The sequence below is a fragment of the Pteronotus mesoamericanus genome, unplaced genomic scaffold (assembly GCF_021234165.1).
Source record: "Pteronotus mesoamericanus isolate MK-2021 breed Mesoamerican mustached bat unplaced genomic scaffold, CSHL_Meso_final contig_68, whole genome shotgun sequence".
In the NCBI taxonomy this organism is placed as follows: domain Eukaryota; kingdom Metazoa; phylum Chordata; class Mammalia; order Chiroptera; family Mormoopidae; genus Pteronotus; species Pteronotus mesoamericanus.
In genome coordinates this window covers 25,946,896-26,052,438 of record NW_026555234.1, presented here as the reverse complement: position 1 = coordinate 26,052,438, position 105,543 = coordinate 25,946,896, and the positions used below count along the sequence as shown (strand labels likewise).

General features: G+C 36.2%; 2 protein-coding genes across 2 annotated transcripts in view; both read right to left on the bottom strand.

The window, feature by feature from the left end:
• Positions 1-24,599: 24,599 nt before the first annotated feature.
• On the bottom strand, positions 24,600-89,543 carry SLC30A9 (solute carrier family 30 member 9). Its single transcript, XM_054582123.1, has 18 exons — positions 89,307-89,543; positions 80,548-80,715; positions 68,880-68,942; positions 66,810-66,909; positions 64,315-64,407; positions 63,844-63,926; positions 61,385-61,443; positions 57,522-57,589; positions 55,203-55,305; positions 51,194-51,249; positions 48,322-48,457; positions 43,889-43,928; positions 43,042-43,113; positions 42,540-42,647; positions 39,585-39,750; positions 37,448-37,577; positions 35,443-35,556; positions 24,600-27,821 (listed from the first exon to the last, which is right to left on the bottom strand). Exons 1-18 carry the CDS (start codon positions 89,416-89,418, stop codon positions 27,777-27,779), a joined length of 1,716 nt encoding a protein of 571 aa, XP_054438098.1. The 5' UTR covers positions 89,419-89,543; the 3' UTR covers positions 24,600-27,776.
• A 15,358-nt stretch (positions 89,544-104,901) lies between these two features.
• The window catches only part of TMEM33 (transmembrane protein 33), a 16,780-nt gene continuing 16,138 nt past the window's right edge, over positions 104,902-105,543 (bottom strand). The window contains exon 8 of the mRNA XM_054582122.1: positions 104,902-105,543. This exon is cut by the window's right edge and continues 1,076 nt beyond it. The gene's annotated coding sequence lies outside the window, so the exon portion shown is untranslated.

Below are 105,543 nucleotides of genomic sequence, written 5' to 3'. Positions count from 1 at the left end.
ACAGTCCTCTGTATTTACTGGTCCTGATTTTAAGAAACATGCTTGCTTCTATGAGTGAGTGAATGAATGAATGAATGAATGAATGAATAATAAAGTGGGCCCAGGCCAGGTAGCTCAGTTGATTAGATCATCCTGATATGCCAAGGTTTCAAGTTCGATCCTCGGCCAGGGCACAAAAAGAATCAACCAATGAATGAATGCATAAATAAGTTGAACAACAAACTGATGTTCTCTTTCTCTCTCAAAAATCAATAATTTTTTTAAAAATTAAAAATAATAAAGATAAAATAGAATGTCTTGGTCATTGTACTTATCAATTGTCAAATTTTAATAAATTAGATTCAATAGGGTTTTTTAAAGATTTTTTAAAATTTATTTCCAGAGAGAGGGGGAGAGAGAGAGAAAGATTGGAAGAGAAACATCAATGTGACAGAAACATCGATTGATTGCCTTCTGTACACACCCAGACTGGGGACGAAACACACAACTGAGGCATGGTCCCTGATGGGGAATTGAAATGGCGACCTTTCACTTTTCGGGATGACACCCACCAACTGAGCCATAGCAGTCAGTGTTCAACCATAGTTTTGAAATATAGCTTTAAGATAAACATTTATTCTCATTTCATAAAAACATTATGGACCAGACTAACCTTGATTGTTTTTTACCATCTTTGCTATTAAATATCAAAACTCATCAAGCCACAAGAATATTTAAGAATACTGCTAATGAAAATGAAATGTAACTAACATTAGGCTGCAGAGTGGAAAAGAAGCAAAATATTTAACCATAAATAAAGACATTGTTTAAACCTAGGGTCCACTTTCCTGCAGTGGTAAGGTTTACAGTTGACCCTGTCCTTTCTCCGCAGGTGCTAGGAAGGAACTCGGGCTGCGTCTGGATGGGAGGAAGAAGGTGTGAAAATGTCTTCTGCTCTGTCTCTTATCTTCTGCAAATTATGATTTTTTTTCCTCCTTCCTGGCAACACAGAGTATTTTCAATTCAATTGAAAAAAAAACATAAAAATTGTGTTTGATTGTGGTTTGTGTTGTGTTTTCTATTAACCCTTTGTGTTAAATAATTACCATTTAATTATTTCTGGTGTATTTTTGGATAAACTGTTTTCAAAGCCAAAGCTAGGCACCTGACATGTAAAGTCTATGATAGCTTTGAAATTGGTAAAGATTGAAGAATTCTGTCACATTTCTCTTTAAGGATATTTAATAGGGAAAATCTCACCAATCTACAGGGAACTATAAACATTTATTTTTTTAAAAAAGATCTTATTTCTTTTTTAGAGAGGGAGAGAAACATCAGTATGTGGTTGCCTCTCACATGCCCCAAACTGGGGACCTGGCCCCGCAACCCAGGCATGTGTCCTGACTGGGAATCGAACCTGTGACTTCAGTTCACAGGCCGGCATTCAATCTACCGAGACACACCAGCCAGGACTAAACATTTCATTAATGAAGGATGTAATCCTGGTGAGAAGTATAAAGGAAGCCACTCCTTTGAAGTGCCATTAATAACTGAGAAGTTACGGATAGAAGGAATTTATAGATCTTCTAATTCAGCAGGCAGTTACCATCACTTATGGAAAAGTAAGGGCCAGGAAATTCTAGTAACGTGCTCAACTTCACGCAGTTATTTATTATCAGTGCTCTGATGAATAACAAAATAATTCATCCCCCTAGAGCCATGCGGTATTTCACAACCACTTGTACAAATTTCTAATTGTTGTCTACCTTTTTCCCTTGGTTGCCAGGAAACTCAGTATTAAGTTCTATGTCAATTGACACTTCCCTTAGCTCAGCTTTTCTGGTGTGTATATTCTCTCCCACCATCAACCATCACTTTCTGTCTTTGTCCTTGCATTTATCTTTCAAAGTTTCTTATAGCAGTGCTTTATTATTATAAGCTGTCTATTTCTACCTGGAAGTAGGTGACGTATACTAGAATGCCTCCTGGACCATAAATGGCATTCAAGCTAACCTGAGAAAGAAGACATCTCCACCCGTCCCCACCACTGGCTCCCCCACTTCCCCACGCCAACAAAAACATTTCAAGCTATTTGTTCCAACTGACGCATCTGGAGTCTGTCTTCTCAACCTTGCTGTCACTTCCCCTCCAGGGTTCTGTCCCTCCCTTGTCTACAATGAGAATAAGAACCTGATGGGTAAGGAAAAGTGAAGCTCTTGCCCAGAGGGAGGTACGCAAGATGACAGGGCACCGGATCCCTCCCTCTCTGGGGCCCCAGGTGGGAGGCCGTTGAACAGAGCAACCCTGAACACGTATCTGCCGTCTGACCAGAGTTGGAAGGGGATGTCATTGAAGGAGAAGTCGCTACGGTTTTAAGTTACAGCGGTCTCAGCGTTCACTTATTACTGCGGCATCACTTAGTGTATATTGACTCACTCACTACAAGCGTGATTTTTATCTCTTTTGGGTCAAGACCACTCTGAGAATCTTTCAAAAACTAGGGACTCTCTCCCTGGATGAACATACACTCAGGATTTCCCAGGAAATTCCAAGGGCTTCTTGAATCCCCTGAAGCTTGTCCATGGCCCCATATTAAGAACTCCTAATCTAGAACCTTGTTCTCTGCTTCAGATCAGTTTTTCCCTGACAGCTTATTTTATACTTTGTTTCTTCTTATAGCACTTACTGGCTTCATAGAAAGGCTTTGGAGTAAAATACACTGCTCTAAAATGTTAAAAATGAATTGCTTGAATTATTAACGTAGAAAGAGAGTATAAGGAAGACAAACGGATGAGCCTATTCCAAAAAGGAAAATTCCGCTATTAAAAAGAGATTGTGGTACAATCATTATTGAAAGGAAGCATCTTTGCTCCCCAAAATGCCCTAAGCGTAAATACATATACTTCTCAACAATTAAGGCCAAGCCTTAATCTGGTGGATCTTTAATATTAAAAGCTTTATGGTATACTAAAAAAAATATTTATAAGGCAACTTTTTAAGGACTATTATTCCATGCAGGAAGCAATCCTCCCCATTTTGTTAGCCAGACAAGGCTGCCCATTTATTCTGCGGGCAGACACACGGGGTAGACTCGGCGCCACATCACTCCCTGCGCATTGCTGCACTCCCTGCGCATTGCTGCCCTCCCTCCCCTCCCCTTTGCTCTAATCAGAAAAGCACGTGAAAAAAACCTAAATGCCCATTAGTAGATGACTGGATCAAAAAATTATGGTACATATACACAATGGAATACTACACAGCAGAAAGAAAAAAAGAAGTACTAAACTTTGCGACAGCATGGATGGAACTGGAGAGCATTATGCTAAGCGAAATAAGCCAGGGGGAGAAAGACAAATACCATATGATCTCACCTATAAGCAGAACCTAACCAACAATGCAAAGAAGCAAGGAAAATATGACCAGCAACACTGAAAGGAAAAGAAATCAACAGAGACAAGAGGGAAGGGGGGGCAGGGAAAAGGAAGGGAAGGGGAAAGTCAAGGAACATATAGCAAGGACTCATGGACAAAACCAAAGGGGAAGAGCTGAGGGAGGGAAGGTGGGAGGGGGCAAGGGAAAGAGGTGGGGGGAGGCAGAGACAAATGTATTTAAAAAGTAAATAAATTTAAAAAAAAAGAAAAGAAAAGCACGTGAGAGCGTCCAAGTGCCCTTACTCTGCGCAATCACATCTGCTCCGTGAGCAGATGCTTCTACGGTCCAGGTACTAATACTTGCCATGAAAATACATGGGGAGAATATTGAAAATCTTAAATTTGCCATTTAAATTTGTTCTGACAATGAAGCTACTTTTACAAACAAGTAGCCAGAAGAGGAACCTGTTCTGGTTCTTACCCAACAACTAACGAAAACCAATTTTAGTTCCTTCTCCCTTGTGAGCTATCAAAGCCAAATGCCCATTTTTATTTTCTATTTTTTTTCTTTTTCCTCTGTAAGCATTTATGGAGTGTTTAGTATATGCTGGGCCCTGTGCAAGTGATCAGTCCTGGGTCCTGCCCTGGGGTCTCCGGTCCCTGTCACCAGGAAAGGCCGGCTGGGGAGGAAGAGTGTGGTGATCTTTTGCAGAATGGCCCCGGCGCACTTTCACACCAGCGGCAGCCGCCGCGGGGCTCCGGCCAGCGGGCTCTGCTGGGAGAGCATCAGAAATAGCCCCTCCGAGAGCTGGCCTTGTTGGGGCAGGGCGCGGGCTCCTCCGGGCTCGTGCCTGGCTCCGCTGCTCCCAGGACACAGCTTAGGACCCAGGCCGTACGATCTGAGCGGCCGTCTGCTCCTTAGGTTTTGTAGGTTACGGGTTGTCTTAGAGATTTTTTAACTCATCCACACCCATTTTTAAATGTCCTGTGGATAATGAGGAGTATTCTTCTGAAGTCCTGTGGTTAAAGCCTGTGTTATAACCAAAAATGCCTAGTTAAATCTTTATTCTTAAAATCCATCCCTCTTTTAGTAGAGTGAAAAGGATAACTTTCAAAATAATTGCAAGCCACCGTCCATCCTACTCAAGAGAGTACACTAGAAATACCTGCTGAAAAATAAATCACCTGGGTCCAAACATGCTAAAGTTGAAAGATTGTTTTATTACTAAACTATATTACTTATTGTCAGCTTCTAGACTGGTGGTTTTGTGATAGTTTCAAATTCTTCAATATGTAGGTAAAGGAAGAAAATGGTCATTCCCGTTGAAACTATGGATGACAATGAATCGCTGCAGGACTATCCTAGAAGCCTGAAAGGAAAACAAGCAACAGTACCGTGATAACCATTCCCGGGGTAGTTCCTAGGTCTCCGCAAATCGCTCCAAATAGACCACCCTGTTGTCAGTCACAGTATTCTGCTGCATTCAAAGTGCTACAACAGTGTCATTATACATGCCATTCCTTGTATAAAGTTTGTATGCCCCCGGATACTTTTAGCTTTGTCATGTCAGAGGGCAAAGCTAAAAGCTTTTTTAAATTTTTCTGTATTTTAAAAAAATTTTCTTAATTACAGTTTATAGTCCGTATTATTTTGTACTAGTTTCATGTGTATAGCATAGTGGCTACACAATCATATACTTTACAAAGTGTCCTCCAATATTTCAAATACTCACCTGGCACCATACTTAGTTATTACAATATTATTGACCCTATACTCTATGCTGTACTTCACATCCCTGTGACTGTTTTGTAACTACCAAGTTTCACCTTTTTATCTTTGACCTAGCACAGAATCAGGCACATTGTATGGAGCTCCAAGATATTTTTAACATGTTACTGCGCTGTGCTCCTGTAGGTGTACCCACATGCTGATCAGCACAGCAAAGCCTTCAAGACTTGACGAGATTTGTGGGAATGGATGTAGGTTGTCCCCTTGGGGTCAGCGAGACAAAGCCACAAGGTAGTGCCTCTGGTTGCTCACACTGTTTCCTCCCACTGCCTGTGAGGAAGGGTGAAGTCAGGTGGGAAAACACTCCAGAAATAATTGGGTAGCTTCTCTATAGTTTGAAAAGTGAAAATTTTAGTTGTATAGGCATGCAGAAATTTAAATATTAATCATATGCACAACTAATGAAGACATATGTCCAATTCTTCAAATTATTCTACACACACAAGTAGAGAGAATGCATAAACACAACACTACAATACCCTGGCATTAAATAAAGTGCATCGAACTTGGAAGGACACCTGGAATCTGAGTTGAAATCCAAGCCCCGGTACTTACCGGATGTAAGTTATCCAGTTATCAGGTTGGGCAAGTTATTTAAAGTTATTTAACACTTTCTAAGTCTCAGTTTTCTTATATGTAAAATGATTTGTACCTCTTCAAGTTATTATAAGAATTAAAGCTAACATCCTGCTATTGCTCCTTTTCCTCATGCTTTCTGTGTTCCTTGTTTACTGATGTGTTTGGATTAGTCGAATATTTATTGATTCCATCGTATCTGAATTGTTGGCTTATGAGCTCTTCGCATGTGCGCATGTGTGCAATTTAAAAGTTACTCTATGATTTACAATATAATACATTTGTAACATATCACAGTCTGCTTTGAAATGAAGTCCTGCTACTTCACGACTAGCGCAAGACTCCTACAAAAAGGCACTTCGATCTCTCCCTTCTTATCCTTTGTGCTATTGCTATCATATATTTTAATTCTACAGTTTATGGGTTTTTAATTCAATTCCATTTTGGTCAAAGAACATACTTGGTATGATTTAAATCTTTTAAACTTTAATGGCCCATGTTTTATGGCCAGCCATATGGTCTTTATTGGTAAATATTCTGAATGCCCTTCAAAAGATTGTGCATTTCTGTTTGGGGGTGGAATGTACTATCCGTGTCAAATAGGTTGATATGTTGTTCATATCTTCCATATCCTTGCTGATTTTTCAGTCTATGTTTTTACTGATTATTGTTATGCAGATTTATCTATTTCTCTTTTCAGTTCTATAAGTTTTTGCTTCATGTATTTTGAAGCTCTGTTTTTAGATACATAAATACTTGGGATTGTTTTTACCTCTTGAAGAATTAGCCCCTTTATCATTAAGCAATAGTCTTCTTTATCCCTGGCAATACTTTCTATTCTAAAATTTACTTTGATATTAATATATCAATTCCAGCTTTCCTTTGAGTGGTGTTGGTATGGTATAGCTCATTCCCTCCTATTAAGCTTGACCTATGTGAATTTTTTTTTAATTATTTATTTTGAGAGAGAGAGGAAGGGAGGGAGGGAGAAAGAGAGGGAGAGAAACATTGAATGGTTGCCTCCTGCATGCACCTCAGCTGGAGACCAGGCCCCCAACCCAGGCATGTGTCCTGGCCAGGAATCAAACCGGCGACCCCTTACTCTACGGTATGACACCCAACCAACTGAGCCACACCGGTTTGGCCTCTGTCCTCACTACTTTCTTTTCCCTCTCTGGCACTGCAATTACATGTTTTAGGAAACAGAATAATGGCTCCTTATAGATCTCCACATCCTAACTCCCGGAATCCACAAATATGCTTGGTTACATGGTAAGGGGGGCCTTAAAACAGGGAGATTCTCCTGAATTATCTGGGTCGGACAGTGTAGTCACAAGGGCCATGAAAGTGAAAGAAGGAAGCGTGAGAGAAAGTCAGAGCGGTGCAGTGTGAGGCCCTGACTCACCGTGCTGGCTTTGAAGGTGGATGGAGGAGGCCACGCGCCAACAATGTGGGTGCTGTCTGGGAGCTGGAAGAGGACCCTTCCCTAAAGCCACAGGGAGGAAAATGCAGCCCTGTGACAACTGTGAGACCCTGGTAGACCTTACAGTCTTCAGAACTGCAAGGTAATACATTTGTGTTGTTTCAAGTCATAAATTTGAGGTAATTCGTTATAGTAGCCATAGCAAATGAATATGCATATATGTTAGACTGCTTGATGTTGTCTCACCGGTCACACAGGCTCTCTTTTGTCTGTCTGGGCTTTACTTTGGATAGTGTATATTGCTTCAAATTCACTAATCTTGTCTTTTTCAGTGCCTAATCTATTACTCCATCGAATGCATTTTTCCTTTCAAATATGCTATTATTTCTTGAAGTTCAATTTGTTACAAATATATATGTAAATACATCAATATACTCATATATATTCATTCACATCTGTCCTCATTGTGTTCATGTTGTCAATGTAAGAAAACATCCAAACCTTAGAGAATTTTTTACAAGAGTTTATTTGAGCCAAACTGATGACATATGCTAGGGAACAAGATTCTAATGTTGCAGAAAATAACAGTTTTGCAATTTCTTTTATGTAAAGATTACCTGAGGGTGAGAGGAAGCAAGGTGGGGATTAGGTTACAAGCCAGGTAAGATTCTAGGCTCTCTTGAAGATGGTTATGCTTTCGGAGGGAGAGTCTGAAAGGGGGCATTTTAAAGGTGTGTTAATCTAGATGCACAGAAACAATGAACAGGGCTTGTTTAAGGAAAAGGTAAGCCTTGTTGTAAAACAGTTACATGCCTGGGGCATGTCTACCCACTATGACCTGCCCAGTTAAAAATTTAGGATCAGCTCTCCCCCTGAGGTTACTTTTGGTAGAACCCTTTTTCATCCACGTTTCTGAGCAAATCTATATATAGAGAGAGATGTATTTAAGTTTCTGTCTGCTACTTTCTTCATCTCTATCCTTTCTGGGTCTGTATCTATTGAGTGCATTTTTCCTGGTTATAAGTCTTCTTTTCCTGTTGGAAATTATTGTTCAGATGTTAAATATTGTGAGTTTCATCTTGTTGACTGCTGGATTTTGTTGTATTTTCTTATGAAGTTTTGGATTTTGTTCTAGCATGGAATTACTTGCAGATCAGTTGATTCTTTTGAGGTTTGCATTTAAGCTTTGTAAGTGTAGGGTCAGAGTAGCCTTTAAGACTAATTTAACCTCACTAAGGTGTGTTCCAAGGACTCTACTGAATGTTCTGTATATTTTCTCTCCCTTCTGACTTATGGGAAAACAAACTATTCCCAGCTTTGTGTGAGCTCTGGGAGTCATAAGGTACACTGATTTCAAGTTGTTTTCCCAGTTTTGAGGAGTTTCACTAAATGTATGTGCTGATAAGTACTTAGCCAAAGACTCAAGGGAATCGCTTTACAGATATACAGAGCTTTCTGTCTGTGTACTGCCCTCCCCTCTTATAATATGCTCAACCAGTTCTATCTTCCTTGAATCCAATTTCATCTCAAAGAGACCTCCAGGCTCTGTTTGGGTTACCTGTATCTGCGCTGCAGCCTGGAAACTGCTTGAGGCAGGAAGCTGGAGCAATAGTCAAGGCCTCTTCTATGTGAAATACCTTCAAGAATGACACTAACAATATCAGGTTAATCCATCTCTTAGTAGGCATGAAATAGTAAAACATTTTACATCTGATATCTTATTTAATCCATGTGAGGTTGGGTTATTCTGTTATCTCCATTTAATAGATTAAAAAAACTGAAGCTCTGAGTAAAGCAACCTGCCTAAGGCCACTCATTACAATAAGCAGCAGAGTCAGAATTTGAACCCAAATATGCTTCCAAAGCACCAGCTATGTGATCTCAACTATAGTGGTTTTTTGTTAGATAAGAATACTTAAAATGAGTCAAGATGGTAAAATAATGAGACAGATTTCTTTAACCAAGAAACCAGAATGTACTTCTTCAGATAAGTAGTATTCTACAAATCAATGTAGTAATAATCATCTCAAAAGGACAGGATCTTATTTTAACAATGTTCATAGCATGGTTAGGCCTCCTCCTACAAAATCAACTGACAAGCCACAAACACAAAATAGATTTTGTTATAGTGTTCATTTTTTTCAACCCACAATAATAATAACACAGCTTACCCATCTACCATCTTCATCAGTCTTGGATCCAACTAGTTTTGATTGCTTCCTAAAAATCAAATTTATTCTTGAAAGATGAAAATAGTAATCCTTTCATCAAACCTATTTTTACAAATGGGTCAAATATACTCTAGGTAACTCCTATGCAGGCATTACAAACATATCCTGAAGCTATCAGCATCATTACAATAAGATGATAGCCTCACAGGAGATTATTTTTAAAGGAACACTTAATTGATCTTTAATGTTTATTAAAAATACTATTGACATTATCTTATGGTCATCCTTTGGGTATAATTCCAAATTTATCCCCCAAAATTAATTAGGTAAAAATTAGGAGAATTGAGACAGTGGAGGAGTAAGTGGAAGTCACACTGACCTCCTCCAAGGACCAATCTGGAATTACAACTAAATTGTGGAGAAATCACCTGGAACAAACAACTGAACAATAGTGAGGAAAGAGCCTTATAACCTCAGACAGACAGAAGAATCAGCATTAGCACAATCTAACTGCCACTTACCCTGGGCTCTGGCATAGGCGGGAGCAGAGTAGGCTAGAGACACCTGAGGAGAGACTGGGGTAGGAGGCTTTGAGGAGAATACTGAGAGAGTAGCTGGCAGGATCTTGGTGCTGACTCATCCCCATGCGGCAGCAGCCATCTTGCTCAGGCAGAGACCACTCCCCTGAGCGGCAGCAGCATGAGAAGACCCAATAGCCCCACCCCATGTGGGATTCTGCCCCGCCCTATGATGTCTAAGCTGCCTGCTGAGTGCAGAGTTGCAACCACAGATACGTAGATCCCTGGCTAAAGGGGACAGAGAGTGGTCTGGAACACTTGAGGAGAGATTGGGGACAGAGGCTTTGGGGAGAGAACTGAGAGAGTAGCCAGTGGGATCTCAGTGCTGCCTCATCCCCCATGTGGCAGCAGCCATCTTGCTCATGCAGAGACCACTCCCCTGAGCGGCAACAAAGTGAGAGGACCCAAAAACCCCACCCCCAGGAGGAACTCCGTCCCACCCTGAGCTATCTAAGCCCGCCTGCTGAGTGCAGAATGACTAGATTAACAGCTGAAGGAGACAGCCACAGACCGTAGATTCCTGAAGGTCTTGAACAGACTGCCTAAGGTCAGACAGGGACGACATCTGACATCATTAGAGGCAGATCCAGAAAGTAAAAACAGTGGTCTCCTACCATAAAAGTTCATACCACAAAGTCAGGAGATCAAGACAGATCAATTTAAGGAGTAGAATTAAAAAAGAAGAGTCTTACAAATAATGGGAAGACAAAGAAACAACCCACAGTCGAAGGGAAAGGAGGAATCTCCAGAAAGAGAACTAAATGAAATAGAGGCAAGCAAACTATCAGATATTGAGTTCCAAACAACTAAGGAAGATCAATGAGCTCAGTGATCTAAGAGAGAATGACAAAAAACTACAGGGAAACTACGAGGAATTTCCTGCAAACTATATCAGCATGAAAAAGGACATAGAAACTATCAATAAGAGACAAGAGGAAATGAAGAATACAATTTCTGAATTGAAAAACACAGTAGAAGGAATCAATAGCAGGCTAGATGAAGCAGAGGAATGAATCGGTGAGCTGGATGATAAGGTAGAAAAAAGCTCCCAGGAAGAGAAAGAAAATGAAGAAAGACTCAAAAAGAATGAAGAGGCATTTAGGGGAATGCAGGACAACCTGAAATGTAATAATATCCATATAATAGGAATACCAGAAGGAGAAAAAGAGGAGCAAGGGAAAGAGAACCTGTTTGAAAAAGTAATGATGGAAAACTTCCCTAATTGGAGGAGAGAAAAAGTCACACAAGTCCCGGAAGCACAGAGGGTCCCACTCAAGAGGAACCCAATGAGGCCCATTCCAAGACACATCATGAAAATGGCAAATATCAAAGACAAATAGCGAATCCTAAAGGCAGCAAGGGAAAAAGAGGTAGTAACATACAAGGAAGCCCTGATATGGCTAGCAGCTGACTTCTCAACAGAAACACTGGAAGCCAGAAGGAAATGGCAAGAAATATTCCAAGTCATGAAAAGCAAAGGCCTGCAACCAAGACTGCTCTACCCAGCAAGGCTCTCAATTAAAAGGAAGGCGAAATAAGGGGTTCCCCAGACAAAAGAAGGCTAAAAGAATACACCTCCACCAAATCAGCATTGCAAGATATGCTAAAGGGACTGCTTTAAGAAGATGAAGAAAAAAAGTCTATGAATACCCAGTTCCTTTCACAGTCACTAATAGTTGATATTACTGATATTTTTAATACTTATTCATCTGATTGTGACAATGATGTGTTATTTTAATTGTTCCTTTATTATTTGTTGAAACCAGACCTGTTTTTGTATATTTTTTGCCTATTTCTATTATTTTTAAAAAGCTTTAAATGACTCAATCCATTTATTGATTAAAAGTTTGTAGAATTTCTTCCCTAAAAAACCCCCAAAACTATGAACCCTTTTCTAGATGTGTTGCAAATACTTTTCCTATTCTATTGCTTGTCATTTAACTTTTTAATGTAAATTAGTGTATAGTCTTAAATGTTTAATATAGCCATATTGTCAATATTTTACTTTATAGCTTTTGGGTTTGAATGTTTTCCTTCAGAGTAAGAAAAATATTATTTTGTATTTTCTCCTAAAACTCCTTAGATTTTACATACTGATTTTTAACTCACTTGAATATTTTTTGTATAATGTGTGAAATAGGACTCTATATTTGTTTTATTTCAAGTAATAGTGGCTCATGCACCATATTCGATGAATAAGCCTTATTTTCCCCATTGATTTGAAATATCAATTTAATCATATATTTCATTGTTAGACAGATATATATGTTTAATTCTAGAATGCTCATTTTATTTCATTGATCAACTTGATTATTTCTGTGCTGATGTCATGCTATTTTAATTGCTGAGACTTTATAATGGATTTAAATCTTTTAATATTTTATAATGGATTTTGACATTTAAAAAATAAATAAATAAAATTAATCTGCATTTAAAACATAAAGAAAAGAAAGAAGGAACTCCTACCTTTTGCAACTACATGAATGGAACTGGAGAATATTATGCTAAGTGAAATAAGCCAGTGGGTGAAAGACAAATACCACTTGATCTTACCTATAAGTGGAATCTATTCAATAAAATAAAATAATGAACAAAATAAACCACAGGCATGGAAACATGGAGCAGACTCAATGAGGCCAGAGGGGATGGGGAAGGAGGACAATGGTGGAAAGAAGGAGAAGGGACAAAACAAAGAACATGTATGAATGACCCACGGACATGGACAACAGAGTGGGGATTGCCTGTGAGAGAGGGGGGCGGGGTGGGATGGGTGGAGGGGGGCAAAGGGGGAAAAACTGAGACAACTCTAATGGAATAAACATGATTTAAAAATTAAAAATTAAAAAATTATTCTTGTATAAGATAATTCATAATGATTTTCTTTAAAAAATGTTTAAATTTACAATCCCAATAACTACCTATCATATCTTTATGATAGGGGAACTCAAGAGTTAAAGATTTTAGCCTTAGTTGATAGGTTTAAGTGATTAATGCATGTGGAAATTTGTTTTTCCAACTGAAATGCATGACCTTCAGTTGGAATACTGAAGAGCATGAAGTATGTGACTCCATGAGGTTGACAAGCAATTCAATCTCTGTGCCCCATGGGGTCTGCAAGTAATGGATGTGGTATCTGAGCCATTGTGTCCCAGGGAGGGAACTTCTGTGATGCAGATAAGGAATTGTTGATCAACAGATAAAGAAGCACCAGGAAAATTGACTGCCAACTCTTATCCAATTAACATTTTTCCCCCAAACTACTTATCTACCCTTTCTTTTCCTTAGAAAAATGTCAGTTTGAGATGGTTTTTGAGGATACATCACCTGCTGTCTTCTCAGATAGCTGGCATCTGAAAAAAGTGCCCACAAAGATTCAATCCTCATCTCTACATACTGGTTCTGGTAGTGACAGGCGGCATGGATTCTGACATTTCCAGTTTCATTTAGAGATACATCTGTTATAAAAACTGATATTCCTGTGCCAGTAGACTGCATAGCCAAACATTGAAAAGTAATCTTGTCCTTGATAGTCCAAGTGTGGTCCATGGGCAAGCGGCTTCATAACTAATTACCTAAGAACTTGTTAGAGATGCAGAATCGCAGTCCCACTCCAGACCCCCTGAATCAGAAAATCTCCATTTTAGCAAGATTCCCAGGTGATTTGTATGCAGGTTAAAATTTGGAAAGCATGCTCTGGCTGTTCCCATGAAGACACAACATACTTTCCAATACCAATGAAACAACTAATGAGGATAAGGAAATTCTTTTTCTGATAGAATAGTCAGGGGACACTACTTTTATTAAGGAGAAAGTTAATCCAACAGTTAAGTTTTAGGAATATAAATCTTCAAATTTATTTGGACCAGAGATAAGTATCAAAAATTGAGCAACTAAACCATAAAATTCCTCAGAAAAAACATAAGAAGTAAGCTCCTTGACATGGATCTTGGTGGTGATTTTTTGGATTTGAAACCAAAAACAAAGGCAACAAAAGGAAAAATAAACATGTGGGACTACATCAAACTAAAAAGCTTCTGCACAGCAAAGAAAACCATCAACAAAATGAAAAGGCAACAGGCTAAATGGGAGAAAATGTTTGCATATCATATATTTGATAAGAGGTTAATATTCAAAATATATAAAGAACTCATACAACTCAATGGCACAAAACAAACAATCCAATTAAAAAATACGTCATAGAGCCCTGGCTGGTGTGGCTCAGCGGATTGAGCATGGGCCTCAGAACCAGAGAGTCATGGGGCCAGGTCCCCAGTTGGGGATACGCTAGTGGCAACCACACATTGATGTTTCTCTCCCTCCCTGTCTCTAAACATAAATAAATAAATTTTAAAAATAAAAAAATAAGTCAAAGAGATGTAATGTACAGCATCGTGACTATAGTTAACAATACCATATTAAGTGTATAGCAACTTGGACCTTACTAATAGAATAAATCTTAAAAATTCTTGTCACAAGACCAAAACAAAAGAAGTGACTATGTATGGTGATAGTTGTTAAGTAGACTTACTATGGTGATCATTCTGAAATATATACAAACATTGAATCATTATGTTGTACACCTGGAACTAAGAAAATGTTATAAGTCAATTAAACCTCAATTTTAAAAAAGACTGCTTGTGTTTAAAAAAATGGGCAGGCCCTGGCCGGGTAGCTCAGTTAGCAAGGGCACCATGCCAACATGTCAAGGTCAGGGCATGTATAAGAATTAAGCAATGAATGCATAAATAAGTGGAACAACAAATCAATGTTTCTCTCTAAAATCAATCAATAAACAATTTTTTAAAAAATGGGCAGAGGATCTAAATAGACATTCTCCCAAGAAAGACAAATGACCAACAGGTACAAGAAAAGACAGTTATCACTAATCATCAGGGAAATAAAAATCAAAACCACATGATATCACCTCATATCTGTTAAAATGGCTATTAACAAAGAGACAAGAAATAAGTGCCAACAAGGCTGTGGAGAAAAGGGACCCCTTGTGCACTGTTGGTGGGAATGTAAATTGGTGCAGCCACTGTGGAAAACAGTATGGAGGTTCCTCAACAAATTAAAAATAGAACTATTACATGATCCAACAGTTCCACTTTTGAGTATTTATCCAAAGAAAACAAAAACACTAACTTGAAAAGATATAGGCAACTCCATGTTCACTGCAGCATTATTTTCAATACAGCCGGGATATGGACACAACCTGTGTCCATGGCCGGATGAACAAATAAAGAAAATGCGGCGCGCGCGCGCACACACACACGCGCACACACACACACACACACACACACACGAGTATTATTCAGCCATAAAAAAGAAGGAAATCTTGCCATTTGTAACAACATGGATGGACGTGACAAACATTATACTAAATGAAATGTCAGAAGAAGACAAATACCATATGGTCCCACGTACATGAGGAATCTCGAGGGAGGGAAAAAAGGCTGCACTGCGGCTGCAGCCACTGTGGAGGATCCTCAGACAATTAAGGATAGAACTACTGCCCTGACTGGTGTGGCCCATTGGTTGGCTGTTGTCCCATAAAGTGAAAATTCACCAGTTTGATTCCTGGTCAGGGCATGTGTTTGGGTTGGGGATGTTTTTCCCTGCTCAGGGTACATACAAAATTAATGTTTCTCTGTCACATCGATGTTTCTCTCCCTCTCTTTCTCCCTCCCTTCCCCTTTTTAAAAATAAAAAAATACAATCTTTTTTTTTTTAAAAAAAGAACATAACTACCATATGACCCAGCAATCCTTCTTTAGGGTATCTACTCAAAAAACTTGAAAACACTTCTTTATAGAGATACAGGGGTGGGCAAGAGTAGGTTTACAGTTATAATACAACTAAATAATACAATAATTAATACATAATACACAAATAAACTGTTTTGTATACTCACAACTGTAAACCTATTTTTGCCCACCCCTGCATACATATCCCACACTCATTGCAGCATTATTTATAATAGCCAAGACAGGGGAACAACCGAGGTGTTCTTCTCAGGTGATTGGATGAAGATGAAGTACACATGCAACAGAATACTCTCCCGCCATAAAAAAGATCAAACACTGCCATTTGCAGCAGCATGGATGGATCTTGACAGTGTCACGCTTAGTGAAATAAGTCAGGCAGAAAAGGACAAAAACCTTATGATTTCACTGATAGGTAGGATATAAAATGAAAAGCAACAAATGAACCAACAAAACAAAAAAAACCCCCACAAACTCGTGCAGACAAGAGAATGGTGGTTCCCGGGGGACCGCGGTGGGGGAGGGCGAACAGGGTAGGGAGGATCAAGTATGCAGTGACTTCAGGCGGCGAGCACACAGTGCAGTATACACAGCAGAGTACTATAGAGTTGTACATCTGAAATTTCTATAATGTTAATAATCATTGTTCCTCTAATAAATTTAATGTAAACTAAGTTCATTGATACAGAGAACAGATTGATGGTCAGCACGGGGTGGCGGTGGGGGAGAGGGAAGAAATGAGTGAAAAAGGGCAAAAGGTGCAACCTTCCAGTTATAAAATAAATTAGTCATGGTGACTGTAGTTAATAATAATACATTGCATATTTTAAAGTTGCTAGGAGAGTAGATCCTAAAACTTCTCATTGCAAGAAAAAAGTTTTGTAACTATGTACAGTGATAGATGTTAAGAAGACTTACTGTGGTGATCACTTTGCAATATATACAAATATTGATTCATTAAGCTGTACACCTGAAATTATTATAATGTTTTATGTCCATTATACCTCAACAAAACAAGTTAAGTGAATAACTTATAAGAAAATCGAATTGCTTTCATCTGAAAACACCGTCAAGCTTTGAGGACGGTCCTTTTGCCACAAGCAGGCCTGTCTTCAGGACCAGCGTGGCCCAGGGCCTCAGAGAAGGGAAGGCCGCTAAGAGGCTGCAGGAGGAATCTGGCAGGACTGGGCAGAAAAGAAGTCCTATAGATCCACTGAGGCGGAAACAGCTGTGACATGCCTTTCTTTCCGTTTTGGAGGTCCAAACTTTTGCATGTTCAGAGTAAACTGAGAAACTCTATATCAAATATACACTGCCCATAAAATTTTAAATTGCTTCAATCTGAGTTTAACAGCCTCCTCTCCTTGCATCTCTTACTAAATCATCTTAAGGCTACATCTGGAATTCAATAAGAAAAATTACAATAAAAATGGGTTTTAGAGTTTTCTCAGATTTATTTAATATTTCTACTGAGAATGGATAAATCACAATTCAGAACTCGAGGAAGAAACAATACCTCGAAGCTACACTTAGGAGGAAACAAGTTAAATACACCACAGGAGACACTATGTATTCCATTTCAAAATAGGCATGAGACCCTGATCCATTATGATTCTCCAGATCCAGCAGAAATGTAGCAAAAATGGAATCCACTCAATACTGAAGGCTACAGACAACCTGTTTTAACACTCAGGGAAAGTGCTCTCAAGAACAAAAATGCATGCTGAAATTCCTGTTAGAATGAGATTGTTTTAGCCTGATTAGACATGGGTATCATTTGAAAGTCAGTAGCCATATCGTTGCACCCAATCTGTCCCTCTTGCCTAGTACACGCTCCACCCCCCGTCTCTCTCTGTGCGGGGCCCCAAAGGGCTCTTCCGGGGGGAGGCTTTCCTACCCACACTGCCCAGGTCCTGGGTAATACAGAGTCTAGGGACGCAGGGCACTCAAAAAAATCTTTGTTCAGTGAATGTAATAATTAAAGGGCCAGTGTTTAAAATTTCTTTTTCAGTCTTCTCTGAAAACATTGTTTTCCCAATGGCCCACAGTGAGACCTGAGAGTATTTCAGGTTGTATAAACAGAGTTAGGCACATCCTCGCCATGTTGAGTTCGACAGTGCAGGGCCCTGTTACTGGGGGTGAGGATTCCTACGGGAGACTTTGAAGTCTAATGATGACGACCCACGTTGAAAAATAAGAAACCAGGTTATCTTCAGTCCTTTCCCTTTAAAATTTTTGGTTTTTAACCTCCTTTTAAAAGGAGGTATTAAAAATAAAACTCTAATTCAAGGATTTTCACACCTTAGTTTTATGACACTGTTATGATTTCAGTGATCTCAATAAGATGAAAAAGTTTTCCTTTTTAATTATCCTTTTATTACAAAAGACAAGCTCATTGTAGGAAGTGCATAAATAACAAGAAAGAAAAGAAAAATTACCCATTTTTGAGCATTGTTAATATTTAGTGTATTTCCTTTCAGTCCTTTTCCTATACCCACAAAATTAGAATTCTCCTGAATAAAGTCATGCATCCTGTTCATATCTGTCCCCAAAATGTTTTAAGCATTTTCTAAAATTAACAAAATAATGGTTGCTCATAAAAATGTTTGTAGCATGCACAATAAAAACTAAAGGTCATCTCAAACCCATAGCTAGCAGTAACAACTTGAAGTGCTAGGTGTGTATTCTTATTTATTTTCTATTATAAACATTTTACCATGCTATTAAATATTCTACACAAACTGCTTCCAAGACCGCATTATAGTCTACCTTATAAATATGACATATTTAACCATTTTCCTAATTTTTTTCATACTGAAGCAGCTCTATTTCCTTAGACTGCATTCCTAGAAGTGGAATGACTAAGTCAAAGGGCAGGACCACTTCCCAGGCCCTTGGTACCTTCTACGAAAGTCCCCTTCAGAAAGGCAGCGCATCAGCGTGCCTACTTCCCAAACTCGGTCTAAGTCTTTTTGATCGCTATACCTCTGGAGACCAGCATCATGCACAAAACATCCACTTATTCAACAAGTAATCACTGGATGCCCGAGGGGCCAGACGCCATTCTAGCGTCTGGAGGTCCAGCCCTAATGGATGCTACACTCTAGCAGAGATAGGCAGAAAGTAAACAGGAGTAAAGTTATAGTATGCCAGGTACCAAATGCTGTGGTCAAAAACAAAGCAGGAAAACTCAGGGAGACAGGGGAGAAATGGAGAGGGTTCGCCATTTTATATGGGGCGGCGAGGAAAGGCCGCATTGATAAGGTGGCGTTTGAGCAGATATTGGAGAAGCGTGCTGTGCAGGTATGTGGGGTGGGGGGGATGGGTATTTCAGGCAGCGTAAAGGCCCTGAGTTGAGAACATGCGTAGGGTGTATGAAAAGCTGTAAGTCCAGTCTGGCTGGAACAGTGAGGGAGAGACTAGCAGAAAACAGGGTCAGAGAGAGAGTGGGGAAACTAGGGAGGACTTGTAAGCCTTGTCAGGACTTTGTTATTCTGTGTGAGATAAAAGCCATAGCAGGGCTCTGAGAAAAGACATGTCATAATCTGACATATTTTCAAAACATGACAAGGCGCTGTGTTGAAATAGAATGTGTGGGCTAGGATCACGGAGGAAACCAGTTACGAGGCCCTTTTGAAATTTCAAGTGAGATTGATAATGGCTGCGGACATCAGGCTAATACTTGAGAGGGTAAAGGGATGCTAAATGTGTATCAGTGGGTCTCGGTCAGGTGTTGAATGTCCATTGTGTAAGGAATGCAATAGAGTTAGGCATGAATCCAAGGTTTTGGACACTGAAATGAAAATACCATTTACTAGGGAAGGAAAAGACTGCAAAAGATTTTTTGAAGGTGAGTGAAGATATTGGAGTTTTTGCTTTTGGATATGTTGAGTTTGAGATACTAGTGATCTACCAAACCTCAGTGATGCTCACAGTACATCAGTTGTGGGTTGGTTGCCTTTCTGCCTCGTGTCTTTTATTCAAGAATCTGGGTTGAAAAACAGCTCCTATTTGGTACCTACCATCCTTATGGAAGAGGGAAGAGAACTATGGAGGAATAATGCAATAGCTTTTAAACTATCTGCTTGGATATGGCGTATGGCACTTAGACTCACATTATATTGGCCCAAGCCCGTTGCATGACCAAGCCTAATGTCAGTGGGAGGTACTGCAAATCCTATGGCGATGGGATGATTATTCAACAGGGATGTATAATATTCTCACACAAGGGCGGTGAATAATTGGAAACAACCATATAATCTACCACATTAGCCAAGAGGAGATGTCAAGTAGGAAACTGGATTTGAGTGCAGGGTTCAAGGATCAGGTTAATGGGATTGAATTGGTCAGTGAATGAGTGTAGACAGAGAAGAGATGAGCCGTGGGACCTGCGATGCTCGCACATAAGAGAAGTGAGAACTCGCAGAAGACCCTGGAAAAACGTGGCGAGTGAGGAAGGCAGAGACCTCAGAAGGTTGAGTTCTGGAAGCCACAGAATTCAGTGACAAATGCTGTGAACAGGTCAAGTGCAATGAGAATTTAAGATTGACCACTGTATTTGCTAGTACGGGAGTCAAGGACAGGCTGAGCGGAAAGCCTGGCAATGGCCTGACTGGAGTGGGCTAGTGAGGGAAATGGGAGCAGAGCTGCAAAGACAGGCAACTCCTTTGGCTTTTGCTCTAAAGGGAAACAAAATTGGAAAAGTAGTTGAAGAGTTTTTGTTTTTAGGGTTTGTTTTTTTTTTTTTTTGGTGTGTTTTGATGTTTTAGCCTGTTTTCTAAGATGGGAGAAGTAACAGCATATTTACAAAAATTGAGGAATTTTGTGAAGACATTGTCAAACTTAGGAAGCTCAGGTAAACCTGGAAAGGCAAGCACAAATTCGTCCTTTATGGACATTGCTCAGAATACCTCCCATTAAGTGAATTCATATTAGGGTCCCAACATCTTCTATACTTCAAACAGCCTGGCCATCACTGGCCCGTGATTACCAACTGCTTTGCTCTGATCCAGGCAGGCCTCAGTGATCCTACGGTCACAGTCGTAATTTCCTCTGTTCTGGTTATTAGAGGAGGGGATGATCTGGGTGAGATCTATACTCTACACCATCAGGAGGGATTCAGTTTATCTGGCTGACAATGTTGCATTTATCTTCCTTCTTCTTGAAGGGTCCCTCTGGCACCTAGTAACACACACACACACACACACACACACACACACACACACACACACACCTTAATAGCCCATCCAGAAAAAGTCCAGCCATTATTTATATAATGTTTGCATGACATGGATGTAACATGGCAGTCAAGAAGAGTGGACTGGAATGTGCATCCATGAACAATGACGACTTCACTGTACTAGTCTGTGGGGGCAGTAGATGCTGGGTGAGCATTTGTATTGTGTAGCCATCACATTCAAAATGACTGAATGGGTAGAGCAATGAATCTGCATCAAATTTTGCGTTAAACTTGAACATTCCTCCGTGGGAACTACTTGAAAGATTAAGAAGGCTTTTGGGGATGATGCAATGAGTGCAGCACAAATAAAAGTGTGGCACAAATGCTTCAAAGATCATTGAGAATGTGTTGAAAGTGATCCACATTCTAAGGCCTGCAACAAGCAGAACACCTGAGAATGTGTATGGGCCGCAATCAACAAAAATCGGTGACTGACAGCACAAGGCTATGAGTAGAAGCTGATTTGGGGATTCCAAAAACTACTGCCTGAGGTTTTGACACAGAATATTGGCATGAAATGTGTCATGGCAAAATTCATTCTGTGGCTTCTGCTACCAGAGCAGGAGGGACATTGTGCTGCAGTTGCTAATGACTTGATTCAAACCGCTACCAAAGAACAAGATTTCCTCAAGAAAGTCATAACCAGAGATGAACTGTGGGTCTACAGCTATGATTCAGAAACGAAGGCCCGGTCATCCCAGTGGAAGTCACCTAGTTCTCCACACCCAAAGGAGGCACGGCAAAGTCACAGCAAGATCAAGACCATGTTAACTGTGTTTTTTTTTAATTGGGAAGGGGTTGTCCACCATGAATACAGCCCTCCAGGCCAAACAATAAGGAGCACTACCTCAATGTTCTTCAATGGCTGAGAGGTGCAATACGACAAAGAGCCACAGTTACAGGCAACGGGTGACTGGCAGTTTCATCATGACAACGTGACTGCTCAAGCATCACGCCTTGAGCAGAGATTTTTGCCAAAACATCAAATCAACGGGGTGACTCAGCCCCTCTACTGCCCACATTTGGCACCATGTGATTTCTGGATTTTCCCAAAACTAAAGTCACCTTTGAAAGGGAAGAGATTTCAGACCATTGATGAGATTCAGGAAAGTATGACAGGACACCTGATGGTGATTCCAACAAAGGATTTTGCAGTGTTTTGCCCAGCAGAAGAAATGCTGGGAGAACTGTGTGAGGTCCCAAGGTGCCTGCTTGGAAGGGGACTGAGGCATCATTGTTTTATATACAATGTTTCTTGTATTTGTACCTTCATCAATAAATGTCTACTTTTCATAGTGCCTGGTTGGATACTTTCTGGACAATAATATATAGTAAGTGCTCAGTAAATGTTGACATGGGCTGTGTATCTATACAAAAAAGTATCACAGGAAATTAAACCAATCCCAGTAATTCCTTAGAAATTCCAATACTACTGATATTAGATTGTCCATCACCCAATTCCTTAATGTCCTTCTAACCTCATCCTGATCTGCCATAGTTCAGGAACAATCTAGTCAATCTCCTTTAAACAGTATTTAACAAGAAGTAATAGCATTTACGTTGCAAAAGGATTTTAACAAATTGTGATTTCCTCTAGTGCTTTTAAAAATACATATTTTAAAATATTTAATTGACACAACTTCCAGGAACTTCTTATATAAACGTGGTAAACACGTAGCTCCTCCCTTTCTCACCATCTGGGCCACCAACCCTTGGTTTCATCAGTATTAGGTGATATGGTGTCATACTGATTTAGCTCTTTGATGAAACACCATGTGAAATTTTAACATTAACTTTCATAATCATATAATTAACCTGGGTAAGAATTTCTAATGGCTTAAGAACACATTTTAGGGTTGACTTGCTACTTACCATTCAGAATGTTGATTGTGCACTTGAACGAGTTGAAGTCAAGTTCAAACTTTTTTTTTTTTTTAATCCTCACTTGAGGATATGTGTATTGATTTGAGAGGAACATTGATCGGTTGCCTCCCACACCTGTCCCTACCAGGGATGGAACCTGCAACATTTTGTACAGGCCGACGCTCTAACCAACTAAGCCACCCAACCAGGCAAGTTCAAACTATTTTGAAGGTGGAAAATTGACTTGTTCTAAGTAACACTAGTTGGTAGCTTAAAATTTTAGCCCAAGAGCTAATTATATATCCACACATTTCTAAGTACTCAGTTATAATTTAACCCTTGACTCCAACAGCAAAAAAAAAGGCACTATTTTCTTGTATACTATAAAGGTGCTCTCAAATATTAAGAGATTAGGGTTCTTTCATTCTACCGTATTAGTGCTGTCCAAAAGAACTTTCTGTGATAATGGAAATGTTCCATCTGCATTGTCCAACAAGGTAGCCACCAGCCAGCCATGTGTAGCTATTAAGCACATGAAATGCGGCTAAAGCATATGAGAAACTGAATTTTTAATGGTCTTTAATTAATTTAAATGTAAATAGCCCCATTGTCATATCCTCTTGATATAAGAGTTTTCAGTGAACACAAAACTCTGAAAATAGGCTGTGTACTTTTCAAGTTGTAAGACAATCCATTAATGTGTATGTATTTTACCATCTGTGTAGAACAGAGAAAATATATATTATAAACTTATATATATGTTTGTGTGCATATATACATCAAATATCTGTAAGAATATGTAACAAGCTTTTGACATTAGTTGCCTCTGGGAAAAATAAATGGGCACCTAGGGATCAAATACAATTTTAAAATATTTTAAAATATTTTGATCAATGCTAATTTCCACTTGTCCTAAATTTCTTTCCTACATGGTTCAAATCAATGACTGACAGTTGAAGGGAATATTAGCTTCTGGGTATGTCTGTACAGTGGTCTCTAAGTAATGCTTGAAAGTAAATCTCCAAAGTAACAGAATTCCTTGGCTTCCATGAAACGGCAATGTCCCACTCCAGTTCCGTCCTGCCACTCCTGTCCTAAGCAGTCTGAGGACTGTGTAACAAAATGAATATTTTGTTTCCACTTTCTATATGGTGTTACTTTGCTTGGGCTCTTCTGCTCAGCAGTGACTTGTGGAACTAAACTGATTTCAAGTCCTGACTCAGCTCCCTACCATCTGAGTACCCTCAGAGAGGCCGTGTATCTAGTGTGTCTCAGTTTCTGCATCTGCAAAATTGTGAAACAATAACGCATATTTCAATGGCTCATGTAAGGGTGAGTGGGTTTATGTCTGTAAAGTGGTACCTGGTACAACAAGCTCAAATTATCCTGTTGATAGTCATTATAATATAAACAGGTATGTTTTTACTTTAAAATCTATTTTTAAACCTCTACAAGCCCTTAAAGACAAAGACACAATTCTGTATTTTGCTTTAGTTTATCAAAATGTAGTAATATCTACCACTAAAGGATGTAACTTTTTAGATTTGTACTTTAGCAAACACATGACATCCTAACTGCATATTAATAATAGTTCTCTTTATATTGAAAACTGATTGTAACGTGATTAAGAGTTGTTGTATATTGGTTTTGTAAAACCAGAAACTTATGGACTAAAAGGCATACTCAGTAATAAATTCTGTTAAAAAACATAGGCATGATTTTTACGGTAAATTGTATTCAATTACACAGTTTAGTTCTTAACATGTGAGGTAAAGAAGGATTTATGTTTAAAAAACATTTATTAACCAGGGTGAAAAAATCCAAAACAAACAGTGAACTGCTCTTATTTACATAAAACATTTATTAAGGAAAGAGCATCCTGAGGGACCAGGACCGCCTTAATCCGCCAGTGAAATCAGACAACTGAAATACAATGTAACAGAAACAAAACTCTTCTTTTTCCATAAAACCAAGTCTAGGAATGCTAGGAAACTTTTAAATGCAAATATAAAGGCTTCAAGACCAATTTTCTACATAAATACCTTCCAAAGTTCCATTTCAGAGACAGGGATGAAGGATTAAGGAGAGACAATCTTTGAATCAACATTTTACCTTCAATTCTTTGCTTCATTGACTTCCGACAGTTTGGCAAATTGGGGGTCATCACATTTTTTAAAAATGCCAAAGCTTGACAAATACAATCTGAGAAAAATAGTATAAATCCCAAATGCCTGTGCAATTTTCTGTAGCTCCTAGCATTCTACCCCAAAAAGTTATCAGATATAAGATTTCAGCCATTTCCTTTAGATGGTACAATTTTAGCAAAAAGCATTATCCAAACTGTAGTCTAATTAAGGTTGCACTAAAATCATATACCGCCAATTCAAGTCTTATGCTATTTTCTTATTCTGGGTTATTTGGTGTGGGGGGGCGGGGATGATATATGCAGAGATTAACTTTTTTGGAGGAAAAACTTCAGTCTGATCCTAGCTCAGTTTCCTCTGTATGTTCAGCAATCCTCCTCCTGGGAAGTAGATACGATTGGCCACCAACATGGTCCACTTAAAAATCGGTCTCCACCCCTCATCCTCCCTCTGCCACGGTCTAAACGACGTGCCACCACACCCTAGTGTGGGACCTGATTAGAAATGCATTCCCAGCCAAAGCTGAAAATGAGTGTACTTCACCTCTGATAGTTCCCAGATTTCAGCTTAGTACAAAGAAGGGTCCCAGGCCCTTGAAGGCCCTCTTCTCTGCCCAACGTTATTTTTGCAATTATCCTACTACAGAAGCTATCTTCCTGGAAAATACTGAGACTTCTATGTTTAAACATTCAGATGATATGGATCCGGAAAAGACTTAAAGTAAGAACTACTAATTTGAAAAAAAAAAACAAGAAACCTGAATATTATCTTATTTTAAGAGAGAGCGGTCCAAATTCCCTGGTTTTCAAATCCAAATTTGACTAGTTAAAAAGGAAAAAAGGTCCAGAGATGTCATACACTTTCTGATTCCATAAAAATATTCAACTTGCTTGATATGCTGTACTTCTTCATATCAAATTTTGCTTAAGCAATCTGCAAAACATCAGTGCAGAAGAGCACTGAAAATAAGAAACATAAGCCTTCAATTATTATTTAAGAATAGGTATGACCTCAATCAAATCAGATTTAAAACTTAGAAGTATCAGGAACTGGCCTCCTTTTGGAAGTCCTAAAAAAACTACCATTTGGAATAATTTCTATATATCGACTTTGAGATGTTTTTAAATAAATTATTCTTGTCAAGCAATGTGAAAATTTTCACAGTAATTTTGCTAGGAGGGGATTGGATATAATTTGGTAACCTTTCCCCATAAGGCATTGCCATGGAATAACAAATGGCAGGTGGGAAAGGGGAAGGAGGAAGAACATGAAGTGCAGAGTGAATTATAATGGGTAAAAAACAGTTTTAGAAAAAAGTAGGGGTGACGAATCTGAAACCATAAGAACAGAGAATCAAACTGTGTGTGTGTATGTGTACATATAAAATAATTTATATATCTTAAAAAATAAAATTGGAATGTTATTTCACTTAAAATGTACAGCATGCAAAATGCTCTGTAATGGTAAAAAAAAAAAAATGTATCACAATGTAAATTTTCACAAATGACATTTCTGGATCAAAACCCCCTAAATCAGATTTTTTTTTAATTGTCTCCAGCATTATAATTTGCCGCAATCCATAAACTTTAATCCGAGTAAAGCTTGAGACACCGACCTCATACAGGCCCGCGCGTCAGCACCCACTCTCCCAGCAGAGACCACTCCGCCCCCCGCCCTCGCATGGACTGCTCGGTGCCGCCTGACCGTCTTAAAGTGCATATGAGTTGTTCTGATGCATGGAGACAGAGCTGTACTTTTGCACTAAATTTTCAATTACTGAATTTTGGTTTTTTTACCTTGATACTTTAGGATCATCAGAAAGCTACTTACATACTATTATAGCCCTATATTATGCTACATGCCCATGTGAAACTGCAAAAGAACTCATGTAACAGACACACTACTATGATACTAGACACAATCACGGCCACAAGTTTCTGCATAAGAGATTTGCCTTTCTATCTTCCTCTTAAAGCAAGAAATATCCCACAGTTCAGATTTACAGAAGTAGTGCCTCTTTTTAAATAAATTAAAAATAAAATGCTGCCCCGTCTATAAAATTATAAATATTTCTAGTCCATTTTACAGAATGTCAAAATACTTATAGATGCATTATGTACTACTAAATACATACGATGGCACTGAAGTCAGTTAAAAAAAAAACAGCACAAGAAACCAGTCATTACACTGGCCCATAGAAAACCGAGGGTTATTTTACCATTAGAAAAATTAAACCAAAAAAGAAAACAAGCAAATGAAAGGTAAGAAAATTTACAAAATGGCAACTACTATGACCTTAAAGAGTGTATTGAAATGCCTTCCGTTCAGTAACTAAGCCAATTCTGGAATGAACATTTACGGATAACCAGGTTAGGAAACTGCTCCTCTTAGCGCTCAGGGCAAAATTACAAGGTATGAAGAAATAATTTCCACATTTTATAAAGACAGACAGACTGAAACGGAGTGACTATTTAAAAACCACAAACCAAGATTTAGCCAGCAGGTACAAGATTGGCAGGTTTTGTTGGAGTGGAATCTTCCATGGAAACAAAATTAAAAATCATAATTCTATGGATGTTGCTTATTTTTACGAATGTGAATGAAGGAAACATGATTGCAAGGTACAATACACTCTGACAGGCCACAATGAGAAGTTATAATCAATTTAAGGTAATGAAAACGTCTCCTACTAAACCATAAAAACATGATTTCCAAACTGATTCAATGTGCAGTGTTTTAGTTCTGTGGATTGTTGAATTGTCCTTCATCTTAAAAAAAAAAAAAGGCTTCTGAACAGCACTGACGCCTTCAGTGTGGGAGAGGCGGCTCAACAAACTTGTTTCCAAGGCTTGTTCCGAAGTGATTCATTCCATCAGATCTATAGTATCTCCAAATCAACATGTCGAACTTCAGGATTTCGTTTCTGGAAGGAAAAATCATCACCACATTATTCAGAGCAAAATAGAATCTTCCGTTTCCTTTTATTACTTCCTTTTGATTGCTAAAGCCATTGTAAATATTTGGTCAAGCTGTTTCATTGTAGTGTAATAGCAAGAGAAATTACGTACATAAAGAAAAAACTATCAATAGATGAATAAATCAAACACACTATGAACGATACAGTAAGGAGTCCTGCCAGCCTGAGTTTGTTCATATGTTCATTAATACAGTAATGGGTTAAGGATCTATTATGTGTCAAGCATTGCAAAGCACTGAAAATACTCTCATTTGTGGCAAAAAGAAAATCAAGGCAACAATAACCGAAAAAATACATTGATATTCATTTATATTTGTAACAATATGTACAGTCTTGAGCCAGATATTTGCCAGAAAGTGGAGCTACGATTATTAAGTGAGACTCTGTTCCTGACTCTGAGGAACTCAGTTTAGCCAGGGAGATAAGTGTAGCAATAACCGTATATGAGCTTAAGCACTATAGTTAATAATAGTAACAGTTAACATTTAATGAGCACTTATTCCTGTGTCAATTACTGTGGTAAGGGCTTCGCATGCAGATACTTTAAAATGTTTCATAATAACCCAATTATTTCCATTTTACATATGGGAAAACTTAAATTTGAAGAAATAGTCTAACCTGTCCAAAGTCACACAGCTAATAAGTGATGAAACCAGGGTAGATTCCAGGCCTGATACCAGACCTCAAGCTCCTATTACACCATACGAAATAGTAATTCTAGAACAAAAGTGTTAGAGCCTAAAAGTGTTAGGCTCATGATATCCAGAAGGACTTCACTGAGGATACACTAAGTGAGGTCTGAAGGTAGTATTTTCCAACAGGATGATGAAGAGGGTTTAGACGCAGGGGTGTCTGACCTTTTGGCGTCTCTGGGCCACACTGGAAGAAGAGTTATCTGGGGCCACACATTAAATACACTGTGACATGTAATCACACACACAAAAAAATCTCATAACGTTTTAAGTTAATTTACAGTTTTGCACTGGGCCGCATTCACAGTCACCCTGGGCTGCAGGCGGCCCGCGGGCCACAGGCTGGACACGCCTGGTAGATAGAAGAAACAGCACAAGCAAAGTCAGAGAACCCAGAAAGGCAGGCGGAAGCCAGGTTGTGAAAATATCTTAAATGATAGCTTAGGAACATCAATTCAGGGACAACAAAAATATCTTTATTATATGCCTACCCTGTGCCAGGCACTTAAGTATACAACAATTAACAGGAAACAAGCAGTACTTGTCTTTGATGAATTTATTAAGTCTAGTGAGGAAATACAGGTAAGCAAGCAGGCAATCACAGCAGACTGTTATGACAGAGCAAGGTACAGGCTCTGGTTTTTATCCCCATGGGTACATAAAGTAAGGACACCCAACTCAATTTTGTGGGATTCAAAGTGCAATAAAATGTAGTTATGATATTGTGAGAATGGAGGACAGAAAAGAGCGTATAAAAATAACTAAATCTACATTTTGTCAAAGACAAAATAATGTTTAACCCTGAGGAGGTTGCAGTCAAAAGAATTACAGCACAGGCTGCATGTATCTGAGGTATACATTCATTACTAGTATGTGCTGAAATGCAAAAAATAAAAATAAATAAAAACACTGCAAATTTGCATTTATCATATTTATATAACAAAATACATTTTATTTATTTGTTATATATTTATTTATTTATTTATTTTCAGTTACAATCTAGAAATTATAAACAAAGAAATATAAAAACCTAAAGAATAAAAAGTTTTCCTTTCAAATAACTGAAACATGGATACTGCTAAAAAAAATACAACCAAAAAAAATTCCTTTAATATTAATTAATCAGGATCTTTAATAGTTGGCTTTGTAAAATATTTGTAACAGTCATTGCAAACAATATTGCTATGGTTGAGGCATAAATACTTTTCACAACACTCGGGCAAAAATATTTTAATAAGCGACTCGAGTAGCATTCACTTAAGTTCTGCAACATCTCTTTGATTATCGAATTGATGTATTTTTCCAGCCATTTTCAATGGAAAATGAAAAAAAAAATACAACATTGACCTTGAAGTTTGCAAAAAACAACTACAGCAACACTGACTTCAGAGTATGCTGTATTTTACTGTCGAGTCACAGCACACACTTACAGACTACAGGCTAAACCAAACTAGTGTGTTAAACATTATGGCTTAATATCAGTCACGTGGAAATGTGCAGCGCCTCATAACCTTGAACCTGTGCGCCCAATATATGTAACAATATTTTAAAAAAGAGTTTGTTTGTATTCCTCATCAGCCATGACATCCACAGGATTAAATCAGGAGGAATGGTATAAGACTAAGTAAAAATATGGCAGTAAATATTTTAAAACTGTGAGAAGTATTAAAAATGATTATCTCTGAGAAACAGAATTAAGGATTGAGGAGGGTGAGGCAAGTGACACTTATTTCTGTTATAAGCTTTTCAGTCCTGCTTGACTTTACAAACTTTGTATATTATTTGATAAAAATAGTACAAATAAATCAGCAGGGGCAAAAGAGATCCTCTAAATTGATTCTGATAACCAGGCAGGATCAGTAATTCCTAGCTTAAAAAATATGCTAGGAATATTTGCATATTAGTCATATTGAAGGAACTCAATTATAAACACAAAACATGGAGTTTAGCTTCAGCTAGAGTATTACACTGAGAGTGGATGGGATTTTTCTGGTAACGTGCATTGTTAAGTGTACCTGCGAGTACTTTCTCTTGGATTCTAATGTTAAGAGTGGCCGGGGACCTGCGAACATGGGGGGCACACTTTTCTTCTCACTGTTTTATCTTAAGCCATTTCCTGCATATAGAACTTTTAATTCAATATGGAATGAAAAAAAGATTTCCTCGTCCTGGCTGGTGTGGCTCAGTGGACTGAGTACCTGCCTGAGAACCGAAGAGTTGCCGGTTTGATTTCCAGTCAGGGCACATGCCTGGGTTGCAGGTCAGATCCCCAGCCGGGGGCGTGTGAGAGACAACAAATCAATGTTTCTCTCCCTCTCTTTCTTTCTCCCCTTCCCCTCTCTCTGGAAATAAATAAGATATCCTCAAACAGAAATGAAACTGAATTTCATTTCCCCAGTTCATTCAACCCTTACCCACACTAATATGACTTTAAAAACTTGAGCTGTTTAGGGAAAGTTGAAATTATTCCATCTACAAGCACTATGTGACAGATGTGTATTAATAAAAATCTGATCTCAAGATAAAGAAACCAAAAGTTAATTTACTTTGCTCTTTTAAAAACTGTTTTCAGAGAGAAAACTTATCAAATTTCTAAAATATAGTATCAAATACAAAGCAGACAACACAAATAAAGGTTTGCTGAACGAATAAATAAAAAAAATAGAATATCCTTAAATCTTAATGTTTAGTACCTAACCAGCTGTCATGTACATAATAGAAACGGAGTATTTGTTAAATAGAATTGAAAATCATTAATTGGTGTCCAACTTGCAATTTTCTTTCACTTATTCAACAAATACTTACTGATCTATTATGTCCCAAGCACTGTTCAATGCAAATTGGGACATTTTATTTTTAAAATTTTTATTTATGTATTAGAGAGATGGGGAGGGAGGGAGAAAGAGAGGGAGAGAAACACTGATGTGAGAGAGATACATGGATCAGCACCCCAACTGGGGACCGAACTCATAACCCAGGCAGGCATGTGCCCTGACCAGAAATTGAACCAGCAACCCTTCGTTTTGCAGGACAACGCCCAACTTACTGAGCCACACTGGTCAGGGCTAACTGGAACATTTTATACACCACAGATTTTATTCCAATACTCCAATTATGGGGAGATAAAAACCAAATTATGTAATTTATTTTGCAATGCTGCAGTGTTAAGAAAATGGTATAGGAGAATGCAATTAGGGAAGGAAAAAACAAAGTAAAGGCCAGAGTATTTAACTGGAACATTACTGATTAGAAATTTGCAAATGCTATGGCATGTTCCCATTTCCAACAAAATTATTTCCTCCCAAACACAAAAAACTTCATGAAAGTATAGAGAAAAGTCGGTCAACAGACTGATATACAGAGGCAGAAAAACAACAACAAAAAACCTTTCAGGTTAACAGTTTAAAGAACTTCAAAATAAGAGCAAGATATATTTCACATTTATAATATGGGACTTTATAAATTAGCTTCTATTATTTTTAACATCTTCACATAGAAGTAAGCAAGTTGCAGAGTTTAAACTAAAAATACCACCTACTCTAACACTTGGATCAATGGCTTTACTCAATGGAGATCGCTATTCTGCTGCAGAATTTTCTCATGGAGTGTGTGATGTTCCAAGTAATTCAATAATTAGTAAAATTTAAACTTAGAAGGCAGCCATGCTTAGATATTAAAAACAGGGAATATGCCAGTGTACAAAGTTTCTGTTTTCAAAGAAAGTCAGCTTATTTTCATGAGAAGAAAGAAGAATTATATTCATGCATTTTCGGTTTATGTCCTATCACTGAAGGACTTTCTTTTACTTAATATTACTTATGCCTTATTACCTTAGTCAGAGATGTTTCCACCCGAAAATGTGGGTTCAACTTGGCTTCCTGGTTTGAAAGGCTTATATAATTCAAAAACACTTTTGAGACAGTTCAAACACTTAATGATTAAATAGTTCCTTATTAAAATACCAAGTTGGCAAGAACAAGCTTATTTGATTATCATAAGACTTCAGAATGATCAATGTTGTATTTACTGTTAAATCTGACTTCTGACTTATTGTTTCTATTACACAGTAAAGATAAAATATTGAGTTTAAAAGTCCATTATTTTCCTTAATAGGTAAATAAGAACAGATGGAATTGAAAAAGCAAAGTATATTCATTCTCATGTCATCCTGCACAAAAATAATCACCTCCCATTTTATCTTGAACAGTGGTTCTCAAAGTATGCTCCAAGGGTCAATGAAGTTTTGGGACCTTTTCAGGGAAACTGCAAGATCAAAACTATTTTCATAGTAACACAAGATGGTATTTGCATTTTTTTTTTTTAACTACACAGACATTTCCTCTGATGGCATAACAGCATTGGTAGATAAAACTGCTGGCACCTTTGCAAAATTCAAGGCAAATGGCACCAAACTATACAGGCAGTCATCTCGTTTCTTGACGGCCAGACACTCACAGTTGTTTTTTAAAAAAAGGTAATTTCACTTTAAAATGTCCATCATGTAGTAAAAAGTACTGCTTATTAAACCTGAACTCCTGAGTAGACTTTTAAAAATATCATGTGACAAAATGGGACGTGTAAAGCCATTCTGCTTCATACTGAAGTCTGATGTCACAAGGCAAAGCACTCCTGTGATTGCTTGAGTTATGACCTGAATCAGATGGTTTTTAAAAATCTAAACACCATTTTTACTTAAAAGAATAACTAACAAACTGAGGTTATTCAAATTTGGATATCTGGCAGGCTGCTAAAAAAATTTAAAAAATGAGTCTGTTACTTCAAAGAAAACAACCAGAAGTATTTGTTGCTAATGATAAAATACAAGTTTTTAAGTCAACATCAGAATGCTGGAAAACCCATATCCACTGTAAGCCTGACAGCTTCTACTTTAAAATTTAACATTTAAAAGGTGTGCAGAGAGTCTGTAAACCAATTATTTTCCAAATGACCCATTCATAATACTACAGAATCATACATGGGTAAAATATCCATTCAGAGACTAAGATAGCCCAACAGATTTTAATGTAATAGTATGTAGTAGAGAATGAATCATACCCAAAGAGAGGTCTGGCCTTTGCCCATGGCTGCTGGGAGCTGATCTCTAAGCCCTTGGAGTGTCCTGCCTGATAAATATGTCCTTGTTTACCTTCAGCCACAAAGTATCTGCTCTACCTCCAGAAGGAGCTGAAGATATAAGGTCAACTGCCTAGCTGGGCAACTATGAAGCCCAATAAAATCCCTTGACACCAAGGCTTAGCTGAGCTTTCCTGATTCACAATATTCCCTGCAAACTGTCAAACACTGTTGCTAGGAAAGAAATACTATCCATGGCTCTATGGGGACAGGACAACTGAAGTTCCGTGCTGGAACGTGGACCAATGCACCTCTTCCCTTGGCTGGTTTTAATCTCTATCTTTCCATTGTAATTAAACCATAATGGTGAATTTAATAGCATTTAGTGAGTTTGGATACTTCCGGTGAATTATCTAACCTGAGAGTGATCTTAGGGACCCCTCGAACTTCGAAACTGTGTTAGAAACAGAAACAAGGGGGCTCTTCCGGACTGTGCCACGTAGTTTCACAAACATAAAAAGTTCACTGATGCAGTTTCAGATTCCACATGGCAACTACGCTTTGGTGTCATACTAAAGAGAATTATCGCAATCACCTGAAAAGGCAGGTGTTAAGAATACTTATAAAGGCTTCTCCTTTTCTGCATATTTTTCAACCAAAACCATATACGGCAACAGACTGAATGCAGAAAAAGATAAGGGAAAACAGCTGTCTTATGTTTTTGCAAAAATATAAAACAATACCACTGTTCTATTTTTTTTCATTTTGGAAAAGTTTTGTTGTTGTTAAAATGTTATTTATATTAACATGTAATAGATTTATTATGTTTTTAAGTAAATACTTTTTAATTTCTCAGTTTTAATTTATGATTTGGTAAGTATCAATAACTATAAATCAAATCAAAGTTCTTTGGGTCCTCAATAATTTTTAAGAATGTAAAGGGTCCTAACACCAAAATATTTGAGAACTGCTTATGTACAAACTTCCAAAATAATGCCTGATATAGTTTTTGAACTATAATATTAACATTGACAAAATCATCTTATTTGAAGTACTTCTACTAACCTGATCAGCTATCTAGAGTCCAAAAGAAAAGAGTAAGCAGCAGTAAAAATGTTTCACCTCAATTTTTGTTTTTGTTTCCCTTCAATTTTTTACAGCACTAAAGAACAGTCAACATTAACTGAAGAAAATACATTGTCTTCAAAAAGCTATGTATGTTAAAGGTCATTTACGAGTTTTATTCACTGCACACAAACAGAACTCTAAATGTCAATAAATGATAATTTGAGAGCATTGAGAATTTTTTTTCAACAGTCCGATCAAGCAATATTTCAGTAAAACAATCACTGGGTAGTAATGATTTCCAGCTGAACAAAAACAAAGAGAAAATGTAAAATAACATTGGACACACTAAAAAGCAAGACATACGTGTATGTTTATGGTCACATACTATTTTTTCCCTACCTTTTCAAAACTTAAAATTTCCCTTTTACCTTTCTCTAGAAACTTTCTAATTCTTATTTAAAAACCAACAAAAATGTCTGACTATTTGAGATACTAAGCAAGCAGTATAGAGCAGTGATAAAAGTACAGAAGTTGAAATTGAGCTACATAGGTTCAAATCCCAATTCCCCTACTCTCTTAAATAAATTAACTTCTCTAACCCACCATTTTCTTACCCAGAGCAACTGATATATCAAGGGTTACTGGGAGAATATACATGTGATACAATTAGTATAGTGTCTAACACAGAGTATGCAAAAAATAGATATTATTATATTATAATGAATATATCTTACTTTTAGTTCTTTCTCAAGTCTATCTACTTCAGCTCCTAAAGTATCAATAATATTTTCTCCATGTTTAAGCATAAAGGTCTCTAGTTCTTCAGGAGTTTTCACTTCTTGAATTTCCTATAAAGAAAATGATAGGAGGACAACAAAATAAAATTTTTTAAAGTCACAGTAGTACACTGATGATTTCCTTTAAAAACTGTATTAAACCACCTGCTTCTGAAAAACTTAAATTCAAGAAAAAAATTGAGTAAAATGCTATATTAAGGTAGCATTAGAAATTAGTGGTAAAAGAACAGACTATTCAATAAATAGTGTCAGGGTAATTATTTTTCAATAAGAAAATAATATTAAACCCCTACCTCAGACCATTAAACAAAACAAACAATTCTAAGTGGACTAATAAGCTAAGGGTAAAAAAACACCATAAAACTTTTAGGGGGGAAAAAAAGTATATTTATAATAATGGGATAAGGAAAGATTACTCAGGCAAGATTATAAAACGGAGAAAAAGAACACAAATTTGACATTAAAATTAAAAACCACATTAAATCCCCTGTACAGCAAAGTAAAATGGTAAATTATAAACTAGAAAAACACATTTGCATATACACAACTGAGGGAGGATTAGTATCATCAAGCATATTAAAAATAAAGTGTTTACACATCTGTCAGAATAACAGAAATTAACTAAACAAAGAAACAAGTAGAGGAAATCCCAATGATCAATGAAATTCAGTATTTATTAACCTCACTACTACCAGGGAAATATAAATTAAAATAAGGTAACATTTCACACCTATCACAATGACAATAACAGTTCAAAACTCTGTCAATACAATCAGTAAGGATGTGAAGCAACAGAAATTTGATACACTAATGGTGAGAATTAAATGCACCCACTTTCAAGAAAAATTTGCGTATCTCTAGAGAAGTTGAAGGTATGTTCACCCAAAGGCCCAACCATTTTAAATCCAGCTATAATTACCCTAAGGAAATTCTTGCACATGATAAACAAGGAAATATGTATGAAAATGTCACTGTGGCATTGTTTCTAATAGCTTGACATTACAAACAATATAAATGTCCACTAACTAGAGACTGGATAAATAAATTGCAGATATTCAGAAGATAAAATATTATACAGCAATTAAAATAAATTAACTGAAGGTGTATGTATATTTATTTATAAATATATTTATTTCTATATAAGTATAATTATATAGAAATAAATATGGAAGAATCTCAGAAACATGCCATTAAGTTTCATGCCAGAAGTTGTAGAGGAAATCATATAGTATGCTACCATTTATGTAAATTTTTAAACACCCAAAATGTTATTATATATTATGTTAGGAAAAATATATTGAGAAGTATACAAACCTAAAAAGAAATGATAAGTACTACATTCAGGGTAATTGTTAGTTCTGGGGATGGAGGAAGGAGGGTGGGACCTACAAGGAGGAAACAAGGACTTCAGCTGTTTTTGCAACTCTTTCATTTTTTCTTAAAGATCTTAAGCAAATACAATATGGTAAAATGTGAAGACTTGACTAAGGCAAGTGGCAACCTCTGCACTGTTCATTATGTTATCCTCTATAAATTCTCTTTTAAACTATTAATAAAAAGCAAGGATTCTGGAGGCACAGAGATCTAAAATCATAGGTGACTCCATATTATGGCTCTGCAATTTTAGGCAAGTTACATAATCTGTCTCTACTCACCTATACATAAACATGAAAATATTATTTCTTTACCTCACAGGGTTGTGGAAAGTAAATCAGATAACATATATAAAATACCTGGCAAGCACTTTAATAAGTTTGCACTTCTAGTTCCTCTAACCCTCTCTACAGTAAATAAAAGGGTCTCTGTAAAATTTTGAAACCCTAAGAAGTTGAAAGCTGAAGTGACTTTATGAGCTATAAAAGAAAAGTTTTATTTTATTTACTTAAAAAGTATTTTTTCTAACCATTGGCTCTATAAGAAATCAATAAATACATAAACTTACCTGTAACATCTGGTCAATATCTTGTTTTTCCAAATAGGATCTTGTAACAACCCGTCCATCAAAATCTACTTCTGCCTTAAATCTTACTTTACCTAATCCCAAATCTGTGGCTTTAACATCATGAATTGCCCTGCAAATCAACCATAAATTATAAATTTATATGCATATGCAAACACACATATACATTTTAATGGCACTAAGTCTAGAATTTTTTCCACCAGTGATAGAAGTGGACTAGGATGACTTGTGTTCACCATTAAGTGCTACCTATCGTTTGCCAAACAATATCCATTTAGCTATTTTTACATAATGCCAAAGGTGTAAACTTAATACATTTATTATTTTATGATAATCTGTATATATATGAATTATAAAGTTGGTAGATTAAAAAAAATCAACTCTAGCCCTTGCTGGTGTGGCTCAGTTGGTTTGAAGTGTCATCCCACAGGTTGGGGGTTCAATTCCCAGTCAGGGCACATACATAGGTTTGATCTCCGGTCACAGTGCATATGGGAAGGAACCAATTTATGTTTCTCTCTCACATCAATGATTTTTCCTCTCCAAAATCAATAAACATTTAAAAAATAAACTCTGAATTACTTTTCTACAATCTAGTCATTTTATCTCATAATCTCTTTATTAATATCTAATTTAAAAGTTTTCAAACAACTTTGTAAAGTACTGTATTAGAATAATTTAGTAATAACTACCTTATGACATTGATGTGGGAAATAATGAGCCAACACATAAGTAAAATGCCTAATATGCTACCAATTACATGGCAGGCATTTACTGAATGGCGTTTACAGAGTATTCTAAGTAAGACGGCATCTTTACAGATGATAAAAGAGTCGTCCAGGGGCGCTGGTCAACAGCAGAGCGAGGACTCACCTGCGCACCTGCAGACAGTCCAGCCGAGTGGCCTCTCCATTATACCACTCTGCCACCCGGAAAGGGAAGCTCAAGCATAAATCCTTTTTATCCTTCCTGTCCTAACCCTCTGGATTCAATCTTCTCTAAAAAACCAATGAGACATTATATTCTTTCTATGATAATCACTGTAACATCTTTTCTTCACAAGATGTATAGGAGAATACAAAAACACTGTAAATCCTAGGAACACAGAGAGTTACTGGGAAAATAGGCCTAAATGAGACTCAAGTAGTCTTAAAACATTTGCATCTAATTTCTGAGTGATCTTGAGCAAGTTACTAAATACTGAGTCTGAAATTCCTAATTGAATAAATAAAGAAGCCTATTTATTAGCTATCTAGGGAGAAAATAAGAATATTTTAATATTTAGAATGTATCTCAGTTGAAATAAAACTTGTCCACACTGGCAAGAGGCTATATAATTTATTCTTTTTAAAACAGGCCTATCTACTTCAGTACTCACAAAATATTAATAAACATGTTTGGCTAATACCTGAATAGTAGCTAATGAAAATAACTTACATATAACTAACTGCAGATAGAAAACTGTGATAGGCAGCATCAGTCATAGCTCCAAATGATCCCTGCCTCTTGTTTTGAAAGCCCTTGTACAATCCTCTCTCCCTGAATGTGAGCTAGACTTGCTCCTATCCAAAAGAATGTGACAAAGTGATGAGATGTTTCCAAGATGGTTAAACTGTGACTTTTATCTTGTTTACCCTTAACCTCTATTGTCTTCTCAGTTTGCTTATTTTGATTAATCAAGCTGCCATTGTTGGAGAGGACCATGTGGCAAAAAACCAAACCAAACCAAAACAAAACAAAACAAAAAAAAGAAACCCTGCCCTGATTGGTGTGGCTCAGTGGGTTACATAGTTCCATAAACTGAAAGGTTGCTGGTTCAATTCCTGGTCAGGGCACATGCCTGGGTTATGGCCCGGTCCCTGGTTGGGGGTTGCTTCCATTACATCATGTAACTGTTCCTTATTCTAAAAATTAAAGATACATAAAATTTAAAAGGAAACTTAAGGAGTTTCCTAAATGCTTTCAGTTGCTTTCTTGCAAGGTTGCAATTCTGAAAAGTAATAGTAAAAGGTTCTGAAGGCTAGGAATCCAAAACCTCTTCTGGAAGTATATACAAAGCAAGCATATCTATTTCTTAATGATTCTGTAAACCTTAACAGCATCACCGGAAAAAGCTGACCTTACTGATGGGTCGTTCTCCAGGAGTTCAGTAAGCCGCTGCACTTGGTCTGGCTGGATGGATCGGCCTAGCAGCGCTTCCGTGTTAGTGTAGATGAGGAATGCCGAGACCACACCCAATAAGGTGCCCACACCCAAAGAACCCAGGCTGTCATACAGTGGGTTGCCTAAATAAAGCACATCGAAAGTCAGTAAATTAACATTTTGTTATTTCAATGAGCTGTAGTGCGCAAAGAGCCAGAATCAGTTAATCAGGTGATTTAAAAATTCATTCTGACTCCTTTAATAACTTTCTAATAGTTTTAATGCACACTACACAAAATGGGAATGATACAACTTGCTTCATATTACATAGGAGTATTATGACATTTAATTACTTAAGAACTGTTCTTACATCTGGTCATTATGTGGGTGGGGGCTCAGAGTATTTTCAGATTAAAGAATTCATATACATATTAATAATATAAGAAAGGGTCCATTTCTGTTAGTGGTAGCAGTAGCACTTTTCCTGTTCCCGGTTGACAAAATAATTGTGAGATCAAAAGCTGAAAGAAATAAGCATTTTTTTGGTCTTATTCTTACCAAGATTCTATGAGAGAATTAAGCCATACAAAAAATTATATGGGTCGCTCCTTTATTTTTCAACCAAGGTGAAACATATGAGGACAGACCCCCAGAAACCCTGATTTATAAAAAAGTTGTGTATTTACGCTCACATGTTTAAACTCCAGTCACCTTCAGAGCACTCTCCATTGGATGCACTACACCTATCAAGACTGTTTTCCACAGCTCAAAACAGTTTTTGAACTGAGATTTTGATGCCTTTTAATGCTTCTGACATTTTTTGTTTCCTCTTCTACATCAGCAAATATTTTCCCTTTGAGGACTTTTTTCATCCAGGGAAACAAAAAAAATGTTGCTTGGGGCACGACTGGGTGAATGGGAAAGGTGGGGCATGGGGGTCATGCCCCACCAAAAGGTGTGGGCAGGTGGGCTTGTAAATCACCCATCGTGAAATGGGCAAACCTTTGAAAAAGTCTTCAACAAAAATTCACTGAAGCCAAACGTGGGCTCTCACAACAACGCCCGCTGGTACACTGATACTTGGGGGAAGCCTGTACTATAAAGGCCCACATTCCAGAAGATAACTCTCCTCTTTTTGGGGTCCTCCTCATAGCTAATACTATTCTAGATACAGAAAAGAAAGTTCACGCATTGCATGTGAGGGTCACTTTAGAGCAGTGGTTCTCAAAGTGTGGTTCCTTCACCAGCAGCAACAGCATCACTTGAGAACTTAGTAGAAATGCAAATTCCAGGCCTCACCCTGGGTCTTCTGAATCAAAAACTCTGGAGGTGGGGTCTAGAATTCCGTATCTTCCCAACCTTCAGGTGATTCTGATTCTAAAATTGTCTTCAGTTGTTAGGGCTTAATTCTCTCCCTGAACCAATGAGAAAAGCTGATTTACTATCTATAAATGTGTAGATTAATATTTATATAACTGACATCAATAAATCTTATGTTTTAAGGCTATAAATTTTACACACAAGGATTTTATGATTTGAAGTCCTTTTACTCTGAAGATAAAATCTCAATATTAAATTTAAGTCTCTCTTGATAAAACATATATTTTACTAATAAAAATCCCAACTTACAAATTTTACTAACCTTTAGTCAAAAATATAACACTATAAAGTAGACTGACTTATCTATACTAAAGTCTTAAAAATGATCTACTTGTAAGTAAAATATCATCTACTAGGGAGCCTATAATTATAGAGTTCAAAATCAAATATATTGCTCTTTAGAAATCCAAATTTAATTATTTTTATTTAAAAATGTTTTGTATAAATAATCCTACAGAAATCACTAGAAAATATTTTATTTACTTATTGGCATGTTATTTAACTTAAATAAATTAATTTAACTAAATAAGATTTAATTCATGTGAAATACTCTTAAAACAAAAATTTTATGACTTGGATTTGACTGGTTAACATTATTGTATAAAAGAAAATAATCTATTAAAAGTTGTCTTATTCAACAAGTCACACTTTTCTGAAGCCTAACGTTTTGCTAATAATTTATGTCCAAAAAAAAGTGTAAAATGATAAAGTCAACCCGAAAAACAATCAAAACTTTTAGAAATATTCTGGATCACAGCAAACATCAGAGCATCCTGGTTTGGTCTTAAAATGTATATTAAAATTGAGAAAAACCTATTCATGTTTCAGAGTATTTTAAGAAAAACTGCAGAACTATGAAGGTTCATCACCTCAAGTTATTTGAATTTGAAGGAACGAATAGATAAGAATGGAAGAAGTTCCATTCCGAGAGAATTCCAACCTCAGAAACTTGAGTCTTTGCATACCAAATTATTCTATTTTAGAAAAATAAAAATCAAATGTTTTTTTTGTCTTTTGATTCATCTGTATTGTACTGGACTTTAAAACATTAGCTACCAAAATGAGGACAGAATCAACTGAAAGTCAAGGAAATAGGAAAGCAACAGCACTTACTATTGGTACTAACAGTGAAAAAGACAAATTAACAAGAGCCACAATATATATTTATTTAGAGCTTTAGAGTTTATTGAAGTTTTCTCTTGTATTTATCTTAGTAAACCTGTGAGGTCACTAGGACAAATACAAACACTTTTACAGGCAAAGAATAATTGTGTAATTTATCAAATCACAGTTTAGAAAGGTTTATAGCATTCCAGAAATGCTTTATTAACAGTTTTCTTCATTTCTTAAAGAAATTCCTAACTCGCAGACATTTTACATTTTTACTGACCAAATGTTTTATACAAATAAGATAATAAGTTACATTAGTATGACACTAGCATCTAACAATTTATTGGCTTAAAATTATTCAATGATATAAAGAAAATTTCCACATATCAGAGAATTATTTAAGCAGTACAAATAAATCACTGATAACCTAAGAAATAGTTACCTGTTACAGAAGTAAGGCCCATGCAAGTGGCTGCTATTGTCACTCCCAAGACTGCTGCAGTATCCTCCAATAATATAACATTTGTGCTAGGGTCACGGCTTTGTATTACTTAATCATTGGTGGAGAGACAAGAAAGAAATACACTTAAATCTTAACCTGATACTCTCAGGTAACATTTAAGTAAGTATACATTTAAAATTAACATATAAATTAAGATAAAAATTTTATGAGATCCTGATTTTAAAAACACTGCTCAATGCATATAATTCCTTGGTTTACATGTTCAAATTGCTTTCTCAAGTTATATAAGTATATACAGAAATACTGTAGTTTACTTAAGTTAAATCCAAACATAAAGAGTTTTATTTTTAAAACATGAGCCACACATAGGAAAGACAGAGATATATTTTGTACATATCTGTAAAGAATAAAGCAACAGTACTAGGCAATTTTAAGCAAATAAAGGGGATGAAACAATACACCTGGTTTCTAAAACACATACCATACTTGTAAAATGACATTCCTTTTGCCCGAGCACTCCTACGAAGTTCGTTCACAGCAACAAGAAGCGTTGCTGAAAAGAAATGCATTCATATCAGCAAGGGAGAAACTTCATGCCTCTAAACTTTAAAGATGGCATCTCAAAAGGTAAATAAATATGCATGTTACTTTAATGGCAGGGCTGAAAATAAGGAAAAGTTCTGTACTCACTAGTTATCATCAAGCCCCCAACTGAACAGCACAATATAATGAACCCCTTATTTCTAAATCATACTAATTCAAAAATCACTACCACAAGTCTTAATGTACTGGACAGGTACTCGCTGGTGGGCACATACGAAGCACAATCACTTTTGATCCTCCCAACTTTTTTGAGGCAGGTGGTATTATCACCACTTTATAGACTGTCAAAGACTGAGGGAACATTATGTACTGAAAGGGACAGTGTTTCAGAAGCAAACATACTATGAGTAAAGCAGGCACTTTCATACACGATACTAGCGCTTGTATGTCATAATACTGCTATAGCTGAAACTTTCGGAAACTTTTAATTATTTGTATTACAAAAAAGACAGCATTTTCTGATTAACATACTAAAACCTAAATGTTTAGAATTCAGTATATAGTTATATTTTTATACTATTTCAAATGTTCTAAGCCTGATGATATGATACTCAAGAAAAAAGCTTTTCCCTTGCCCTCATCCATTATAGAAGTAGCCACAGTACATCATATAAGGAATTTATGTCCTAAGACAAACCTTAGATTCTTATTCCCATATTTTTTTTAAATAAAACTGCTCGATATGTATCACTAAATTAAGAATAAAGAGAGCTACTATGACATACCTCCTTCAGATACCAATGATCCTGCTAAAATACAATATGCCTAGAAAATAAATATTAAAATAAAGCACACATTAATATTTCACTAAAAAAATCACAGTTGTTCATGCATAAAGTTTGTAATGTTTAAAACAAGAACATGAATTTGAATCCAAGCCAGATAAGGATCTTGATGGGAAACAGCTCAAATGAGGAAAATGAGATAGATGGTATCTTCATATGCAGAAACAACCAAAAGCTTAAAAATGTGATCATCATCTCATTTTTTTATACTTAAAAAAGTAATATATATTTTATATATATATATACAGGGATGGGAAAAGTATGTTTACAGTTGTGAGTACATGAAACAGAATTTATTCTTGTATTATTTATTAATTATTCTATTATTTTCTGTACAAACATGAACCTACTTTGTCTACTCCTGTATAAAATATATTATAGTAACAGGTTACAAATTACCCCACATTCCAAAATGAGGCACTATACTATGGTATTACAGAATGTTATAGCATGACCTAAGCAAAATTCATGATTTAAAAGATGAAAAATTTAATTAGTATAAAAATTTTCAAGTTCAAAATTAACACAAATATTTGAAATCTGGGGTTGTGAATGCAAGATATAGTAAGAGCCATTCCTATAATCTAGTAACTTCTGAATTTGTCTGGATACCCAGTACAAAGAGAATCCTTTCTGAATCCTGACTCAAAAAGATAACTATAAAGATTAATCAATTTTTTTCATAACACTACTTTCCTTATAGTCCCAGGACACTCTTAACTTAAATAAAGGTATCAAGAGTAACTTTAATCCAAGGTATATAGAGTTAATCTAGCAACACAAACTTCTAAAAGATTTTAAGTGAAATTGAAACCAATCATGTGTTGAATTTTTAACATTACCCTTTTTGGACCCTTAAGCTTTCCTAAAATAGAGGTTTGAAATTTCAAACCCTGTCCAAAACTTTCACAATTCTGTTAAGGAAACAGATTTCCAAAGGCTATGTGATTGGAGCAAGTACAACGACACCCAGTTAGAACTGGAACCCAGACTTTCCAGTTTCAATTCTAGGCTCTTTCCACTCAAACAGGCTGCCAATCTGAAACACAGAACTAAACTTCCTGGCAATTCTTTTTGATCCTTATTATCTTCTTCCAGAAATGACTTAAGATACACTCGTCACCCAATAAAGGGAGACAGCATATACCCACCAAGATTCCAAGGTAGCACCTAATAAATATAAATTGGTCTATGGTGTGCTGAATCTATTATTTATTAACAAACAGTTGTAGTCTGATAGAACCTCACTTAGCTGCTAAAAGATTGAAAAGCTTCTAGAGGTTTCAAAACTTACACACAATTGAAAATTTTGTTAATCTGTCCATCCCTTACTACAGAGCCATCAACTTCTCTGCCTCTATAAAGTAATATTGTACAAATTAGATGAATACTAAGACAATGAGATATCTATGATATGGCCAAACCTTTGCAGAATGGAGAAAGTACCCTACTTCATTTTAACTGTATGAAATGTATTATGGTAAGAAACTAGTCAATAAAAACTGTAGAGAAATCCTAGATGAATAGGCTTGTTATTATGTAGGTGTACAGGTGTAACAAGATGTTAAAAGGAGATTCACTCCAGTTAAGAAAAAAAGTAGGTTACAAGGACTCCACATACCAAAATAGGTGTTATGCCACCTATTCAGGCCTTGCACAGAAGGTGGCCCATGCCTGGTTTTGCAACTCCTAGCTCCACACCCACTAGCCCGCATACACTGAACTGAGGTTAAGGAAGCTGAAGCAAAGGTTTCTTTGAAGAAAGTTGTTGAGCTGTTGAGATTGCTCAGAAAGCTGGATGTGTGTCCCTAGAGGTTGGATATCACAGTGAACTGTGTCTATAGCACACGTGAAAAATAAATTTATAGGAGTCTACCAACTGACACTAGCTGTGTCAGCAGACCAGCTGTCTGGGCTTGTGGGGAAAAAACTGCACTCTCACAAAGAATGTGCTAAAGATGTGTGTTTTAACACAGAGGACCCCAGACATGGAATTGAGTAAGGGGTCTTCACACCAACTATCCAACAGCTTCTTGCCAAATGCAAGGCCACGTGAGCAGAAACAGTCTGGAAACACACCACGAAACACAGAAGCTGAGAGGGTGTGCTTGTCAAGGGAGCTCGAGCACAGTCCGTGGCCAAGCAGAGTAATCTCCATGAAGTGCCCATGACGGGGACAAAAAACAAAACAACCTGCTTTAAATCCCTACAAAGGCCAGAGGAAACCAGTGCTAAATGATACTGATGCCAGTGAAGTAGTAATTGCTTGTCCCCTATCCCTACCTCCAATGCTGCCGGAGGCAACCAAGGGAGTAGGAGAGAAGGACAGAAGCCCTGGATCGTACACCAGGTGACTGTGCTCCTGTCTTCCCATCCGTCCAGTGTAGGCTTCTTACCAGACTGAGGGAAATGAGAAGCTTTACCTTTATATACAATTTCAACATGGAACTATTAAATGGGACTGGATATTTTAATTACTAATGGGAGATTAATCTTGAGACTAAGTGTGAACAGAAGTCTTCTGGTTCTTCAATAGAAACTAAAAGTATTAATAGAACTGCCCAATATTTTAACCAAGGAGACAGTGCTTCATAATTGTACCTACAGAGATGTTCACGTTTGACATCACTGAATCACATGAATTTAGAGATCATGTTCATTTGTTTTATAAAATACAACTGCAGATAACATAACCCTATATAACACAGTCAAAAAGGTATATGTGAGTCCTGTTCTTTAACATCAATATGACAAAGGCATTCTACTATAAACCCAACTGCATAACACTTCAAAACCTAGCTGGGGGATCAACCGATCAAGATAAAGGCCCAGAAAAACACACTTTGTCTCCTCATGCAACCACAAAAAGAATTACAACTAGGACTCAAAAAAGAAAATAATAACATCCAGAACCATCAGAAAATCAAGCTGTATAGAAGTCCAACAACTAAAGATTTAAAGAAGCCACATTCATCCAGTTGGACACCTCTTCTAGAATAGGCCATGTTGCTAAGACAGGGAGTCAAAGCAGCTCTACCTAATACACAGAAACAAACACAGGGAGGCTGCCAAATTGAGGAGACAAAGAAATATAGCTCAAATGAAAGAACAGAACAAAACCCCAGGAAAAGAACTAAACGAAATCAAGATAATCAACCTATCAGATGTAGAGTTCAAAACACTGCAGATTGGGATGCTCAAAGAACTCAGTGAGTACAGCAATAAACAAAACAAAACAGGAAGAAATGAAGGTTACATTAAGTGAAATAAAGAAAAATCTACACAGAACCAATAGGAGAGGGGAGGAAGCTAGGATTCAAATCAACGATTTGGAACATAAGGAAGAAATAAGCATTCAACCAGAACAGCAAGAAGAAAAAAGAATTCGAAAAAAAAAAAATGAGGATAGTGTAAGGAGTCTCTGGGACATCTCCAAAAGTACCAACATCTGAATCATAAGGATGCCAGAAGGAGAAGAGGAAGAGAAAGAAATTGAAAACTTATTAGAAAAAATAATGAAAGAAAATTCCCCAAATTTGGCGAAGGAAATAGACATACAAGTCCAGGAAACACAGAGTCCCAAACAAGCTGTACACAAAGAGAACCACACCAAGACCCATCATCATTAAAATGCCAAAGGGTAAAGATAAAGAGAGGATCTTAACAGCAGCAAGAGAAAGGCAGAGCATTACCTACAAAGGAGTCCCCACAGACTCCTGATTTCAGCTGAAGAATGTCAGCTGATTTCTCAAAAGAAACTTTGCAGGCAGAAGGGACTGGCAAGAGGTACTCAAAGTGATGAAAAGCATGGACCTACAATCTGGATTATTCTATCCAGCAAAGCTGTCACATAGAATTGAAGGGCAGATAAAGTGCTTCCCAGACAAAGTAAAAACTAAAGGAGTTCATCAACACCAAGCCATTACTACATGAAATTTTAAAGGGACTTATTTAAGAAAAAGAAGATGGTCAACAGTATGAACATTAAAAATGGCAACAAATACACAACTTTCAACAATTGAATCTAAAAAAATAAAGCAAATAACTAGAACAGGAACAAAATCATAGGTATAGAGATCATCTGGAGGGTTGTCAGCTGGGAAAGGGAAGGGGGAGAATGGTGGAAAAGGTGCAGGGATTAAGAAGCATAATTGGTAGGTACAAAATAGACAGAGGGATATTAAGAATAGTATAGGAAATGGAGAAGCAAAAGAACTTCTATGCACGACCCATGGACATGAACTAAGGAGAGGGACGGCTGGGGGGAACGGGGGTACTGGGTGGAAGGGGGCAAAAGGGGGAAAATTTGGACAACTGCAATAGCATAATCAATAAAATATCTTAAAAAAAAATATTGAGCAGGGAGAGATTACCCAGAGGAGGGATTCCATTGGTTGAGGATTAAGCAATCCCATAATTCCATGGTACCAAGATAATCCTGCACCCATCATGAAAATACCAACACCACTAATTAGTGAAGCAATATAGCGCATGTTTGAAAATCCATACCTGGAAAATAAAAATGATAATATAGTTTATAAGAAATATAAAAGGTTTCTTTTCAAAATATATGTTTACTAGGTCAGTGAAAAAGAAAACAAAAACTTCTTATGATATTAAAATGTTCTTGTTGTATATTAAAGTTTAAGTGCCAAACACAAATCTAAACAGAAAATCAACATATAGAGTGGAAAAACCTGAAGGATCTTTGAAAACAGATAATTACAACAAATATAACTTAATACAGGTATCTGCCAATTCCTTTTCTATTTAGTCTATTTTGATTCAGTAGAACTACCTTACCTTTATGTATCACAAATGCTGGTAAAATTAAATTTTAAAAAATGCATTCAGATGTTTAATGAACAGAATAACATTTAAATTTCCTTGTAATGCAATTTCTAATTAAATTATTTTGATGATTTATATTATGTATAATTTGATGCTGAATATTTGTTGCTAGTTATACATAAAATAGATTAGCATACAGCAACTGACTACTATTATTAGGACTAAGAGCTTCAGTTTTCTGGGTGTTTTTATGACAATTTTTTAAATCTCAATTATTTTTCAAGCATCTTTGTTCTTTATGTGCATTCTTTTGTATTTCTGTATCTACCAATTAAATACTGAACATTAAGTTCAAAAATAGGACATATTATAAAAGGAAAAGAATCACTCAATGATAAAAATATTTCCTACAAAATATATTCCCAAACCAAAATTCTATGGCACCCTTCTGGCACATTAAAATTTAAACAAGAATTCTTATTAAAAACAGATTTTTAAATTCTTTTTGTAAATATGCAATTCTGACATAGGGAATTCTTAGTTTATAGATGTGTTAATATTCTATAAGCTTCCTTTAGAAAAATTTATTTTCTTCTAAAATTTTCTCCCACCAAAGTAATATAGGAGATGGAGATTATATACATATATGCATATACAAGGTCTGCCCAGAAAAAAGTCCAGTCATTGTTAATATAACGAGAACTGTTCACATGACATCGATGTAACATGGCAGCCAAGGACAGTGGATTTAAATGTGCATGCAGGAACAATGATGACTTCACTGTACTAGTTGTGGGGGTGGTAGACGTCCCTGAGTGAGCATGTGTACTATGTGGCTGTCCCATTCAAAATGACTGAGCAAGTAGAACAACGAATCTGGATCAAATTTTGAGTTAAGCTTGAACTTAAGTCCTCTTCGGAAACTACTCGGATGATTCAGAAGGCCGCAGCTATGAGCAACTCGCGATTAGCAGCTTCATCATGACGCGCCCACTCATGCATCATGTCTTGTGCAGAGGTTTCTGGCAAAACTTCAATCACCCAGGTGACTCAGCCCCTGTACAGCCCAGATTTGGCACCCTGTGACTCTGGCTCTTCCCAAAACTAAAATCACCTTTGAAAGGGAAGAGATTTCAGACCATCGGTCAGATAGATTCAGGAAAATATGATGGAGCAGCTGATGGTGACTGGGTGACCTACTTTGAAGGGGACTGAGACATCACTGTCCTATGTACAGTGTTGCTTGTATCTTGTATCTGCTTTAATAAATGTCTCTATTTTTCATATTAAATGGCTGGATACCTTCTGTACAGACTTTGTATACTCTATGTCTGTGTGTGTGTGTATATATATTAAAGTAAATAAAGATATAATTAAACAACATAACTTTCATCATGTATTTTCAATAAATTTGTAGGTTCTTATTAAAGTTTTTAACTTAGTAGATCTGTACTGTCCAAAATAAATCACTAGCCAACTAAGGCTATTTAAATTTAAATTAATTAAAACTAAGTAAAATTTTAAATGTAGTTCTTCAATTGTACTAGCCACATTTCAAGTGCTCAACAGCCACATGTAGCTAGTGACTATTAAACAGATTTTTGTCAAAAACTCTACTGGGCAGCACGAAAGTAGGTCACTGAAAAATACCTTGAGAAGAAATCTTTACAACCTAAAATTTTAAAGGTTTACTCTGTTTTTAAAATTTTGATGTATGAAACTGCTCAGAAAGTATTCAAAAAATGTTATTATTTATATGAAAACAGCAGTGTCTTGCTTTCAAGAAAGGCATTTATGTAAAGCATAGAGGAAGACTCCTTTACTGATATAAAAGTATACTTTTTGCCTAAAGACTGATCAAATTCTACTACTGAAGTAAGGTTTTAAAATGATACATATGGAATTCAGAAGTTTTAGCTGTTTATACTAGAAGAAATAATAAGAAAAATCTCTATCAAAACTGGTAGGATTCAAAATAATACATTCTAAAAAGCATCTTCATTTTATAAATAAATAATTTGAAATATTAACAGAATGCTATTTCCAAATCACAGCAGGAGGATTAAAACAGATTAAATATGAATTTACTAGAAGTTAATGCTAAGATTTTTAGATTGAGTGGCCTATTAGTCTAAGTATGAAACGTGTTTCCCTTGACCAAATAAAACAACTCTAAGACCAAAATATGTGCTTTGTTTTTAATTTACAAATATGAAAAGAACAAGATCTCTAAACCATGTTATATAACATATAAATAACCTAAACTCTTTTTCAAATTATATCTGAAGTTCATTTAGAGCAGTGAGTCCTACATTTTAGATGCTTCAGTGGAAGAAATAACCAAATCTTTAACACAAGCTGCAGGTACATAAAAATCAGGTTTTTAAAATTCAGTTGCTTTTATTTCAATGACCGCCACCAAAACAAACAAAAAAATAAAGACAATTTCCTTACGGATGAGTAGGATCTGGTGTCTGAACAGACTTACTGATGCCCAATGCTAGTAAACCCTACGGAGAAGAAAGAAAAAGGTAAAAATAATCATTAACAAGACAGGGAGTATAATGTGGTGAAGCCAATCTGGAGGATTCAATCTGAAAATGACAAAGAAAAACAACATACACATATCCAATAGCTCAGTAATTCTGATTTCTAATACTTAATGCTCCCCCTTCTGTGAAAATCTTTCCCTTTTATGGTTTTCCTCATACTATCATGCAACTGCTTAAATGTTGTCTCAAAATATCTTTCTAGTTGTTCTGTGTGTATGACCTGCTTACAAAAGACAGAGCAAGGACTGTCTTCTTCTAAACATAATACATGTCAAACTCAAGTGGGCAATAAATTAATATACATTAATACTTAATAATTTATTTAACTATTGCTGTTCAGTGTGTTACAAAAATTAATTTGTTTTTCTAGTTACAACACTAATACGTGCTCATTGTAAAGAATTTCAAACAGTAGAGGAGAGGGAACCATTTAAGAGTTTGGAGTATGTTTCAGACTGTCCGTATATACAACTGAATATAATTTTTATGTTCTTTCATATATAAACACAGTACCAGATTTCAGAGAGGGATGTGTGTGTGCATTTTTAAAAAATATGATTACTATCTATAATGTCTTTTTTTCACTTTATTTAATGGACATTTTCTAACGTACAGATGGAAGGCAAAAAAAAAGGAAAACCAACAATAGAACATTTCAATAAACCCAATTCACCCATCACTCAGCTTTGACAATTACGAACACATGACCACATCTATTTTATCTAATTTGTACCTACTTCCCTGTGAATACTCTAAAGTAAATTCCAAGCATCACACCATTTCATTTCTAGTTTGGATGAATATCTGAAACAAAAAAACCCTAAGTCTTTTAGAAAATATAATAAGACCATGATCATACTTTTAAAAATCAAAACTAATTCCTCAATATTAACATCTACATATTGCAGTAATCACATTTCCACCAATGAAAATTTTAAATTTTTAGCTAAAATTCACATCCAATGAAATGCACAAGTCCTGAATGTACAATTGAGTGAAAAATCCACACACCAGAAACATATATTCCTATAAAGACAGAACCGCTTCATCACCTCAAAAATGTTCTCTTGTGCCTCTTTTCGCAAGTCCTCCCCCATAGCAGAGGTAATAACCATTTTCTTAATTTTTTAACCAAAGATCAAAAAGTTCTATTTAAAATTTTGTGTAAGTAGAATAACACAGTAAGTACTATATTGTGTTTGCCTTCTTTTATTCAGCATATTGTTGGAGATACATATATGCTTCTGACTGGATAAGTATTTCATTTTTTACTGCTACATAATAACCCACTGCTTGAGCATACTGTACCACAATCTGTTTATCCCTTCCACTTTGATGGACATTTGGGTGAATTCAGATTTTTGTCCATTATAAGTAAAGGTGCTATAAACATTCTTATACAAGTCTTTGTAGACATTCATTCCCATTTTTCTTGGGAAAATACTTAAAAGTGGAATCGCTGAATTAGACAATAGGCATGTGTTTACATGACTCTGACAGACGTTTTCAAGAGTGGTTTGAACATTTTACACTCCACCAGCAATGTCTGGTTGCTTCACATCTTTACCAACATTTGGTTATCAGGGTTTTTTATTTTAGCCTCTATACTAGATATGCAGAGATATCTTCTTGCAGTTTTAATGGTACTAATAAGCACTTTTTCATGTGTCCATTGGCCGCCATTCATGTATCTTTATTTGTGAAGTACCTGCTCAACTACAGTCTCTTAAAGAAATTGAGTTGTCTTTCGAATATTGAGTTGTAGAAGTTCTTTATTTATCCTGGATACCGGAGTCCTTTGTCAGATTACTATATGCTTTGTAAATATTTCCTCCCAATCTGTGGTCTGCTTATTTATTTTCTTAAGAGTGTCTTTTAATAAGTAAAAGTTTTTAATTTTTATGGTTTAATTTATAATATTTTTTCTTTTATGGTTTTGTTTCTGTGTCCTGTTTTAGAAATCTGTTTACCCAAAGATCTAGGAAATATTTTCCTAGGTTTTCTCTAGAATCCACATAGTTTTTGCTGTTATGCTTGAGCCTATGGCCTACCTCAAATTTACATATGGTCTGAGGAGGGGGTCAAGGTACTTTGATTTTTGACTCTTGTCAATATACTCATGTTTTCCTTTCATGAATGTAGTTGTAACAGCCATTTGACATTCTTGTCTGCTAATTCTATCATATGTCAATTGCATCTGTGTCTATTGACCAATTTTTCTCCTGGTTATAAATAAAATTTTCTGCTTCTTGGCTAATTAATCCTTTTTTTTTTTTAAATTAAATGCAGAACACTGTGAATGTTATACTGAGTGTGTGGATTTTGTTTTCTTCCTTCTAGAGTGTAGGGCTTTGTTCTGGCAGTTAATTTAAGTTACAGCTTGATCCTTTAGAGCTGCGCTCCTCTATGGAACTCTGCCTTGTAATTTCTAGCCTCCTCACACACTGAACTCTTTCTGCCTTCTCAACTTAATGAGATTGCTAATCTTCCACTTTGCTCAACTATTCCACATGTGCCTCTAAGCAAAAAGCTGGAGAGATCATATGTAATTCAAATCATTTGTTTCCCTTCTCTCAGAGATAATGGTCTTGTTCTGCTATTGTCCAAAGTTTGAAAACATTGTTCCATATATTTTATCTAGTTTTTTGTTTACAGCAAAAGACTGAAGTTCAACCCCCATTAGTCCATCACAGCTAGAAGCAGAAGTTCTTTACATGATGCTTTACAATTTGATTTCTTTTTACTCAAATTATCATGTTATTATTTCAGGTCAGTACATAGCTATATCTACACATTATTTTAAACCCCTGAATAGTACTTTAGAGTACTAACACTGGAAAACTATCTTTAATGTTTTCATAACAACCAATAATGAAACTAATAATCTGGATGTATCTCTTTATCCATGTACAAATATTTTTGCATTTCAATTTTCTTAAGTTCAAATGAGCTGTCAACAAAATAGATATTGTGTGTTATATCTCTCTCTCCAACCCCTCACCCTTCCCTCCACTCCACAACCAGCTGGGAAAATATTATATTGACAGTAGTTACTAAGTATTTACTGTACAAAAATTTAATTCAAAGGAGAGATTTGTTGCTACCAACAGCAAATGTTTGATTTCTTTCCTTACTTTTGCAAACCATTTGAGAGTGAGTCAGGTGAGTTCTGGGGTTTAATTTTTAGTTAACATTGCTCTCTCTACTCCTTACAACTTTATTATTTTTAATTTTGTCTTAAATATTCTTATTGCATCTGTTGTCTTTTATTGTAAGTTCTCCCAAATTCATTCTTACATTAATAGAACTATACATAAATAAATAAATACTGAAAAGGCATTCTATTAGTATACCACATTCTTTAAAAAGTGAAATAATCATACAAGCAGAAATTTTTATTGTGTTCTTTAAAAAGGCTTAGTTTGTAGTATTCAAAATTTGAATCAAAGAAGGTATTTTAATTTTATAAAAATATTTCTTCATTTGCAAATTCAAGGAAAGGAATTCAAAACACTTGTCTAATGTGAAATTTTAATTTACCAACCACATGAGATTACTTTATATCATTATTCAAAAAACTGAAATTCATTGGCACTTAGTCATAAGAACTCATATTCAGAGATCAAATTTCCACCTAATATAAAAATCTCCTCTACAAAAACTTCTGCCCAAACACTTATTTACTGATAATCTCATATTTCATATTCTACTGTTGGAAGTTCTAAATGCCTAATGACCTGCTTTAAAAACCATCCTCATATTTCTATGTACTTCATCATTCAAAAGCCAAACAATTTTCTTTTTCTTCCACAATTACAGGAATTATTCAGTTTTTAAAAAGGTCAACTTTTAGATTAAAGCAGTAAAAAAACTACTTTAAAATTAACAAGAAAAGAGCTTTCACCCCTCACCTGATTACAAGTATCAGACAAAGAATGTATAGCTTCAGAGAACATACTTGCTGAACCCGTATAAATCCATGCAAGAAATTTAAAGAAGCAATTTAATCCATTGCTAGGAGAGAAAGAGAAAACAATTCAGCATTGGTTTAGACAAAATTTTCCCCAAAAGCTTATTTAATTGACCATATATACCTCTATAATAGATTGTGTTCAAAGTAAATGAAAAGGAGCCTATAGCCTTCAAGAACTTACTATCTTTTAGGTAACAAAGGTACAAATTTGAAAATCACAGATTATGGTACCATTAAGTACTCAAATGAAGGGACATGATGTGTGTGAGCAAATTAAGTGCACTTCGAGAATTGATGAGAAAAGAGGACGTTCTACATTTGAACAAAATAAAATTGGAAAGAAAATTTGTGTCTTAGGTAGGTGGAAGAAGATCTGCACTCAGTATTGTCCAGTAGACTAGTGTCAAAGGCAAAACTTTGGTGAAGAGTTGTTTACTTAAATAGGTGAAGACAAATCTAGAACAAGGAGTCCCCAGGTCATACTAGACCACAGATGTTAAAATAAATATGATTAGCTCTGAGCAAGCCAGCTGCTCAGATTCCAACAGTAATGACTAGCATGATTTATCTGAGGCACTATACTAACAGTTTACCATGTTTTATTATAGCTCTCTTATGCAAATATTAACATCCTCATTTTATAAATGAGGGAACTATACATCCCTTTCCTCCACTTGTCTTGAAAGAATCATATCTGCTCCTGCTTCTCAGTTTTCCTCATTTTGTACAACCTTCAAGGCACTAAATAATGGCTTGTATCTCCAATACCACCAACTATTTCTTGCTATAAAGTTCCTAGAAACATTTTAGTAGTTTTCTTAATCTCACAGAAGCATTTGCCACTATCTTCTTAAATCACTGTCTTCCTTGACTTCCATGAAGCACCTGGTTTTCTTCCTGCCTTGCTCCTCACTCTTCTTTAGTAGGTAGCCTCTTTTTCTTCCATTCATTTCTTAAATGTTAGCCTTCATCAAGGTTTTTATCCTAAGGGCTTTTCTCCCTCACACTACACACATTCTCTCGTGGCTTTAATTATCATCTATATACTAGTAACTCTCAACTCTAAATCTCTAGTCCAAATCTCCTTCCTGAGCTTCAGATCATTATATATTAACAATAATTATGAAGTACATCTTATGTACCAGGTACTACACTGAACAGTTAAGGTACATTCCTCTGATGAAGAAAACTTTAATTGCTAACCCCAATTTACTGAAAAACAAAATTAATCCCGTTGACCAACTCTACTTGGGTGCCCTATAAAAACTTAAACTCAAAACTGACTTCAACATTTCCTTTGCTCCCACTGCGCTCCCTCTTCTCTCTGTGATGGTGCAATATCTAATTGTCCAGAAATGTGTGTGGACAACGTCCTTTTCCATACATCCTAAATATTTGCTGAACCTCACCAGGTCTCTCTATCCCTATTACCACTCTCTTAGTTCAGTGCATCATCACCTCTTATTTGTAATATTGCAAACGACTCCTTCTAGCTTAGTGCCCCTCCAATTCTTGATGATAACGTTGTATTTCCTGATCCTATCACAATTCCTGACACATGTTAATAAATATATTTTTGAAATAAAATATCAAACCAATGAATTATGGAATTAATGCTTTTAAACATTTTTATATAGATTATTCAACAAAATGGACAAAAGATCAAACAATAGGAGTCAAGAAGACAGATGACAAAAGATGGCAAAAATATCAACTATGTTTTACACTGAGGTAATTAGGAGAAAAATCAGAGTGCAGATACTCTTCAGTAGCTATAATCCAGGTTGATTTATTACTCTAAAAATATCCTTGGTTATCTCAACTTTTTTTTTAAAAAGAGTTATATCACCTTCAATGAAAATAAGAGAGAATTTTCAGATAGTAACTGTTCTTAGATCTTACTTAACAACGTCAAAAATATACACAGCACAACTTGGGGTGGTGAATGCAAAATACAATATACAGATAACTATTATAGCCTGGTATACCTGACATCCTACATAATTTTATTAACTAATATCACCTCAATAAATTCAATAAAAGAGAAAAAATATATACACAGCACAAACGTGGGTATCTATCCCATTGACTCTTCCCCCATCAATTTACTGACAAAAACAAAGACATCCAACTTCCTCCTAAAATAATATAAACCTCTAACTCTTTATTAGCTACCAACTAATAAACTTATACATTCAAGAATATATACATAAAATAATATATTTTTATTTTAACGGACTCATTTTTCATTACTTACATACAAATGGCAACCATCACCACTTTTCCTGGACCCTTAAGAAAAACCGATGACAATCTGGAACGTGGCTATAGAAGAAAAACAATTTAAAAATCTCTAGAATCTTTAGTTTATAAGTGACTCTGATGCACCAGAAAATATCTCCTCTATCAATACGTCTAAACATCTAGGGTTACTTATTTAATTGTTTTTCCAGAATTTCCTCTATAAAAAGTGGAAAGATGGAAATTCAAAGTACATCTGGATCATTTTCCAGAACCTTAGTTGTTTATTGTTTCCTTGGAATTTCTGCCTACTTCCAGAAAAGAAGAGTTGGTTACATAAAAACTAGGGATGAAGTGAGACAAGTGTATTGAACAAAAATTGACTCTAAAATTTTTCCATTTCTTGCACAACATTTTAACTTTAGAACATTGGAATAGCCGATGTTTCCTGCTCTACTTTAACTCCTGACTGTTGACTAAAAACCAAAGACCTCAAGTGATAATAATGTGTTTAATTCCAAACAGACCAAAACAAAAGGAAATAAAGTAAGTAAAGAAACATATTTAGGGAAAATATTTTTGAGTTAAATGTTTTCTTGCTGCTCCTTAATCATATGGTTTCTGTGTTTTTTCCTCCTGTTCTTTCCTTTCCCTGGAACACTGTCCTCTTCCACTGCAGTCTAGCCAAGTTTCACTCATCCTCTTCCATGTCTGGCCAAGTGTCACCTTTGTATATAAAGCTTTCCTTGGTCCCCCACTGAGAATAAATACTCCCTCTGCTACACATTTATGTTGCACTTTGCATTTCTATTAAAACACTTCATGTATTCTGCCCTATGTCATTTATTCAAGAAATATTTATTGCGCAACTATTATATGCCTGGCACAGTTCCAGAGGCTGGGACATGACAATAAGCAAAACAGAGTCCCTGCCTTGACAGAGCTCCGTCTCGTGCAGAAAGATAAAGAATAAATCCATAAAGGAATACATAATATCGGGCAATGGTAAATATAATGAAGAAACTAAAACAGAGAACTGAGAGACTAACGTGGGGAGTGAGGGTGTATGGTGCAAAGGGTAATTTTAGCTAGAGCAGTCAGGGGAAAAGCTCAATGATAAGGAGGAGGCAAACAGGAGAGAAATCTGGAAGAATGTTTCAGGCAGAATACACAGCATGTTCAAAATCTCTGAAACAGAAATAAGTTTGGTGTGTAAAAGGGACAAAAAAAACACCCTACAAAACAAAAAAGTCTGGTGTGGCTAAAGCACAGACAGGAAAGAAAATGGTAGGAGTTAAGGCCAGAGAAAGGGGCAGGGGTCACAGCTTGCAGGACTTTGTAGACTATGGTAAGGAGTATAAACCTTATTCTAATCGCAGAAAGAAAGCACTGGATGATTTTAGGCAGATCCTAGACATAGTCTGATTTATGTTTGGAAAAAAAATAATTTATGATGTAGAGAATGAATTATGGGGGCAAAAGCAAAGGCAAAGAGATCTATTAGGAGGGCAATCTAGGTAAGAATGGTGATGACTAAGGTTTCAATAAGGTACATGGTGAGAGGCAGTCATACTAGGTGTCTATTTCGGAGAAAACTGACAATGGAATTTGCTAATGGATTTATTTTTAATATTATTTTTTATCCTCACCAAAGAACATTTTTCCTCTTCTATTGCTTTCAGAGGGAGGGAGGGAGAGAAAAAACACCCACATGAGACAGAAGCATCGATTGGTTGCCTTCCGCACATGCCCAGACCGGGGATTATATGTAAACAGACCAGGGACCAAACCCACAAGCAAGGTGTGTACCCTGACAGAGAATCGAACTCCCAACCTTTTGGTTATGGAACAACATTCCAACCAACTGAGCCATACCGACCAGGGCAAGACTTGCTAATGGATTTCAACATAAAAGGGCCTAAAATGAATCTCTAACATTTAAAGGGTGAGTTTAAAAAAGCTGGTTCTTTTGCAAAAACAACAGGGGAGAAGGAAGAATTAAAGAAGAGGAAAAGCAGGAGAAAGACTGTCTTAGCCTTCTAGAGATCAAGGTGTTCCAGGAAAAGGAACACATGCTATGGTGGTGGGCACCTGAACATTTCTTCCTCGTTGCTTTGGTCTTCCCCCCTCGCTCCCAATAACGCTGGCCTCTTTCACATGACCGTGCTCTCCTCGCCAGTGGCCTCTGGACACTGACTAAGTTCATGAGACAGGTAAGCTGGTAAGTCTGGGAGAGATTGCTGGGTATGCTTAGCTCCTTCCTTTATTAAGGGATTTCATACACCTTTTCTGTTTTTCCATGGCTCTGTATCTGGGCAAGAGGGGCTAAGTTAGCTACAAATTACTGGGCACATCTAAGTAAGAAGTCTTTAAGATCGAAAGCACTGGTCTGGAGGTTTGAGAAACAGTGGAGGAAAACAGAGTGAGATTTTAGGCTGTTCGTGAGGCCATGCCAAACTCTGGCCAAGAGTTTATTCTTCGTGAGGCCCCATGGTTTACAGCAGTTTTGTCCCCTGGCACTCAGGCTGCAGTGGCCTTGAGGAAGTAGAAATAGCTCTCACTGAAGGTGCTGGCCCACGGAAGGTTCTGCCACTAAAGAGAATCCACACCTTCGGGGCAGCACTCGGGTGCCACAAACATAGAGCTCAAAGGGGATATGGAAATTAAGAAGTTCTGAGTACAATGAATGGGACGAAAAAGCATTTCATTGTTGACAATTTCTAAGTTTTGCAATGTCTTGAGTATAACTCAGAAGAAAGAAAACAATTTGCCGTTAGCCTTTCTCCAGATAGGACATTCACTCCTTGATAGGAGATACTTTCCAGCTACATTTAAATGCAAAGTTGACTCTGCCTATGCATGTTGGTGATGTTGGTGACTTTGGTAAAAGCCATTTCAGTGCAGTGGTAGAGATGAAAGCCCAACTGATAAGGATCCAGGGGAAAATAAGAGGTAGAATGGTAACGGTAAATTTCAGTATTAATTTCTTCTAGTTGGAAGGAAAACAACAGTATTCTAGCATGCATGTAGATAAGTTAATAAATCTGGCGATACAAAGTGAGGTACATTTATCAGATTAAGCTATTTTTTCAATGAAATATGAAGCAAGATCATTAGCCAAAGAGCAAAGAGTGAGAGCCCAGGCCAGGTAGCTCAGTTGGTTGGAGTGTCATCTGATATGCCAGGGTTAAGGGTTCAGTCCCCAGTCTGCGTACATACAAAAGTCAACCAATGAAAGCAGAAATAAGTGGAGCAACAAATTAATGTTTCTCCCCTCTGCCCCCACCTCTTAAAATCACTTAAAAAAAAAGAGTAAAGAGTAAGGCAGGAAGTTTGAAAAGAGAGGAAAAAATTCAATAGCTATCTCAGAGTGGGAAAGGGAATATATTAAGGGAGTTTAGAAAGACTGTCAAATAACATTGAGTGTACACTGATTCTGTATACTCATATAACAAAGAAAGAACAATAAAAAGAGCTGTGTAATTTTGTCCTCCAGGGGTTGAACTTCTGGAGTATAAGCAGAGAACTGGCACTTTACATGTTTAACCAGAGTTATGAGTAGGAGATAGGATAAAGAAAATTAAAGGTGGATATGAGAGAGCTAAATCTTGCTAAAAAACTGAGAAAATAAAGTCTTCTCCCTCACCTTTATTTATGTACTCATGGTTTACAACACAGTCCTAAATTTAAAGAGAAATTATGTCCCAATTTTTTAAAATTTCAAAAATTGGACAGAAGCAAATAGACTATAATTCAGTCAATTACAATGTCATCAAGGAAATCCTGAATTAGGATCACAGACATGCTGGTATTTCACAATGGACTGACACTAGAGTTTCACTGTGTAACACATGCACATCATCAGAAAGATATCCTTACCTTGGTGTTTCCCAGGAAGTCTCTATATTCTTTTAATATTTTTTGGTTTCTAAATAGCCCTATAAGAAAAGAATAACAAAACATATTTAAAGATTGAGGGAGGGAGAGGGGGGAGGGGCAGGGGAAAGTGGTGGGGGGAAGGCAGAGACAAATGTATTTGGAAAAATAAATTAACTTTAAAAAATTTAAAAAATATTTAGCTTATATGTATCCTTATCAATCATATTTTAGATTAATACAATTATTCTCTTCAAGACTATGTTACATATGCTTCATTTGCTACCAGAAAAAAGTATCAGGTTATTGTAAGAAATCTGGATTTGTAACCCAATTAAAAAATTGGCAAAGGATTTGAATAGATCTTTTTCCAAAGATAATATACAAACGGCCAACAAGCACATGAAAAGATGCTCATATCATGCATCATTAGAGAACTGCAAATCAAAACCACAATGATATATCACCTCACACCCATGAGAACGGCTACTATGAGGAAGGAAGGAGGAAGGAAGGGGGGTAGGGGAGAGGAGGCGGGGGAATAGGGTACTGGGGGGGGGGGGAAGGTAGAGAAATTGGGACAACAGTAATAGTATAATCCATAAAACATAATTTTAAAAAAATTGTTAAAATGGTAAATTTTATTTTGCATTTTTTTTTGCCAGAATAAAAAACAAGGCAGGTGGAAATTTGGATTTGCAATGAGGTAAGGACAGTTTGATAAGATGCTCACCTCAAAATTAACTAAAATCAATGATTTATTTAAGCCTGATATAAAAAAATGATTCTTCAATTTTAACTCAAAGTTTAAAAATACAGGGCAAAATTATTTTCATATTATCATATTTTCTCAAGTTGTTACTTTAAATGTTTCCTTTACTATATAGACAAAGCTATTCATAGCATCATTATTTTAACAGCAAAAGACCAGAAACAACTTATAGGGGAACGATAGAATAAACTATGGTACACCCCCCCAAAACGGAGTATTACTAAAAGGAACAAAGAAAAAGTCTCCATTTATTGCTACAGAAAGCTCCCTAGGATGACATACTCACAAAAAAAAAAAAAAAATCAAGGACAGAAAGTGTGTTTAGTATGTCTTATTTATGCAAGGGGTGTGGTACGCTATTTTTTTATATCTTGTATGTAATATATGTATGTATGTATGTTATTTTATATTTTTTAAAAGTAGACAAAATAACCCCAAAACTAACTTTTTAAATGGTTACATATGCTAAACAAAGGAAACAGGGTGGAAGGGACAGGGATGGAAACTAAATTTCTCTGAAGTATTTTGTCTTGTAAAATATGACTTTGGAATCATGTAAATGTTTTATAATTATCAATATTTGATGGATTATTCACACAGAAAGAAATTTCAACAGTTACTGCCCGGACGAAAAATGAGAAAGTATTAGAGGAAATAAAAAAAGACTTTTTATTCTTTATATTTATATACTTTCTAAAATCACAAGCATGTATTACTTTTGTCATTGATACGTATATATGTAAATCAATTACCTGAAACATTTCATATGTTTTTTAAATTTTTTAAATTTACTTATTTTTAGAGAGAGAGGGAGAAAGGGAGAAAGAGCAAAACAGATGTGAGAAAGAAACATTGTTTAGCTGCTTCTCATACATGCCCCAACTGAGAGCCAAACCTGCAACCTGGGCACGTACCACCAGCGGGAATCAAACATGCAACCTTTCACTTTGGAGGACGCTGCCCAACCAACTAACCTATACTGGTCAGGGCCATATTTCATATTATATTAATCCTAATTCTATAAAGGTTGGCTCTGTCACTACAACACTGAGTTGTTCAATTCCCTAGAGGTCTTATATGCATCTTAAATCTGAAGCACCAAGCAGTTTCTAGTTCATAGATGTCTGATAAATATCTGAATTAGTTAATTAAAGTAGAAATCTGGTAGCTGAATTAACAGACTTTTCCACAAAAAAGCACTATCCTATCGCTTTTAGAACAAGCATAATCTTCAAATCAGACCATCGTTTTACTAATAAGGTCTGACAGAAACCACAAACTAACTTCACTTCCTCCCATCATCTCTAAAAAGCTATAGAGGATAAAACAAACAAATAGATATTGTTTTTATAAAGTAACTGAATCCCAAAATGGATATTGCTATATGCTACAACCAAAAAAAGCCAAAGGCAAAGGTATGCAACCAGAACGGAGTCCCTAATTATAGGTACTATTCTTACCTATGAGTTACAGGCACACCTCGTTTTATTAAGCTTCACTTTACTGCGCTTCACAAATGTGTTCTTTTAGAAATTGAAGGCAACCCTCCCCGCCCCTCCTCAGTAAAAAGATTATGGCTTGCTTCATTGCGATACTCACTTTATTGTGGTGGTATGGAACCGACCCCGTAGTATCTCTGAAGCACACCTGTACTTTCCACTTAACTTAGCTTTAAACTGAATATACTTACTTTCTCTGTATTCTATTTCTGCTTCCTTACGCAGTTTTTTCTCTCTGGCAAGAGCTTCACGGCTTCCCCAAACTTCCAAAGATCTGTTCATGAATACATGACCCATAACAGTAAACAATTTTAATGACTCTACTGTATCATATTTAAATCTAGATAAAGCATATAACTATATAGAATCTTACAACAAAGCTTAAGGTCCTTTAGAAAAAAACAACATAAAGCACTTAAGAAACTTTTCTAAACTAAATTTAAACAAAACAGTAAATTTAACAGCAAATTTTCTTAAAAATTAAGATATTTTTAGTTAGGTAATACATACTAGTAACTCCCAGATAAATTTGCCAATATGAAAATGTTCTACTTCAAAAAACTAAAATATGTCATTTAAAAAATTCTGGGCCTGTCTAAAATGTGTTTTTATTAATCTCAAATTCAGCTTGTATTTTTATTCTACAGGAACTATGTCCTTACTTTGCCTCCACATCGGACCTCAAGTACACGGTAAAGGACTCAGTATCCTCGTGAGGACTTCGTTGTCTGATTTTTCGAAGTTGTTCCAGATCACTGAAGAAAGAAACATGTTGAATTTATTCAGACAGTGTTCATACAGTTTATGTACTTAAAAGGATTATTAAGAACATATAAAAGCCACTACACTGATCCTCATCTTAAAATATCATAGATCTGTGTTGCACTTAAAGATGAGTTTATAAAGACTGCATTTTGTATACAAAATCTGGTCTAGAGACAGTGAAAAAAAATTATTCTTGATGCTCAATACAGATACCATACATATATGTAGAGATTAAGTTCCTTCGTAAGTGCTTACATTTCTTCTGCTATGGACACACCACTGCAATGTCTGATGTCTTGTATTCTCAAAAAATGTGAAAACTAGAAAAAATCATGGACTAGAGTATCATCCCTCTATTTAAGAATTTAAATTTAAAATTTGCAGCCTTGTTTGTTTACAGCCAGATTAAGTGTTAGTGTCATTCAAAGTTACAAAGATAATATTTCAATCCCATGATCTTTAATCATTTTTCCCTTCTCTTAAATTTGGAAAAGTTTATATATTCATCAAGTCACTATTAAATAGTAATTCTATATTTAATTATTGGTGTTCCTAATAAAATCTTGTCATGGCAATGAAAAGACCTATAAATTAAAACATGATAACTATGGAATATTAAGTTCTAAATTAAATCTGGAGTTAAAAAATATCAACAATCAACTACCACATGTAGGTTAAACAGTCTGGGCCAAATATTAAAGAGTATTCTAGTTTCCACTCTGTCACTGACTCATGAAATGAGCTGGATCATCACTGCCATCTTCATTATTTTTCCTGGCATATAATGTGGAAACAGCAATACCTAGCCTACTTAATTCACAAAATTTTTGTGAAAACTAAATGAAATACTCTATATGAAATAGAATACAGTTTCACGTCAATGTTATCATTATCACTTTACTAGTTATATAAGTTATGAAACTGACTGTAGGATTCCTCATTTCTTGATAATGTACCACAGAGAATGACCATGAAGGAGAGGGAAAAATGGGGTAGGTCACATCTGATATCTCTAAAAGACTAAGAAATCTTCCACATAAATATGGCTTTTCTAGGTAAACATATAAAGGGAAATTTTTAAAATAGATGACAAATATAATCTCAATAAATCTCCACGATTACAAGAAAATTAGTAACTAGAGATCAGATAGAAGTAAAAATAATTATGAGGTGGGACCCAAAAACCCGCCAGAATTTATTTATAAAAAATTGTGTATTTATTCTTATATGTTTAAACTTCCATCACCTTCCAAATACTCTCCATTTGATGCAATCACCTATTGAGACTTTTTACCACTGTTGAAAACAGTTTTGAGCTTCTCAACTTTGATGCCTATTAGTGCTTCTGCCATTTTTTGTTTCACCTCGTCCGCATCAGCTAAACATTTCCCTTTAAGGACTTTTTTCATGTGGGCAAGACTGGGTGAACAGGCAGGGCAGGGCATGGGGATGAGGAGTGGGGTGGTCATGCTGTGTGTTTGATCCAAAATTGCCTAACACTCAGCACGGTATGGGCGGATGGGCTTGTGAATCACCCATCACAAAAATGGGCTAACCATTAAAAGAGTCTTCAAAAAAAAATTCACCAAAGCCGAATACAGCCTCTGACAATGCCAGCTGCTAGTTGTGCCAGTTGATACAGATGTATTCCTAGAACTCACCTAGTGGGGGGAAGCCTGTACTATAAGGGGCCTGTTTTCCAGAAGATAATTCTGGGGGTTTTGGGGGGTCCCTTCCCTTGTATACTCAACAGAAACCAAGCATGGAATATAAATATAAATGTACTAACTAAATTAAGAACTATTCAATTCTGCCAGCCAAAAAAACAAAACTAAAAAATCAAACAAAAGTATGCAAATAATCTTAATATTGATTAATTCTGACACGTGAACATAACAATAAAGCCCTTAAGATCTTGTGTGACACACAGATTTTGAAAATTTGCCTTTCTGAATTTAAGAAGCCCAGAAAGACGGAAATTGCTCATGCTGGAGCAGAATTCAATCTAGTAAGTAAATAATTTTAACATTTTTAAAAATAAATTAAAATACTTAATTTAGGAAGAAGCCATGGGAGAGTTTCCACAAGGGTGGTAGCAGGTAATGCATTCTAAGAAATAAATGGCTATTTAAAATTAGAGACCAAACTATCACTTTTTAAAAAATATGTCCTGACCAGTTTGGCTCAGTTGGGTGTCATCCCGCAAAGCAAGGAGTCAACTGGTTCGATTCCCAGTCAGGGCACACGCCTGGTTTTGGGTTTGGTCCCTGGTCAGGAAGCATGCAAGAGGCAACCAATTGATGATTCTCTCTCACATTGATGTTTCTCTCCCTCTCTTTCTCCCTCTCTAAAAATTAAATAAAATCTTAAAAAAACACAAACAAAACTATACCTGGCTTTAAGGCAGAACTCATTTATTGCTCTGACTCCGGTGATGAAATTATTCTGAGTGTACTTTGGTCCATACTCCCTCTTCTTAAGGACTGCTTTGACTAAAACCAAAAAATAGTGGAAAACAAAAAATATGCACAACAAAAGTCATATTAAAGACAAACATATGTCAAGGCTTCACTAATGAATTCCATAAAATAAAAATATGTTTCCTGATGCAATAAATGGCATCAGAAAAAAAAATTCTACAATAATCTGTTAGTATATATAAACTAACTTATTAAGCAGTATTTCTTAAGTGGCTTGCAGACAAAAAAGTTTGAAAGCCACTGAACTGCTTCACATAATGCAACAAAGCTGAAGTAAACAAAAGGAACATTTTTATCAATTAAAAATTAAATAAAGTTTATTACAGAGTACAGGTAAAATACTACTACCTTCTTTTAAATTATTTACTTATTATCAAGTATTAAACTTTCCACAAAAAAGCCAGAGACATCAATAATAAAATACCAATTGGGCATCAATTATAATCTGTGAGTTAAAAATTACATTCAATATTGGTCTATGTTTATAAATCATATTAAAGTGAGACTTTTGGTCACATGACATAGATAAATAACAAATATCCGAAGAGCAAGAGCAAAATAACAGAATAAACTCGTGTTCTGTTACAAATTGACACCTAGTCACCTCACATTCTATTCTCATATCTATTAATTAATAAATTTTCTGTTCTACTTTTAAATTCAAAGAGTAACTTAAGACTAAAATTATCTATAATTGCAGTAGGTAAAAGGACTCATTCATGAACTTTTAAAATCAAAAGCACAAATAACACTTAACATTGCAAAAATCAAGTTCAGTATAAAAACCAAAACCTCATTGGAGCCCTGGCTGGGAGCTCAGTTGGTTGGAGCATTGCCCCGTATACCAAAAAAGATTGTGGGTTCAATTCCCGGTCAGGGTACATACCTAGGCTGTGGGTTTGACTCCCCAGTTGGGGTGCATACAGGAGGCAACCAATCGCTGTTTCTCTCTGTCTCTCCCCCTCCCCCTTTCCTCTCTAAAAATCAATAAAAACATACCCTTGGGGTTGAAGATTTAAAAGAAAACCAAACAATCTTATTTGAAAAAAACAGTATATTAAAAAGTTCAGGTTTATTTTTACATAAGTTCAAGTCTGAACTGCCTACTCCAATTATCCTAAAACTCAAAATCCAGATTAGTTTCTCTGGAGCAGAGAAGGAAGTGACATCTGTCTTTGAAAAGATTAGGGTTTTTTTTAAATTACTTTTTAAAAATTTCTTTAAAGTAGCTAGAAATCTCTGTTTGGCCTGTATTTGGCCCAGATTATTAATGATAATGTCTGCTATCAGAGTAATTATTCTTAATTGTAACTGTGTACCAGGTATCATCTTCAAAATTATCCTACCAAAGAAATCCCATTTTTAGTACCATATTATAGAGGAGAAAACTACGGCTCAGAGAAGTCAAGCAAACTGCCCAAAGTCATAGAACTGGTACATGTTGGGGCCACAGATTAAATCCTGTTTTGTCCGACTCCAAAACCACAGTGCTCCTAATCACAGAGTTACTACCTCTGAGAAACACGCTGCTTTCGACTGGGGTCCTCAGCTCATCGGAAGCCACAGCTTGTTATAAAGAACCAAGCTGCAGATTCCTTACACACAATCACTTCTAGAAAAGAAAGTTGGACAAGGCTGTCCAGACTCTTTCTAGATGTGAAAAAGTTGTAGCTTAAAGGTGTTGACCTCTGGTTCTTTAATCACATTACTTTTGTAAAATGATAAGGTAATTAATAGTTTTTCTTTGCCATTACTCCTTTCCTTGGGCTTTTGAGAAAAAAAGGCAATTACCACAAAATTTGTGACCAAAATGCAAAGTTAACTTCAGCAGAAAATTAGCTCATAAATAGGAGAATAAATCCTTATGGTCAATAACCCTAACCCTCATAATAATATAACTATAAAAAACACTATATAAACTAATTTCATATATTTAATTTTAAAACACAATTATAATAAAAAACAGAATAAAATATATTTACCTCTTACTTGGAGAGGGTCTTGCTTAATCAGTGGAGCTTTGAGTTCTTCACCTATATTTTCTGCTGTAAAGTTTATTAAAACATTTACATTAATCAATGGCTTCATACAAACCTATACACTTAATTATTAGCGAACAATCTGGCAATGTATAAAAAAAGTAATATAACATAGGCAAATTGGACTTATCCTAGGAATGTTAAAAGCGGTTAAACATTAGAAAAGCTACTGATTACCCTCTTAACAGATGAAAGGAGAAAAACTATAGAGTCACACAGGAGCTAAAAAAGTTTTAATAAAATTCAACACCCATGCAAGTTTCAAACCCTCTCAGAAAATTAGGACAAAAAGGAATTTCTTTAAAGGGTAAAACAAACCTAAACATTGTATGCAATGGGGAAACTTTAGATGCATTTCTTTAAAATAAGGACAACAAGGACAGACACACTGTTGATTCTTCTACTTACGACTCTTCTAGAGATGCTATCAATGAATAACTGTTACTGAACAGTTACTGAAACTACTGTACAACCCTCTGCCCTCCAAATAAGTAAATAAGTAAGAGGAAGTTAGAATCTACTTTACATCATCAACAACCAATTCCAGATAGATAGTGTCTTTAGTGTCACAACATTTACATGCCTAACAGACGACAATATTGCCTATTTTTACAGTAGAGTCAGATTTCTTAAGATATAAACAACACAAGGAAAAATGGACAAATTCTGCTAAATTAAAATTCAGAACATCTGCTCATCAAAAGGTCCCATTAAAAAATAGAAAGAAAAGAAAAGCCTCAAATTGGGAGAATGTATTTCCAACAACTACAATCAACTAAGGATAAGTATCAAGAATATTTAAGAATTCCTTCAGATGAATAAAAGATGAATAACCCAACAGAATACATGGAATGAGGACAAGAACAAATTTGCATTGAAAAGGAAATACAAATATCCAATGAACTGGAAGAAGCGAGATGATTGCCTCATTATTAATAGAATACAAATGAAACAACAAGACACCATTTTATAATCTTCAGGTTAGGAAACTGAAAAAGCATGACCATACCTAACGGGTGCATACCTAGGGGTGCGAAGCAACGGGAACTCAGACACTGCTGATGGAAACATGAACAGGCAAAAGGTAAAAAAAAATACCATGGTAAACAAGTTGGCATTATCTAACAGCGGAACACAAGCTTAATTCACGACCTAGCAATTCCACTTTTAGGTTAATATATTGGGTTGACCAAAAAGTTCGTTTGGTTTTTTCCATTTAGACAAATCCAGTAGTGCTTAGTTGTCTTTAATTTCATTCAACACAATTTTGTTAGAGTGTATTGTGACAGCTGTCATAGCAGGTGCACTTAAAAAAACATCAAAATTGGTGAATTTTTTGTAGCCATTTTAATATTGAGGATGGAAGAAAATACACAACATTGAAGATAGAAGAAAATATGCAACATTGAAGATGAAAGAAAATACACAATATTTTTGGCATATTGTTTTATTATTTCAAGAAGGGTAAAAATGCAACTGAAATGCAGAAAAAGATTTGTGTGGTGTATAGAGAAGGTGCTGAGACTGATCGAACATGTCAAAAGTGGTTTGCAAAGTTTCACGCTGAAGATTTCTCGCTGGACAATCAGGTACACCAGTTGAGGCTGATAACGATCGAGTCATTAACTGAGAACAATCAACATTATACCATAAAGGAGATAGCCAACATACTCAAAATATCCAAATCAATAATTATTGGTGAAAATAAAAATGAGCCTTCTATTTTATGAGAAAAACCATACAGGCTTTTTAGTCAACCCAATACTTAGTTTATAGAAACCTGCCTGAGGGTACAAGAAGAGAGGTATATGAATGTGCAGAGCAGCATTATGTTGTGCTGTTTTAAACTGAAAACAATCCGAATGCCCATAAGCAAAATAATAAACTAACTCTATTCTATTTATATAACATTTCACACAGCAGTGAATAATAATAAACATAATGACTCTCTTTCTTTAAACCCTTACTGTATGCCAAGCACTAAGTACTTTTCCATGTACCAACTCATTTAATTCACACTGCCCTGAAAAATACATGCTATAATTATCTCCATGAAAATTAACAAACCAAACACATATGCCATTAAGATAAATCTTAGTAACAAAATTTAATGAAAGAAGTAAATCACAAAAGAATACATACTATAAGCTATTACAATAAAAGTATATAAAAAAAGCTAAACTAACAATTAGGGATATGTATACAAATATCTAAATCTATTTCTTTTTCTTTTTTTTTAAATCAAGAGACAAGCACAAAATTCAGGACAGTCAGACTAGATACACAGGGTGAGGGAAAATGTTATTAAGAATGTAAGGTTTTGAAGAAACCCAAAACATTAATTTGAAATAACATAAGCACCTCTCTGTTCATCGCAGCATTTACAATCACCAAGATATAAAAGCAGACCGAGTGTCCATCAGTAGATGCCTGGATAAAACAACGGTGGGACATTTATACAATGGAACACTACTTGGCTGTAAAAAAGAAAGTTTTACTCTTTGCAAAAGCATGAGGAGACATGGAAAATACTATATTAAGAGAAAGAGAGGGAAGGAAGTAAAGTTCTTAGGTTGGGTGGTAAATGCCCAAATGTTGATTTTTGTGTTCTAACTTACATAATATTTTCTTTTATAAGTATCAAATATTTTATAACAGCATTCTCAACTTTAAAACATTTTCCCTTATATTTATATCCTCATTCAACAAAATAGTATTTGAGTTTATTAATTATAACTAACATTTACTAAGTATTTGTCACATGTGACATACCATACTATGTGCTTTGTGTGCATTATTTAATTTAATCCTCACAAAGCTGCTCTGAAGTACTACTATCTTTATCTTGTTGAAGAAACTGAGGCACAGAGAAGTTTTATAACTTTCCCCAAAGTCACAGAGCTAGTATTTTAAACATAGAGTTACTGAAACTCAAGTCTTTATGATTATGTCTTTTATTTTAGATTTTATTTATTTTTAGAGAGAAAGAAGGAGAGAAACATCAACGCGTGGTTGCCTCTCGCGTGCCCCCCACTTGGAACCTGCACCCAGGCCTGCAACCCAGGCATATGCCCCGACTGGGGATCGAACTGCCCTTTGGGCCACAAGCTGGCACTCGAATCACTGAGCCACACCAGCTGGGGCTGATTAGTCTATGTCTTAACCACTTTACTGCCTCAATGTTTAAAATAATATTTAATTTATGAGTAGATGTTTGTGTAATTTTCATGGGGGGGAAAAGCACAGAAGTGAAAACCAGATTAGCAAAATGGACATCGCTAGTAGTCTTTTGGTAACGGCAGTACCAGCAGGAAGAGTGAGGACAGAGGCAACAGGATGAAGTGAGAACGTGAGATGACAAAGTAAAAGCAATATTTGCACTCTCAGCAGGAGCTGGAATGAAGAATGGAATAAAGGAAAGACTGACAGTATTTTACACAGAAATGGGAATGATGAAGTGAAAGGAGGACTTGTTGGTGAAAGGGATTAACAGAATAATCACAAGAGCAAAATCCTTGAGCAGATGAGATAGCAGAAGATCCAGAACCTACGTCTCTGAAAAGAAACAAAAATAAACTGTTTCCATCTATTTCGAATACAAATGTATTCGAAATATATGGAACACCATAAAATCTGACTTAATTAGTGGCACATTTGGGCTCTGTCTTTTTTTTTTTTTTTTTTTTTTTTTTTTTTACTTTTAAATCACGTTTATTCTATTACAGTTGTCTCAGTTTTCTCCCTCTTTGCCCCCCTCCACCCATCCCAGCCCTCCGTGCTCTCCCACAGTCAATTCCCACCTCTTTTGTCCATGCCCATGGGTCATTCGTACATGTTCATTATTTAGTCCCTTCTCCATCTTTCCACCATTGTCCTCCTTCCCCATCCCCTCTGGTCACTTTCAGTCGGCTCCATGTTTCCGTGCCTGTGGCTTGTTTTGTTCGTTAGTTTTGTTGAATAGATTCCACTTATAGATGAGATTATATGGTATGTCTTTCACCAACTGGCTTATTTCACTTAGCATAATATTCTCCAGGTCCATCCATGTTGCAAAAGGCAAGAGTTCCTTCTTTCTTTTTTTTTTTTAATGCAGATTGATTTTATTTATTTTTTTAATGTCAAAATCCATTATAAAATATTAAAAGATTTAAATCCATTATAAAGTCTCAGCAATTAAAACAGCATGACATCAGCAGAGAAATAATCAAGTAGACTAATGAAATAAAATGAGCGTTCTAGAAACAAATGTATATATCTGTCTAACTAGACTCTGCCATCATATTGTTTGTTTTCAGTTTCCCATTCTTTTTTCTTTGCTTTTTTTTTATTTTGCCTTTCCTGCCACCTGCTGGACTGATCAAATTTTCTATATCCTCCTCTGACCCCATCCCCTATGCTGGTCTGGAATTTGTAATATTCTATTTTTACTGTTCTAATGATTCCACTTAAAAATTTAACATGCATACTTCCCTCTTACTCTTTCTTACATCTATAAAGTTATTCAGTATCTTTACCTTCTTCTGGAACAATAAATAAATCTTTAACCACTGAAAACTTCTACTTTACTACTCTTGACTAAAACCTTAGCATAAATATAACAAAGTTTATTATTTTTATTATCAATAGTTAATTTTACCAACATATTTTATCCATTTTTGTTCTTCATTGTCTCTTACATCTCAACCCTTCTGTCCCACTGGGTTTACTATGCATGCTATAGAAATATGTACTTTGCCTTGGCTTTTGTGGCTCAGTTGGTTGGGCATCATCCCGCAAAACGAAAGGTTGCCAGTTCAATTCCCATTCAGGGCACACACCTGAGTTGCAGCCCTGGCTGCCAGTTGGGGCATGTGCGAGAGGCAACTGATTGATATTTCTCTCCCTCTCTTTTTCCCTCCCTTCCCCTCTCTCTAAAAAAATCAATAAATAAAATCTTTTTTTTTTAAAAAGAAAAGAGATATATACTTTAGATGACATCTAGTAATGGGGAGGTCAGGGGGTGGAGGGACTGAGCAAAGAGGAAAAAGGACTCATGGACATGGACAACAGTGTGGTGATTGCTGGGGGGAGGGGTATAAGGAGACTAAAAGGTAAAGTTAAAAAAATACAAAAAAGATTAAATTTTTAAAAATCGTTTTCTAAAAAAATGTAGGTGGGTTAGTAATTAATGACATTCTCTTTACATATTTGAAAGTGCTTTTATTATGCCTTCACTCTAGAATGATTATTTAGACCAGTGTAAAATTCTAGGGTAACATTTATTTTTCCTTTACTCTTTCATGGATATTACTCCAAATCATCCTCCCTTTGTTTTCTGCATATTGTTTCAGATAAAAAGTCTACTTCAAAAGAGCAACAACTGCACTGACGGCATTCAGACGTTTCTCTTTGGAAGCTTTTAAGTTGGGTTGTTTTTTGTTTTGGTTTTTAAATCTGTGGATTTCTTTTCACTTCCACTGCTTAATACTTTATCCTTTAGACCTGAAGATCTGTGTTTTTCTCAAATTCTGAAAAATTCTCATCCATTATCTCTTTATTTACTTCTCTATCATTTCTCTATCCTCTCTCTCTGAAATGCCTATTAAATGTAGGCTAGAGCTTCATGCCTCTTAAAATGCTTTTCATTTTTTTGAAAATCTTTTTGCTTTCCTTTGCACATTCAGGGTTTCAATTTATGAATTCTCTACTTAACTATGATTATTAAATTTTTATTTTAGTGACTACATTTTCATTTCTAAGATTTCTAGTTGGCTCTTCTCCAGATTTGTTCTGGTTTCATTTCTGCTAGTTTGTGTTTCAAAATATACGAGTACTTCATTTATTCTTTTGAGGAAATTTAACTCACTTTAAAGCAATTCAGGCTATTATTTTAATATCATCTGGAATTAATTCATATTTGATAGCTGATTTTTAAAATTTTCTTCTCATTAGACTTCTTCATGTCTTTTTTATTTTTATATTTTATTGAGGTATAATTGACATATAACAGTGTGAATTTAAGGTGCACAATGTATTGATTTGATACATGTATATATCGCAACATGATCCTTCCTGTATTTTTAAGTTCTGGAATTTGCAGTGTTATTCTGATTAGGCTATATACCCTTTCGCTCTCCTCCTCATGCTCCAGTGCTTAGACCTCAACCCAATCCTTCTATCCTGAACCAGATCTCACACTGGCAGTTTGAAATTCCTATCCCTCAGCGAAAAAATGGCAGGTTTCAGGTCCAATTTGTCCTCTGGGCTCCCTACCCTACAGCCTCCTACAGGACATAGCCTCAGGTAACAGATGGAAGAGGCTATTTTCAGTCCCCTGTAGGGGCAGGTGTTTCAGCTCAGACAGTGGTCTGACTCCAGCACCTGGCTATGAACGTAGCACTTGCAAGTCCATTACCCCACACACGGGAACTCCTACTTACCCATCCAGAGTCCGGCACTTTTTGTTCCATTTCTCGGACATAGCATGTTTTTTGAGTCCTGCTATTTCTTCAATTTTCTTTTTATATTTTACCTACCACTCCAATGAATGAGAAGTGAAACAGGCACCTTGAAACATCTATTCACCACACTGTTCCCTTGCTTAGAGTTTCTGATTTACCTTCTTTCAAGGCTTTTATGGATACATTAAATGTCAATAGACTAGGCACTAACAAAGGTAAAACTCTCTTTGAAATAAAAGCAAAAAATCTTTATGTAACTTTTAGTGTATTTCTTCATTATTTTTCAGTGAAAGCCACTGATTAAATGACTTAACATAGTATATACAGAAAACCCCAAAAGGCTTTTTTTAACTATTCACAAAATTCTAAGTACGTTATAATGGCATATAGACAAAGATAGGCTTAAAAGCACTTAAATTACCATAGCTTGTAACACTTGTCATTTAACAGTTAAATGATTATTATAATTTCATTTTTGTCTACCTACACAGTAAGCAAATTCTAAAGCACTTTATAGAACCTATATATCACTTTCTTAAAACTTTGCTTTGGTGAACAGAGAGTATGGTAGAGGAAAGTGAAATGAAAGAGGTGGTAGAATAATAAGCTTCCAACCCTTACCTCGTGTCTGAACAACTAAAATCTACTGTCAAAAATTTCAGACAGCCCTCCTTTCCACCAAACACAGTTTGGTTGTTCAACCAAACGCAGAAAATGAGTTGCTCTAAGACTGGTATTTCTGGGTATTCCTCTCACTACAAGCTGTATACATGTTATTAATTATATAGTGTTAAGAATCACAAACAAGAAATGTTAGCAAATGGCTCAAACATATGTATGAATACCTATTTTGCACACTGCCACCTTTATAAACTTAGATGTATCACTGGACTAGAATTATTATGGTTTCAAAAAGTAACCAGACATTTCATCCATGAATATCTCTAGACATTTTAAGTTCAAGTCCTGGCTGTTTGCCACACATCTGCTGTCATTAGCAAAATTAAAACTAATTTTACTAAAATTTTAAACATCTGAATGCTCCTTAAAAACTTAAGGATTCCTTAGCAAATCTCTGCCTCTTAATGAGCTGTTCCTGACTTTATCATGCGATTTGAATTATTCAAAAGTCAATCTCAAACCTTTAAATATACAAATTACCGTTCAATCAAGCAATTACTTGCTGTCTATCTGATGGCTAACAAGGCCTAATCTGGCCTAAACTAATTCTGAAAAATTGAGCCCAAAATAAAACCACCATAAACAATGTATTTCTAATACAAAAATATAAACTAACATTTTTATTCCAGTGTAGAAAAAAGAAACCTAGTTATGGATTTCAACTTCAAGCACTTTGTATAGAGGAACCAACATTAAGTACTTTTTGTGTGAGTCTATGTTAAACTCAGAAGAGCATGATAACGTAATCTGCCCTTAATTATATTATTGCATCACTTGTTTCGTCTCCTATTTTGATGATCTAATAAATACGCTTATTTCTAGAGCTTAGAGACTCACTACATTCTCAATTCTTTCATCCTTTAATATCAAAACTCTCAGTCAATACCCCTGCAGTTCTCCACCGCCAAAAGGAAAGAAATTGGCTGAATTTGCAGAGTAAGCCCAAAGGGAAGATGAGACTTAAGGGAAAGGAAGAAAAACAGGCATCATCATATAAACATGCATATCGGTTTCTCAATGAATCTGTAACATCTTCCCCTGGGAAAGACATCCAACTAAAGAAAAGATAGCCTTGAAATGTTTATTTTTCTTCACTCTCTTCTCCTGAAACTGTACTCTCTTCGGATTTTCTACCTCCCTAGGCTGCTCCTCCTAAAGTATTCTTTGCAGGCTCCTCTTCCATCTGTCCTTACTCATTGGGGGTTTTGTACTAGAAGATTTTATCTCCTCACTCTAAACACTCTCCCTGGACTGTCTCAGATATACCCATATCTTCAGTTACCACCTGGGTATAGCTAACACCTCCTAAATCTGTATGTCCAGGTTAGAATTCTACACCTTCATTCATTTACAAATATTTATTAAACCCCTACTACGTGTAAACCACTGCTCCTTGCACTGGGGTTCCTGCTGTCACTGGGCTTTCAAACAAATGGAAGATAAAGAAGTAAATAAATATTGAAAATACCAGTCAGTAATAAGTACAATCTACACACAGAATTAAAATTAGGATACTACTCATGACTGGCTGGGTGGCCACTTCAGACTGAATGATTGTAAGAATGACTGTGCAGAGCTGACATTCCAACGTAACGTGATGACCGGCAGGGGTCATGTGTAAAGAAGTACACCTTGGAAAGAAAGCAACTAGGGCAAAGGCCTTATAATAAATGAGAAAAAGCAGTATTTGCTGAGAACCGAAAGCAGGCTGGTTCGGATGAAACATAACGAGCGAGCAGAGGGAACGCAGGGGCCCCGGGAGAAGGCCGCCGCCGCCACCCGGTACGAGGCGTGCGGTCTCACGGTGGGATGGTGCGGGGGCAGGCCGCTGGACTGCGCCTTCTTTACTGCACCTCACAGTTAATGTTTTCGTCAACATCAAGACAAGACCCTCCATTAACAAAAAGATTATAACTTGCTGAAGGATCGGATAATACTTAACATTTTTTTAGCAATGAAGTATTTTTAAATTAAGGTATGTACATTTTTTTTAGACATGATACCACTGCACACTAAATAGACTACATAGAGTGTGCCCGCATCTTTTATATGTACTGGGAAACCGCAAAGTTTGTGTGACTCCCTTTATTGCAATATTTGCTTTATGGTGGTGGTCTGGATTGAAACCACAATCTCTGAGGTTTGCCTGCGGTGTATCTAACTGCCTACTAGTCATCTGCTAAGATGTCCAAAGGCACCTACCATTCAGATATCCAAAACTGAATCATCTTCTCAAAGTACTCTGTCTAGCCCTGGTATTCCTAATTTTAGAAACAAATGAAAGCACTACACATTTGCCTGATCCAGTACCCGGGCATTAAATTTTACTTGACCAGCTCCTTCATTCACCCAAATTCAATAACCAAGCCCTAATTGTTCACCTCCTAAATCTCTTGAGTTCATCTATTCCTTTAAAAAATCATTGCCATTAGGAGCCTGGTCCAGAACCTCATTTGTATCACCACTTCCTCTGCGATCCGTTTTCCAGTCTGCAACTAGTTCTCTCTCTAAAATCCGATCAAGTATTTCCTTTACTTAAAATACTCCAGTAGATTTCCATTACCTCCAAAGTCCAAACTCCTGAACAAAACTCTGATCTAATTATTGTTTACATCTTGAGTCTCCAGCCCTTGGAATTTTCAGAACTCCCAATCCCAGCACCAGGTCCTCTACTCAGTAGTTCAATCACACTATATTGCTTGCAGTTTTGCCTTCTCTCTCCACCATTCACCCCTCCAATACATACTTTTCTTTCAGGTCCTTATTTAATTTTTTTTTTAAGATTTTTTATTTATTTATTTTTAGAGAGGGGAAGGGAGGGAGAAAGAGAGAGAGAGAAACATCTCTGCACACCCTACTGGGGACCTGGCCCGAAACCCAGGCATGTGCCCTGACTGGGAATTGAACTGGCAACCCTTTGGTTCACAGGCCAGCACACAATCCACTGAGCCACATCAGCCAGGGCTAAATATTTCTTTATGAAAACCTTTCCTAACCACTCAAGAATTAAGGGTCTCTCTCAAATGCTCCTGCAGCATAAAGTACTTCCCCTATCACAGGACTTACTCTGTAATATTATGTCTGTTTGCTTAATTTTCTGTTTTAGCAATAAAGAGACTATAAACTCAAGGAGTCATTCTCTCGCTGCCAGATAAAAATTACTCAAAAAATACTTCTTGAATAAAATAATGAATAAATAACTTCTTTTTAATGCTGTACAACAAACTAGACCCTGTTAACAAAATCTTTTCAAATGCACTGCTAAACTAGCAAAAAATGTTCTGAATAGGGCAAAAGGAAGGAAAAGCCAGACCTGTATACCTGTATAGAATAAGTGAGCACAGCAAAGCCAGCTTTTTTTTTTCTTCCTGTTGAAGCTCATACTCTGAACTTCTATAGAACTGCATGCTTCAAGGGGCATGAGAGACCAGGGAATAAGACTAGTTCTGCTCAAGATGGAGACATTCAAAAATGAAGTGCCTGTTAACAGAAGACACTCAGGAAAAAAAGCTACACACGTGGTGTTAACTGTGAACTGGAAACAACACACACAGAAGGGAACAGCAGGGGAGCATGCCTGCCTTTACTTTCCTGTTACATAGTGGGGGAAACTCCCCTGAAAGCTCTGAGAACAAACCAGCCCTCATACCAGTTTGCGGTCTGCATTCATGCTACCAATGTGATCTAAAAAATGTAAAGCAGAGAATTTAATGTGGTCCCAAGCTGTACTTCTAGCAGCTAAAAGACAAAAAGCAAACTCTCTATGCAGGACCACAGCTTCAATCCAGAGAGACATAAAAGTGTTCCAAGATATAAAACTGCATAGAAAATGAACAAATCTTGGTTAAAAAAGACACAAATAAGGCATCATGAATGAGAGCAAGAAACAGAGAAAAAGAAAAGATGGTAACCTAGTGCAGACCAAAAGATTTCAGATAGCATAATTCTCTGCAGAATATAAAATAGCTATGTTTAATAAGGCTAAGTAATAAAAGAGAAGTTTGGAAATATAAGCTAGGAACTTGAGACCAACCAAGCAAGGTGAAAAACAAACACTTTCTAAAAAGGAAAAATATAATCATTGAAATTAAAGGCCCAATAAATGTATCAATCAGCAGATTAGAGGTAATAAAAGAGGTAATTAGTAAACTAGGCAGAACTAAAGAAGTAATCCAGAATTCAGGCCAGAATAAAATATAAAAATGAAAGAAATAGAAATATAAAATTCAGTAATAGAAAATATGACAGATTCACACACATGGAAAATAAAGCAAGATGTAACGTCTACAATTAGAGTTCCAGAAGGAGATGATAGAGAAATGGAAAGAGATTTTACTGAAAGAACACAAAATTATAGAATTCCAAAACTGCAGAAAAATATCAATAAAAGTTTTTTACTGGTAAGTTCTGTCAAATATTCAAGGAACAAATATTCTTACACAAACTATTCCAGTATACAGAAAAATTGATTTAAAAAGACTTATACATACCTGCTTCACCAAACGACGGTACTTTTTCCACTCTGAGAGTTTCTGATTCCTGCCCTTCTTTCTGAACATTTGTAGAGTACAGCTTTACTTGACTCAGTGTACAAAAGTATGAGTGACCACAGGGAATCATGTTTGAAAAGCTTCCAAGTCTCACTAAATTCTGCCATTCTAAAAGAAAAAAAAAATTTTCATTTTTAACAGACTCACCAGGATTTTCATACCCAATAAAACATGCCTACTATGATTAGAAAGATTATGGTTTTACAGAACAGTGAAACTTTCATAGTGCAAGATCCCCAAATGTGCAATGCCAAACCACCCTCTCCACTGCCGGCGTTTCCCTGGCCCCTAGGTACACAGGGATTGCATTTTGTAAAGAAAAAATGAAGGATGATATTCCAATTTCCTCTCCTCTGTAAATTTACCCACATGGGAACTTTTAAAATATATTTTAAAATTTCATATTATTCAGCTATTCTGAAAGGCGTCTGGCATATAACAGACACTCTTTATTTTGTATGCTGGTTAATGCCTAAAAAAGTAGGCATAATGTGCTTCTCTTGAGATGGCATGAGGTCAGGAGGGCTTCCTACTCAAAATTAAGCTGTGTCCTCTTTCTGCCAGCTGGAGATTTATTTCTTTCATTTCACAATCATTAAGTGAATTATATTAGTCATTCATACTGTCACTGATTTTTAAAAATCACGTAATTATATCAACATTTGGTGAAATGCTGGTAAAATCCTCAGTATATGGGAATTTTAATTGAGGGAAGAATAGAATATTAATTATGAAGCACGTCAGCTGCTGCATCTGGGTTGGCCATGGACTTTAGAGGACTGAAATACAGGAAAAGAAATAAAAACCATATTCCATACTTGCCACAAAGTGATAGAAAAGCTAATTTGTTTCTACTCTCGTGTGACCCCTCCTTCTTTTATTTTTATAGGAGTACTTAGAGTTCTGTACAAATGAACTCGAAACCTGTCTAGATATAATTTATGTATCTTCTAAAGTTTTAGGTGTATTAATGAAATTATATCCTTAGATAGTTGTTTTTCCAAGAGTGGTGAGTTAAACATTTAAGAGCCAAAGCTTTTCCAAATGTTTAATAATGTTCTTACAAAAACGCTGGTTCACGTATGTGCATGTGCATATATATGCCTTCTGAAATGAAAAAATAAATCTTTTCTTAATGGCTCAATGAATTCATCAGGAATGTAAGTTACTGTAAATGTTGAAGATAATTTAAAAAGCATGAGGGGCACAGGCAGCATTAACTATTCACTCAAGTTTCAGGCTTGGAATTTATCTGCTTTAAAAACTTCCTGATATTAACTTACTTTCATTTATTAAAATATGTAGGCTACTAGCAGAATTAATTTGTGAAGCAAAGGCTAAAGTACATTCTCCCAAGAAACCACCCTCCAGGAAAGCATCTTCACACAGGCCACTGGTGTTGATTTGTCAGCCCCATTCAAAGTATCTTTTGTGATTATTACGTAACAAAGACAATCTGCCACATCATCTTTTTTTTGCCCATTGATGAAATGCTTTCATAGAAGATTGCACTAAAGTATTTAAAGAGGGATTACTACACCATCTAAAATACCCTTCCTCAAAAGATGACAGTGTTTCCATGGCTTGATACTAAATTTTTCCACCTTACATTTTAAAACATTTTATTACAGATAATTTCAAACATGCAAAAGTAGAAAAAAAAAAGCACAATAAACATCCACAAACCTACTGTCCACCTTCAACAAGTACCAATTCATATACAACCTTGTCTCATCTCTACCTACAGCAGTATCTCCTCACCTCCATATTAATTTGATGCAAATCTCAGACAAAAAATAATTTCATTCTTAAACATTTCAGTAAGTATTTTAGAAACAAGAGCTTTTTAAAGTCACACCACCATCACAAGTAAAAAATAATAACTCCTTACTATCAATTTCCAGTTGTTTTATTGTAATTTTTGAGAGTGTGAAGAGATCCTAATAAGGTCCACATACTGTGATTGACTGAGATGTGTCTGAAATCTCTTTTAAGCTACAGCAGGTCTTTTTTGTAAGTTTTTATGTCTCGAAGAGACAAAGCTGTTTGTCCTAAATTTTTGTGCTAGTAGTTTTCCAGGCTAAATTTTGCTGATTTAATTCTGTTGTTTATCCTGTTCTTCTAAATGTTCTATAAATTGATGGATTTAAAGACTTTATCCAAATTCTGGGTTTTTTTTTTTTTAATATTTTATTTATTTATTTTTAGAGGGGAAGGGAGAAAGAGAGAGAAACATCAATGTGTGGTTGCCTCTCAAGCGCCCCCCCACTGGGGGACCTGGCCCGCAACCCAGGCATGTGCCCTGGCTGGGAATCGAACTGGTGACCCTTTGCTTCACAGTCTGGTGCTCAATCCACTAAGTCACACAGTCAGGGCCTCGTTCTTTTTATTAAGACAACACTGTTTGTTAGGAGGTGATAAGTTCTTTCTTCAGAAGCCACATAATATTTGTGATACTGTATGCTGTTGCTCAATGCCTAGAACCACTTATTCATTAGGTGGTTATAAAATGGTGATATTTTAATTTTATCGTTTATCATTAGACTATTTCTACAAAGAAAACATTCTCTTCATTTATTTGGTTATCCAGCAGTACAGTTCATATAGGAAAATCAGGCTAAATGCTTAATAGCTTCCCTTTATCTTCTAGTTCTCAAAATAATGAGTTCATTACCTACCATCCTGCAGTAGTGACACATTAGTTTGTGTGTGCATGGACTGTGATGGCTTCAAAGATCTAAGCATTATTTGATATATTTCTAACCATTTTAGTCATTATCCTGATTAATGCTCGAATGGTCCCATTTTTGGCTGGTATTCTCTTCAAATTGACTCCTGTGTCTGTTCACCACACTATCCTAGTATCTTTGACAGCTTCCTTGCTGTTTCGAAAAGTCCTTAATTTTTAACTTCAGGAGAATTTCAGGTGTCAGCAACTTTAAAGTAAACATTTGGCATTATAACAAAATCGAAAATTGCACAGAACTTACAGGGTGCATTACTACTTTTAACATTTTATAGCCTAAAAAATACATAGGACTACATTTGAGTCAATAAAGCAAATATAATACCAAACACACAGCAGTAGAAACACAAACATCCATTTAGGTAGTGACAACGACTGAATACAAACAGGACCAGAGTCAAATGTATCCTCTAAGTCTTCCAGGGGTCAACCTCGTTACTTACAATTGTTTTTCCCAAAATTTCTAAAGCACTGACATTAAAAACTAAGTCATTGTTATTAAATCACTTATTTTTAAAGAGATTAGTAATTGTGAATTTAAAATACACAATAAGCAGAGTAGCACAGCAGAAGCTTTCCAGATCCATAAAATAGACCATGTAATACAGAATGCGTAAACTGCTCTTCATGGTATTACTTATCACAGCAAAAACCGGGAACAACTTAAGTGTTCCCCAAAGGCATGATGAAGTTCTACGCGTGTTTTATACATAACTTAGGGTACACATTTGACTCTTCGTCCTATTTGTTTTTAGTTGTTACTACCTAAGCAACATACAAAGTACACACAACTGTCAGTTTACAAGGGAGAAAAAGTGTTTATGATGTTTGTTGCTAATGTCTGAAAAAGAAGGCCAAATTTCCTCTGAAAGCCAGAGTAAATGGTAGGCGACAAACCAGACTGAGGAGAGGACAAGTGATGATCACTAGCAGAGGTCATTAGGGTTTTTTTTTATATATATATATAATATTTTTATTGTATATTCATTAAAAACTTTTAATAATATGTAAAAGTACTCATGTTATAGTATTTTTACAGGAGACAAAATAATACATATGAATTTGCCTATTACAAATGTGACTGGGGAAATATCTGGATTCTGTATAATTTTTTCTCTATACCTCATACTTTTCTACATTTTTTCAAAAAAAAAAGCCTAAATTTTAAAAACAAAAAATATTTACATTGCTAAATTACTTTTAATAGCATTACTGCTAATATTAACACACTATTTCTAGTTTACTTTCATGCTTTTGGCTAGGCAAAAATGCAGGAAAATCCCTTCTATGCATCATCACCTAGCAAGCAAAAGTGTGACCTTAGAGGGGTAGCCCAACCTAGAAGACTATTGCTGACGTGATTTTTCTCCATCAACAGAGTAAGAGAATCCTTCCCTCCCCGACACCGCCCCCTGCCCAAGTAAAGAATATGAGATGCTGGCAACTTCTTTCGGCATTGCCTCTTGGCATACATCTCCACTGCCCTGCTTAATTCTTGTTAATATTTGTTTTAAAAAAGGAAAAACAGCAACAACAGAAAAGATGGAGTCCCAGGCCAGCATTTCCAATGAGACAGCCCTTGCTGGCTACTTTTCAGCCCATTACTCCGCATATTTCTTGTACTATGCTTGTGTCTTCTCATTCCTAGTGTCTGGCAAATAAAGGTGGAAACTGTCTGTCCTGTTCAGCACTATACCACCAGCAACTACAATGCCTGGCAAGTCTTTACTGAATGATCCTCATTCACAAAACCCCTATGATGCACATACTAAGGTTACCCTCATTTTACAAGTTATAAATTCTATCATTAACTTGAACTGCACAGAATCATGCTGTCAGTCTGCCAAAATGACCTTTTGCAATTGCCAATGTTCCTGTTAGTTACTTAAGGGAGGGGGTGCTGGAGACAAGAATTAAATTGTTAAAATTACTACTTTACTTTTCTTATAGCAATAAATATGAGCACATAAGACACAGATATAAAATACAAAGGTTTAATTTCTATCTTTTTACTTAAAAACTCCACTTTCATGAATCTCACATTTAAGTAAAAGCATGTAACTGTTATTTTGCAGTAACTAAAAGGGGCATCCTCTGACCTCAAATTTTTATCACATGAAGCAAGGCATAAATACATGAAAAAAAATAAGCAAGTACTCTATGCAAAGCCAAAGAAACTTAAAAAGAATATACAAGGGGGGACCAAAAAATTGAAATTTATTCCTAAAAAACTGTGTATTTATTCTTACACGTTTAAATTCGGTCACCTTCAAAGTACTTTCCATTTGATGCAATACACCTATCAAGACATTTTTTCCACTGCTCAAAACAGTGTTTAAACTCATGGATTTTGATGCTTTTTTAGTGAATGTTTCTGCTGTTCCTTGTTTCACTTCTTCCACATCACCACACCTTTCCCTATCACGGTTTTTTTCATCCTGGGAAACAAAAAAAAAGTTGCTAATATGGAGGGTGGGGCAGGGGTTGGGGTCGGAGGAGCTCATGCCTTTTTTTGGTCAAAAACTGCTCACACGCAGCTCAGTGTGGATGGGGCACTAGTAAATCAGTTCTTGTAAATCACCCACCATGAAGTGGGCAAACAAATTGAGTCCTCAAAAACAAAAAAAAAATATGCTGAGGCCAAACACAGGCTCTCACAACAAAGCCAGCTGGTACACGGATGCACCCGAGTTCCTAGAACACTCAGCAGGGGAAGCCTGTACTACAAGAGGCCTGCCCTCCAGAAGATAATTATGTTTTTGGGGGGGGTCTCCCCTCTATTTACTATGGAAACTAAGTAACATTTTTATTATTTATAACAGCAGTCCCCAACCTCTTTGGCACCTGGACAGGAGGCAGAGCTCAGTTGGTAATGCAAGCAAAGCTTCACTTGATTGCCCACCACTCACCTCCAGCTGTGTGGCCGTTTCTAACAGGCCAAGGACCAGTACCAGTCCACGGCCTGGGGGTCGGGGACCCCTGATTTAAAAGTATATGTTTGGTCATCCCTATATGCCAAGGTTGTGGGTTCAATCCCTGGTCAGGGCACATACAAGACTCAACTAATGAATTCATAAATAAATGGAACAACAAACAGATGTTTCTCTCTCTCTCTCTCCCCCCCCCCTAAAGATCAATAAAATAAAATTAAAAAAATAAAAGTATATGTTTATTGTAGATCATCTGAAAACCATATAAAGTTTAAAAAAAAATTTTAACAGCTCTGGCCAGGTAGCTCAGTTGGTTAGAATGTTGTCCTGATACACGAAGGTTGCGGGTTGGATCTCAGGTCAAGGTATACACAAGAATCAACCAATGAATGCAAAAAAAAAAGGGCAAGAACAAACTAATGTTTCTCTCTAAAATCAATGAAAATGTTTAAAAATTTTTCTAAAGAGATTCATGATATCACATATAGTCTTACTAATTTTTTTCTAGTTTTAACTGATATAGCACATCAAGAACATCTTCCTATGACACCAGATATTCTAAATTATTATTTTTAAAAATAGTGGTATACATTACCAGTCCATACTAAATGTACCATAATATGGATAAATCCCTTTAAGTAAAATTGATGGGTCAGAAGGCAAAAACCTTTAAAGTTCTTTTTATAGAAAGAATAACTGACCTCTAAAACACTGTTCAACTGTATGTCCCGATCAGCAGTAAGAGAGTCCCTGTCTTCCTGCAACATCAACTTGAGGTATCATTATGAAAAATGTAACCAATACAGACAGGCAATGAGCAGTAAAACCTTAAACTTACATTTCTTTTCATTAGTGAGCATAAAACATTTTTTGCATTTTTATCAGCCACTTAAACTCCTTTATGAATTCCCTATTCGTTTCCTTTGCCCATTTTTCTACTGGAATGTATACTGGTTTATAAAAACTATTTATAAATTGGGGTTACTAACTCTATAACTGCACTGTCCAATACAGCAGTTACTGTTAACTGAACACTTGAAATGTGGCTCCTCTGAACTAAGATGTGCTTTAAGTGTAATAAAATATACATGTAATTGTATTTTACAATTAGTAAAAGTTTAGTACAAAAAATGTGAAATATCTCAATAACTTTAATATTGATTACATGTTGAAATATTTTAAATATACTGGATAAAATATATTATAAACATTAGTTTCATTTGTTTCTATTTTTAAAAACACAACTATCAGATAACTGAAAATTACATACATGGCTCACATAATTCTTTGGAGAATGCTGCTCTAGAATACTGTTTTCCTTTTCACCTTTAAATATTTTTAGTGTTAGTTTGACAAACAAGCATTTCTCATTTTAAGTATGCAAAAAAGCAATTGCTTCTCTCACAGATTTCTCCTCTCCTCATTCTGCATTAACATTTCCCCAACCCCATATTCTCCCACACAGGAATTTTAGAAGCACAAACTAAACTGTATTTCTTTAAGAAAAATATCTGCTTTTAGAAATATTTCCCAAAAGCTCTTTAAATATTCGTCTTACAGGCACCCAACTTAAACAGTACTCTTTTTCTAAATGATTTTTAAATATTACCATAATTATGACAGTCCTTTTAAAAAGTTTCAGTATTACTGAAAATAAATTTTCACAAACAAGGTTATTTTTAAAACCTACTAGGTGTTTTTAAGTGTGAAACACATTTTAATTTTTCAGTAATAAACATTCCATTTTGGTGGTAAACATTCCAAAGAATTCTGCAAAGTCATTCTGATGAGATAATTATATTATCTATGGTTCACAGATTGATAAAACAAATTTTTGACGTGACAGCTACAGACAACAGGGATTACAAATTACACTCTTTCAACTCCTTTTAACCGACACTTAAAGGGCACTTCAGCCTAAATTCAACAACCACTACACCTAATTTAAGTGTAAAATGCAGAAATTGCTTGGTCAATAGAAGCGTTTACCTGGGTATTTTGGAGTATAAACAAATGATTCGTTTTGTTCATAAAACAACGAGGTATATTGCCAATAAGAAAAACTCAGTAATTACACTTTTCCATCACCTCCAAAAAGCCCCAAGAACATTTTCTAAAATTTTAGGAGTCAGTTTTTCCATCACCACCGAAAAGCCCCAAGAACATTTCTAAAATTTTAGGAGCCAGTTTTTACATTTATTGCAAATAAGAAATACAAATATATTCTTATTTGCACAGCAAAGGCGTTACCGTAGCTTTTAACATAAATTTGAATGAATTGGTTGCAATTTCCAACTTCTATTGCGAGGTCACAAAAATGCTACGTTTTCCAAACATGAATTTTTGAGAAATGTTTCTGTAAATACCCTTTGCATCCCCATGAATCTGAGGGATTAGATCAGGGGTGCGTTTGGTTCAAACTTCTCCCTCATTGTGCCTTTCATTGTTCTTAAGTGTCAAGCCACGGAATGCCAATGAATGGAAGAAACGGAGATAAGCCTGATCAAAACAAGTTGAATGTTATTTTGGAAACTATGGGACAATTTGAGTCAGAAAAAAAAATTGAGTCAAAAAAAAAAAAAAAGTATTTGTATTCGGCTACAAATACTCAGTGAAGGTGAGTCGGTGAGCTCAGAAGACCCTGGACTTTCGTAGAGCCGGTTATGTCCCTCTGCCTAGGGTGTGTGTGTGTGTGGCAGGGGATGGAGGTGTCACCGTCGGACACAGCCATGCACATGTGTTTTATTTGGCACGAAGTGGTCGGCTTCACGGCTGTAACCCGGCTGCTGGTTGCACGCAAGTTTCAGCGGAACCTGGGCTGGTATCGTAGACGAGACTAGAGTCAGGAGCCCCCGAGGCTGGCCGGGCCGAAATGCAAACGCCCAGACCCGAAAGGGGTAGAGATTGGGGGATGGGGAAGAGCTAGCGGGCGTACTGCCCGAAACGAGGCGGCACAGCGCCAGGCTCGGCCTGGTCCTCCAGCCCGGCTTCCGCGGAGTCAGCGGCCGGGGCAGGACACTCACCCTGGCGCTCGCTGGAGCCACGGGCCGCCGCCCTGCAGCGCAGACGGAGCCGGCACAGGGAGGACCAGCTACATCTGTGGGCCGCAGCGGCGGCGGCCAAGCCCGGTAACATCCTGGCGGGGCGAAGGCCCCTACTCGTTCACTGCCTCCTGCCTCCGCGCTGCCGCCAGCATCAACTGACTCCATAGACCGGGAACCAGCGAGCAGCGACTCCTGCGCCGCCGCGGGCGGCCTCTATAACCCGGAAATAGGCAACGCAACGTTATTTATCGGCGCCCGCCGCGGAGGCGGCGGAAGTGACGTAAGCGAATCGCCAGGCTCTGCGTCCGCGGGACTGGACAGGGTGGCATCAGTAGGGCGTGGCTGCAGTTGAATTTTAGAGTGTAATCTTTGTCTTCCTTTGCACGTGCACTTTTATGCCTTGCTTGGGAATCACCGCGTAAATTGTTTGCAACTTAATAGCCAAGAAAGCCGTGAGAGAAGTGACAGTCTTTGGGGGCTTTTGGGTGCTTTTCTTTTTCCGGGCTCGAAACCTAGGGCGTGTGTCGGAAGTGAGAGGGAAGTAAGGAAGGAAGGACGCTGGTCTTCTGATTCTTTCTACGGAACCTCCTGTGTAAGCCCAGAGGGAGGCCAACGTGTCTTCAGTACTTTCCGAACCTTTACTAAAGTACATCGTTGTTCACCTCTAATATATCATTGTGTACGTGGTACCATGAAGACAGGGAGCCACTGCGGAATCAGCACCTTGCCCTACTAACCCCTGAACCTCAGATTTTCGTAAATACAATAGAATAAGACTTCTATGAATTCAAGATTTGTTTGCATAATCACAGATGTGCAGACATCGAAACAAATCAGCCTGGTCCTAGAGAGAAAAAGACCAGAGCAATATTTGCCCCAGCTTTAACTGTACCTCTGACATGCTCATACAGATCTTAGCACAAACTCAAGAGAGGACTTTCTTGACCATCTTTTGCTGAAGAAGGCCTGGTTATGTTCTGCCTTGTTGCCCTGTATACAATTCTTCAAGATTCTTATCACTATGTGAAACCAGAACAGAAAATAAAACATCATGATCGTGGCATCTTTTGTTTTGCACATTGCTATTTTCCAGGGGCCAAAACAATGTCTGGCGCAAATAAATGGATTGAATGGAATGCAGGGTAGTTTGTTTCAGTCTGTGCCACTTAACTATATTACTATTTCAAGGGGAAATAAATTAGCATGTTCCTAATTTTAAGAGATCAACAGTCTTTTATGCTAAGTATAACCAGATCAGTGAAGGCACAGTGATTAAATTATCACGAAATTGGTAAGCAGATTTAACTTCCTAAGACAAACAGCTTAAACATTAGTGGTTAAATATTTAAAAATGCTGTTTGACCACCATCTGCTCTTCTCTTTCAGTATCCCCCATACTTACCTCCTCCCTTTACTCATGGAGCTGATCTCACCCACACCTGCCAGGCTGGAGTCAGGCAAACCCAGTCGTAGACTATAAAACTAAATGCACTGTGCTTAGCACCATGTCTGGTCCAATTGAACAGGCAGCTACAGCGTGGCCCACTGCTTGCCCAGATATGCTTGGGTCCCACTTTTGCTTCCAGAGAGGGCCTTTTCTGTCTGACCATCCAGGCATCAAACCTGCAACCCAACCATGTGCCTTACCAGGAATTGAGCCGGCGACCTTTTGCTTTGCGAATGACACCCAGGCAACTGAGCCACATGGGTCAATGCCAAAATACCAATTTGTTTCATTAATAGTAGCCTTTGTGTTTTGTTTAGGAAATTTGTGCCTAATCCATGGTACTTGTGAAGTTTTTGGGGTGTTTTCAAGAAGAGGAGACTGGTATTTCCATCCTGATCTGGATGTTTGCTTTAGCCACCAAGCTTGCTGAAGCTTGTGAATTTGGAGGAAATTTTGAGCATTCTGTGAGAGATGGTACAGGGACCAGAATTCCTGTGACATACACTTTGGATCTTGTCTGATCCTACAGACCTCAGAGTTGGAATCACAAAGAATAAATGAGATTGGGGGCTGTAACACCACAACAGGCAGCAAGAAGTGTGTGTGTATCGAATAAATGTAGTTCACCACCACTAGATGGGAGTCAGCTGACAGACGCAGCAAGTCTTGCACGGAGCTACAGAAAGGGCTCCTTGGGATTGAGTTTCTCAATGGGGGCTGTTGAGATTCCCATACATCCTCACTGACAATGAGCTAGATAAGGCACAATGACCTACTGAAAGGGGAACCTTACCAGTCAGGCACTTACAGTGTTGCCTGTTTTCTTTCTATTTTAAATTTTTGACCCCACCATCAGATGAGCAAGTAGGCTTTCCCTTTAAATGTTAAATGACTTTTGACTTACATTCTTACAAGGCTATCTCATCCTTTAGGATCCTTTCCCTCTTACAGGAATCTACATGCTGTGTCCGCAATGTCGTACTCAGTTTCCTCACCCACCATCTCCTCCCCTTTTCGTATGTACCCTCACAGTTCTGCTCCTCCAGCCCTCCACCTGCCTGGCCAGCGCAAGGTCCCATGTTCCCCAGCCTAGGCCCATCATTCTGCCTTTGCAACAGTAGTTCTCAACCAGTGGCAGTGTCTGAAGACATTTTGATTCTCACAATGGGATACTACTGGCATCTAGTGGGCAGAGGCCAAAGATGCTGCCAAACATCCTCCAAAGAGGCACAGGGTGGCCTGTTAGAACAAAGAATTACACCCTCAAGATGTCAGAAAAGAAACCCTGCTTCTCTCTTACAGTCACAATTCAGAACTACATATTAAAGGCAACGTCCATCAGTTTCTACCTAATGTGTGTGCATGTGTACATTACATCGTTTTTAAATCCCTAAATCCTTATACATGCATCTTGATACTGACAGTTTTTCCCATCCACCAGCTCTGCCCCGTCTTCCCGACTTGAGCGTCACTGCTGGGAATCAGGGAGAGAGGACTAGGAGGTAAGAGTCCTCCTCCTCTTGCCTCAGATACCTACACAAGTGGGATAGGAAGGTAAAAAGATAAACAGGCCTAGCTTCTTGCTCTATTCTATTCTCAGCCTTTAGCAAACATACCTTCCAAATATGTCAACAGCGTGAACAACTTCATTAGCGCTGTCCTCTTCCCACCCGTGTTAGGGCACTTTCTCCTGACACCTCCAACAGTCCTTTTCTTGTCCTTGGGTAGCTTGCTGGATATATTTTGGTCTGGCATGTATATTTATCAGATTTTTGTAAAATTTTACACCAATTATTTGCTCTTTAAAATATCCAGACCTTTACTTTTTAGCCTGTTTCTTAAAAACGTAAGTTGAATTGAGTCCATTTTGGTATTAATTTTGGCTGTGCTATATTTACTTCTGGATACAAGCAGTTCTAGAGAAATGTAACAGAAGGAAAAGAACCTTGTTCCTGCCCTGTTTCCTGGTTAAGAAGGAGCCCACTTGGTGAAGGGAGGCCAAAGCCTGGTTTGTAACAAACCAAATATATGCCCTTGAATGCTGAGGCCTGAAGAGTGCCCACGATGTAGTAAAACAAGTTTGACTGTGGCTTTGGCTTATTTACAATAAGGAATAAATCAATTGAAGAATTTCACATTTCTCTTTGTATTTAAACAAAAGTAGATCATTAAGAGCCATGAGACTGTCCAAAGAATTGGGCTAATCACTAAACCCACATGGCTATGACAAATGAATTGCAATCAAGGCCAGAGTACAACAAAATAATTATTCATTAACTTGCAGTGTAGCATCTGCTACATGTTATTTCAGCAACTGAATTATCAGTAATGACAGTGAATTCTAAATTTGTGTCTAATAATCTAGCAGTTATTCCTGTTCCATACTTGCAATAAAAAAAAAGAAAAAAGAAAATTTCTTGAAAAAGTGGTTGAATGATGTCAAGGCTAGTTAAGGAATCTAATACACGATTTGAACTGGGTGGCAGGCTGCTCACTGAACCTGGCTGTTGAATACAGTGGTTTTTATGGTAACAGGTGAGAAGCTCTGAGACAGCCCCAATATTTTACACCCTTGCTTTTGTTTTCTTTTTTTTTCTTTCTTTCTGATAATGGGCTCATACTCTTATTCCTTTTACATAAGGAAAGAAAGCATCAGATTGTTTAGTCACTCTAACCACTGGCCAAAAAAGTACAAGTCCATGATGGAAACCATACTCTAGGCAATGGGTTTAGGCTATTTACAAGGATGTCAAAAGAAAAAATATGCAACTGATAAAGCTTAGAACCAAGGTCAAGAATGAAGACATATGAATTTGAAAGTGGACAGATCGTTTAACAGTTGCTATTGAAAACATTCTGGATTAAACATCAAGTTTTTAAGTAAATTGAGGTCTTCTGATCTGGAATTTTTTAAATTATAGAACTCAGTGCCAATGAAGGACATTTATATCTTGAGGCTGCCCAGCCTATTCTGAATGCACTTCCAATATCAGGGGAATTTCCAGCTTTGTGGGCTTGCCTCCCCAAGATAGATATTTGGAATTTGCTCTCCCAGGCTCCTTTGCAGCTAGGGCCCACAGATGAGATAGAGGCTCTATGCAACCATCAGAAAGGCTTCAAACTGAAAAGAAAAATGGGAAAAGCAAGGCATCTCATGGAATACCTTTGGGAGAGGGAGGAGATAGTAGGCAAAGATACATGCAGTTTTCAGAGGTAATAGGGACATAAACCAGGAGTACCCCATCAATAATGATGACTGTCTCCGATGGAAACTGCAGTAAGCAGCTGCACTCCCAAGCCTGATTCTCCCCTTTCTGGATTTTGTTAGCTACTCAATATCCTATTTTTAAAAATCCTTTTCTGTTCAACTAACTAGAATGGATTTTGTTCAAGTAATCTATGTGCATTCACTGAGTGCCTTCTATATTCTAGGAACTGGCTTTTAGCAATGAAAAAGCAGAAAATGATTCTTGTCCTAATGAAGCCTACGCTCCGGCAGGGGAGACGGGTGACAAAAGAAATAAATAACATGGTAATTCTATGTGTTGTATGATAAGCACTAGAAGACAATGGTAAGTACTACTAGGGAAAATAAAGCGCGAGAGAAGAAATGCTCCAATTGTTTCTGCTATTGATAGTGGGCAGGCTTCAGGATTTGAGTATGCATGAGGCAGGGGGAGGGGAGTCCACCTGGGGGTCAGACCCCCAGCTGAAATGTCTAATGCAATTAGATCTTTCCTCATTACACTGATACTTTTTCTACTTCTCTAACTTAGGTACTATCATTTTTAAAACACACTTGTTTTTTTAAAAAACACCCTTCTATTAATGTAGCCTCTAGAATTTGGCGTTCTAGAAAAATGGAAGGGAATGGCAGGGAAGAGAATCCCATCCCATCATACATTCAGTAATGATTTTCATCCTATATTACTCTATTTTTCAAAAGAAGAAACAGACATGAAGAGTGATTAGATGCATTATCAGCCATCACGGATCTGTATGAAGTAGTTACTACTGAAACCTGGGTTCTGATCCTTATTCTATACTCTTACCATTATATCACGATATGCTGTAATCTCCAAAATTTAAACTCTGAAAATTACAAAAGTTAGCACTACCTGTCCAGGTAGCTCAGTTGGTTAGAGCTTTGTCCTGATAAACCAAGGTTGTGGGTTTGATCCCCAGTCAGAGCCATTATAAGAGACAACCAATGAATGCGTAAGTAAGTGGAACAACCGGTTTCTCTCTCTCTCTCTCAAATCAATAAATGCCCTGGCTGGTGTGGCTCAGTGGATTGAGCACTGGCCTGCTAACCAAGGGGCCGCTGGTTCCTTCCCTGGTCAGGGCACATGCCTGGGTTACACGCCAGGTCCTCGGTTGGAGCGCTGCAAGGGGCAGCAGATGGATGTTTCTCTCGCACATCCCTCTATGTCTCCCTGCTTTCTAAAAATAAATTTTTTAAAATCTTTAAAATCAATACATTGTAAAAATTAAAAAATAAAAGCCCTAGCCTGGTAGCTCAGTTGGTTAGAGCCTTGTTCAGATAGGCCAAGGTTGCAGGTTCAATCCCTAGTCAGGGCACGTATGAGAATCAACCAATGAATGCATAAATAAGTGGGACAACAAATCAATGCTTCTCTCTCCTTTCCTCTCTAAAATCAATTTTAAAAAGTTAAAAAAAATTATACAAATAAAAATTAAAAAGTTACAGTAGCTAGGTAGGGGACAAAATGGGGTGTGGTTGGTCATCACTATAAACACCTATTACTACTAGAGAGTGCTTGGAAAAAAATAGTGATTTTCTGATTGTTTGGGATATAAATAAGTGGGGAATTACAATGACTATTCAATTTATTCAATAAAGCACTCCACAGAATTGTCCTCAAGTACAGATGACAGCCAAAATGTTTTGAGCCCTTTTATGTGAAGCATTATGTTAAAACTCTATGTGCTTGGCTCATGTTGTCATTTTATAACATACAGGGTATGAGCCCCATTTTACAAGACAGTGATCGCACAGCTAAGAAGTGACTGCAATCAGGACTGCCAGACTTTAGGACCCTAGAGTTTGGCCAAGCTTTACCGTCTTCCTGTGATGAGGGTCTTGTTTCCTCTATTTCCTAGGTGTCTCAGCATAAGAATCAAGTCATTCCCAATTTTTGGCAGATTCCCTAAAGAAGACAGAATTGTAATTCTGGGCCTCGTTCTCTGCAAATTATAGATAAATATGGTTTTGACTATATTTTATAGCATTTTATAGACTATTTTTGCACCCTTTTTATGCAATCGTTTGGAAAAGTTTACAAAGAGCGTGTGTTGGAGGGGACTTTGAATCAGTTACTGATTTTGAAGATGTACTTCTGGAAAGAGCTCTTACAGCTTACAGAGGCTGATCTGAGTTTACTAAGGAACAGCACTTTTGCTTTCTGTTCCAGGAATTTACCTAACAGTAAAAACAAACAAACAAACAAATCTGTCAACACAAGAGCGAAAAGAAGGAAAAAAAAATACTCTTAACAGGTCCAAAGTTTCCTTTTTTGCCCAGAAAGCTTGACGTAAAACATGGCAACATTGGTTTTAACCAACACTGACTTATCAAGTAGGATCTTGAGGGAAGTTCTTTAACTTTCAAGAACCCCAGAATCCCCTAAGGTAAAATGAGAAGCACAATATAAAGTGTAGCTATTTGTTTATACAACTTTTATAGTCTACGTTCACCTCCAACTATTCTCATCACAATTCTCTGCCGGCCACATTCTACAAATGAAATTGAGGTCCAGTGGAACAAAGGGAATGTCCACAGGTTGGAAGGACCATTTGTGGCCTTTGTGACATTAATCCTGATGTTACATGTATTTGTAACTCCTTGATCATGTTTTAACATTTGGGCTGGTTTATCAGTTGAATCCACCACCAGAAAAGAAAACAGAGATATCCTGGAAAAAAAAAGAAAAAAAAAAAAAGAGAGAAAAGGAGCCCAGAGAATGTGGTAAAACATTTATTGACTTTTCCCATGAAATCTCTTATCAGATCACAGAGTTCACCTCAAACAGACCCTAGTTCCCTTTCTCTCCATTCCTTGTCTCTCCACCATCTTCCCTCTGCCTTTTCTCCCAACTCTTTTCCTGACCTCTGTCTCACATCAGGTTCCCATCTCTATCTTGATGGCCAATAGCAGGTCCCAACCCTCTTTGGAGAAAACTTTGGGTTCTCTGAGTCTTCAGAATAAAACTCGATCAAACCAACCTTTCTTTGAATGCTGACTGGTTCTCAAATCTCAAAGCCTAAGTTTGACATGATTTGTTTCTGTTGGTATGGTCAGCTGGACACACCCTAAATAATCTTTCAGCTAAAATGGATATAAAAATGGTGTATAATAAACATACACACACGTAACTTAAAAGCAACTCCAAGGCGGCAAAATGTGAAGAATTTTCAGGATGAGTGAATGAGCACAGGTAATCTATTCTAGCCACCAGTAAACTTGGGGTAGGAGAAGAGACACTGAATGTAGGAGATAAAGGCCCACCCAAGGAGGGGAATCTAGTAGGTGATGTTTGCATAACCACGGCATTTGAAATCTAATATTGGAGACAGCTAGGAAGGTTACCTTTGTCTACCTTGGTATCAGGTAGAGAGAAGAAAAATCACCCCCAAGAAGTCATAACCACAAGCCAGTCTTCGTAACATTGTGCCCCAAATATATATTGTACTTCCTATAAAGAAAAAAAAAATCTAGAGTGCTAAAATTTTAGTTTTAAGTGGTCCCAGTTTGGTAGTGCCCCATGGCACCTGGCAGAAGCACATGGAAATCCTTTTAACGTCAAACATTATTAAGTACTTATCTTCAAATTTCTAAAGTTTAATGAAAAAAAAAATAGTAGCAAGTGTGTATAAATTCCAAAATGGTGGTGGTGGGGGGAAATGCGATGGGAAAAATCCAATAAAAAGAAAAACAACCCAAGCAAAGATTATTAATGCAAAGATGTATTAATGCACGGAAAGAATTCGAATACTTGGCATAAATGGTTATGCAATACTTTTTTTCTCGGCATGGTAGTTATTAGATCCATTTATAAGAGAACCATTATTGATAAGAAAAAATGTTCATTTATAGGAGAAAGAGTATCTCCTCTTATCCTTGCTCAAAACTTTGAAGACATGTAAATATCTAGGATGACCTTCTGAGGCTGGGCAAACAGCAAATAAATGGAAGCATCTCCTAAGTATTGAATCATTTATTCTACAAACTTTAAAAACCAACGAGCTAATTCTATGAATACCTATTGTGATGGTATCCTCCAAAACATCCATGGCTGCTGTTTCCTAAGACTGTCACTTAATAAAGTGCATCTTCGGTGAACATGGTTGGAATGAGGGTTGTACTCTGTAATGGTTTCCTTCATAGATCATCAGTCAGGAATTCTCACTGACTCCTCTGTGGAATTTTGGTTTCTCAGTCTTAAAATAGAAACAAAAAGTCTGACTACCAGTCTCACAAATATAATGAAGAAAATTATTAGCTTACTTAGGCTTCAAAAAAACATAATGATAATGGTCTAAAAACTTTTGTAACATTAAAAGGTTGAAATCATAATAAGCCTTTTATAACCTTGATTAGGTGTTTAATGCAAAAACCAACTGGAAAAAAAAAAAAATCAAGAGCCAAGTAATGTTTCTTTCCTCCTCCACCCCTATGGTTTCCTATAACACGCAAAATGAATGCAACTAGAATTATTTTTCAGAAGACTTACCACCAGGGGGCAGTTTGCTTGTAACGAAAAGATTCGTGTGTTAAAATTTAGGAATCTGGTAACAGTATATAGAAAATAGACAAAAACTTTATAAACCTGCTTCAAGGTTATCTTTACATTTTAATGTCAAAGCATTAAAAGATACTGATGTTACTTAAAGCATATTAGTACTATATATAGTTAATTATATTTTCCACTTCCACAAAAACTTCTTAGAGCAAATATAATGAACAATCCAAATAGTTGTAATCAGCCTTACGTATCCTTGGATTTTAACCACAATATTAAAAGGCAAAGAAAAAATACCCTCTGGTAGGTTTTAATTATTAGGGTAAATGTTTAATTACTACTCACTTTGAAAAATATTTTATTCCCAGAAATATATAACTAAAAATATAAAAGGGCCCAAATTAAAATATTTGTCTAAAAGTTGTTTCAATACTTTTGTAAGAAGTATTCTTTTATTTTGAAATTGAGGATTGTCCTCAGGAAAGGGAAATATAAAGTTCATATAAAAACCACATTCAAAATAAGATAGTACAGTAAGACCAAAAAGGAAGTTTAGCTTTGTAGATAAAAAGGACAAAATGTAATTTCTAAGCATTTCAAATGATGAGCTATACGCTTTGAATATTACTAAGTTGAACTACAAAACATGAACCTCATAATTCAATGTCAAAAACTATTACTTCAGACTGGAGAAACCTGCTTGTACAACTTCATCTTACAAGTTACAAAAAAAGACACATGTACTTTACTTTCAATCACTGCCAAGTTTCGTCTTCAGTGTTTTTGGTTACTTAAATGAAATCACCTATTACTCTCGGAACTATTAAGTAATGATGTTTGCAGAGTTCCAAATTTGAAGAATTTAATGAAAAAAAACTACTGGGTATTTTTTTCTTCTATACCTTTTTTTTTTAAATTTTTTTATTCATTTCTTTTTAGAGGGGAAAGGAGGGAGGGAGGGAAATAGTGTGCGGTTGCCTCTTGTGTCCCCTCCTGGGGACCTGGCCCAAAACCCAGGGATGTGCCCTGACTGGGAATCAAACCAGCAACCCTTTGGTTTGAAGGCCTGCACTCAATCCTCTGAGCTACACCAGCCAGGGCTATTTTTTTCGGGAATACAAATTTGAAAATAAAACTGGAACTATGTTGACCTGAATCTCACTATTTTGAAAATATTTACAAAGCAACTTACTGAGAACAATGGTTTTAATATTAAATCTTTTAGTGTCATAGACCCAAATTACTTAACCCCTCCCTTGACTAACAGCACTCCCTTCCTTTGAACTGACCTGCCCCACCATTCCTTGTAAGATCGCCAAAGTCCCATACTTTCACGGTTTCAAGGAAAACTCATTGCATACGCTTCTCCCTTTAGGAAGGAGAGTATAGTGTGAGCGTGGGAAGGCAAAATCTCCCTTTTTACCATCTTCCCAAGAGGATGGTAGTCTCCATCTCCGAGAACAGAAATAGAGGGAGAAGAGTCTTCTTCCTACTGAAAAATAATAGAATTCCCCCCCCCTTCATTTTCTACTTCTTAAAAAACTGTACATACCTTTTTCATATCAGGGCACTATTCTTAGTTTACCACTTCTAGTTATCCAACCTAAAAGCCCTGTTATTTTTTTTTTAAATAAAGATCTTAAAAAAGATTCTTATCTGAGACACATAATGAAAATTTTACTGATGTAAAAATAATGTGAAATTACTTAAACCAGAAGGGAAAGTGAACACAGGTAATTAAGGCAGGGATTGGTAAGGCTGGGTGAGAAAAGGAAGTTTCCATTATACCATTTTATGTATGTTAAAAAACTCACCATAATAAATTTTAAAGAGCACTTTGTTGACAAATCACCTATGCAGGCTAACAACTCTCAAGGATCTCAGTTGACTACTTCTTTGAGGAGTCTCTGTATTCAATCAGCCACGAGGAACAAGATGACCCTTCCCATCCCTAAGTACAGATTTTACAAAACAGCTGCACATATTCCCATGCTAAAGAAAAGAGCACGTGAATCAACAATGTATAAGTCTCTAAGGCTCTACACCATTAAATCTTTGGGAAATTCATTTTCCTCTACTCTTTTCCCATTATGTGGACAACTCATTTACTAATTCGGTATTTGTTCAACTGTCAGAATTGTCCTTATACAACTGGTTTTCATAATGCCTCTTAGATTATAATCTCTAAATGGACAAGGATTTGTTGAACCTGTTTGTGCTGTTTTGCTTAGTAAAAACTGTTTAAAATTGCCACAGAAAATAATCATCTGCCAACTCTACATACCTTGAAGGAAAGTACTTCCTCTGTGCTGACCTGCATTGACTTATTATTTTGGATATATCGTATATTGTGAATCATTTTAGGGTTCTAAGTAACTCATACACTAGAGGCTATAAATTTTACTAAATGAAAAAGTACACAAGGGAGCAGACAAGCAGCTGAGAGATCCACTATGTTTTTTTTTTTTTTGTAGTTTCACCTTAGACCATTATTTTTTTTCTAGTTTCACATTAGACCACAAAATTATACCATTTCTATTATTTGTGATGAACTGAGGATAACTGAAGTGTTCAAATTCCCCTTATTCTAACAATAAGGCAATGATGCGCAATGGAAAGCTGAATTCTAACTTGTAAATGTTTTCTGCAACATAACATTTTCAAATCTGCTTAAATCCAGAGAGGTTTTTATTACACAATTTGATTTTTACATCAATAAAATCTTAGCTATAACAATACAGATGAAGGAACAACAATTTAATTTGTACTGAAATAAATATTAGATACACAAAGCACATACAGTGAAAAGGGGGCACAATAAATTACAAGTGGAGACATTATTTTGGTCAATCACCAAAGCAAGCCCTTGACACGTCCAATTTCACACCATCAAATTTATCATTCTTGCTGATTTAAGCAGAACACAAAACAAATATGGATCCCAGGGCTTACTTTCACAGGTACCAGCATAGATAATTTACTACAGTGATCCAATTTGGAAATCAGTAGGGACCAGTAAATCGCTGCATAAAAGAAAAGAGCAAATGAGGTCCTTTTTCCTTAGTGTCAGCAGGCTATGATTATTATGTTTATTAGATTTTCTTGAAAGGACTTCACATTTTCTCAAATATTGAGGAGAAATATATTTCCCCTCTGAGCCCTACATTAGCATTTATGTGCTTTGGTCTTGAATACAGGGGAATGATGAATTTTTCAATTTATTTTATAAATTTATACAGTCTGGATGGTATTGGCCTGAAGAGTGTAACTCTCCACCCTGTACAATATTAGATATTAAAAACGGATTCAAGAGAAGTTACTAAGAAATGCTGACATACTGTATATACAAATTTTTTAGTTCAATATATCCCATTATATAGAGCACCAGAATAATGCATTTATAAATCAAGCAGTTTTTTTATGACTCCAATCCTTGAGACCCTTGTACATTTGTTCCAATATAACACATCACAAATATTGGTCTCAACTTATGTAAGCAAAAATTCATGTCAAAAGCAATTGTTTTATTTTAAAGTTAAAAAGTCAAAGTTTGGAATTAAACTGTCATGAACCAAGAGAAAAAAGTTTAAAAATACTGAGCACATCAAGAAAGTAACTTCAGAAGGCTAGGAAGTAAAAAGTGAAATGATTTGGGGGTCTTTTTCTCCTGAAATACAAACTAAATTTTAGAGTCCATTAAAGATATCCATCAATTTTTTACTATCACTTTCTAAGGAAACAAATCTGTGTTAGATTTTTTAAAATACTGTACTTTATTCTCTCACATCAACTGAAAGTCAAGGCAGGTCAGTTTCCCTATTTGCTCTCAACAAAAGGACAAAGACTGTACTAGAGTTAATCTCTCACACAGGAATGTGTTCCTTTTAAGAATCTACTTCAATGTCACTTTAGAAAATAAACATGTCCTAGAATGATTACTACTACCAGGAAACCTCCCTAAATTTTGTATTGAACTTATTGGGATGACATTGGTTAATCAAATCTTATGTTTCAGGTACAGAATTCTATTAACATCATCTGCGTATTTTATTGTGTTCACCACTCCAAGTCAAGTCACCTTCCCAAATTTTAGACACTTTTCATATTCTTAATTCCAGATCCTTTAACAACTTTCTACCCAGAATATTGTAAGAGGGGTGCTCTTTAAAACAATCTCTGGAAGTAACTCCCAGATATACAAACATATGCTTTTGGTATACTCTCTGCTGAGCTCTACTATCATAAAGACTCTGCAGAATTCTCTTGATCCTAGAGAAATTTCAATGAGGCGTTCCCAGAGAAACTAGTCTCAGCAACTCAAACTGAATTTACAAATCTAGGTACCATTCCAAATATCCAAAAATTTCAATATGTATTTGTGTTTCTATAAAGTTTTAAACTTTAAGAGGTTGAACTGCTTATACCTTCTAGTACCTACAAAGTGACTATGAAAAAAATTTTAAGTATCATTTTTCTACACACCTGAAAAATAAAAAAGAACAATTTTATAATTGATATGTTAAGGGGATGGAGAAACTTACAATAAAAAGAAAAAAAGATCTAAATAATGTCACTGTGGCTTATTTTACTGTTTACCTAGAAAGCTGAAATTAACAGGATACTTCTTCCAGCTTTTGAGCATTTCAATATTTTAAATATGTAGTCAGAATAAATGCTTGCCAAATATTTGCTGAATATTGAGTAATTACATATATTAAAAGGTCACGGAATTTAAGATTCCTTAGTTTTGTGGCTGACTCAGCTCTTTTAGTTGCGATTATAGTCTTCCCACACGGCATGTGAAACTGGGGGGGCTACTTGAGGGAAGAGTGCCACCTACTGATCGTAAACATACCTACCTGTCTGTGGTTACTTTCTCCCTTGAGGTTTTTGTGACAGAACAAGTAGCAAAATTAGTTGAAACCTGGATAACAGTCTTGAGGCTAGCAGATCCTAAGGTGTTTGCACAGGAAACAAGCTTAAGAAAAATTTTATTAATTAAAATAAATGCCTCAGCATTAGGTAAATATCTTTACGACAATCCCTCAAAATTAATTTCATTCATTCTGATCTCAAAGTTTAAAAAAAACTAAGTCAGTTCTACTTGTCTTATTACATATATACTCATCTCCTTTCCAGGATGAATAATACTTATGTTCTAAACCTATAAACCTAATTTGAATGTGTGATCCTGACTTTTAGGAAGAAGGAAGTATTCTGATAGCACTGTAATTCTTAGTTTTACAACAGACCTCATAAATCTTTCATAACTTCTGGTTTAATATTAACATGCTTTGATTTTCCCTGTAAGGGAGATTCCTGAATATCTGAATTTTATTTTAAAAAAAAGAAAAGGCTAGCTTTCATTCTTGCTTACTTCCAGGGGCACCTTATCTAGCTTGGTAAATTTCATCCAAGTAAATTTTCTGGTAAATACAAATTGTTATTTAAGAAATTTCTCTTTGGAATGATCTTAAATAAAGTTTAAATTCATGAGGAATTAAGAGAACAAAGTATAGACTCATGGCTAGGTAAAGGAGGTTTTGTATGAGGCTTCCACCTGTCTGAGAGTGTAATATCTAAAAGTGCTGGAAGAACAGCAGCACTATACTGCTTGCTAAAATAATAGATATTCTGGATGTTAAATCATTTTTTTTAACCTGAAAGTTAAAATAAGTCCAGTTACGCTATTTTTCCTACTGCATTCATTCTATACACTGCTACAGTATTTCCTTAATTTTAATCTGACAGGTGTACACATTACACTAATTTCAGATGCCATTATCAGCTGATTGTACGTATTCATATCACAGAATCTGTGACTACAAGTTCATGCAAACTAAACATCTAGTAATGTTCAAATTGTAAAATTTACTTTTTCATGAGTGTAGGAATATTTCATTTATAAATCAAGCCTTCCTTTAAAGAACAGCCAAACATGAGTATATCAGAAATTAAAAGCCTCAACTTTTAAAGCAGTGTTTTAAATTGTGAAAGTCTAAACATTAAAATTCTTTTTGTTAAAACCAACATGAATTCTTTTCCTTAGGAAAATCTTTTTAACCAACAGTAATTTTCAAAAGAAAAAAGAAAAACACAAGCACATTTACAGGTCATTAAAAGTAAATAATAAATAATCATGGTAAAACAGAGCACACAAAAGACAGTATTAACAAATGTAAAAACTGGTGAAATCTGAACAGGTCTGTACTTTAGTTAACAATATTGTTCCAGGGTTAATTTCTTATTCTCCTCCATAAATCTAAAATTAAAGACTTAAAAATTTGTAAAACAAACAAAACAACCAGCAACTTAAAAATATATGTGCCCTCACTGCCAAAATCTCTCAATATAATTCAAGACATTAATTTTAAAAATATATTTAGATATCAATAATATACTGTTTACTCAACATTACAGTCACTTTATTGCTCTAGAAAATTTAGTTCTTAAACTCATCAGATTACATATATAGTGATAATGAGGCTAGCCACATACACACATACCACACAAAATCAACTGTAGATTATGAGGCTGCTTCTCTAAGATAGTAGAAAAATATTACAAAAAGAGCTGGTTATGGATGAGCTATCAAGAAAGTATCACATTTCTATAGATTGGAAAATTGAACAAAACGAAAACTGATGTTACTATTAAGTTACTAATTAATGTATTTGAGAAATCCAAATTACATGCAGAAAGAAAATAGGTTACAAAAACCATTCATTACTGTGCAGCACTAGATTTTTTGCAACATTTTAAACATTTCTAATCATGCAACAATAAAGATCAAAATAAAATTTTCAGAGTTGACAGAAGCTCAACAAACAGGATTTAACATATATACAACTCAAATCACCGCTGCATAATACATCCAATTCCCCCAAATTTATCCATTATGAAATCGAAATGTACACTGTTCTCCCAAAATGCCCCTTCAGGTACCATTCCCAATCAATTACCTTGCCCATAAACCTTTCCATTTAACCTTTAAATCAGATTTGAT

What these genes read in the sequence shown, in the direction of transcription:
- SLC30A9 (XM_054582123.1), bottom strand. Translation starts at nt 89,418, where the DNA reads ATGTTACCGGGCTTGGCCGCCGCCGCTGCGGCCCACAGATGTAGCTGG. An exon ending in ACCGTCGTTTGGTGAAGCAG is followed by an intron (nt 68,943 to 80,547) that starts GTATGTATAAGT and finishes TAAACTTTACAG; the next exon opens with CAGAAAATATAGGTGAAGAA. An exon ending in ACTTCCTGGGAAACACCAAG is followed by an intron (nt 57,590 to 61,384) that starts GTAAGGATATCT and finishes TTTCTTCTATAG; the next exon opens with CCACGTTCCAGATTGTCATC.